We start from the raw sequence: 144,179 nt of genomic DNA, 5'->3' as shown, positions 1-144,179 counted from the left end.
ATTGTGTCACCGATGGTTCTATCTGTTGGGTCACTATTTGTGCCTTTCACTTGGCCCAATATAGCTTAAACTTGAGCCTAACTGACCCTTAATTGAGTTGGCTCAGTTCCAACTCAATTATGCCTAAAACCTACTTCGACCTAGACAATTATTATAAAGCTTGAATCAAATATTGTCCGATATGTCATTAGTTCATCAACGCTTCATCTGAATCTTTAGCGCATCGTCCTCTCTTGCGGCCTATTGCCTAATTGGCTAGTTGACCTCCGTAACTTCGATTTCCTTAGCATAGTTTTTGCTCTTCTTGGTCGATGCTCGATCCCATGGCCCGAAGTCTTCTGTTGATACATAGACCGATCCTCCGGCTCAATGTCCAATCTTCTGACATATTCCACTTCGGCCCAACATGATTCTTCTTGCTTTAATTGTATCTTCTTAATCGAAGCTTCCTGCGTCACTCAAAATGCAGATAAGATTATAAACACTATCAATTGGTTTCATCATCAAAATTTGAGATTCAATAATATGTACTTGATGAAGTACAAGTCTAAGGCCTTTGAGAAATTCAAAGAGTATATGAATGAAGTGGGGAACCAAAATGGAAAGAGTATCAAGACTCTTCGATCAGATCAAGGAGGTGAGTACTTAAATACATAGTTCACCTAGTTCATCAAGGACTATGGGATTCTATCACAATAGATACCTCCTTATACACCTCAACTCAATGGTGTATCTGAAAGGAGGAATCGTACATTGTTAGACATGGTACGATCCATGATAAGCTTCCCCGACCTATCGATCTTATTCTGGAGATATGCCTTATAGACCACAGTTTGCCTTCTAAACATAGTTTCAACTAAGTTTGTAGTGTCTACACTATATGAGATATGGAAAGGAATGAAGCTTGATCTTAAGGTTATTAAGATTTGGGGTTGTCTTGCCCATGTTAAAAGATACAACCCCGATAAGTTAGAATCGAGGATGGAGTGGTGAAAGTTCATAGGATACCCCAAGAAAACTTGTGGGTATTATTTCTATCATCCCGAGGACCCAAATGTCTTTATAACTAAGAGAACAATATTCCTTGAGAAGGAACACATTCTTGGCGGACATAGTAGAAGCGTGATAGAGTTTAGCGAGGTTGGAGAACCGAGCTCAAGCATCACTCCACAGCTTGAGTTTGTTCAAGTACCTAGCACACAAGTTTTGACTTTACGTAGTTCCGATAAAGTATCTCATCCTTTTGAGAAATATGTGGGACATATTCGAAGAAAGGATGTTGAGGATATTTATCTTCAGGCCTACAAGGAGGCTATTACGAGTATAGACTCCGGGAGTAGCAAGAAGCTATGAATTCTGATATAGATTCAATATACTCCAACAAGGTTTGGAACCTAGTTGATTCACCCAAGGGTATTATACCCATCGGTTGCAAGTAGATCTTCAAGAAGAAGATCGAAGTATATGAAAATGTAGAGACCTATAAAATAAGGCTAGTGGCTAAGGGGTATCGTTAAAGGAAGGGTGTTGACTATGATGAAACATTCTCACCCGTAGCCATGTTAAAATCTATCCGAGTTCTATTGGCTATTGCAGCACACTGTGATTATGAGATCTAGCAAATGGATGTGAAAACCATGTTCCTCAATTGCAACATCGAGGAGGAGGTGTATATGATATAACCTAAGAGATTCATGTCCAAGGATTGCCCAAATATGGTGTGTAGGTTGCTTAGGTCCATTTATGGACTGAAGTAAACTTCTTTAAGTTAGAACATAAGGTTTGATGAGGTGATCAGTTCTTATGACTTTGTTAAGAACAAAGATGAGCTTTGTGTGTACATGAAGGTAAGTGGCAGCGCGTTATCACCTTCTTGGTGTTATATGTGGATGACATTCTGATCATTAGGAATAATGTAGGAATGATATCCATAGAAAAAGCTTGGTTATCTAGACACTTCTCCATGAAGGACTTAGAGGAAGTATTCTATATCTTAAGATTCAGATTTATAGAGATAAATCCAAGATGATGCTTAGCTTATCCCAATCCAGGTGCATAGACACCATCGTCAAAAGGTTTGACATGAAAAATTTCAAGAGATGTCTCATACTGATGAGACATGAGATATCACTTTATAGGAGTATGTTCTCAAAGACTCCTTAAGAAAGGGTGAATATGGATAAAAATACCCTATGGCTCAATGGTAGGGTCTATCGTATATGCTATGCTATATACTAGGCCTGATATACTGCATGCTTTGAATGTCATGAGTAGGTATCAAGTAGATCCGGGCTTGGAGCACTGGAAAGTAGTAAAGTATAGCCTTAAGTATTTGAGAAGGACTAAGGATCTTTTACTAGTATATAGAGGTAGTAGCCTTAAGGTTGAAGGCTACACAGATTCGAGTTTTCAGTCCGATGTCGATGATAGCAAGTCTAATTCAGGATATGTGTTCACCCTAAATGGAGGAGCAATAAACTAAAAAATTTTCAAGCAAGATACTACTGCTGACTCGACTATAGAGGTAGAGTACGTTGCTACAATAGAGGTAGCAAAGGAGGGAGTCTAGATGAAGAAGTTCATCATAGATCTAGTAACAATTTGATAATTGGTACTTAATGAATCTTTAGAAACAAGCAAGATGAACTTGATATCGTGATTAGAAATAAGGCTAAATTAGTGGTCAAATGTTTCAACCAAAAAGAAAGTATCGATTATGAAGAAACCTTCGCTCTTGTGGCTAAACTTGAAGCCATAAGGATTCTCCTTGCCTATGCTAGTTGTAATAATTTTAAGTTATTTCAAATAGATATTAAAAGTACTTTTCTTAATGACTTTTCTTAATGGTCGTATTAGGTAAATAGATTTAGATATTTTACTTTCATAACTATATAAATTTCAATGTAAATTTTTTAAGTCTATGAACCGAAATACTAAAGAGATCTAACTACAAAGATTAATTTGTAATAAGCCCTTCGTATGATCATATGACTTTGTTGATTCTTATCAAATAAAAAATTTGTTATTTTTTTATTTTTCAATTTATGAGATTGATTAGATTCTCTTTAGCCTTATAAATTAGGTTATGTATCTAAAATTAGTTGAATAAAGTTATAAGTTTCTTCTTGTAGGAAGATTGATTATTGATTCAGGGTTATGTTGATTTGCTATTAATATTACCCAATTTGTCATTGCTCAATTGCTTCATTTTTCTATTGATTTGTCATCGATTTTCCCAATCAACTTTGGAGGATTCATAGTTGCATGATTCAAAGCTGTTGATTTTTCACGCTTCATGAGACCTTCTTCAAGCATGCCATCACCGAATATCCTTTCTCTCATGCCCATGATCTTTTTTACTTTTACTTGGATGATACGCTCCACACGATCCTCTTCAAGCATACAATTGCCAAATACCTTCTCTCTCATACCCATAGTCTTCCTCATTCAGACTCATCATAGTCTTCCTCACAGGACTCTCTTCCTCGGAATCCTCCACCTTATAAATATGATCATTCTTTAAGTTATAGATCTATCCATCCATAGTTGTAAGTCAAATCTCTCTGCCACCGTATGATGTCGTCAATGGTCCTACTTGGGTCAATAATCTCTCACTTTGACTCGATGACGATCTTCCTCATGTGGCATTCTTCACATGGTGATAATCTTCCTCTATGCATTGATGATTTATTCTGCACGGTATTCTTCCCACACATACCAAACATAGCCCTCCATTTTTATCGTTGAGTAAAGTCGAGATCTTACCTAATCGACTCACAACAAATTTAGTTTCTTAATTTCTAATCTTAAACTGGTTCCCACTAAACTATCTTTTGTTTGCTATATAGTTTCTTAATTTCTAATCTTAAGCTGGTTTCTAGTAAACTATCTTATGTTTAGTATATAAAAGATATCTTATATCCTTTGATATGATCGTCATATATATTTTTTTATTCCTATCACATAAAAAAGATTTGTCATCCCTTGGTTTCTTAATTTATAAAATTGATTAGATTCCCTTTGATAAACCATTGTTATGATGTACTCAAAATTAGATCAATAATGTTATAAGTTTTTTCTTCCTCCTTTCTCCAAACAATTTAAATTTGGGATGTATCCATTGTATTACAATGTGTTAATCACAGGGATATAAAATTTTAATATGAGGTATATGTGTTTCAAATATTAAGATGAAAAATTAAGTAAAACATGTAGGTTTTTATGTTGTATTGACATATATATTTAATTTTAAAAATAAAAATAATTGGATAATTAAATTAATATAAATATAAAAATATTCTTACTCCCAAAATCATCATAAATGAACCATATTGACCAATAATTTATTTATATTAAAATATAAAAATTATACTATGGTTATTAATAATACTATCATATATAATTATCATCAATTGTTTTAAGGGTTAAGGTCCATTTTAACCCTTATGAGTTTGGTTGTAGATCACTTAAGTTCTTGCGATTTACTCGTATCTAAAATAACCTTTATATTTTTAAAAATATAATATATAAGTCACTCTATTAGAACCCTAGTGGATTCTAAGCTTAGGGGTTGATCTCTTTAGGGGATCGACCTCCTTGGAACTCTATAAGGGTTCCTTCCTCCAAGTTGCTACTTAAAGACTGCTAAAAAGATTCATCTATTGTTTGTTAAAAAAGAATTAATACATGACTATTTATAGGGCTTTTAAACCCTAACCTCCAATAGGACTCTTGACTCCTACTTCTAACTAACTCCTAATAAGGCTCATAATCTAAGAAGCAACCAACTAACTAACCCTAACCTTAGCCGGCCTCTTCACCTCTTTAATAGGGGTCGGCTAGGTGGGTTTTATATGAATATCCCTTTTAATAAAATTCAATTAGGACTCTCCTAGCTATAGTTTTTACAAACCCGTCCTCTTCAAATCAATCTTGTCCTCGAGGTTGTCGATCCATGAATTCTGAGAATTTGATCTTCAAGTCGTCATAGTTCTCCCAAGTAGCATCTTCTGCTAGTAGGTTCGTCAATTGTATTAGCACTTCAGTAGTGGGTCGTCGTCGTCGAGTCACGATCCGTCGATCAATAATAGCACTCAGTTAGGTCTAGAGTTCTCCTTAGGTTGTCATATTTGGTAGATGGCTTGGGTTGTCTCGTTTTGTCCTAGCTTGAGCTTTAAACATGACACGTGGAAGACTGAATGGATTTGGGAGCTGGCAAGTAAGTCCAATATGTATGCTACCGCTCCGATGCACTCCAAAATTTGGTAGGGTCCATCGAACCTAGGTGAAAGCTTCATAGATGCTATAGTCTGGATTGATGTTTGCTTGTATGGCTAGAGTCATAGGAAGACTCAATCTCCTACTGAAAATTCTCTTTCGCCTTTGTGTTGATTATATTATTGTTTCATCCTTGCCTGAGCTTTTTCTTGTGATGAGAGAAGCCCTTCGATGACTTCCATTGATATATCAGTCCATATTGAGTCCAGAATGGGTAGATATTGTAGCTTTCTGGGGCTTGTCATTGCCTCGCCTTTGTGTCGTTGATATACATCATATTGTACCATAAATTTAGCAATAATATTTTTCATCCCTACCCAATAAAAATTTTGTTAATTATCTTATAGGTTTTAAGGAACCCAGAGTGTCTGGCCGTAAGTGTGGAATGCATCTCTTGAAGGATAGTCTTTATGCAAGTAGAATTTGGCCAAGCATAATGCGTCTCTTATAGCGTAATTCTTTTGAGTCCCAACTGTAATGAGCTATGAAGCTTGGTGCTTCCTCTAATTTTTTTATGATCTTACTGGTCTCTGGATCTTCCTATCATTCCCTCTTAATATCCTCAAGGAAGTCATTGGTCGGAAGTAAAACGATAAAAAATTCAGCTTGCTCAGGTAGTCACGAAAGCGCATTTGTAACTGGAATAAGATATTTGTCCTTGATGATTATGCCATTGAGAGCTCGGTAATCAACATACATGCACTATGTTCCGTCCTTCTTTCGTACGAGGAGCACCGATGAAGAGTAGGGGCTGTAACTTAGCCGAATAACTCATGTTTCAAGTTATCTCTTTTACAATCCTTTATATTTCATCCTTCTAGAGATGTGGATACTGATATGCCTAAGTATTTGCTAGAGGTTTTCCTAGAAGAATCGGTATACAATGATCATGCCGATGGGTAGGAGGTAGGTAGCACGGTTCGTCAAATATATATGAAAATTCAATAAGTAAAAGAAGTAGGTTTGGATCTTCAAATTCTGTTGGCTATCACTTAGTTTGCTGCTCAAGTTGTACCAAAAATCTGCTGCATTTTTTATGCAAAATCTTCTCCATTCGTTGTGTGCAAATCGTCATTACATTGCCCCCAAGTTTCCCGTGCAGTATCACCTGTTTCCCCTTACTATAAAATTTCATAATTAGTTTCATAAAATTTTAGAAAATTCACCTAATGTCATCAGCCATTCGATGTCGAGCACAGCCTCATAGTCATCAAGAGGGAGGCAGAAGAAATATGTAGTTATCTCTTGATCCTGTAGTAATAATTTCACCTGTGGGCACCTATGATCACACATCAAGATTCTTCCGTCGGTGACCTTAATGTCAAACCTGCTACAATTTTCGATAGGTAAGGCCATCCGAACAGTAACCTTTCTGCTCATAAAATTATTAGTCCTTCCGGTGTCAATAAGAACAGTGATAGGTTGTTGCTTCAGAAGTCCTCCCACTTTTACTGTTTGTGGGTTTGTGTAACCGACTAGGGTATGCATCGTAATATCGATCAGCTATTGTTCTTCATCCGTGACCTCTTCCTCATGCTCTTGGACCTCCTCCTCCATGTCTTCAAGAGGTTCAATTAGTAGGAGGCGACCCCTTTCGCAACGATGATTGCGATTCCACGGCTCATCGCAATGCCAACAAAGACCCTTTGCTGATCGGTCACGTAGTTCTTCTCTTGTCAATTTTTTTGGCAGCGAAGGACAGCTGGGAGCAAAAGGAGGTTTATATGCTGTGGGCCTAGGAGAGGTTCTCATCCTCCGAGCATCTTGGTTGAGCCATTCTTCTTGTATTTGGGTGAAAGAAATCGCAGTTGTCACGGTACAGGGCTGCCGCGCCTTAACCTCCCCTTTTATCTCTAGCTTGAGTTCTTCGATGAATGTTTCTAACAATTAACGGTCAGTCCAATCATGAGCAAGATAGGATAGCTTCTCAAACCTGGTTTGGTACTCTTGAATCATAAAGTTTTGTCGAATCTTTGCGAGTTGGCCATCGATATTTTTATACTCCGTAGGTCCGAAATGATTCAGTAATGTGTTCTTAAATTGATTCTATGTCAAAGCCCCATGATTGTTTTCCAGCCAATTGTACCATTGAATAGCATCTCTTTTAAGATGGATGACATCAATTTCCACTATAGTATCATTTGACATTAAATAGTAGGAAAAATAACGTTCGGCGCACAAAATCCACCCCGTCGGGTCTCCTTCCCATCGCGAGAAGTCCACCCTCATGCGTGGCTGAAGTATGTCCGAGGCCTGTCCCTCTTTCTTTAGAGGCCTCTTTGAACTCTCTCCTTGCTGAAATTTGGTTGGACTCGGCGGTTGTCCAAGTCTGAATTTTGCAAACAAAGCGTGTAATTTGTCCTCCAAGCGCGATTCAAGCTACGATCCAATCCGAGATTCCCATACTTCAAATTTGGCATCAATTGGATCTTGATAATCTATAGCATGTTTGTAGATAAGAGATTTCCCTGTCTTTTTTTTTTTTTTTTTCTGTTGATGGGTTAATGGCATAGGGTAGTGGAAGGTTTGGAAAAAATGAGGATCACGGAAAGGTACTGTAGTAGATTTTTACATCTAAAGTGTAGCAGCTTTGATGTAAAAGGTCAGTAGTTTATATCAAGAATTTTTTAATGAAACTAAAGAAAAATCTGTTGTTAAGAAGTGTCAAAGTTGTCGTAAAAATTTCGTAGAGATTTGGATAGAAAAAATACAATAGCAAGATCAAACAAACTGTGCTATGCAATTGGAATTTTGTAGTACATTTAGCAGCATAGACGTAAAAGATTAGTGGTTTATATTGGGAATTTTTTGACAAAACCAATGGGAAATCCATTAATGGGAAGTGTTAAAGCTATCATAAAAATTTTGTAGAGATTTAAATAGAAAAAATACAGTAACAAGATCAAATAAACTATGTTATGCGGTTAAAATTTTGCAGTGCATCTAGCAGCTTGAACGTAAAAGATCAGTGGTTTATATTAGGAAGTTTTTTACAAAACTAAAGAGAAATCTACTGTTATGAAGTGTCAAAGCTGTCATAAAAATTTCATAGAGATTTGGATAAAAAAAATATAGTAGCATGATCAAACAATCTGTGCTATGTGGTTGGAATTCTGTAATGCATCTTTCATCGTAGAGATAAAAACTTTATGACGAAAAGTTTATGCAGCAATATAGGAACGATTTTTTTATTATTTTTGAATAAAGATAACTAAAATGTAGTAGCAATAAGATAGGAAACTAGAACCTATTGTAATACATGGGAAGATTAAAGGATGATCCACGATGGTGGAGATGACGGCGAGATTTGATGATAATCTTTTAAGCAATTGTGGGAATTGCTTTGGGCGGCTATGGAGGGCTAATGGATGGCTGGATTTTTGAATAAGGATAACTAAATTGCAGTAGCAGTAAGATAGGAAACTAGAACCTATTGCAATTCATGGGGAAATCAAAGGATGATCAGTAGTGATGAAGATGATGGTGGAATTCGACAACGACCTTTTAAGCAATTGTGAGAATTACTTTGGACGGTTGTGGAGGGCTGATGGATGGCTGTGGAAGGGCAGCGAGATGCCAAGAACATTGCTTTGATACCAAGTGTTAGAACCCTAGCAAATTCTAAGCTTGAGGTTGATCTCTTTAGGGGATCAGCCTCCTTGGAACTCTACAGGGGTTTCTTCCTCCAAGTTGCTACTCAAAAACTGCTAAAAAGATTAATCTATTGCTTGTTAAAAGATGATGAATACATAACTATTTATAGAGCTTTTAAACCTTAACTCCTAAGAGGACTCATACTCAAGACTCCTACTTCTGACCAACTCCTAATAAGACTCATACCCTAAGAAGCAACCTCCCAACTAACCCTAACCCTAGCCAGCCTCTTCATCTCTTTAATAGGGGTTGGCTAGGTGGGTTTCACCTCTTTAATAAAATTCAATTAATTCAATTAAAATTCAATTAAGACTCTCATATGTAAAATTCAATTACATATAATGACATATGTAATTTAAGTTTGAAAAATGTTAAAGTCAATGTTAGCCCCTGTGATTTTAGTCATAGATCACTTAAGCTCTTATAGTTTATTTGTGTCTAAAATAATCTCTATATTTTTAAAAACATAGTATATAAATCTCTTCTATCAAGTTTGAGTTAACAAACATTAAAACTTATATGACATACTAACTCATAATAAATCATTAATATAATGACACATATCATTTAAGTTTAAAAAATGGTTAAGGTCCATCTTGTTGAGAAAGAGAAAGAGGTGAAGGCCGTAGCGGTAGGCGAAGATGGAGAGGCAGAGGTAGGAAAAGCTAGAGGTAGAGGTGAGGGAAAGTTGGATCACCACGTCGTAGGCGTGATGAGTAGAGGCATAAGAGAGGACGAAGTGGGAGGTGGTAGAGATGAATATACTTAAGAGGAGGAAGAGGGACCGAGAGATCACTGCGTGCCTAGCGTTGGATTAGTTGATGCACATTCACTAGAGATAGGATCGGAAGCTCTCGAGCTTGTCATTAGCGTGGGAGAGACTACATGCATACGACGCTCTACTAAGCAGCAACAACTCGATGCTACTACTAGTGGTCATTTTCACGACGACACCTCTCTCGCTATTGATGATAGCCATTGGTTTTTTTTAAAAATTTAAATTATATATATCATTATATTAATGGTTTATTGTGAATTAACATGTCACATAAGCAGACTATAACATCTGTTAACTCAGACTTAACGAAAAAACTTATATATTATATATTTTAAAATATAAAGATTATTTTATATATAAATAAACTATAAGAGCTTAAACAGTGACTAACATCACGCTAAAATTGATCTTAACTTTTTTTAGACTTAAATTATATATATCATTATATTAATAATTTATTGTGAGTTAACATATCATATAAATCGACTCAGTTAACTTAAATTTGATGAGAAAAACTTATATATTCTGAAATATAGGAGTTATTTTATGTATGAATAGAGTATAATAGCTTAAGTGATTCCAAAATTACATTAATTAAAATGAATCTTTTAATCATTTTAAAATTGTATGATTGTCAAAATATTTTTTTACGAATATAACGATAGATGACATAAGACTGTACATATTGTCCCGCTTCAAATTCCGTAATTACGGCATGAGGTAAAGAGGCTTAATGACAAGGTTAAGGTTATACATCACAGGTAAGCCTGATGAGGTAAAACCTTTCTATGGGCCGTGCGATACTCACGTCCCAAATCCCATCCGTCGACCCCTTCTCGCTCTCTAAATCCCATGACTTCGCACATTCGTCTCTCTCCCTTTTGACTCCCCTCTCTCTCCTCACTCAGATCCGTCGCCATGCGGTCACCTCCGCCGCCGACGAACGGCGGCGCCGCCCGCGACGCCGAGTCCCTCTTTCGGTCAAAGCCGATCCCGGAGATCCGCGCCGTGGAGGCGGCGACGCGGCGGGATATCAAGGCCAAGGAGGAGGAGCTCCGCCAGCTCGTCGGCGAGAGCTACCGCGACCTCATCGACTCCGCCGACTCCATCCTCCTCATACGCTCCTCTTGCGAGTCCATCGACTCCAATCTCGCTGCGGTCGACGACGCCCTCCGTTCCCTCTCCACCCCGGTCACCGCCCCCGCCGCCCTCGCCCTTGTCCCGAACCCCGCCCGCGCCCGGGTCTATGGCATCGCCTCCAGGGTCAAATACCTCGTCGACACCCCGGAGAACATCTGGGGCTGCCTCGATGAGTCCATGCTCCTCGAGGCCTCCGGGCGGTACCTCCGAGCCAAGGAGGTCCACGGTCTCCTCGCCTCCGACGCCGCCGATGGCGAGATGCTCGCCAAGTTCCCGCTGCTCCGCCACCAGTGGCAGATCGTGGAGGGCTTCAAGGTCCAGATCTCGCAGAGGAGCCGCGAGAGGCTCACGGACCAGGGGCTCACGGTCGCGGGCTATGCCGACGCCCTCGCCGCTGCCGCTACAATTGATGATCTTGACCCGAAGCAAGTGCTAGGTTTGTTCTTGGACTCAAGGAGGTCGTGGATCGCGCAGAGGCTAACGGATAACTCATTGGTTCCCGATTCCTTCTCTTCCTTGCTATGTGACGCGGTTAGGATCATTAGATCTAGCTTGGGGCAAGTGGGCGAGCTTTTCCTGCTCGCGTTGAATGAAATGCCATTGTTCTACAAAATGGTGCTTGGATCACCACCCGGGACGCAGTTGTTTGGGGCGATTCCCCATCCTGAGGAGGAAGTGAGGCTTTGGAAGTCGCATCGGGAGAAATTGGAGGCAATGATGGCTCTGCTCGAACCAGAGTTCATTGCTCAGACCTGTTCTTCATGGTTGAGGAACTGCTGTAATGAGATCTTTGGGGTGCTGGTGAGTGGCAAGCGAATCATTGATGCAATTGGAAGTGGAGAAGGGCTTGCAGCTGCTGAAAAACTGGTCCATGAAACTTTGGATGGTCGAGGGGGTCTGGAGGAGAGCTTGGAACAGTGGCTGAAGAGTGTCTTTGGCTCCGAAATTGAGTCACCATGGAACCAGATTCGTGGGCTTATTCTGAAAGATGGAAAGGACATCTTAGAAGATAGGTTGGAAGAGGCATTTGCTAAAAGAATGAAGGAGATTGTGCATACCGAGTTTGAGAACTTGATTGCAGATATCAACTTGAGGAACTCGATTCACTCTATTGTGAATGCCACAGGTACAAGAGACCAGGATGATTTTCAAGCTTACCTGAAGAAACCCTCGACTGGTGGTGGAATTTGGTTCTCCGAGCCAATTCAAAAGAAAACAGGACTGCTTTATGCACTTAAGCCAACTGTTTATGAGAACGACTTCCGTAATAGCCTCAATGCGTATCTTGGACCTGAAGTTAGTCGAATCAGAGATGCAATGGACAGCAAATGCCAGAGCATACTAGAGGATCTTTTATGTTTTGTGGAATCTCAGAACTCTGTTTTCAGGTTAAAGGAACTGGCACCATTTCTCCAAGAGAAATGTTACAAGACCATCTCTGTTTTATTAAAGGAACTTGAGGTTGAAGTTGCAGAGTTTGCTGCTTCTTTAACAAGCAACAAGCAGGACAAGGATTCTTTACCTCACTCTGTACTTGTTGGAAGATCACTTTTCGTAGGACGTCTTTTATTTGCATTGAGAAACCATTCAAGTCATATCCCACTAATTCTTGGTTCCCCAAGACAGTGGATTAAAGATATGATTGGTGCAGTCTCTGCTAGCTTACCATCATCTCCTTTGCCAGGGCAATCTAAGGTGGTTTTTAACTCTCCAATCTCTTCTAGCTTGAAAAGGCCTACGTTTGACATCTCTAAAAGTGCTAGGAGTCAATTCCTCGATAATCCAAGAAGGCAAACATTTTCAGCTGCTGCTGCATTGTTTTCACTGGATGACAACACATGCCCAAAACTTGATGAACTGAACAAAACATTCCGAGAACTATGCATCAAAGCTCATAGCTTGTGGACTCTATGGGTGTCTAATGAACTAGCACTGATTCTTTCCAAGGATCTAAATAGAGATGATACATTATCTGCATCGACACCTTTGCAGGTATATGGTACTTATTTAATTTTCTGAGTAGTTAGTAATGATAATAGTTCTAATAATTTTTTTATTTTCCATGAGTAGATCCCTTGAATCTCATTGTTCGGTTTGTTTTTAATTTCTTCTCTAGATATTTGTGTCAATGGAATCTTTGACTTTGTAATGCTCATTATGATCAATTTATATATGTTATCACTTGAGAATAATGTCTAGTTTAATTTTGCTAATCCTGAAGTAAATGCATTTTCTCATATCTCAATGAGATAGAAGTTATTTTCACTGTTATGTATGGTATCCTTGTATTGTTTTCTTTAATTTGAAGTCTTAAAATGTGGTCTGAGAGATGACTAGTTATGTCTAGTTAAATTTTACACAAGTAACTTTGCTCATGTAGGGTTGGGAAGTAACAATTATCAAACAAGATCAATCCAAAGAGGGCCCATTGGAGATGACAATTGCTCTTCCTTCCATGCCTTCACTCTACATTACCTCCTTTCTCTTTCAAGCGTGCGTAGAAATTCATAAAATTGGAGGCCATGTTCTCGAGAGATTTACACTGCAAATATTTGCATGGAAACTTTTAGAAAAGGTATGTTGCTTCATCTTGCTAGATATCTCACTTTATGGAGTGGTACTAGTTTTCTTGCAGATAGTTTCATCACACATATCCACATAAAACATTTTCCTTTCCATGTGTAAATGATAATTTGTTTTTATAGATTTTAACATATTCTAATCTGGGATCACTGATATTATTTGTTCTTGCTCCATTTTGAAAATTAAAATGTTCTTTTTACAATCATCATGTTTACCTATTTCTGTTGTTGATTTTGGAAATAAAAATGGTATTTGATGGTGGTTTTGTTGAGTCATTGATACAATCAGAGAATCATTTGCCATTGAAAGGTGAAGTTTTTAACAAGGTCTGGTGACACCTCGAAAATTAGGAGGGTTTGGTAAGGAATGGAGTATGGGAAAGATATAAAGAACAATGTATATAATAATATATACAGAATAATAGGGGTGTTGTCTAGACTGGGTTTCATATAACTTTTGTCCAGACTAGGGTACAGTCTAATCAATCTACATACTTGGTCACTTCAGTTAACTGGTTTTATTTGAGAGGCCAAATTAGAAACACACTGGAAGAACTACAAACTTGAAAAGATATAAAATGCAAACCAATGTTAAACCTTAAATAAATTAACTTCAGTTGTCAGTTTGGTATTTTAGTACTCCGAATCGTCTATCAAATTAGCCAGTAGCCTCTTTTACTGGGACCTTTTGCTCATCTTTGCATGGTTAAAATTATCGAGCAGAAGGAATGTATTGACAAATGAACAAGAGCAGAAATATTGGCTTCTAACAGTGACGGAGAAGATTAGTGGGGTGGATAAACAGAATATAAAGTATATTATACTAGGTTTTTCAGTGTCTGCTTGTTAGAGTCTTCATCTTTAGGTATTTGAAGTACCTGCCACAAGTTGAACAGTTAATGAATAATGCTTTAATCCAAAATTTCAATTCATGGATCATGATATGTCAATTATCCTCCAATTGGAGAAGGTTTTTCTATGTTGTAAATGCTTAATGTCACTTCTATTCCAGTTAGATGAAGTGCTCAATCTTTCATGGAAACACACACATGAAAATATTTCTGAGAGATCAATTTTGTACTGTGTTCGAGCAATTCTGAAGTTGTTCTGCTCCTTATTAACATATTGCCTCACAGGTGATTAAAATCTATGAAACGTTCTTATTAGCTGTGGAGAGTGGTGAATCTCGGGTTTCAGAAAAAGGAATCTTGCAAATTTTGCTTGACCTAAAATTCATTGCTGACATTCTATCTGGGGGCAGAGACTTTGCTAGTAGTAACCCTGAACAGGATTCATCAAGAATTGTAGCGCTGAAATCTTCACTGAGAAGGAAACAGCCACAAGTCCACCTTGATTGTGCTAATGCAGAGACTATAATCAGGCTGATAAATAGCTTTTCGCAGAGGTTGGATCCCATTGACTGGGCTACGTAAGCATTCTTTCCAAAAATTTTGATGCTACTGATACGGATTGAAGTCTTTTTATTGAATTTTCTGCATTAATTATATTAATAAACTTGAAAAGTAATGCCGCTTTTATTTGTCATGAGAGAATGTATAAGGTTACATGTGTGAAGAGTTAATGTACTTGGAATTTTTTTTCTTGTGATAATTTTGCAGGTATGAACCTTACCTATGGGAAAATGAGAAACAATCATACAAGCGATTTGCTGTCTTGTTTGGGTTCTTGGTTCAACTTAATCGCATGTACACTGACACTATCCAAAAATTGCCCACAAAATCAAACACCGGCTCAAACATCATGAGATGTTCCACAGTTCCTCGATTTAAATATCTTCCAATCAGGTTTGTGCCACTTTTCTTGATATGAAGCATGAGCAGCTAATTGTATTATGCTTAATTTGCAAGTGCTGGGTCATGGTTGGGTTAGTGTCAGAGTTTAGTTACCTACCATTGACTATTTTATCAGTGTCTTCCTTTATGAAGTTCACTTCTTTGGTTCCTTGTATTTTGTGCTTTACAATTTTAAGCTACTACAACTTACACTTGAACTGTCATAACATTTTACAATGTCCAGCTCATAAAAATGCAGTTGCTAAAGAGAACACATGTTAGAAAAAATGGTTTCTGTTCCCTAGAATTCTCTTCCAGGACAAGTTACCCACATGCACATTAATACCCATACACCACAATCTACCAGTTCAGAAATATTGCCATTCTACGATGCAAGAATCCTGTGACCTTCCATTACTATCATGTAATCACTTGATTGGTTGCTCGTTGACTGAAGCTGTCTAGTTGAGGAATATCTCGGAACAAAGTTACTAAGTAGTACTCAACATAGAAACGGGCTTCTTTCACAATATAAACTTCGAGAGATTTATCATGTTTTAATAATTGTAGCAACATTTAGTTATAAAAGTTATGATTTATATGACATAAACATGATATTTTTTTCTGTATTTAAATCAGCAAGGAATAAAAGAAGATATTATTCTGCATCTAAAAGGCCAATATTTATTTAGAACATGCCATTTTTAAATTTCTGATTGCTAGGCTGATGCTTTGAATGGCCAAGTGTCTAAAGGTGGGATGGAAAACTTTTTGGCCTTGGATTTGTAATAGGTCTCCATTGATAGCTATCTATTTATTTTATTGTCAGAACTGTACGATGCTCAAATTTCTCATGAACTATACAAATGCAAGGTTTAAAATTGTTTTTTCTTGGATCACCAAAAGGCTAGTTAACCGTGATTTGCTCTTATTTAATAGAAATGGGATTCAACCAATCTATAATCGAAGTATATATCTGTGTCAAATTATATGATAAATTCTTTGAAGTCAATTTTGTTGTTCCTGCTATTGTGCCTATTCCTTCAATTTATCTTATCTCCACATCTTCTATGATTTTTTCTCTTTTCTTTTTCACTTAGCTAACCAACTCTTTCAACTTCCTTTTAGAGCAACCAAGTTATCTGGAGGTATAGCAAAAGATCCATTTTTTATATCTATGTTAGAAATAATAGGTTTGTATATGATTCAATATAGTTAATGAGAATCAGAAATCTTTACATTTTTCTTCCGGTTAATCATATTTCCGTATCTCCTAGATTCCCCTGGGGGTTATTACTCACCAACTCTTTTAACTTCCTTTTAGAGCATTGACATTCACTGATGTTTGAGCAAAAATTTGAATTTTTTTTCCTTTATGGTTATGCTAGTAAGACTAAGAACAATTTACATTTTGAAGTCATGCAAATGATGTTTCACAGTTTCATTCTCTCTTGTTGGGATCAGTAAATTTAGTAAGAAATTGAGAAGGAAAGATGAAAGACAAGGAAATTTTAGTTATTTGCATACTCTGAAGAGGATATTTGGCATATTTAGTATTAATCTCTTTGCTGTTTAATCTTAATTAGAACTTTCTACAGCAGATGATTGGCAATATCAACTAAAGAAAATTGATTCAGCTGTCAGAAGTCTATATTTGGAGAGTGATTCAAACAAGTGAACATGAAATGAGCAAGTACCATGCCATGTCTCTTTTTCTTTGAAGAATACTTGCCTAGCATGCATAGTGGTAGAAAATCGAAACTTAGAAGGTTGAATATGAAGAAGATAATATTAAGTATGTTCCTTGATTTTTCCCAGTCATTGAAAGATCATCTTATGGTGTTATGAATCGCATGAAACGATCTTTTATGTTAAGTTACAATGATATGACCAGCTGTTATCTGATGAGAGACAACAATAAAGTAGAAGCATATGATGGAAGTTGGTATTATTAGGTGACTCGATTGCATTAAAAATAAAATGAAATTGACAAAGTAGCGTTAAGAGTTCAAATCAGACTTAAGTTCTTATTCTAGTCTGGAGAAGGACATGTTTGGATAAAATATGTAGGTATTGACCTCTATAGCAAGAAGAGATGGTATTGGGTTTTGTGGATGGAGGTATCAAGCTTGCTTACAGGTGCATCTTGAAAATATGACTTCGGATCAAAACTAATTTACATGCTAAGTAAATGTAAGTCTGCAACAACTGCTTTTGCTTCATTTTCTAAATAAATGTGAGTTTAGTCAACCAGCTACTTCAATTATAGTAAGGATGGTCTCATGTGTCGAACTGCTTGGTGAATATTCCTAGTATCAACTTGTTTCGTTGCATTACTATGCAATTGAATGGATTCTAGACTAGGAACTACTTATGCAAATGTTTTTCAGCCTCTGTGTTTAGTAAGAACATTTTTGAGGTGGAACACGTATTTGCCTATGATATGGTCAGATTGGCAAAAAGAAAAAAAAAGGATATAGTCAGATTCCCCAAGAGCTGTCAGTAAATACCAAAATTGAAGCTCTTCATTGTGAGGGTTGCTACTTCAAGGTTTTAGTTGCAGTGTTCCTTAATTGGTCAACTGGACTGTATTTTGTTGGAATTGAAGAATTTGAGAAGCTACCGGTGTAGCTAGGAACTGATGAGGACAAGGTCGGACCTCTTTGAGATGCTGACAGAGTGTATTTATCGAAGGATTTAAATGCTAGACCCTGCTGACCAATATAATATCAGACCATTAATTTCCAAGATACCATGGTATACTGCTGATAGAAATGAAAAGGAATTGTTTGAAGTGCTGGTATGCCTGGTACAGTTGGTGCATTTAGGACCAGTATAGTTGAACTAGTGTGTAATTGTCATTGTGGTCAGTAATTAGTTTGGTATAATATATTTCTTGAAAAATAAGTGGATCTCATCTAGATTTCTTTAAAGCATTTTCTTAAGCGAACATATATATATATACTCTTGCTTAATATTAATTGCTAATGTTATCAATTTTGGTGTGATTCTGATATGAATTTCCCTCCTTCAGTGCTCCTGCCTTATCTTCAAGAGGTGCACATAAATCAGCTCTGCAGGCAGCTGATGATACCACAGCGAGGAGCCCTTGGAAAGCATATTCAAATGGAGGGCAATCTTCGAAGCCTGAGTTTGATGATAGTCCAAATTTTGGAGCAGCAGCGCCATTGCTGAAGTCCATCATGACACAGGTACTAGTTGGAACTTATTTTAATTTTGATTAGATTGCATGTTTTTTTTAGTGGCTTGGTGATGATATAGATCCTTTAGAAGTTGATGCAAGAGCATTCAGCATAAACAAGTGTCACCGAAATATCTATTATGAAATGATGATATCAATGTTGAGTATATTATTGAATACTCATTTATCAATTGTGCGCACGATTCATGAGTGGGATTAAATCTTCACAGACATGCTCAGTAGCTCCCCGCTAATGAATTTACCGAGTTAGCATCCTACATATGTTTGATCGTTGGCCTACATGTTCCAGCTTACTGTCAGAAATAGTCTCTAACGGTTCATGAAATTCTGGATACAATTTACTAAACAAGTTGTCAAATTCATTAGATTCATGGCATTTCCATTTGTTTCAAAGATCTGGAAATTAGGAACTGCAGTTACATTTTAGTTTTCCCGTCCAAAATTTATAGGTTGGTAGCAAATTTGGAGAGAGTACATCGAGGTGGGGCTCTATGCTTTCCGACTCCCAAGTCGGAAGGCTCAAGGACAGATCAGCAGCTGCTATGTCAACTTTTGGCGACATTCTCCCTGGCCCAGCAGCAGGACTTCTATCATCTCTTACATCAGGCGCTGCCATGTTCGACTCTTAAATGCCTGTGCTTGCTTCTCATCAGTGTCTCGTTAATTGATTGAAGCCCATGTGATTACTTTTAACCGGAGAGGAACAGAGCTGGCAACATTCAGTCACAGCAGCTCGGTTCAGCAACGCTGTCCATGTGTAATAGAGGAAAGGAAGGTGGTACTCGTGCTGTTTCGCAAGTTAGCAGCTCCTTTTCATTGTTTAAGATGTCAAGATGTCTCTTATATGATTTCATCATAAGGTAGTTCCAAGATATCTGCAGTTCCCGGACCAAATTATGGAATCATGGAAGTTGAAGAGGTAGAAGCTCGATCAAATCCTTAGGTAGAAATCGGGCATTACAGTTGTATCTGTTACTGCATCTACAGTATATCAAAATAAAGGAATGGGTGTAAGTCTTATAAACTTGTTTGGATAAATTCTTTTTGTAGGTAATTAGGGAATGCCATTATTTGTTTTTTTCCTTAATGTGACTATACTGGCAGTCATTTATTATATATAATGAAAAAAAAAATCAGTTTTACATGATAACTTCCCTCTCACACAAAAAAAGAGTTCCTCAAAAAGTTATTCATGTTAGTATTTTGTCATGTTTACCTTGCTTTAATTAAAAAATATTTCAATATATTGTTTTCTAACTTTTACATTGTTCGCTTATGGTATTTTAAATTCTGTATTTTAATTATTTTTCTAAGAGTGAGTGAAAAAAGAGGAAGGAATCATTGTTTGTGGATATCTTGGATATTTGGAGAAAGATAAATGTTTTTGGGTAAAAATCCCAAAAGAAAACAGGATGTTCTGCTGTAGGAAACCAAAACTGAAGGTATATTTTGGTAAATCATATTAAAATTTTCGTATGATTAATTTATATAATCAATGACAGTATGAACGTGTTGAAATATATATCCATCCTATAAATAAATATCAGAGTATAATCAGGTTGAAAGTGTCTCACACCAGAGAAAAGGAAACAACTTAGAATATGACTCTTTATTACAAACTAATTATATCAATATCATTTCTTTTTGCAAACTGAAATGGTTGGTAGTGAAACTTGGATTTAAGTATAAAAGTTTTGATAATTGGCATGTAAGCTATATGTGATTATTTCTCTTAGACTTTAATTAAAATTTTAATTTATAAATTTTAAGGTAACCATAAATTATTTAGTTGGTGGATTCCATACATGTAAATATTACTAATACTGCATTTAACAAGATTAAGTGCGTCATAAATCCTTCAAGGTCACAAAAATCCCTAATTCTCTAATTCTCATGTAACAAAAGTTGTACAAAATCCTCGCATATAAGTGCACAACAATCACATGATCCCTCTTCTATCTAAGTCAAGGCATGTGATCATATAATATACAAGGCAGAAGCTACAAGGGTGATAAAAACATCCACTAAACAAACATTTAATATTTATATTGCTGACAGTTTTAATGGCTCAATGTATTGTTCCATTCCAACAATTAATGGGTCAACTTTTCTTTTTTTAACTTTCGGAAGTTACACGACGAACATTTAATGCCCACAATATTACTGGCTGTACTAATGTTGTTTTCATCAAACCATTAGGATTGTTGAGTAATATATTAACACTAACTTCTATATGGAATACATTGACAAACTTTTTACATCCCTGATTCGATATTATCATAAAGATTATAGAATTTATTCTTGATAACGAAATCAAGATGGTAATTAAGACTAAAATCACTAAATTACTGAGAAGAAGCTTACAAAATTTTGTCCTTGGCCCAAACATTAGAAACAAATATGCTAGATTATCTATTAAGAATTTATGGTATACCAAATTACTGAGAAGAAGCTAAAAATAATGGTATACCAAATCTATTCATCAATGGTTGGCTAGATTATCTATTAAGAATTTTAGCATATCATATTCTGGGATTTAATCTCGCTTTCCACACTTACTCTTTATTTTTTTTAAATACCAATTTAAATTATAAATCTGTAATTGTATATTTAACTGAATTAGTTATTGTTATTATAAGATGTGTAATAATAGTTAAAGTTTTCTTTCGAATGGATGGTAAAGAGAAGTATACGTGATATATTTAGTATTCAAGAGGATATATATATATATATATACACACACACTAGTAAAAAGGACAATTGGGCCAGGAAAGATATCCAGAAAAACCTAAATTAACTGACAAGTTTGCTGCTTTCCTTGCATGAATTTTCATCAGGAGCAGGACAATCTGGGCAACTGTTCAAATGTATAATATAAAAGGTCATATAAAATAATTAGTACATAGCAAAGTTGAGATGATAGCTTGCTGCTTTCCTTTGATTGATTTCATCAGCAGCAGGACAACCAACCAGCACAAAAGCAGGGCATCTTTCCAAAGGAACATCACGAAAAGGAAACCCTAAACCACACTATAGCCTTAAATAACAGGATTATGTGGACCAAAGTTTAATCTCCAAATGGCCTTTTAGAATCTACCTTCTACACAAACATGTGTATAGTCTGTAAATTATTTTTTCTTTTAATCATCTACTTTAACTTAAAAAAGAAAAAAATTAACCATCAATCTGTAAATTACTTATAATTATCTATATGAACAGGTAAACAGTGGGTTTAGCTTCTCATGATCTCTGTTCATCTTATAAGTTTTCCCTCAAATGAAGTGATCTTATAGGTAGAACTGGATGACTTGGCTGCATACTCTCCTCTTCTTAATCTAACATGCTCTTGCAGGATTATAGTTTTGTTTCATGAGTTAATGACCAAAAATCATTGAATTTTCTAAAGGAGAAGATAATGCCTTTGTAATATATACTCAATTTGTTGCCACTTAAGTATTATTAGTTCATTGAAAAATAGTCCCACAAGAACAATCTTATCATTCTCACTATATTGATGAGTTATGGTGACTTCCAAATCTATTAGAGCTGGTGTCCTCCATTTACCTTGGATGAGTCCAAGAGACAGAAGGAGACAAGCTAAGCTTTGCTTTGCATAGCTGACGCTTCTGTTGTCATCTGCCTTGCCATTCGCACGCAAGCTTCTTTCTTCTTCGCCTTGTCCTCACTGCTGCCTCCTTCCCCACCTTCCTTGAACTTGGCATATATGTCTCCTCTATAGAACGCCCAGGTTCGCCACACCAGGATCAGCATCGCAAGAACTCCGACGACCGTAACCGCCGTTATGATGAGGAAGGAGAGCCTGAAGCACCGTACCCCCATGCACGTCAACGACTTGGATGAAGAGGCCGAGATCACGCCGGCGTTCTGCTTCGCGGCCTCCCGGTCGTACAGATAGCCGGCCACCCTCACGTTAAGTAGGTAGGAGGCCACCGGGCTGGCGAGGCCGCCGACGTTGTACAGCGTCGCGAAGTACTTGAGCCCGAACACCTCCGAGATGATGGCGAAGAGCAGCGGCATCTGCGCCCCGAAGCAGAAGCCGATGATCACGGACGCGATGTACAGCGAGCCGGGGACGCCGAAGGCGATGAGGAGGTAGCCGACGCAGGAGGGGGCCATGACAAGCGCGAAGAGCAGCGGGCGGGGGAACTTGTACCGGACGAGGAAGATCTCGGACGCGAAGCCGGCGGCCACCCTGCCCATGTAGTTCCATATGCTGATGAGGGAGACGAAGGTGCCGATGCTCCGGGTGGGGTAGCCCAACGACTCGCCGATCTGGCCCATGTTGTCGATGGCCGTCAGCGTGCCGCCGACGCCGCAGATGGTGGCGAAAAAGATGATGAGCATGTCGAGGCTCAGGAGCGCCTGGAGAATGGAGTAGTCCTCTCCTCTCTTGGGAGGCTTCACGGCCTCGATGATGCGTGCCAGTACCGGTTTCTTCTCGTCAGAGCTAATCGAAGGCAAGCTCGAGTCGACCTCGGTCGGTGCTTGTTCGGAGATCGTCTCCTTGTCGATGGTCACAGAGGGCGGCGGAGGAGTTTGGGGCACCATTTGCTTGTTCTGGTTGTAGACGTTGATCTCTTCTCTGATGACGACGACGAGGGGGAGGAAGAGGATGAGGAGGACGACGGCGGCGCTGACGCCGTACCCCGAGCGGGAGAAGGAAACCCTCTTTTGGACAATGATCACCACCATGAGGTAGGCGGCGAGGACGAGGGAGATGTAGAGGATGGAGCAGAACACCTTGAACTCGTTGGCCTGGCGCACCACCTTCATGATGCGGACGGTGGGGAGGAACAGGACGGAGATGGCCGCGGGGAGCCACGCGATGAGCAGCACGAGCGACGTGGAGTCGGTGCCGTAGAAAGCGAGGTAGAGCTGGGTGAAGATGGCGCCGCTGAGGCCGACGAAGCCCTTGAGGAGGCCGAGCACGATGCCGCGGCTCTCGGGGAAGTTTTTGACGGCAGCGACGAGCGCCGCGGTGTTGGCGAATGTACCCGAGTTGGCGCCGACGCATATGTAGAGGCACATCTGCCACACCTGGGTGTGGGCGAGGCGGCCAGTGATAGCGAGATAGATCATGAGGTAGCCGAAGAAGTTCATGGCGGCGCCCATGGCGAGGATGACCCAGGGAGGGGCGAGTTCGGCCAGGAGGCCGGAGACGATGCCGACGTTGGCGCCGAGATCCTTGAAGAAGGAGATGGTGTTGAGCGTCTCCTGGTTGTAGCCGAGGGAGGTCTTGATGTCCTTGGAGTAGATCGCGAAGATGTAGGTGGCGCCGGCGGTCGACATTACAAGGAAGGATGCGAAGGCCATGAACCACCGGCCGCGGACGACATGGCCGGCGAGGCCGAGGGACTCACGGGCCGACATCTTGCTGGGTGCGAGAGGGGAAGGCTCGGAGAAGAGTTCTGCTCGTAATCTATTTCTGGTGGGTGCTGCAGAAACAGGCTGGGTGAGGTGGTGGGGGAAGGAGAAGGCCGGCGAGCTTGCCTGCCGCAGAACAGACTTTGATCCATCAATCATTGCGAGTGTTATATAAACCGTGTCGAACCTGCGGTTGCGGACAGCGGTGGGGAATGCACGTGAGTCACTGGATATATTCGACCGTCCACTGCATAGTTATCAGAGCTGGCCAATGAATTAACTGTGGTTAGATGTTATCTATTTTAATTAATAATTTTAAATTAAAATATAGATTTTTAAATTAAAATTATATTTAATTAAAAATAAATAAAAATAAAATCAGTTGTATTGAATTTGATGAAAATAAGAATTCCAACCTGTAATGAATATTTATCCATAATAAAGAAAAATACATGGTCGATTCAGGAGTGATCAAATCAAATCAAGAATTAAGTGAGGCAAGGAGGATACAGGGATAAAAGACGAAGAGAGAGAATATCGTAAAGAGAGTAATGACTTAGAGGTAAGTATTCTAAGAATCCTAATAGAAATTAAGTATATTAAGAATCGTAATAAAAATCAAATTAATTAAAGGACAAGGTTGGATAAAAATTGAAGTATGTAAGGAATACTCGTATAAATTGGAGTTTAATTATTCTATGTATCCTAAGATACTAATGAGAGAAAGACAGACAAAAATGTCATGCTTGAATTTATTAAAAATAAATTATCACTTAAAAATCTATTTTTATAGAAGATTTTTCTTTTCAATATCCTTGTCTTTACAATTTATCTTGCCAAGAAATCTTCTCCACCTCTCAAATATATTAAAAATTAATAGATTATTTTAAAATAGATATAAGACAAAAATATATCAATAATCACATATACTTATTATAGAAACCTTTAAAAATATAAAATTATATTCAATACTCATAAAATATATTTAAATATTAATAATTTAATATAAAATAATAATATATCAATTCAATATGAAACTCATGTATCAAATAAATAATGATATCTCTTATGAAACAAATAAATTAATACATTAGTCATATATAATATATTTAGATGATATACATACTAACAAAAACATACATCATACTCAATAATAAATTCTATCAGTAGCGAATGAAGAGATATATATACTAGATGAGTTCTATATTTTTCCAACAACAAATAAAGAGAACTCATATCCCACTTTTAATAACAAATAGAGTGGTTTATCTCATCCTCCCAATTGAAGGTATATTCCTTCGAACAATAGATGGATGAATCATCTAAGTTATCTCATTTGTTGACTCACTAATCGTAAAAAGAATTATCTTACTTAGTCTCAGAATATATAATCATTTATGATTATTTATTTATACTCATTAATATATTCATTCAATTATTCATATATGTATTTAAAAAATAATATGATAAAATCATTCTCGATATATGATCTACTAGGCTATGTCTACTAATAGCTTTGCATTATGATAGACTCGTAACTCTTTTCATATCGTACACTTCTAATATGGATAATTCAATGTAGCTACATATATCACATAGTAATAATCATATTAATATTATCAACTTAATCTCAAAAATAATAAAAAACATTAATTATTTTCAAATCATAACTTTGAATAAAATATTTAAGTTCATTAAATTATAAAGTTACGAGGCATCAATATCTTAACAGCTAGGCTATATAGTGTTAGTCCAAAATGGATCAATCCACCCAAGTCTTGGGTTGGTCACTAAGTAGCATATTGGATTGAGGTGCAATGAGTTGGACAAAGGGGTAACGACATGCCTAGCCCTGATCATATAGTTAAGCAAGTCTAGCCTCATGGGTTAGGTCAAAATTTATTATTGATTTGGGCTATACTTGACTCATGGGCTAGGTCATGTCTGATCATACAGGTTGGATTATGCTTGATCACGTGGGTTCGATTGTACCTAACCACATGGGTTAGAGTATGCTTAGTTACATGAGTTGAGTCATGTTTGGCCACATAAGTTGAATTGCATTTGGTAATATAGGTTGGACCATGCCTAGTCAAATAGGTTGAACTATATCTAACTATATAAGTCAGATTATATATGGTTATATGGTTTGGACCATGCATGGCCACAAAAGTTGGGTTATACTTGACCACATGGGTTAGGTTATGTTTAGCCACACGAGTCAAACTATACTTGATTACATAAGTTGGATCACGTTTGGCCATATGAGTTCGATCATGCTTAGCCATATGAGCTAGACCGTAGCTGACCACATCGTCACGAACAAACTTCTAAACAGGATGTTCGATGTAATGCTTATGTATGTTCGTGTCTTTTGGTATGTTCATTCTTTGTCTAGCATGTAGAGGGACAGCCAAAGGCTTAATAATCCCATTTTAGTTGGGTCTGGTGGCCGCTTTAGGCTTGTAAATAAAGGTTATGTCATGTTGACACTTGTGAGAGATTTTCGGTCTGTAATGAACCATTTTGACCCTTTGTTGTGCAACTGTTCAGAGCTTGTAAAGTATGTTTGTAATTTGCATTGTCTGTAAAGTATGTTTGTAATTTGCATTGTCTATTAGGTGTTTCCTAGAATGTTTACTTATGGATCCCATGAGGCATTTTCTCTAACCCATTTTCTCTTTTGTGGGTCCTAAGGAACCATGGGAGGCTTCGGGGAGGCTGACCTTTGCGGACGGATATGCAAGGGTGCCGCACGACTTAGGCAAAACCAACTAAGTCTGTGACAGATGATATCAGAGCGGGACAAGCACTCATAGAAACACTTAGCATGCAAACATGAGGGACCTAGCGGGGCTGTGTTGAGGGCAATCAGCACATGCGCGACCGTTTAGGGGAAAACGAGCATGGAGATGTAGGGAAAATGAGTCGCTCAAAGGAGCTAGCATCTGAGATTGACATTCAAAGGAATGACCAACCCTTCACGCAAGAGACACCACGAGAACAGGCAAGCTTGGAAGAATACGGAGCACACAAAGGTTGGGATGGCTGTGTTTGAGCTACGGCTCAACGTTGACAACTATACTTGATGGTGCTCAAGGCAAGCGAGGCGCTTGGTAAAGGATGAGACCATGCAAGGTGGAATGAGTTGCTCAACGACTGAAAGAGTTGTGCAAAGCTCACAGAGGTGAGGGGAATTGCTAACTCAAAGAATTCAGTACTCATACATGGGCTTGTATGCAGATGATGGAATGTTCGTGGTCATCCCAAGGCGACCGAAACTCGACGCCATGGAGTATTGAAACTTTCTCTTCGGCATGTGAAGGATACGTCCGTGGGAGGCTGAAGTGTGTAACGAGTTCAGCATGTTGCTAGGCCTTGAGTGGTGCAACGGGAGCTGTATTGACGTGGAGTCGCAATCTGACAAGTGCGTTTGCAGGAGGCAAAATAATGCACAGTTTGTTCAGCAAATCGGAGTAGTACAAGGGGATGGTGGTCTCCGAAACGAAGAGTGATATTGCTTCAATGGGACAGTTATCCTGGAGGGATAAGTCCCGGCTCTCTAGAGGGAAAATCATGTGGGACGGACCTCACATGTTGAGAAGGAGTACCTCAACAAACAATAACTCCACGAAGCTCAATGGACTGAGAAAGCGGCGAGGAGACGTCGCATGATCTCGCTCGAGAGAATGCATTGGTGGATGCATTATGAGATCAAGTGGGGGAGCGACCCAAAGCAACACAAACAAAGGCACACTTGAAGTCGATATGGAGATCAGACTCAAGGGAGGGCTGACCCGTGGAATGGTGAGCGTGAGGGCCACCATCATCTCAATGCAAAAACGAGGAGCGGAGCAACTTGGGTGTAACTTGGCGAAGTACCCAAGCCGCATGAAGGAAGCCAACATAGAAGATGAAACATGGAGCGGAGGCATAGTGCTTTCCTTGGACAGAGGTCAAGGACATGAACTCTTGCAGAGACAAGAGTAGGATCATGTTGTTCCATGGGTCCTTCATTCTGATGGAGCAGACTCATCTTGCATGGTGCCAAAGACGAAGGGAGCTTCTAGGCACATGCACCTTATCTCGGAAAAACATTTGATGGAGGAACTAAAGTGACTCGATTTGCGGAGGCGAAGTTGGGTTTAGAAGACCTTGGCGTAGGGCAAGAGGACGCGGAGGCGAGTACTCTTGAAGAATATGCCACAGTGTTGCCATTCAAGTTGCCATGAAGGAAGCGGTGCACAGCAAAAATTATGCTGGTAGGGGTAGAGGCCTAGGATCCAAACAATGGTGCACTAATTGCAACGAAGTCGAGGGACTTCGGGAGCTACTAGGCGACGGACTGTCCTAGAGCGGTGCTTTATCTAGGTGTGACCCAAGAGTGGGTAGATGAAGGTCGATTGCCAAAGGAGCAAACAAAATCGAAGGTGGAAGAGTCCCTACGATGTATTGGCAAAGGCCACACATGGAGGGATCACAATTTGAGTTCATCCCACAAGGATCAGAATGCAATAAAGATGTCACCAGGAGGCGACATGGTGCAGTGAATCGTGGTGGAACAGTTCGTGGCAATGCGATGCACACGACATAGTCCCGTGAGGGACTAGATCATACGGAGGTATGATCGGGAGCCATTGGAAGCTCCACTTTGGTGAACAACACGACGGCAAGAAGGGCTATAGATTTAAGGAGTGAAGGCCATGGTACCGCAGAGGCGGGTCTTTCGTACGTGCATCAAATTTTACATCGGATGAAAACCTTGGTTATCAGCATATGGGGGCTATGTTCCACCAAGGGAAAAGTTCAAATGCAAGTACCAGTGAGTCTCATGGGAGGGACTTGATCATACAAAGGTATGATCGAAGCAGTTGAAGAGTTGGACTGCTCCAGAGCTCATATTCGTTTAAGGGAGCCCGGCAGGTCAGAGGACAAGGTCGAGTAAGTGAACGCTGCTACCAAAGAAGCTAAGGAGAATAGAATCGGTGCAAACCCTATAACGTGATGGCAGAGGCCATGCATGAGAGTTGCAATCTATCTTTCCATCGACCAAAAGGGAGCTGCTTGGAGAACACAAAGGTGTTGAAGCAGAGGGTTGAAAGGGGCGAGGAAGCGACGATGAGTCCAGAGGGACTTAACTACCCAAAATCAAGCATCAGTTAGAATGGAGGTGGACTCGGAGGAGTGCCATAGAGACATATCTACTGATCATGAAGAAAAGGGATGCAGATGCAAGGCGACGGATATTAGGGCCATGGGCATGGCAGTGCCATGGTACCGCAGAGGTGGGACTTCCGTGAAAGTCATTGATCCCTTGCTCTCATGGAGGGAGAGCGCTTGGTCATGAAAGAGGGCCGAGGAGGTGGAGCATGCAGAGGCAAACTCCAAGTACCGAGACAAGGCTGAAGGGCAGAGGCCAAGGAACTTTGTAAGACCAGTGTCAACAAGCTTCTTATCAAGATAACCAAAAGTGAAGGACTTCGGGTCATGCAAGAGTGCACGACCAAGGAACGAAGTAGGCAGTACGCGATGCTGTACCTTTGCTACTTAGTGGAGTAGGCGGTAGGGTTGATGGAGAAGACGGTACAATCCCAGAGGCGACCAAATCTATTAGAGAATTACTCCAAGTTGGGGTGAAAACTTCCTGCATTTCAGAAGTTCGATGGCATTGAGAAGGTTAATCACAGTAACTAACTTAATGCAAGGAATGCAAACACTTCAAGTGCTTCAGAAGTGTGAGCAAAGAGCAGGCGAAGGCCAGTAACTAGCTCGATGCATGGAGTACAACCTCGAGGAGGCGGGCGAAGTCAAGTAACCTTTGCCTTCTCAACCCTTAAGAGAATAGGCGAAACTGAGTACCATAATTCTCGTATCTATCCAGCAGAGGAGTTCTGCATAGGTTCAAAGACCCTTTGAAGATATTGGAAGACAATAGTTGTCAAATTCTCACCATTAGTGATCAGTGCTACCGAGAGTAGAGTATCCGCCTCATTTCCCAACAGAATGCCAATCGAAAGCAAAAGTGATAGGAATCTACTTGGAAGTGACAACTGAGTGAAAGAAGAGTCGATGAGCAAATTTTATGGAAGAAGGACCAAAAGCTTTGAAAGTTTGCGAGGTGATGCTCGTTAAAGCTCCAACAAGCATCCACCCAGTTCAAGCAACATGAGGCATTTGAGAGACTAGCGCATAGTAAGGATGGTCTTTTCCTTCATCTAGAGGATCCGCAGGAATCAACAAGGATCAACATAACTCAGTCAACTCCACACCAGAGTTAGAGTCATTAGTGAGTTGAAACAGCATAGTGGATCAAAGGTTCGACTACTCAAAAACAGCAGTGGAGAGCAACTGGGAGCCAAGAGGCGCATTGCAGCTGGAGTAAAAGATTGAAGACTTAGCAAAGGCGAGGAGTTGCAGTGCCAGCAAAGGCTTCGACGAGGACGTCGAAGGAATAAGTGGGGGAGAATGTCACGGACAAACTTCTAAACAGGATGTTCGATGTAATGCTTATGTATGTTTGTGTCTTTTGGTATGTTCATTCTTTGCCTAGCATGTAGAGGGACAACTGAAGGCTTAATAGTCCTATTTTAGTTGGGTTTGGTGGCCGCTTTAGGCTTGTAAATAAAGGTTGTGTCATGTGGACACTTGTGAGAGATTTTTGGTCTATAATGGACCATTTTGACCCTTTGTTGTGCAACTGTTCAGAGCTTGTAAAGTCTGTTTGTAATTTGCATTGTCTATGAAGTGTTTCCTAGAATGTTTGCTTGTGGATCCCGAGTGAGGCATTTTCTCTAACCCGTTTTCTCTTTTGTGGGCCCTAAGGGACCATGGGAGGCTTCGGAGAGGCTGACCTTTGCGGACAGACACGCAAAGGTGCTGCACGACTTAGGCAAAACCAGTTAAGTCCGTGACAACATGAGTTAGGCCGTGTTTGACCATATAAGCTAGATCATACCTAGCCGCATAGAGTGGACTATATATAACCACATAGGCAAAATTATATCTAGCCACATGAGTTATGTTATACTTGACCACATAGGTCAAGTTATACTTGACCACTTAAGTTAGATGCTTGGCTACATAGACTAATTAGAATGATCAACTTCATTAAGTCAGACATGAGTTATGAAATACTTAAAATATTATAGAATAATAATTTAAACTTGAACAAAAAATATGTATTTCATTAGAAGTTTCAATAATACAAATATTAATTCATTAAAATAATTTTTTAATTCTATTTTTAATGAATCAAATAATATAATAAATTCATGATTTTATATTTAAAACTAATTAAACATAAAAAATCATATAATTCGTTGAAACAAAGATATATCTATATAAATAAATTAAAATTATTATTTAATTAAAAATAAAAATTTAATAATTAAATCAATCTTAAGATTCATTTAAGCTTAAGAGACCATTATATGTCAATATTATCAATATTAAATTAAATAAAAATTCTAACTCCATATTTCAATAATCATTATTTTTTAATCATAAAATTTTAAAATTAAAATATTATTATGCATCATAAATATTATAACAATTCTAATAACAAAATTTTCAAAATATGAATCAAAATTAACAAAAAAAAAAGAAAAAAAGAGGATCCTATCTCTTCTAATGAATTTTCTAGCCTGGAATCTTCTCCACAGGGATCTTATCCTCAATCCCCTTGCTGCAAGACTCGTGAGAAATGGGCGAGAGGGAGAGAAGATGAGCTCTCCCTAAATGATAGTAACACATTTAATTTTTATATGTAATTTATTTTTATATTGTTTTCACACACAAAAATAGAATTATAACATTTATTTTTTATAATGTACACACAATAACAGATTTCAAAATAATTCATTCATAAAACTCATATCACTCTTTAAGAAATAGATCAATTAATAATTTTGATTATTTAATTAATTAGTTGATTAACTAAATTTCTTATTTGCCCACACCATTAAGAAAATCAATTTTAATAATTTTCTTAACCATGTTATAGTAATTAATAATTAGAATAAATTAACACATTAATTATGGTTATTTAATTCATGATACGGGAGGAAAATATTCGGTCATTACCAAAAAAAATAACACTTGATACATCTAGAGTTTTTTTTTTTTTGACAAATATAGAGAAATTAAAGAAAAATTTTAAAATGGTTGAAGAGTTAACTCAAGAGATAAATTTATTTTTATATTTAATTATTTTTATACAATGAAAAATATAAAGAGGGCATCAGTTTTTCTGATTTATACTTGATCGTTGATTCTCTATAGTTTCATTGGTTTCAAGATAGTCTTCTATACACAAAATGCACATTTCTTAAACCAATCGAGACAAGGATCAAAAGGCTGGTCCTGTGCGGTGCAGGAAGATGAGTCAACTGAGCTGAAGCAATGCCTTCTTCTTGATGAGGTATTGGTCCCGTGAAGCAACATGACAAGGATGGGTTTGTCTCATCTTCAGATTCCAACCCAAACCCAGAAGAAGAATATAAATTCTTTGCTGTTCTAATCTTGCTGTTCTTCTACCAATTAAAACTTCTCCTTCGGCTCAGCAGGTCTTTGTGGAGAATATAAAACTGATCACATGTCTTGTAAACATGATTTGCCCTTCCCAAAAGACAAAAAAAAAAAAAGGATTATGGCCTTTAATTTAGGCAGATAAAACCTCCCTTCATTGTTCTTTATCAGTTGAAAGCACTCGAACACTTGTGTCACTTTCTGGAGACATTAAATTTCCACCAACTCTAGATAAGGGTTTCTGGTGAGTGGGCATTTATGAGGTTCTTTGTGACCCGGAGAAGGAAGCAGTGGAACAAATTGGCATTAGTATATCTCAGTAATAACAATGACAAAAGATCCATAAAGCATTACATGGAACTCTTTCTTGACGGTGTTAAGATAATAATTATGAGTAATCATCGACTCAAGAAGAATGAGACAGACAGACACAAATGCGTGATCATTATGCTTTCTATCAGATTAATTATTTTAATCTCTTATAGAAAAAAACTTAAAGCAAAATACTTGATAACATGATGGTGATCCCAAATAATCAAGATATTATTATTTTGCTATTATTGTATACATGTGAAGGATAAGTTTCGAGTCTGATTGATACCCACATACTTAGTCTTTCTAATATCATTCCTGGGATATTAAAGTATCCATTAATTGTGTTTAGGACGGATATGGAAGGAAGACAAATAGGATGTTTGATTGGAGAAAGATTTAGATATTGCATAGTTAATCGGATTCAAGGACAAACTCAATGAAATCTATCCGTTGTCATCTTATACCTCCACCTTTGATGCCATTAATGAGAGGAAGAAGGTACTAACAATTTTGATGCTTAGATCATGGATTACTTTGCATTTAGGGATTTCTCTTATTGATTAGACGCTTTATCTTCAGAAATTAATTGGCTTTACTAGACATGACTCATAAAAGGCATTGAATACCAATCCCATTTATCTTTATTTGGCGAAATTATTTATATATATATATATATTATATTGGGGATCGATTTATCTTTCCACATTAACAACAAAGTGTTTTTTTAATCTCTTCTTTTCATAGAAGTGCATTAGGGCTGCAGTTTAACTGCAACCTGGAGAACTAATGAGCTCTATCCTAATCTGCTAAAGGCAAATGGAAGGAGATAGATAACACAGTGGGGGTGGGGGTTTGAACCTCAGATAAATGTTGCATGACGACCAAACCAACTCCAAAGTGATGGGAATTAACATATTTTTGCAGCAACATCCACCATAACTTTCATAGTGCTTCTTGATACATACATTTGTGGATTCCACCTTTGTGCAGCATGTTCCAAAAGCTTTCCTTTGTGCAGCATGTTGGTGACATATCCTTTTCGGTAGCTCAATAGCGGTGTTCTTTCCAAGAGAAAAGTGGAGGCATGTTGCAATGTAGACAAACAGTGGAGAAAGTGTAGTTGACTTCTGCCTGAAGAGATTAGGATTTGTAGGCTTCCAACTGACTTGTCTTTTTCTTGAAGTCTTTGGTGGGTTCACAAACTTCATGCGGAAAATACACTCGAAAAATTGGAGCAGGCTGTGATTAGGTGATGATATCTTGACCAATCCTTGTGTTAGCGTCAAAAATGACCATCAATCTCATGCGAGAGTTGACTAGATCAATCTCTGTGTTAGCGTCAAATGACCATCAATCTCATGCAAGAGTTGACTTAACTTGACCAATCTTTGTGTTAGCGCCAAAAATGATCATCAATCTCATGCGAGAGTTGACGTAACTTGATTCATTTTTTAAATATTTTCACGCCTAAAAAGTGGATGTCCTTACATGTCTTTAGGATGTATCAAGGTATATTCGACAAACCTCCTGTTGAAGAGTTCGGAGGTGAATGCATACCTATTTACATACTCTAAGTTGATATTTTAGTAGGAAATATTCTCTTTTGGATGCCATATTGATTGGACACGTTTAGGTGGTGCTAAATCATCAACATGCTAATTAAGCAAAGGTCTTCAAGAATTATCTATATAATAACGTTAGACAAAAGAGATACATGAGAGCACTCTCATTAGGTATTTTTATTTATACCATTTATTAGAAATTTTAATATCAACAATAGAAACATAAGAAAACTAATGTGAAAATGAAAATTACTTACCTTTAGTCATTATTGTCAAGAATTTTAGTTTCTCTTTGTATTTTGGCATTTCTCGACTCATAGCTCTCACTTTAGATGATATAGAAAATCCTTTAAACTTAAGAGAGATATAGAATTTAAGCATCAAAACTCATATTTATATAGACGTTCTCTCATCAAGAACATTTATTATCACCAATTTCATAACATTCAAGAATTAATTCAAATTTGTAACGTTTGAACCATAATGAAGAATTTTAATGATATTAAATAAAATATTTAATAATAATGGTTATATTTAGAATGAAAAACTAAAATAATAAATGAAAAAAATGAATGATGAACTTAATGAGAACGGTTATATTCTCTCACTTGGTCTTAGCTTGATAATTTAAATTAATCTTTATCAAATAATTTTCTTAAAAAATAAATATATAAATCATAGCAATAAGTCCTTTAAGAGTGAGTATTATCATCTATGTATCACGATGTATTTAGTTTCTTAATCTTAATGTGGTAATATTACTTAATGAAGAAACCTTATGTTTATTCTTGGTCCAGTACCAATATATTTTCTCAAATCAATGTGCATATAAATGAGAAAATATCACCATATATATAAGAGTTTCAATATAATTATAAAGTGGAATCACCGTTTTCTCTACATGATCGTTGAATTTCAGAGGTGACATGCCTTTAGTCAAAGGATCATCAATCATCAATTTAGTACTAATATGCTCAATGACCACTTTTTTTTTTTACACATTCTCTTATGGCTAAATACTTAATGTCAATGTGTTTACATCAACTTCTATTTTTATTATTTTTATTTATAAAAATAGCAGTTGAATTATCGTGAAAATTTTTTAATGGCCTAGAAATATAATCCATGATTATAAGCCCAGAAATGAAACTCTTAAGCTATACACCATTTAAAGTAGCATCAAAATAGGAGATAAACTCAGCTTCCATGATAAAAGTAGCAATAAAGGTATTCTTTGTGCTTCTCTAAGAAATAGCTCTACCAGCCATCATAAAAATATTTCCTGATGTTGATTTACGAGAATCAACATAACTGATGAAGTCTAAATCCGAGTAACTAATCACATCCAGATTATATGTATCTTTATATATAAGTATATAATTTTTGGTTCATTGTAGATACCTCATCGCTTTCTTTACAACTCTTCAATGGTCTATACCTAGATTACTCTGATATCGACATAGCATCTCCACAACAAATGTAATATCAGGTCTAGCATAGACCTGAGCATATATAAGGTTTTCTACGACAGAAGCATATAGGATATTTTTCATTGATTCCCTCTCAAGGTTGTTCTTTAGACATTGGTTCAAATTGAACATGTCACCTTTCACAATAGGAGCAACACTTGGTGAATAATCCTTCATCTAAAATCTTTCTAAAAGTTTATTGATATAGGTTTCTTATGATAGACCTAAAATGCCTCCAGGTCTATCTTTGTGGATATTAATACCAATGACATAAGATGCTTCACCCATATCCTTAATGTCAAAATTTTTAGAAAGAAATTGTTTCACCTCATGCAAAAACCCTTATCGTTGGTTATAAGCAAAATATCATCTACTTATAAAATAAGAAAATATATTTTACTCACATTGACCTTCTGGTATATACATTGATCTGTGAGATTTTCAATAAATTCGAATGAAGAAATCACTTCATGGAATTTAAAATACCATTGATATGAGGCTTGTTTTAACCCGTATATAGACTTCTTAAGCTTACAAATCAAGTGTTCACCAACACTAGAGGAGAAACCTTTAGGAGTTTCATATAAACCTCTTCCTCTAGATCTTCATTAATAAATATCATTTTTATATCCATTTATTACAACTCAAGGTCAAAATGAGCAATCAATGCAAAAATGATACGAAGAGAATCTTTCTTAGATATAGTAGAAAACGTCTCCGAATAATCTATTCCCTCTTTTTGAGTAAATCCTTTTGTAATAAGTCTTGCCTTGTATCTCCTAATGTTGCGTAACGAATCTTTCTTAGTTTTAAAGACAATAGCCTTTGCTTCGTTAGGTAACTATATAAGATCATAGATTCTATTGCTCTTTATGGAATTCATCTCCTCTTTCATGACATTATGCCACAAATTTGATTCTTTGTAACTTATGACCTGTGAAAAGGTTTTAGGATCATTTTTGGCTCCAATATTATAGTCAAACTTGTTGAATCTCGTATTTTGATGATGAAACTACTTGATATATGTTTATAATTTAATCTGCGTTTTGAGTGACGCAGGATGCTTCGATCAGGATGAGACAATTAAATCAGGAAAATCATGTTGTGCCGGAGGAACATGTCAGAAGATTGGACGTCGGGTCAGTGGATCGGTCGACGTATCGATAGAAGGCTTCGGGCCGTGGACTCGGGCATCGGGCCAAGAAGAGCAGGTATTGTGCTAAGGATATCGGAGTTGCGGAGTCAACTAGCCGATTGGGCAATAGGTTGCAGGAAAGGCCGATGCGCCGAAGAATCAGACGAAGCGTCGAGGGACCAATGACATGTCGGACAACTTGGTTAATTGCTTAGGATTAATTGTCTCAATCGAAGTATTGTTTTAAGTGTGCAGGATTAACTACGATGAAAGTAAGATATGCAGCAGGAGTTATGCCGGAGTCAAGACAATGATCACATTAGGAGTTCGAGAGTTCGACAGAAGTTCGAACAGCCGTCGGATGTTCTAGGGAACAAATCCGAGAAGTCCATGAGCTTGCCAAAGAAGCTCGTCGGAACTCGCCAAGTGGATCGTCACAAGTCCAGGAGTTTGCCGAAAGTCCGCAGGAGCATCACTGAGGGTTCATCGGATGATCGACAGAAGTTCGTCGGAAGCTCGCCGGAAAAAGCGATTGACGCACCGGAGCAAGTTGTAGTAAATGTCTTAGGAAATATCGTAGTTAGCACAATGATTAAGTTGGAAATGGGAGGTGATCCCATTAACTTAATCTTGGGGCAATTGGGCCCCTGAAAAACCCAAATTGGGCCGAATGCATCAACCCATTCGGACCCTGATTTCTGGCAGGAGGTGCAACCGCCCACGCCAGGAGGTGGCACCGCCTGGGCTAAGTCTCCGAGCGAGACTAGGCAGTGCAACCTCCCCAGCCAGGAGGTGGCACCGCCTGGGCTCAGTCTCCGAGCGAGACTGGGCGGTGCAACCTCCCATGACAGGAGGTGGCACCGCTTGGGCTCGGTCTCCGAGCACTGGCTGAGCGGTGCAACCGCCTTAGTTAGGAGGTTGCACCGCCGAAGCTCGGTCTTCGAGCTCTGGCAGGAGGTGCAACCGCCCCTGACAGGAGGTGGCACCGCCCAGAGGCTCAGTCTTCGAGCTCTGCCAAGCGGTGCAACCGCCAAATCCCGGAATTCTGGGAATTGACAGTTTTGAGCTCCAAATTTGAACTAGGTTGGGGCCTATAAATACCCCACCCATTCAGCACTGAAACAACAAGAAACTAACACCGAATCCTGATCTTATTCTGTGATTTTTAGAGCTCAAAATTGTTGTAAAGGCCAAAAGTTCTTCTCCCTCTTTTCTTCCAAGTTCTGAGCTGTAAAGAGAGGAGAGAAAATTCTGTAAGGGTTGTCTCCTAAGCCCATCAAAAGGAGTGAAACTGTAAAAGGGTGGTTGGCCTTCGCCTATTAAAGGAAGGCCTCTAGTTGACGTCGGTGACCTCGTCGGTGGAGGAAGCCAAAAGTGGAGTAGGTCAAGATTGACCGAACCACTCTAAATCTCGGTTTGCATTTACTTTGAGCATATTATCTTTACTGCAAACCTCCTCTAAAGCTTACTGCTTTCTGCGTATATACGATCGGGTTTCAAGCTTTACACTTTCCGAATCAGCATTTAGACGTGAATCAGTTTCTTCGTACGAACATCGTATTTCAGTTTGCGCTTATATTCTGGTTTTCATCATAACTGCAAACTACCTTCATAGATTGACTTTAACGTCATCTCTCTTGATCTTAAATTAAAGTAATCTTAGAATCGACTTTCACACTGAAATCGTTTTTATCGTTCGAACGTTTTTTTATCGTCGAAAGATTTCCGCTGCACTAATTCACCCCCCCCTCTTAGTGCTCTTGATCCTAACAATTGGTATCAGAGCCCGGTATTTCTCATTTTAGATTTACACTCGAGAGAAATGGCTCTTCATGGCTTTCAAGAGGGCTTATCGGTCTTTCGTCCACCATTGTTTAATGGATTGGACTACACTTATTGGAAAACTCGAATGAGAGTTTTCTTGATTTCTATGAATTTGGATTTATGGAATATCATTGAAAATAGTTTTCAACTTCCCTCTAAACCGATGAACGAATGGTCGGATTTGGAGAAGAAGTATTTTTCTTTAAATGCAAAGGCTATGAATGCCTTATTTTACGCTTTGGACAAAAATGAGTTCCATCGGATTTCTACGTGCGAAACGGCTTTTGACATTTGGCAAACACTTGAAATCATGCACGAGAGAACTAGTAGAGTCAAAGACTCGAAAGTTAACATTTTATTGCATGATTTTGAGCTTTTTCGAATACAACCAAGTGAGACTATATGCGACATGCACACCCGTTTCACGGATGTCGTCAATAGTTTAAGAGCTCTTGGAAAATGTTTTTCGGATTTTGAACTCGTAAACAAGATTTTGCGTTCTCTTTCTAAGAAGTGGGATTCAAAAGTAACTGCAATACAAGAAGCTAAAAACCTAAACAACTTACCACTTGAAGAACTAATTGGTTCGTTGATGACATATGAAATGGTGCATAATGCACATGATGAACATGATGAACAAAATCACCTTCCAAAGAACAGGAAGGATTTGGAACTCCGGACAAATGAATACCACTTGTGCGATGACTCAAGTGATGAGGACAATGATGAACTTAAACTTCGAACACTAAATCTTAATAAGTTTATTAAATAAAAATATAAAATAAATAATAAACTTGAACGAAGGAAGAGGCCAAAGAAGAAGAACACAAAGTGGGATGAATCGAGCTCCTCCGAAGATGAGGAGAAAATCAAGAAAGGCAAGGTGGCAAACTATGCCTTAATCGCTTTCAATGATGAGGTAATCGAAATCCCCCTAATTTATTTTGAAATTACTTGATGCTTTCATGATGTATTTTCTCTTTTAGTTTAGAATTAATTTTCTTAAAAATTACATGTTTTAAAAAAAAATTTATGATCATGCTAAGTAATTTCAAAAATGATAATATTACATATTTTATGATAAACAAATAAAATGATCTTGATTGAAAATATGAAATCATGGTTAAGAAGTAATAATGTGTATTACGTTGATTTCCATTATTATTTCTCGATTTTGATTAAAAAAAAATCATGTTTGATTTGAAGAAATGCATAATGATGAAATTAAATATTTTGATTAACAATTTTATGCATGAGATTTTAAGCTGATGATAAGCATGTGTTATTTTCATGAGTGTATTTGAAAAACTATGGCAAAAATGTGCTCGAATTCATGAACTTGTTAAGATTATTTTTCGGACTTTCTTGATTCAATGTTCAAATCACTTAATTGCCATGATGATTTTACACTATTACATGCCTTAATAACATGTTAGAAATTATGTGTTTTGGATACATAAATTTTTATGATCATGAGCATGTTTTATCTACATGATTGAACTTGAAAATCTATAGCAAAATCTTGTCTGAATGCATGAAAGTGTTAATTTCATTTTCGGATTCGCTTAACAATTGGTATCCTAACAATCGGATTTTCTCATACACTTATTATATGAAAAATATTTTTCTGAAATGAATTTGATGAAATGATTCCAGTTTATAAATTCCATCTTGAAATATGAATGATAGTGTTTTTACTTGCAAAGATTTGTTTCACATACATATCTCCTATGATTCATGTGTAGAGAAAAAATTTATAAATCATAATACAATGAGATTTCTTATGCAAAAATAAAGTGCTTTTGTGATTCTTTGCTAAAGAAAATAATTATTAAAATTATGATCTTGATAATTATAACATGAAGCTCTTTATAAATCAAGATCATTCATTATGCTCCCTACATTTATCAAAAAGGAATTCTTCAAATGAAGTGTAACTTGTCTTTTGATTTCTCAGAATTCAATGAAGTGTCATATTGATATCTTGATACTTGGAATATTTTAAAATGTGATCTTGATAAGAATGTTTCAAGTTGCTCTTTGTGCTATATCTTTTCAAATGAATCATGAGCCTTGATATCATATATTTCATAATATAGAAATAACAAGATTTCTTTGCCTTGTATGTCTTGTGTGATGATTGTACATCATTTTACTTTATTAAGAATTATATGAATTTTGATCGTAAACTTGTTAAGAAGAATTTTAATGAACCACGAATCATATCTTTGGTATTCACGAATTGATCCTCATTGATATCTTTCATTGATATGATAAATTATCATATCATGATATATCACATAATTATATCATGCTTTACGATTGTATCATGTGATCTTTGCTGAATTTTCACATTGATATTTTTCATGACATGATTTCTTTGCATTGTTGTCTTGTATGCTTCATGTGATAATATGAATACACGAAACACTTATGATATGATTTTTATGCAATTCCTTGTATTCATGAAATATTTATCTCATCACCTAATAATTCTTCTTGATATTCCTTATGTGATGATAAGAATACATGAAATATTTATTAATTTGTTTTGATGTATACAAATAAGAAGTTTCGATCATGCATGATAGGATGTAATGAATTTTGACATTTAGATACCATCATTTAAATAGCTATGATCATGTTGCCAAAATGATATATCATGAATGCTTGAATATCATGTTTGATATGCTCATAATGATGATTGATTTTTCGGTATCATGCATAAAAAATGAAATGTTATTGAATTTGTGCATTAAAACTATAATGATGCACAAATAAGAATGATTACTTACCTTTGTCATGATTTAGAAATTGATATAAAGGGTTTTTCCCTTCTTTTTGATAATGACAAAGGGGGAGATAGATTGCTAGCACAATTCAAGAAAAAGGTAAAAATTACAAAAGAGAAGAAATTGCTATCTTGAACATCACCGATAATTGCTAGCTTGAAATGTCAAGAAAATGTAAAAACTTGTTTATTTTCTTGCACATCTAAAGAGAAGATGCAAATGTAACACTTGCCAAATTGTTTGCTTGCCTCATGTAAAACATTATCTCTTGCTAGTTTGGCATTTTGCTAGCTTGCACTTTGCAAAGAAAGCAAAAATGACACTTCTCAAAAGAGAAGAAAGAGCTTGTTATCTTGAACATCACAAGCTTGCGAAACAAAAATTGCAAAAGTGCTATCTTGCCTATCTCAAGAAGCAAAACTTGCATATCGTAAAAATTGCTAGCTTGTAGTATAAAGAGAAGCAAATAGTTGCTATCTCAAGAAAATTAAACATGCTAAACTTACACCTTGCAATGGAAGCAAAATTGCGAGCTCAAACATTGCAAAGGAAGCAAAAATTTGCTAGCTTGCAACTTGCATATTTCAAGAAGCGAGAGTTGCCTTCTTGAACATCTCTAAATTGCTAGCCTACAAGTTCTAAAATGTTGTAACATTGCTTGCTTGCATGTTCTAAAAGTGCTATCTTGTATGCTGTAAAACTTGCATATCTAAAACTTGATAGCTTGAATGTTCTAAGCATGATGTAACATTTGCTGAATTTTCTAGCTTCAAAACTGAATGATGATAAAACTTGATATTATGTTTTTCATGCAATAAGTTAAACTAATATTCCAAACACAAGAATAGTTAGACTTCTCCTTTTTGTCGATGACAAAGGGGGAGAAGTATGATGTTATGCATAAGTTTATGCATAAGTTCATGATGACATGTTGCAAGTATTAATGATGAATATTGCAATGACTTGAATTCAGTTTGAATTCAAGGTTCTATCAATATGGCATATTGATAGGGGGAGTTTGTTTAAACTCCGGGAGTTTGTTTAAACTCCAGGAGTTAAGTTTAACTCCGTCATCAAGTGGTTGTCATCATAAAAAAAGGAGAGATTATTGAATCTCGTATTTTGATGATGAAACTACTTGATATATGTTTATGATTTAATCTACGTTTTGAGTGACGCAGGATGCTTCGATCAGGATGAGACAATTAAAGCAAGAAAATCATGTTGTGCCGGAGGAACATGTCAGAAGATTGGACGTCAGGCCGATGGATCGGTCGACGTATCGACAGAAGGCTTCGGGCCGTGGACTCGGGCATCGGGCCAAGAAGAGCAGGTATTGTGCCAAGGATATCGGAGTTGCTGAGTCAACTGGCCGATTGGGTAATAGGTTGCAGGAAAGGATGATGCGCCGAAGAATCAGACGAAGCGTCGAGGGACTAATGACATGCCGGACAACTTGGTTAATTGCTTAGGATTAATTGACTCAATCGAAGTTTTGTTTTAAGTGTGCAGGATTAACTACGATGAAAGTAAGATATGCAGCAGGAGTTGCGCCGGAGTCAAGACAATGATCACGTTGGGAGTTCGAGAGTTCGACGGAAGTTCGGACATTCGTCGAAGGTTCTGCGGGAACAAATCCGAGAAGTCCATGAGCTTGCCAAAGAAGCTCGTCGGAACTCGCCAAGTGGATCGTCGCAAGTCTAGGAGTTTTTTGGAAGTCCGCAGTAGCATCACCGAGGGTTCATCGGATGATCGACGGAAGTTCGCCGGAAGCTCGATGGAAGAAACGATTGACGCACCGGAGCAAGTTACAGTAAATGTCTTAGGAAATATCGTAGTTAGTACAATGATTAAGTTGGAAATGGGAGGTGATCCCATTAACTTAATCTTGGGGCAATTGGGCCCTCGAAAAATCCAAATTGGGCCGAATGGATCAACCCATTCGGACCCTGATTTCTAGCAGGAGGTGCAACCGCCCAAGCCAGGAGGTGCAACCGCCTGGGCTCAGTCTCCGAGCGAGACTGGGCGGTGCAACCTCCCATGATAGGAGGTGGCACTGCTTGGGCTCGGTCTCCGAGCACTCGCTGAGCGGTGCATCCGCCTTAGTTAGGAGGTTGCACCGCCGGAGCTCGGTCTTCGAGCTCTGGCAGGAGGTGCAACTGCCCCTGACAGGAGGTGGCACCGCCCAGAGGCTCAGTCTTCGAGCTTTGCCAGGTAGTGCAACCGCTCCAGTTAGGAGGTGCAACCGCCAGATCTCGGAATTCCGGGAATTGATAGTTTTGAGCTCCAAATTTGAACTGGGTTGGGGCCTATAAATACCCCACCCATTTAGCACTGAAACAACAAGAAACTAACACCGAAATCTTGATCTTGTTCTGTGATTTTTAGAGCTCAAAATTATTGTAAAGGCCAAAAGTTCTTCTCCCTCTTTTCTTCCAAGTTCTGAGCTGTAAAGAGAGGAGAGAAAATTCTGTAAGGGTTGTCTCCTAAGCCCATCAAAAGGAGTGAAACTGTAAAAGGGTGGTTGGCCTTCGCCTATTGAAGGAAGGCCTCTAGTTGACGTCGGTGGAGGAAGCCAAAAGTGGAGTAGGTCAAGATTGACCGAACCACTCTAAATCTCGGTTTGCATTTACTTTAAGCATATTATCTTTACTGCAAACCTCCTCTAAAGCTTACTGCTTTCTGCGCATATACGATTGAGTTTCAAGCTTTGCACTTTCCGAATCAGCATTTAGACGTGAATCAGTTCCTTCGTACGAACGTCGTATTTCAGTTTGTGCTTATATTATGGTTTTCATCATAATTGCAAACTGCCTTCATAGATTGACTTTAACGTTATCTCGCTTGATCTTAAGTTAAAGTAATCTTAGAATCGGCTTTCACACCGAAATCGTTTTTATCGTTCGAACATTTTTTTATCGTCGAAAGATTTCCGCTGTACTAATTCACCCCCCCCGCCCCCCTCTTAGTGCTCTTGATCCTAACAAAACTCTTATAGATATACAATATAATCATTAGGAATTGCTGATTTTTTATTTCTAGTAGATCTTCTTAATGTTGTACCAATGTTTCCCTAAGAAACTTGTGGTTCAACTAGTTGTTCAGGAGCTTGTTGTAATTCTTGAATTTCTTGATCTATTAGAATACTATTAGCAACTTGTGGAATCTCAATGATTAATTGTTCAACACCAGCTTATACTTGAGGAGTGCTATGAAATATAACCAATCTATCATTTGATGTGGAAGGTTGAGATTCTATATGATCATGTGTAGAAACTATGTTCCTGAATTGATCGCTCCCACTGATCATGTCATCCTCAAGAAACTTAGCGTTTCTTGATTCCACAATCCTAGTTGTGTGAGATGGAAAATAAATCTTGTAACCTTTGAACTTTTTAGCATATGTAATGAAATACCCACTAATAGTCCTTGGGTTCAATTTTTTCTCTTGTGGATTATATATCGTAACCTCAAATAGGCATCATCCTCAAATGAACATATGTTGCAAACTCGATTTTCAACATTTTCATAATTCAAACGATGTCTTTAGGACAGGTTTGGTTGGAACTCGATTTAATATATACATAGTCGTTTTTAGTACTTCAGTCCATAAGAATTTAAGAAGATTAGAGTTGCTAATCATACTTTGCACCATGTTTAATAACATTCGATTTCTTCTTTTTATAATACCATTATGGTCTGGAGAACTAGGCATAGTGCATTGGGCAATAATCTCATGTTCTTAAAGAAACTTAGCAAAAGAACTATGTGCTTGTCCATTTTCAATATATCTACCATAATATTTTCTACCTCTATTTGATCTCATAATTTTAATTTACTTACCACATTGGTTCTCAACTTAATATATATATATATATATATATATATATATATATATATATATATATATATATATATATATATATATATATATATATATATATATATATTGTGAGTTATCATCTATAAAAAGGAGATGAAGAATTTTTTATCATGTGTGTGTATGTCTGGATAACATTCATACGGATAACATATATCAGTATGAATGATTTCTAATATGTTTGAACTCCTATTAGTACTTTTTTTGGACTTATTGGTCTGCTTTCCCTTAATATAGTCCATACTAAAATTAGTAAAATCAAGAATACTAAGCACTCCATCATTAATTAATCTCTTAATTCTCTCTATGGAGATATGTCTTAATCTCTGATGCCATAACATAGAGGAGTTGTCATTAATATTATATCTTTTAGTACCAGTGTGAATATGTATTGAACTTTGAGTGTCATCATTTTGTAAGAAAATATAATAAATTTCATCAAACAAAATATCTTTCCCAGCATAATCAGATTTATATAATAAACGAAATGATATGTCTTGAAAATTAAAGAAATATCCAACTAGCATGAGTCTGAAAATAGAAATTAAGTTTTGTGAGAAACTTAGTACATAAAATGTCTTTTTTAATTTTAAAACAAAATCATTACTTAAAATTAAAATGCATGTTCCAATTGTCTCCGTATATAAGCCAATCTTACTACTTGATAAGATGCTTTGCTCACTTCCCACTGGCTTCCTTAGGTTTTGCATACCCGAGTTTACAATATGTATTGTTGATCTAGAGGCAATCCACTAGTTGTTAATATTAACATTAATCATATTAGATTCATAACACACAAACAAGATTGGTTTACCTTTCTTTTCAAGTCATTGTTAGTTTACCTTTCTTTTCAAGTCATTGTTAGAATTTCGTATATTCCTTCTTCATGTGTCCCTTCTTTTTACATAAGAAACACTTTGCTTCTTTTTGTTAGTTTTATTCTTTTCATGAGTGGTTACCACCAATATACTATCACCCAGCTCCATTACTAGCCTCTTTTTTACTTGAACACATACGTTTATTAATTTATTGATTGATAATTTGTTCTTATGTGTGTTATATGAAATCTTAGAAGACCCGTATTAATGTGGAAGGGTGTTCAGAATATAGTATACCGAGAAGGATTATAACATATTAATCTCGAGTTTCTTAAGTTGAGCTATAATATCTCGCATTTACATTATATGCTCATGCACACCATTTATGTTGGTGAGTCTAAGGGATGAGAATTTCATTATTAAGATACTTGTTAGTGCTTTTTTCGAAGTGAAGAATTGCTCATTGATAGTTTGTAGCAAGTCTTGGACCTTTTTATGCTAGTCAACAAAACCATGTATGCTAGCAATTATCTTAGTCTTAGTAAACATCACGCTGAGCCGATTGGATTGCTCCCATCGCTCATATAATGCGACCTCAGTTGCAGTACTAGTATTAGTGACTATAGGTAGTTCGTATTTCCTAATAGCATAATCAATATCCATCCACTCTAAATGGAGGAGAATTCTCTCCTTCCATATCTTATAGTTATCACCTATAAGTTCAGGAATGTTACATCGAATATCAAAAAAATTAATAGTTTGAGAAACTATATAAAATCAAATATGTTTATATCAGGCTTAATATTCTAAATTACATGTTTTACTAATGTGAAACATGTCAAAAGATGAATCTCATGACATAAAAATTGTTTGTGGACTAAATTTTTAATTCAAATAGATTTAAATAGTCTTTATGATAAAACTATTAAATTATATTCTAATTCATAATCCATATGGATAACAATTATATGAATTTAATAAAAGATCTTGTGGGATAATAATTATTATATTAATATAATCAGTCACAATATTATGTCTAATTCGTTATGTGATTCTTATTTTAACTTTATATATAATTTTAATTAATTAAGGATGCTATGGTTAATCCCTAATTAATTAAGATTATATGAGTCACTAGATATTTTGAACATATAAAATTGACTCATAAGCATGAATTAATATAACCAAATATTTATACATATGAGCATTTTACCAACTAAAAATACTGAAAATGTTATATTCACATGATTTTCAACATTAAATATATCAAAAAATTTTAAAAAATCGAAATCAAACCATATTTATGGTATAAAAATGAAAACTCTTTCATATCAAAGCAAAGGTTAATGGCTCTAATACCAACTGTTAGAAATTTTAATACCAAAATATGTTTCTAAACCATTATAATAGAAACACAAGAAAACTAATGTGGAAACGAAAATTACGTACCTCCGACTATTATTGTCAAGAATTTCAACAACGATTTCTCTTTGTATTTTTGGCACTTCTAGGCTCAGAACTCTCACTTTAGATGAGGTAGGAAATTCTTTAGACTTGAGAGAGATATAGAGCCTGGACCAAAACCCTTGCTTATATAGACGTTCTTCCATCAAGAACATTTATTATCACCGACTTCGTAACGTTCAAGAATTAATTCAAATTTATAATATTTAAACTATAATAATTTTTTTTTAATAATATTAAATAAAATATTTAATAATAACAATTATATTTAGAATGAAAATTAAAATATTTAAACTATAATAAATAATAAAATGAATGATGAACTTAATGAGAATAGTTACACCATCCACGAGAGTGTCGGACATAACAAACAGATCAAAGCATTTTATTATAAGCAAAAAATCTCAGATATCCTTGATCATGAGACATATAATTGTCACTAAGTTCTAAAGAATCAATTGATTCATGGTCAAATCGATGTATTTTATTACAATTTTGACTAAGCGAGGGATCACATAATTGGTTGAAGATCACGAGGCGTTTCGAATAAAAGCACTCTCTTTTTTAATTGATTAAAATTAGTTGTTGGATCCATCAGGACAAGTCAACTTGCTCATATATTAAGTATTAGAAAATAGAATACATACGAGTGCATTGGGGTTTTTTTGACTTAACTATCCATATAAGAACTATTTGTCGGAGACATGTAAAGGTGCCAATGTATATTAATTTGAATTGCTTATGTAGAGAGTGTCTGATATAAGAGACACACAAGTTTGTCGAGACATATTGATTTAAATTATATGCGTGAGGTATAATGCCAATTTCAACTTGAATTATCCACGTGGTGAGTGTAAGATATGCTAACTTGAATTGCTTATGATAGAGTATTTAACATAGAAGATGTGGACATGGATTTGGAATATCACCTACGATCACATGTTGTTTAGGGATGTCTAACCGATCTGGTAGAGTAGGGGAGTACCTTTTCATCCTTGTCCCTGTCTCATCCACGTCTCATTCTCCATTTAGACGAGATAGCGGCATGAATGAGGAATCCTTATTTTGGGTGGAAACTCATGTGTTCATGTTCTCCTAACTAATTCATTATATTTAAAAAATTAAACTCTTAACAAAACTAATTAATAGTATTAAAATGTATAAATAATATTAATATTTATAAAATTTATATATTAAATAATATTTAAATATAAATAATAATATTTATTAATGTAGTATCATCTGATTCAATCAAACTAAATAACTGATAATTAACTTTGAATCGATTCAAGCTCATCCTCGAATGATTCGTTTAGCATTTAGACTCAACATATTGGTCCATATGTTATGGGGGCAGGTAACTTTCTTTCCCATCCCATTCTCATTTATTTTTCATCAGGGACCGGTACCGAGTATAATTGACGCCTCTGAAGCCACGGAGCCGATACGGAGCAAAGCCACCATGGACACGACGTGGAGGGCAGCATAGCGTGGGCAGCAGTAGCGGCGGCAGAGAAGGAACCGGACATGGACAAAGCCTCTAACATGACGTTGAGTGAAGGCTACGTTGACTGAAGCCACATGCAAAGATTTGGCGTGACATCGAGCGAGGTTGCGGACACGACATGGAATGACGATGAAGCATGGGCAGTGTGGTTGCAGCAACCGTGACAATGGATGAAGCCACGTACACGATATTGGGCGAAGCCGTGGACACGACGTCAAAACAAACCCAGGAGTGAAACTGCGGTTGTGACGTCAAGCGAGGCCACGGTATTTAGCAAAGTCTTGGATGCAACATCGACCGAATCTGCAAGTGAAGCTATGGACGTGACATCGAGCGAAGTCGCAGCTGCAATGTCGAGCGAAACTTTGGGCGGCACCATGTGGGCAGTACTAGGAAGTATCGACGATGGGTGGCGGCATCAGATGCGGTTGTGAAGGTAGCCGCGATGGGCGACGGCGTCGGCAGCTGCCGTAGTACCAGAAGCAGTGACTGTGGTGGCAGCAACGATAGGCGTCGGCGTCGGCAAAGACAATGGTGACTTTGGCAGAGGCTGCGGTTGCAGCAGCGGAAGGTCACAACAACGGTGATGAGTAGTAATGCCATTCGAACGCGTGTGTAGATTGGACGGCGGCCGGTTGATTTAGACAGGTTGGGCAATCGTTGATCTATCCTTGGGGCCCTAGGCGGCGAAAAATCGAGCAGCATGGCATGAGGAGGAGTGCAGCATCAATACGTACCGGGACAGATCAAGCCATTGACTACGTGCCCTTGGTGTTGGCAGGGAGGGGAGAAACACTCCATCGCGACCATCTTAACCAGATCTGGCAAGAAGCGGTGACGCTCTGCTTGGGCGGCCATGACGGTGAGGAGGAGGCTGCAACCAGCCCCAAAGAGGGCTCGAAGCAAGCTACAGCGGCCATGGATGTCAATAACTGTAATTTGGCCGGTCATCGGCGGTGACTAGCGATGGAGGTGCGACTGACTCCGCATCATGATCGACATGGAGGCACAACTTACTTGATGTTACGGATAACGTGATGATGCGACTATCTTGGCATTGCGACAGACTTGCATTGCGATAGACTTGGCATCGAGATTGATTTAAAGGCAGGACTAACTCAAGGACTTACCGACTCCATGGTGCAACCGACGGTGGCACCAAGATTGGTTGGACTCATGACAGACTTGACGACATGGCTGACTTGAAGGTAGAGCAGACTTAGAGGCATGATTGAGTTGATCGCATAGCCGACTTGAATGTGCGATCAGCTTGATGGTGCAATCTACTTAACGATGCGGTCGAGTCAGCATTGCGACCAACTTGGAGGCATGATCGACTTGAAGGCATGGCAGACTTGGAGGCTTGGCTTCCTTGGCATCATGAGCGCCTTGGAGGCGCAACCGACTTTACATTGTGGTCGTCTTGACGACGTGGCTGATTTGGCATTTGGTTGTCCTGATGGTATATGGCCGAATTGACAGTGCAATTGTCTTAACAGTGTGGTTGACTTGATGATGTGAATCGAGTATAATGTCATTTTGACGGTGTGGCTGTCTTTGCAGCATGGTCAATTTCACGATCTAGTCATCTTAACGACACGGTTGACTTATCGGCATGACCATCTCGACAATGTGGCGACGTGATCATCTTGACATGGTTGACTTGAAAAATGATCGTTAATCTCATGAGAAAGTTGGCTCGACTTAGCCCACTTTTCGAATGTTGTCGCGCCTAAAAACTAAATGTCCCCTAAGTACATCTAAACTGGCTGCCCTTCCTCGACTCGCCTCCTTGAGAGCGGAATCCTACCGAGTAGAACAATTTTCGATCCAACAAAACTGTACTGGAAGCGTGTCTGGCAAGATCCTGCTTAATTCAGCAAAAAAAAAGGAAACAGAAGAATGAATCTATCAGTGAGAATGCAGCAAGGTAAGTCCGTGAGATGTGAATCAATCTTAATATGTTCATTTACAAGTGCCAAATCAATAAATGATACAGCAGAAATGTTGTTGTTTTTTATCCAAGACAAAATGAATACTCATCCAGAAGCTTCACAGGTAATACAACGATGCTGAAAACAAAAACAAGCTTCTCGAGTCACCTAAACTCAAAATTTCTGTCAGACTCTCTCCAAAGGGTTGAGCAAACCAATTATTCCTTCAACCTTTGGCTACAAAACAATGAGCATGGATGCTGATCGATGGTAGGTCTTTTTACTAGATGAAGATCGTTTCATGAAGAAGAAACTTGTTTTCTTGTCCTAAACTCTGAATTATGTCCTCCGAGTTATGATTTTGGTATAAATGTAATGAACATGTTAATTAGACAATTGCACATCGATTTCATTAGAAATCCTGTCAAGCACAGTCTTAGTAAACATCTTTGATTTCCATGTATCGACCCCTCAGAGTTCCATAATGTAGAACAATGAAGATTCTTGTTTCTGTTGGATGAGACTTGTAAGCTAAGTCATTGATTTTTTTTGTGTTCTTACCCAAAGCAAAAGCAAGTTGGATTCCAAAACCCCTTTCGGGGGTAAGCTTATGAGGTGCCCAAGAAGTAGAAGTCCCTTGAGGCAAGACAAGGATGCAGAACGTGCAAGCCTTCCATGGGTCATTCGATTGCATGGAGAAGGCACCCTCAGACCTTCCCTATGCATGGAGAGGGGACAGAACAGGAGAGAGGGAATCAAGCCTCTTGTCCTCAAGCTTGCCATTCCCCTGGCCCTTCCCTTGGCTGGTTTCATCTTCTCTACCATCACTAGAAAGTGTAGAACACGAAACAGAGCCCCCTCCAGTGCTTCAAGCCGAGAGGGGAGCTTAACGATGGATTCCTCTGAATCCGTTTCCCTGTACGAGTCCGAGGATGAGGAGAGCTCACGAGGCCAGGAAGAAGCACAAAGAGAACTCGTGGAACACTGCGATCCCTCGGAAGTCGTGAGGGTGCAATGCCCAGAGAACTTGGAAGGAGAGATCGAGAGTCTGAAGTGTCTTGTATCCGCCATGGACGACAGAGCGAGCGAAGCCGAATCGCAGTTCCAGGACTACCGTGACGCGAAAGAGAAGGAATCGCTGTTTCAGAAGCTCCAGATCATGTGCTTGGGTTTCCAGCTCGAGTGCCTCGAAACCCGAAACCAGAGGCTCGAGGCCACCATTGCCGATCAACAGACAGCCTTGGAGAAGCTCGAGGAAATGAGAGCCGAGCACAAATGGCTTCGGAGGGAGGGGAAGAAGCTGGCCAAAGCAGATGGGCTTCATCTGCATGAAGCGCGACGGCAGGCTCGGATTCTAGGCGCTCGAGAAGCCGAATTGTCGCAGATCAAAGAGGAGCTGCGATACGTCAAGGATTTAGCCGATCATCTGCAGGAGGAGAAGAAATCATTGGATCAAAAGATGGACTCACTCGCAGCGAAATATCAATCTGCATCAGAGGTCACAAAACTGCAGCCCTTCAGTAGTTACTGAGTACATCATATGCTTTGTCTGAAACATTGTGTTCTTCTCTCTCATGCACATAGATTGAAGAAGATGGCAACATGAGGATGGCATCCAACAAGGAATTTCTCGATCAACTAGAGCAGTTCCGGCATCAGTGGTACCTGGAGATGGAGGAGCTCATCTATATAGGCTGGGTGGGTGCATGCTTGAGGCATGAGCCCTTGATGGATCAAGAAGAACAACTGCAGGAGATCATGGAGCTCCCAGCAGATGATGAGGCCGAGGCGCGCAAGGTGGAACTCCATGATTCCTCAGCAATTGCAGAGACTGGCCATGGAGTTTGCTTGGATGCTGCAGCAAGGAAGAATCAATCAGGTTCGAAGAAGCCAAGATTGCTGCACAAGCTCAAAGGATGGGCCAAAGGAGGAAAGGGGGTGTCGAAACAGCTTCGAGATTCGTGAGGATTCTGCAAGGGGTAAGATCGAACAAGGTTATATTATTATTATTATTATATGTAGTTCATGAAAGTATTATTTTGGTTAGATTCTATTGAAATGTTTCCTCGATGAAAAACATTTCATTGAATCATTGACTTTTAGATTAAATGGTCAAAAGATATATCCTATTTGTAAAAGTTTTTGACCGGAGTTCTTCTATTTGATAATCAAGCTGTAACTTTTACAAATTATTTTGCATCTTTTTGGTAATAATTGGTGCAGCCATATCACGGTTCATTTGAATTAGAATCAAATAGATAAATAGAATTAGTTTGATGATTCATTGATTTCAAATTAAACAGAAATCAATGAGTTATCTTGGTTTTATCAAAGTTGTGTAACACCCTCCAAGAATTTATATCTTTGACTTATGTCTAAGGAAAACTTTGTCTCTACGTTTCATGTTTTGTCTTCTATATCGACTCTTTTTATGCGACTTGGGTACTTCATTAAATTTCATCCAAGTTGCTTTGCTCCTCGGTTTGTATTGAGTTGAAGGTGAACTTTAAGTGTGCCTTCGTTTGATGTTGCGTTGAGTTGCTCCCCCACTTGATCTCATAATGCGTCTACCAATGTATTACCTCATGTGAGATCATGAGGTAATACACTCAACATATATGATTCGTAGAGTTATTATCTTCATGTATTACCGCTTGGTCTATTGAGCTTTGTAGAGTTATTATCTTCATGTACCACTCAACATATATGATTCGTTGCACATGATTCTCCCCCTAGAAAACAGAGACTTATCTCTCCTAGATATCTATCTTATTAGAACAACTTCTTCTCTCATGCATATAGATTGGAGAACCGAAGACCATCATCCCCTTGGACTACTCTACCTTGCTGAATAAATTATGTACTATTCTACCCTCGTAAACACACTTGCTAGATTACGACTCTTTGTTAATACAACCTGTGTTATGCCCCTCAAAGCATAACAACATGCTGAACTCGTTACACACTTCAGCCTCTTATGGACATATCATTCTCATGCCAAAGAGAAAGTTTTAATACTCTATAACACCAAGTTTTGGTTGTCTTAGGATGACTACATATAGTTCATTGTCCGCATATAAGCCCTTGCATGAGTATCAAATTTTTTGAGTTAGCAATTCCTCTTACCTTTGTGAGCTTTACACAACTATATTAATCGTTAAGCAACCCATATTGAATCTCAGATTTTGATGATGAAACCAATTGATAAGTATTTATGGTTTGATCTGTGTTTTGAGTGACACAGGATGCTTCGATCAGATGAGACAATTAAAGTAGGAAGAATCATGTTGGGCCGGAGGAAAATATGTTAGAAGATTGGACGTTGGGCCGGAGGATCCGTCGATGTATCAATAGAAGGCTTCGGGCCATGGATTCGGGCATCGGGCCAAGAAGAGCGGATATTGCACCAAGGATATCAGATTTGCGGAGGTCAACTAGCAGATTGAGCAATAGGCCGCAAGACAGGATAATGCACCAAAGAATCGGACAAAGCATCGATGGACCAATGACATATCGGACAACATGATTTATGCTTAGTATTAATTATCTAGATCAAAGTATATTTTTACATGTGTGAGATTAATTACGATAGTAAGACATAAAGCAAAATGAAGTCTCAGAGTCAAGAACGCGATTTCGTTGGAAGTTCGAGAGTTTGTCGGAAGTCCAGACGTTCATCGGAAGTTCTGCAAGAACCAGCCGAGAAGTCTCGGAGCTTGCTAGATAAGCTCATCGGAACTCATCAAGAAGATCGTCATGAAGCCTAGGAGCTTGCTGGGAGTCCGCTAGAATATTGCCGAGAGATCGTCGAAAGTTCGCTAGAAGCTCGCCGGAAGAAACTAGACTTACGGACTTGTTTAGCTTAGTAAATGTCTTAGATTTCATAGTTAGCACGTAATTGGGATTAGAATTAGGCCAACCCAATTATGGGCTAGTTGGGCCCATGTAAGGACTACGTTGGGCCCAATGAGAGGCCCAAACAATGATCCAAGAAGTGGCACTATCATGACATAGTCTTCGAGACTATATTAGGCGGTGGTACCGCTCAACGTAGTGTCAATGTCAGACTGACACTGGTGGTGGTATCGCCCGGACCCAAGAAACCCAGGATGAGATGTTTTTAGGCTCCAAGTTTGAATCAACTTAAGGCCTATAAATACCCTTCTCATCCCTAGTTAAAGTATACAAGCATAGAGAATTTAAAAAGAGAAAACAGCTATTGTAATCTCTTATGAGAATCCTCCTCTTTAAAGTTCCAAGTGTTAGAATAGTTTGAGAGAGGAGTGAGTACTTGTAAGGGTTATCTCCTAAACTCAGTAAAAGGAGAAGAGGGGTGTAAGAAAGAGGTTAATCTTCACCTATTAAAGATAGATCGATAGTGATACCGGTGGCCTCGACGGAAGAGGAATCGGCGGAGTGGATGTAGGTCACGACGATCGAACCACTATAAAATTGACGTGTTCTCTGGTTTGCATTTCGATTGTTGCCATTTACTTTACTACAAACCATTTTACTTGCTTACTACCTTCAATAAATTTACGAATACGTGTTTTAAGTTAAGTTTCCAAAATCAGCTTTTATTGTATGAAAAAATTTTTCAGAATCGACGTATTTTACCGCTGCACTAATTCACCCCCCCTCTTAGTGCTGACTCTTTTCCTAACAATTGGTATCAGAGCCCCGTTTTCTCATTTGGTTTAACACCCAAAGAGAAATAACTCTTTTCGGATTTCAAGAGGGTCACTCTTTCATTCGTCCTCCCTTTTTCAACGGGACGGACTATACTTATTGGAAAACTCGAATAAGAGTTTTCTTGCTTTCATTGAATATCGATTTATAGCACATAGTCAAATTTGGTTTTCAAAGGTCTTCTCTTCCAATGAACCATTGGAATGATTTGGAGAAGAAGATTTTTTCTCTAAATGTAAAGGCTATGAATGTCTTGTTTTGCGCCTTAGATAAAACTGAGTTTAATCGGGTTTCTACTTGTGAAACAGCCTTTGACATTTGGCATACTCTTGAAATCATATATGAAGGCACTAGCAAAGTTAAAGATTCGAAAATTAACTTTTTAATGCATGATTTTGAGTTGTTTTGTATGGAACCAAGAGAGACTATTGGAGACATGTACACCCGTTTTACGGATGTCGTCAATAGTCTAAAAGGACTTGGTAAAAGTTTTTCGAATCTTGAACTTGTGAATAAAGTTTTACGCTCACTCTCTAAAACTTGGGATTCAAAAGTAACGGCTATTCAAGAATAAAAAATCTTGAACTATTTCCCTCTCTAAAAACTTATAGGGTCTTTAATGACCTATGAAATGACATGCAATGCATGTGAAGAACTCAAGAACAACCTTCCAAAGAACAGAAAGGATTTGACACTTAGAACACATAAAGACTACTCGAGCATAAGCTGAAGTGATAGTGAACTTGAACTACTCATGAAATTTAAAAAGTTAATGAAACAAAAATTAAAAAATAAAAAGAACGCAACTACTTGCTATGAACGCAAGAAGAAGGAAGCAATCTTGGACGAATCAAGCTCATCCAAAGACGAGGAGAAAATCAATAAAGGCGAGATAGCAAACTACGCCTTAACAACTTTCGATTATGAGGTAATCAAAATACCTTTAATTTATTTCGAAATTACATGATGCTTTTCATGAGTTACTTTTAATTTAGTTTAAAATAATTATTTTTCTTAAAAATTACATGTTTAAAAATAAAAATACAAAAATTATGATCATGCTAGTAATTTTGAAAATGATAATGAAAACTACATGTTTTATGTTAATAGAATAAAATGTTAGATTTAAATCTAATGATGATCCTATGAATATTTTTCAAGAAGAAAAAATGTGTATCTTGATGATTTCCGATTTTGATTGAAATCATGCTTGATGTTTTAATGAAAATATTAAGAAGTTTAATAGTATGCTTAATGATGATGCATGGCTTTTGTATCGAAAACTAAGCTTGAAAAATTAGATTCACCTAAAAAGAAAAATGCATGACTACAACAAACAAAATGATCTTGATGGAAAATGCTTTATGTTTGATGAAATCAATTTTGATGATACATAATGATGTAATTATGTAAAGAAAATATTAAATATTTTGAAACCATATTTTGATGTCATGCATAATGATCATGCTTAATAAATTTCGAAATTATGCATGATGATTCTTGAGATTTATGGATTATCAATTTTTACGGTAATGAAAGTGGCTTTTTTTATTTTTAAACATTGATTTGAAATATTTATGATTTGTATATCGCATGATTGAATCATTATTGTAAAAGAAAAAGGAGATTGTTAGCTTGCACATTGCAAAAGAACAAAAAATATATGCTAGCTTAAATGATAAACATGAGATTATGTTTATAATGCAAATTTATTGTTCTCATGATGTAAAAATTGATGTAAAGGGAAACGAACTACAAAATTATATTCTTTCCCTCTTTTTACCAATGACAAAGAGGGAGAAGAGTTGCTAATATGCACATCTCAAAGAGAAAGATGCTAACTTGCACAATTCAAGAATGAAGCAAAATTTGCTAACTTGCCCATCGCAAAGAAAAGCAACAGTTGCTAGTTTACACATCATAAAGAGAAGCAAAAAGCTTGCTTATCTCAAAAGATGTAAAACTTTGCCAACTTTTGTGTAAAATTTGCTAGCTCACAGATTGTAAGGAGAAAAACTTACAACTTGCACAATGCAAAAGAAAAGCAAACATGCTAAACTTGCATATCTCTAATTACTGCTAGCTTGCATGATGTAGAACTTGCTAACTTGCTAGCTTGCATGATGATAAAATTATTTGTTATGCAATGATTTAAAATTATGTTTAAACACTTGCTTAGATGATGCACTTCTCCTTTTTGTTGATGACAAAGGGGGAGAAGTATGATGTTATGCATAAGTTTTATGATAACATGTTGCTTGGATTTTTAAATCCAAGCATTCTACCAATATGGCATATTGATAGGGAGAGTTTGTTTAAACTTCGACATCAATTGGTTATCATCATCAAAAAGGGAGAGATTTTTGAATCTCATATTTTGATGATGAAACCAATTAATAAGTGTTTATGATTTGATCTGCGTTTTGAGTAATGCAGGATGCTTCGATCAGGATGAGACAATTAAAGCAGGAAGAATCATGTTGGGCCGGAGGAAAACATGTCAGAAGATTGGACGTCGGGTCGGAGGATCGATCGACGTATCGACAGAAGGCTTTGGGCCATGGATTCGGGCATCGGGCCAAAAGAGCGGATATTGCACTAAGGATATCGGAGTTACGGAGGTCAACTGGCCAATTGGGCAACAGGCCGCAAGAGAGGATGATGCGCCGAAGAATCGGATGAAGCGTTGATGGACCAATGACATGCCAGATAATATGATTCATGCTTAGTATTAATTATCTAAATCGAAGTGTATTTTTATATGTGCAGATTAACTACGATAGCAAGGCATAAATTAAAATGAAGTCCTGAAGTCAAGAATGTAATTTCGTTGAAAGTTCAAGAGTTCGTCGGAAGTCCAAATGTTCGTCGAAAGTTCTGTAGGAACTAACCGAGAAGTCTCGGAGCTTGCCAGAGAAGCTCATCGGAACTCGCTAAGAAGATCATCGTGAAGTCCAGGAGCTTGCCGGGAGTCCGCTAGAACATTGCCGAGAAATCGTCGGAAGTTTGCCGGAAGAAACTAGACTTACGGACATGTTTAGCTTAGTAAATGTCTTAGATTTCGTAGTTAGCACGTAATTGGGATTGGAATTGGGCCAACCCAATTATGGGCCAGTTGGGCCCATGTAAGGACTGTGTTGGGCCTAATGAGAGGCCCAAATAGTGACCCAAGAAGTGGCACCATCGTGGCATAATCTTCGAGACTATGTTAGGCAGTGGTATCGTCAGTTTGGGTGGTGGCACCACCCTTGGCAGGGTGCTAGGCGGTGGTACCGCTAGTCTGGGCGGTGGTACCACCCAATGGCCCAGTGCCAAGTGGTGGTACTGCTCAGTGTAGTATTAGTATCAGACCGACAATGGTGGTGGTACCGCCCAACACAGGCCGTGGTACCACCCAGACACAGGAAACTCAGGATGAGATGTTTTTAGGCTCCAAGTTTGAATCAACTTGAGGCCTATAAATATCCATCTTATCCCTGGTTAAAGTACACATGCACAGAGAATTTAAAAAGGGAAAAACACTGTTATAATCTCTTGTGAGAATCCTCCTCTTTAAAGTTCCAAGTGTTAGAATAGTTTAAAAGAGGAGTGAGTGCTTGTAAGGGTTGTCTCCTAAACCTGTAAAAGGAGAAGAGGGGTGTAAGAAGGAGGTTAATCTTCGCCTATTAAAGGAAGATCGATAGTGAATGCCGGTGGCCTCGACGGAAGAGGAATCGGTGGAGTGGATGTAGGTCACGACGACCGAACCACTATAAAATTGGCGTGTTATTTGATTTGTATTTCTATTGTTGCTATTTACTTTACTGTAAACCATTTTACTTGCTTACTGCCTTCAATACATTTACGAACACGTGCTTCAAGTAAAGTTTCTAAAATCGACTTTTATCGTACGAAATAATTTTTCAGAACTGACATATTTTACCGCTGTACTAATTCACCCTCCCCCCCCCACCACCCTTAGTGCCGATTCTTTTCCTAACAACCCATCCCACCTTATATGGTCTCATCCTTTGCCAAGTGCCCTACTTATCTTGAGCATTGTCAAGTTTGGTTGCTAACATTAAGTCGTAACTTGAACTTAGCCATCCCAACCTTTATGCACTATATGTTCTTCCTAGCTCACTTGTTCTTGTGGTGCCCATCATGTGAAGAATTAGTCATTCCGCTGAATACCAATCTCGAATGCCCACTCCTCTAAGTGACTCCTTTCTTACATCTCAATGTTTGTTTCTCTCAAACGATCATGTATGTTGGCTATGTTGAACTTGTTAATAAAATTTTACGATCTCTTCCTAAAAACTGGAATTCAAAAATAACAGCAATACAAGAGGCTAAAGATTTAAACAAGTTTTCACTTGAAGAATTTATCGAGTCATCAATGGCCTATGAAATGATGTGGAAGGCATATGATGAACTTGATGAATATGAGAATAAACTTCCAAAGAACAGGAAGGATTTTGTACTCAGAACAAAAGAAGACTACTCGAACGAAAGCTCAAGTAATGTTGACCTTGAGCTCATAACAACAAAGTTTAAAAATTTATAAAATAAGAATAAAAAAATAAAAAAAAACTTAAACAAAAGAAGCTACCAAAGAAGAAGAAAGTATCCAAGATGGCTTAAGACGAATCGAGCTCATCCGAAGACGATAAATAAGCCAACAAAGACAATGTGATGAATTATGGATTAATAACTTTCAATGATGAGATAACCAAAACCCCCTTAGTTTACTATGAAATTACTTGATGCATTTTATAAGTTATTTTTAATTAGTATATAAAATATAAAAAATAAATAAAAGGGGATCATGCTTTTCTTTCTAGTGTTTTTAAAAAATTAAAAATAAAATTGATCATGATAATTGTATTTCTTTATGATAAAGGAACATAATGTTAGATTTAAATCTAATGCTTGTACACCTAATGGGATTAATCCTATGTATGCTTTTAAGAAGTAATAATGTGTGTCTTAATGATTTCCATATTGCTTTTCGATTTTGATTGAAAATGCTTTGTGTTTAATGAAATCATGCTTGATGATTTAATTATGCCCAAAGTAATGATGATTTTTATGATTTATGGTTTATTGATCTTGATGATTTCTATGATAAAAATTTCTCTTTCGGTTTTAAACGATGATGTGTGTTTTGATTTGGTGTAAAAATACTTGGGTATGCTTTTATGAAATCAAATCACTTAAATTGAAACAAAAACGGGATAATGCATGTTTTTTAAAAATATCTCTAAAGCTTTTAGATTTTTTTTCAACAAGTGATTCTTAGTGATGAATCTATTTTATGTTATCTCTTAAATTATGAAAATAATTTTGATGATTTATCAATTTAAATATTTTGAAAATAAATGTTTGTATCATATTTGATGATTTTACATTTTGAAACCATGCATGATGAGTTGAAGTAATAATGGTTTGAATGCACATATTGATAATTGTTTTGTCACATGAATTATGATTCCTTCACTTGATACTCTAAATTTTTTATGATTCATGATGAATTGAGACATTATGCATAAATCAAGTTCTCGTGTGAATCTATCTACGTTGCCTTTATTGAATTTTTTGAAAAGTGATTTTGATGATGATTTTGGATTTTTCATATGACTTATTTTACTATTAAGATGATATATCCAACAAAAGCATTTATCGTATTTATGACTATGATATATTCAACATGAAACATCTTTATATGATTCATTCTTTTAAGAGAATAATTATCAAATCGTGATAAGTTAAGATTTTCTTCACATGAATCAAGATTTTTCATTGTTTTTCTATGATTCTACTTGCTATATAGTAAAAAGAAGTATTATTGAAATCATGATTTTGAATTCTCAGAATCAAAACTTGATATTTTTCTTATGTGAATCAAAATCCCTCACTTTTTATTCTCGAATGATTTTTTACATTTTATTAAAGAGAATATTTATCAAATTAAATCATATCTTTTGGTATTCACATGATCTTATCTTTCATGATATGATTTTTTTTGTATAATTCTTTGTATTCATGAAGTATATCTCATTACCAAATTTTTCTTGATATCTTCTATGTGATGACTTGAATATTTATACCTTTATGTTATTCTCCTCTTTTTGCCTATGGCAAAGGGGCATAAAGAATTGCTAGTGTGCACATCTCAAGAAAAGCATATTGCTAGCTTGCAAACAAAAGTAAAACTTGCAAGCTTGCACATCTCAAGGGAGATAGTCTTGCTAGCTTGTGCATCACAAAAATTAGCAAAAAAAGTGCTAGCTTACACATTAGAAAGAGAAGCAAAAAGTTTGCTAAACTTCATATTCTCAAAGAACTTGCTAGCTTGCACATTGTAAAGAGAAGCAAAAAGTTGCTTTCTCGAAAGAAGCAAAAAGTTTGCTAAACTTCACACTCTCAAAGAACTTGCTAGCTTGCACATTGCAAAGGAAGCAAAAAATTGCTAGCTTGCACTTCTTAAAATAGAAGAAAGAACTCACTAACTTGCATGTTCTAAAGTGATGAGAAATTTGCTAAATTGTTAAGCTTATACTTCTAAAACATTGATAGTTGTACTTCTCCATTTTGTTGATGATAAACGGAGAGAAGGTATGATGATGATCATGCATGGTATGATGTAATTATGAATGCTGATTTAGAATCGTGCAATGATGACTTTATATTTTGAAAATACACATGATGATTTGGTATTTTACATGCAATACTTTAACTTATGATAATGATGCATGCAATGATAAAGTATTTATGATTAAATTTGCTTTGACTTGAATTTAATTTGAATTCAAAGTTCAACTCAATTATGACATATTGATAGGGGGAGTTTAATTTAAACTCCGTAATCAATTGGTTGTCATCATTAAAAGGAGGAGATTGTTGAATCTTGGATTTTAATGATGAAATCAATTGATATGTTTGTGATCTAATCTATATTTTGAGTGACGCAAGACTAGCTTCGATTAGGAAATACAATTAAAGCAAGAAGAATTAATGGTGGGCCGGAGTGGAACATATCAAAAGATTGGATATCGAGCCAGATGATCGATCGATGTGTCAGTAGAAGGCTTCGTGCCATGAGTTCAGGCATCGGGCTTAGAAGAGCGGACATTGTGCCAAAGAGATCGGAGTTATAGAGGTCAATATACTGATTGGACAAAAGGTAGTAAAAGAGGATGATACACTAAAGAATTGGACGAAGCGCCGATAAACTAATGACATACCAGACAACATATGGTTAATGCTTTGTAATAATTATCTAGATCGAAATAGTTTTATTTCTAATTGAGTTGGTTTAGAATGTAATTAGGCTAACTCAATTAGGGGGCCAACTGGGTCTGAATTGGAGCTATTTTGGGCCAAGAGAAAGACTCATTTAGTGACCCAAAAGTTGGGTTAGGTGGTAGCACCACCAAAGGCTAGTCTTCGAGACACAATCTCTAAGACTATGTCAGGTTGTAGTACCGCCAGACCGGGCTGTGGTACCGCCTAGTATCAAGCGGTGGTACCGCCCAAACATAGTCTCCCAAACGATGGTACCTCCAGACTAGGTGGTGGTACTACCTAGTGTTAGTGCTGCAGGTGGTGATACCACCCAACATAGGCGGTAGTACCACCAGGACCCGGGAAACCTGGGATGAGACATTTTTTGGCTCCATTTTTAAATCCATTTGAGGTCTATAAATACCCTAGCTATTCCTGCATGGAGTGCAATAATTAAGCATAAAATTGAGTTAAAAAGGGGAGAAAGAATACTCGAAAAAATTAGGAAACTCTCTTAGGATTTATGATCACTTCTTCCTAGTATTTAAAAGTTCATCTAAAGGGAGAAGTGAGATCTATGAAAGAGAGGCTTATAGGGGTTATCTCCTAAACCCATAAAAAGGAGTGTAAAAGGGTAGTACATCTTCGTCCATTGAAGGAAGATCATTAATGAATGCCGATGGCCTCGATGGAAGAGGAATCGGGAGTGAATGTAGGTCACGATGACCGAACCACTATAAAAATCTAGTTTGCATTTACTTTAAGCTTTTCATTTTAATTACAAACTGAATTCTTACTTTCACTATGCTTTCATACGTTTTTAAGTCAAGCATCTTTACGATATCAATTTTCATCATATGAATTTTTAAAATTGACTTAATTTTTACGTACGCACTAATTCACCCACCCTCTCTTAGTGCCGACTCAATCCTAACAGGCTACCCTCAACGAAATCCTTCTAGATCCTCTATATTTGCATGCTAAGTATGTCTAGGTATGCTTGTCTCACTCTAATATATTCTATCATGAACTTAGCTGGTTTTGCATAAGTCATATAGTACCCTTACGTGTTCGTCCGCAAAGGGTCAACCTCCCCGAAACGTCTTATGGTCCTTTTGTTGAATCTTGGATTTTGATGATGAAACCATTTAATACTGTTTATGATTTAATTTACATTTTGAGTGACGCAGATGTTAGGATCAAGAGCGGCAATAAGAGGGGGGGTGAATTAGTGCAATGGAAAACTTTCCCGATTTCAAAAGTCTTTGTTTCGATTAAAACTGATTCCGATGAAAATGGTTTCGATTCAATCTATTTTGGAGAGAAATTGAACTTGAAAGGTTTCATAAAAGTGCAAGAGAAGATTAAGGAGATTTACAATAATGTAAATTACATAAATGAAAAGCAAACCAGAATTTAGAGTGGTTTGGTTAATGTGACCTACATCTACTTTCGGATTCCTCCTCCGACGAGGTCATCAACATCCACTAAAGGCCTTTGTTTAATAGGTGAAGACCAAACACCTCTTTACAGCGCTTTCTTCTTTTCCCGGGTTTAGGAGATAACCCTTACAAGCCTCACTCCTCTTTCTTGGATGTTTACAAGTCTAAGAGAGGGAGGGGAGGACTCTTTCTAGCTTTTACAACACTTAACACCCAAGAGATTCAAGAAGATGTTTAATACTTTCGTGCCCTTTCATGCAGAAAAGGGTAGGGTTTTTATAGGCCCCAATGGCTTCAAAATTGGAGCCAAAAAGTATCACATCCCTTGATTTCAGGGTACTGATAGTACCATCGTCGTTACTAGGCGGTACTACTGCCATTGGTCTGACACTTGGCGGTACCACCGCTTGACAGGGGCGGTACCACTACTAGTAGCATTCACTACCGGCGGTACCACCACCCAATCTGGGTGGTACCACCGCCCAGACATCCTGGGACACTATTTCCCAAGCAGTGCCACCACCGGCCAAGAATTCAGGTGTTGAATGGGCTACTCAATTTAGCCCAACTCAACCCTGTTAAGGGCCCAGTTGGCCTCTAATTAAGTTAGTGAGATTACTTCCCAATCCTAACTTAATTTACTATCCAACTATGATAATTAAGAGATAATCATAGCACTTCTTGTTCCGGTGCATTAATTGCTCTTCCAGCGAGCTTCCGGCAAACTCTTGGCAATGTTCCAGCGGACTCTCGGTAAGCTCTTGGACTTTACAACGATCTTCTTGGTGAGTTCCGATGAGCTTCTTTGGTAAGCTCCTGGACTTCTCGGTTAGTTCCGGCAGAACTTCCGACGAACGTCCGGACTTCCGACGAACTCTTGAACTCCCAACGAGATCTCGATCTTGACTCCGGCACAACACCTGCTTTATGTCTTACTGCTATCGTAGTTAATCCTGCATACTTTTCTCAACATATATATTAGACCAAACAATTTACAATTGATTTCATAATCAAAATTCGAGATTCAATAGTAGGAAGCTTCGATCAGGGAGAGACAATTAAAGTAGGAAGAATCATGTTGGGCCGGAGAAAAATATATCAAAAGATTAGACGTCGAGCCGAACGATCGATCGACGTATCAACAAAAGACTTCGGGCCATGGGTTCAAGCATCGGGCCAAGAATAGCGAAAATTATGCCAAGGAAATCAGAGTTGCAGATGTCATCTGACCGATTGGGCAATAGGCCGTAAGAGAGAATGATGCGCTGAATAATCGGACGAAGCATTGATAAACCAATGACATGTTGGACGATACTTGATTCAAGTTTTGTAATAATTATCTAGATCGAAGTGGGTTTTAAGTGTGCAGAATTAACTATGATAGCAAGTCATAAAGCAAAATGAAGTCTCGGAGTTAAGAATAAGATTTCATTGGGTGTTCGAGAGTTCATCGGAAGTCCGGACGTTCGTCGAAAATTTTATCAGAATTAACCAAAAAGTCTAGGAGCTTACCAAAGAAGCTTATCAAAACTCGCCAAGAAGATCATCGTGAAGTCCAGGAGCTTGTCAGGAGTCCGCTAGAACATTGTTGAGAGATCATCGGAAGATCGCCGGAAGCTCGCCGGAAGAAACCTAGACTTACGGACTTATTTAGCTTAGTAAATGTCTTAAAATTCATAGTTAGCATATAATTATGTTAGAATTGAGTCAACTCAATTAGGGGTTAATTGGGCCCAAGTTTGGGCTGTGTTGGGCAAAATACAAGGCCCAAATAGTGATCCAATAGGTGGCACCCTAGTGGCACAGTCTCCGAGACTGTGTCAGGCGGTGGTACCGCCAAACTGGGTAGTGGTACTGCCCAGTGGCAATATCAAGCGGTGGTACCACTAGTCTGGGTGGTGGTACCACCCAAACGCAGTCTTCCAAGCGGTGGTACCGTCAGATTGGGCGGTGGTACCATTAGTGTCAGTGCTACAAGTGGTGGTATCACCCAACATAAGTGATGGTACCGTCAGGACCTAGAAAACCCGGGATGATATCTTTTTTGGCTCCATTTGGGGTCTATAAATACCCTATCTATTCCTGCATGGAGTAGCAAGAAAGATAGAGCAAAACTCTATGATTCTAAAGTTGTAAACCCTATTAGAAAGTTGAGTTCCCTTCTCCTAAAGCTTAGAGAGAGTTCTAAGGGAGGTGTGTAAGGGATACCTTATAAAAGAGGGTTATAAAAGGTTGTCTCCTATGAAAATGAGAAGAGGAGTGTAAAAGGGTAGTTGGTTTTCGCCCATTGAAGGAAGACCGATAGTGGATGTCGATGGCCTCAATGAAGTAGGAATCGGGAGTGGATGTAGGTCACGATAACCGAACTAGTATAAACTCGGTTTGTATTTCTACTATGCTATTTACATTTATTACAAACTACCATACTTCCTCGTTACTTTAGCTGCACACTCTTATGAATGTGTTTCAAGTTAACATCCTTTTCGAAATTGATTTTAATCGAACGAAAGATTTTTTGAACCGACATGATTTTATCCGCTGCACTAATTCACCCCCCCCCCCAACACTTTTAAGGATATACAAAAGAGAAGACAAGTTAGAGAAAATTTTTAGCTTAAGACCCATAAGCAGTTATTTCAGCAAATACTTGATAGACAATACAAACTATAAATATAGACTTCACAAGCTTTGAATGATCATATAACAAAGGGTCCAAGGTAGTTCGTTACGGTCAAAAGTCCCCACAAGTTTCCACATGATACGATTATGGAACAAGATAGTGAACCAGCCCTAAACACTACCTCAAATGCCCATTTAGTCGTGTGTCACCTAGGTAGCTCCTAGGTGTTGTGCTGGTTGACACTCCATACTACTCTACGAAGTTAAAAACTCCTAAAATGGCTATTAGATGTCTTGGATCTGGGCAGCTTTGCCTTTGCGTGATGACTACACACAACCTGCATTTACAAGTCTGAAGCAACTACAAAAGCTAACCAAAATAGAGTTGCTAAGTCTACTGTAATCCCTCTACATATTGTGCAAAGAATGAATAAAACTAAAAGGTACGAACATATACGAGCATTACATCAAATACCTTATTTATAGTTTTATTTGTGACATTCTCCCTCACTTATTTGTTTGGTACCCTTATCAAAGCTTTTGTGGATACTACATCTCCTTGCCTTTATTGAATCTTTAATCTTCTGCTTCAATTGCAACATACCTCTTAGCTCTTAACCACATAGTTGTTGTTGAGTAGCCGAACTTTAATCTGTCATACTGCTTCAACTCACTAATGACTCTGACTCTGGTGTGGGGTCGACCGAGTTTTGATAATTCTTATTAGTTCCTATTGATCCTTCAGATGAAGGAAAATACCTTTCTTTTTTATGTGTTAAGATATCTAATTAGAGTATCACATATGTAGCAGAAGAATATAAATAAAAAATCATAGATTTCTCAAAAAAAAAGTATCTCGTTATTGTGTGAAGATTAATGCACAAAACGTGAAAACTAAAAACCACACATATCAAGTGAGATTTGTTACAGAGAGATCATATATCCCTGAAAAATCTCATATTTATAGGAGTCGATTAAGGAGGTCAATTGTTCTCCTCTCTAGTGGTGATCCATATGGTAGATGCTGCGAAGATGCTCCTCAAATCGCTACACGATCTTTCTCTCCATACACACCATGTGATCAAGAAGGGGTCGGCCCTTCTTGCTGTCCACATACCCTCAACTGAGGTTGTCAGTTGAGGAGGAGAGGAGAGGAAGGAGAATAGGAGGGGTGGCCAAGAGGTGACTGGCCTATAACATCTTTTGGGCCCCTCTATTTATAGAGGCTTCTACCACTTAACCCTAATTGATCTTGCCTTATTGGGTATTGGATCTCTATCCAATTACCCAAGCCTCTTGGATTAGTAGATCTCTATCCAATAATATCTCATTAGCTCTTATTGAATCTTATCCATAAGATCCAATAATTCAGGGGCTTACTAGATAACCAATAAGATAGGGGCTCCAACATATATCTCATATTCAAACCTCTACTCATTATAATACCTACCATATGTGTGTAGCCCTCTAGGCCTAATATCAAGTTAGTCGTGAGTCGTATATGTTAGAACTTCATTTGACTCAGTGAATTATTATCTTCATAATAATTCACTCGACTCATCGATTATGGATGTACTAAGCTACTAAGCCATAGTCCTTAGACAATACAGGGGATCCAATCCATTAGACATATCTGTCCTCAGTTACTATGTATTTATAGTCTCTTATCCATCTAATATCCTAGAAACAATATATCAAACATAGTACTATGAGGCTTATATAGAATCAACTTGAGTCTAGCTCTAATCGAATTCTCTCATAGAACTCTTTATCTCTCAATCTGAATGACCCTAGATAGGGATTTACCTAAGCAACAATGCATAGGATATTCCTCTTCTAACACTAAGAGTGGGTGATCCTCTATCGACACTCAATTTCTCTCGTAAGATTGGCTACCACTCTTGAAGACCGGTTGTACTAGATCTGGAACTTCCAAATCTATAATCCTGATATCAAATAGTGGAACACTCATACAAGACATCTTTAGTATCTCAAGTCTAAAGACTAGATATATAATTGGGACCACATAATCATTGTCTGACAATGAGGTATCATTAACCATCCAGCATTCAATGAGCAGATCAATCAACGAACTCATTCTCCAATGAGCACTTGCACTGTATCCCTAGTGTCCCCACATGAGCAGCTATGAGACTAACCGCCTCCATCATATAGATGGGTATATAACATACCAGTCTATCTGGTTATCTTGATATCCCTCTCAAGTAACCTATGACTGGGATTATTTAGGATCTGTGTTTAAAGACAAATCGATCTTATTATCGTGATATCATCATGATCCGATTTTCATTACACAAATCTATGGACATCATAATATATGCAATATGCAACATAAAGTAAAAAAAATACCAATAATAATAATAAGCAAAAAGATGACATAGCGTGTCATATGTGTCATCACTCACGTGATTGACTTGTAGTGCACCTATGATTAACACTAGCTACTTACAATGCAGTCCTGCTAGGTCCTCTCATATTTGCATGTCAAGTGTTTCTAAGTATGCTTGTCCTACTTTGATACAATTTGTCACGGTCTTAGCTAGTTTTGCCTAAGTCATATAACACTCTTATATGCATATCTACAAAAGATCTACCTCCTTGAAACCTCTTAGCTTAGCCCAATGGTTGACCAAGGGGTAAATGATCCATTTGTCCCTCCCAACAACCATATAAATGGTTTTACTTATGGGTATTTTAGTCATTTTATAATTTAAAATTTTAAAAAATAAAAAAATATATTTCCCCTTGCAACAACCATATAATAACTAGTTTTAGAGGTATTTTAGAATGAAAAATATTCAAAAACCCTATAAATATCTCTCAATTCCTCATTTTTCTCTCATGCGTTTGTGTAAGCGCTCATTGAACTTTCAACGCTTATATGGTCTCTTTTAAGCTCTCTTCTTTACCATCGACGAGGCTTTTCAAAATTCTATTGTCGCAACTCAAGAAAGCCAACATATTAACATTGATATTGATTCGGAAAAAACCAACACATGACCAAACTAAAGCCAGATGTCGTCAAGTTGCATTTGAAGAAGATTCATTGGCTCTTTTCATCTCATATGTAATTATTATAGTCAATTTTTTAATTTAAAGGAGGAGGATATGAAACATTCCAAAAGCATATTGTGAAGAAACATCTAACACAAGTTGGCATGGAGATAATTCAAATGCAAATTTTCAAGTGCCCTACTTGTAATGTCTCTCATTTATGAAAATTTTCATATGGACATATTTGTAATATAAAGACCTATTTTGAATTGTTTATAAGGATCTAATTGTAAATATGAGGATCTATTTGAAAAAAATCTGAGAACCTATTTGTAAATATAGATAATTACAAGGACTAGATTACAAAACATACAAAATAAAAAAATTTCTCACAGCCTCTTACCTCTGGCTTCAGCCTGAAGGAAACCTAAGAGGCAGCATTCAGTGTAGGAAGAAAAGGGAGAAGAGGAGAAGAAGGATTTGGGCTTAGGGTTTTGGAGCAATTTTTTTTATTTGTGTAACATCCCATTAGTCCCACATCGAAAGTGGGCAAGACTAAGATTGACTTATATGGGTCTGATGAGTGTACTACTATCAATTTCAGCTTAAGCATTTTGGTCAGTGATTTAGACCAAACGAAGTTGATAGGCCAGTTAGCCCATCAGGCCCGAGTCATTATATTTGGTATCAGAGCCGACCTAGCATTTGGGCATGGTGAGGGGGCTCGAGTAGGAAAGGGCTAGCATTTGGGCATGGTGAGAGGAAAGGGCTAGCATTTGGGCATGGTGAGGGGGCTCGAGTAGGAAAGGGCTACTCGTAGACGGAGACAGAGGACTCGTCACGGCGTGAAGCCACCACTGAGCTGCGCCTCACATGCACTATGCTAAGGCTTGATCTGGGTTATGTTGGGGCTTGACGAGGACGACAAGCCTTTGAGTGGGGGTGGGGGTGATTGTAACATCCCATTAGTCCCACATCGAAAGTGGGCAACACTAAGATTGACTTATATGGGTCATTTTGGTCAGTGGTTTAAACCAAACGAAGTTGATAGGTCAGTTAGCCCATCAGGCCCGAGTCATTATAATTTGAGATTTAATCTTTGCAAGTATTCTAACACCTTCCTATAGCAATTATAATATCCGCTTTCACCTTGATTATAAGAAATTTGAAAAATTTTGGCCTTGCACCTATTATCAATCTCGTTTAGGTAAAAAAATCTGAATTTAGAATTTTTTTGAGATTCTGACCTTCTTGTCTTGTTTTAGCCATAACTCTTTGATTATAATTTGGGCAAAACTTATTTCATCTGAAAGTAGACTGCCTTTGAGTGGGGGTGATTGTAACATCCCATTAGTCTCACATCGAAAGTGGGCAACACTAAAATTGACTTATATGGGTCATTTTGGTCAGTGGTTTAGACCAAACGAAGTTGATAGGTCAGTTAGCCCATCAGGCCCGAGTCATTATAATTTGAGATTTAATCTTTGCAAGTATTCTAACACCTTCCTATAGCAATTATAATATCCGCTTTCACCTTGATTATAAGAAATTTGAAAAATTTTGGCCTTGCACCTATTATCAATCTCGTTTAGGTAAAAAAATCTGAATTTAGAATTTTTTTGAGATTCTGACCTTCTTGTCTTGTTTTAGCCATAACTCTTTGATTATAATTTGGGCAAAACTTATTTTATCTGAAAGTAGACTTCTAGATCTTTCTTTTTATATCTTAATTAAAAGATTTAGAGTTCAAATGACTGTCCAAACTTTTATTTCAATTGATCTTATAGATTCTACAAAACAGATATTGTAATTTCTAACATTTCGATACTAAACTGCCTATAACTCCTTCTTGGAAACTCTGGTTAGGCAAAATATACTTTATTGGAAATTAAACTCATAGATCTATCTTTTGATATCTTACTTGAAAGATTTAGAGTATAAATATATACTAAAAAAATTATTTCTATTGACTCTATGGATTTCGTAAAACAGAAATGATGTTATATGATCTTTTATTACTAAATTATTTATAACTCTTTGTTGGGAATCCTAATTCATATGAAACTTAATTATTTAAGCAATAAGATCTTATTCTTTCATAAATTGAGTTTGCCTACAATCATTCCATGCATCATAGCATTGGTAAGAGTCCTTTTAAAGTTATTTATAGTGCTAATCCTATTGGTCCTTTGGACTTGATCCCTCATTCGACATCTAAGCAATTTAGTAGAGATGTTGATGAGAGAGTTAAGCAGATAAAGAAGCTGCATGAGGGTGTTAAAGCAACCATAGAAAAGTAAAATGAGAGATATATGCAAGCTACCAACAAACACAGAAAACATATGGAGTTTAATGTAGGTGATTTGGTCTGAATTCATCTAAGGAATGAGAGGTTTCCTTATAGTGCTAATCTTACTGGTCCTTTGGACTTGGTCCCTCATTCAACATCTAACCAATTTAGTGGAGATATTGATGAGAGAGTTAAGCATATAAAGAAGTTGCATGAGGGTGTTAAAGCAACCATAAAAAAGCAAATGAGAGATACATGCAAGTTACCAATAAACATAGAAAACATATGGAGTTTAATGTAGGTGATTTAGTCTGAATTCATATAAGGAAGGAGAGGTTTCCATCGAGTAAATTTAAAAAATTAAAACCAAAAGTTGATAGTCCATTCAAGGTTCTTAAGAGAATCGAAAAAAATGCTTATAAGATCAAGCTGCTTGAAGATTATGGAGTGTCCCTAACATTTAATGTGGTTGATATAAGTCCTTTTCATAATCATGTCAATGAAACAAACAAGGACTTGAGGAAGTCTTTTCCAACTAAGGGAGATTGACACAAGAGTGCCTAATTTGCTACAATCTGTTCATATGGATCTTGCTGATAATATGATATATTTTTCAGCTCACAATGTTGCCTTATAGTTTTCAACTCAACCCACTCAAATATGATAGCTCACGAGCACATTCTTTGGATAAAGTTATAGTTGTTTCAAAGTACTTTTCTTCATGACCAAGGAATGAATTAAAGAAGTTAGTTACCAGTTGTAAAATAGTTAATTTCGAAATTTCCTATACATGAAGGGTTATTTCATGTGCTAGTACTTATTTTGGTATTTAGGGGTTAGAAAGAACTTTAGAAACTTATGATATTGACAGAAGCTTTCTTAGAGTACTTTCTTAAACTTTGTATCTCTTGAATATGTCCTTGAGTGGTATTTTTTATTTTTAGTTCTATATCCTTATTTATTATCCTTGGGGTGATAATATTTCTGTATCCCTTTCTAATTTTAAACTTGGTGATGAGCTTTCTTTTTTATCTTATAAAGTTTTATCGTTAGTTCGTTCCTTTCCTACTATCAATTTTCTTCCGAAATCTATTCTACAATACCCCCCGGTATCATCATCCCTCTTAAATATGTTAATTTAAAGGGTGTGATACTCCTTCTTTCACTTAACATATCTTTTAGTTTTTATAAAAAATTAAGTTTTTTTATTACCATGAAGAGGCTTTAAATCTCACACAACGAGTTCCTCGTATCACTATTATTCGTACTTTACATATTTTTTATTTAAAAAAATTATAATTTTTATTTTGAGCTTTAGATGATCATATTTTTATTTGTACTAATGTTTGGAGTGTCACTAGCAAATGCACTCTTAAATGATAGTCACTTGTCATTGGATACATATTGATTGAACCATGTAAAAATAAATTATTATTTTTAGAGTTTTTGATAAACAATATACCTGATAATATTTATAGAACTATAAAATAATTTTAAAAAGTATTATTTGATTTTTTAAGTTTTTAATTGGTTTTGATAATGCAACGACAAATACCATTTGTATTCCATAATTACAAGAAGATTGTCAACTTGCTTTTCATGGTTTTTGTTTTTCATGTTAGATGTGCTTGCTGTGATTTGAATTTATGTGTATAAGATGAACTTAGATTTTTTGAAACTTTTATTTCTCCTATTAACTAAGTTATTTTATTCTTATGGGGTCATCCACAAGTAATGAAAAATTGAACTAGATTTTATAAATTAAATAGCAAAAGGCCCAAAACATTTTCCTACCCAATGAAATTCTATATATGAATTAATTAAAGAATATTTTGAATTAAAAAATTATTATTATATATTTTATTATAAGTAATATTAACCAAATTAGTTTATATATATAGCATTCGAACGCCTGTGAAAGAATTTTAACAATTATAAAAGTTTTAACAATACAATATATACTTTTATATGGTGTTTATTATCCTACTATACATAATATTTTAGTTGTTTGTATTAATATTATTGGTGCAATAGAAGAATATCAAAATAAAAATGATTTAAATATGATAATAATGACTATGAAATCAAAATGGATAAATTATATTTTTGAAATTTCACTGGTTTATTTAGTTACATATGTATTGGATTAGATAGTTTAGGTGATTATTTAAGGAAAAAGTACATGAACCAAATGAAAATGCAAAAGATTCAAAAATAATCATTATCAAATTATTCACAAATGGACTATTCAAATTCGATCTATGAATTTGGCAAATTATTTACTCATAGAAAAAAAAAAGATGACAATGAATCAAATAAAAGACAAAAAGGAAATAGTTCTAACCTTTCATGATGAAAGATTGGAATTATAAAAACATATTTGAGAGATACTTCAAAGAAAAAATACCTGATTATTATGCAAGTCACATTATTTTATGAGATTTCATTAAAAAAAATACATAGATATTTTTCTATGGTTACCATTAATGCACAACTTTAAAAGAAAATACAAGTATGCACAACTTACAACGATGAAAGAAATTAAGAAGGAATTGATGAAAGAGATAAAAATATATTGAACTTTCTTATTTATCTATTTATTACAAAAGTTTTGATATTAGTGATAAAATTAGATATATTGAAAAATTTAACATTAACTTATATGACTATTATAGTACTAACTATAGCAGAGACATGGTAGCTCCAAAACTTTTGTATTTACTGATCATGTTAGCAAGGTTGAGAAAATCTTTAAGGGAGAAAAATTATTAATACAAAGTAAAAAAAAAAAAAACTACAGGGATCCTCAAGCTTGAACTCCAAGCTCGATATGTAACAAACAATTTCTTTTGAGTTCGGTGACACTACTATAGATATAAAATTTTCTATTCTAGAATAGTAGGCATAATATACAATAATATTTTCAATCTTAGCAAAGATTACAAGACAAATACTATCGACTCTAACGTCGATAGTAGTTGTCGAGCAAGCTTTCAACATAAAAGAATGAATCCTACGTGAAATCAAAACGAGCATGACCTTTGAACTATTTGAGATTCAAGTATATATCAATAATTAAACAAAGACGATAAAATGAAACTAAAAGATCATTAATGGAGACAATAACCTCCTATTCAACACATCAACCAAAGAGATTATTGAAATGTATAGCATCGATAGTAATTAAATATTTATAATTTTACTCAATTTTATATTAATTTTTGTTATATCATTACACATTTACACTCATTATGAATGTAAATCAATTTTTTATTTAAAAATAAAATTATAAAATTTTTATATTATAAATTATTTTGAAAAATATTAAAAATTTATTGGCTCGAATCAGATAGAAACTAGTGGAGCCTGAAATCGAAAATTCCAATTCTAGTTTCAAAATTGAGCCTTATCAGTTTGAGTTTGATTTTATATTTTGCCCAACCTTAATCAGACCTACATTGGTGTATTCCTTCTAAAAAAATTTATATTTTTTTAAAATTTAAAAAATTAATTCTTAATATGCATCTTAAATATTGATTTGGTGATCATGTACCAAATTCAGTTATCAAAGATTTAAATCCTCATGCTCCTCAAAGATTGTTAATTAGTTTAGTTGATAATGATCTTTATAATTTATAATAAAATCTTAAATCTCACCTTTGCCCCTTATCCTTTGATAAAAAAAATAATGTGAAATGTTTGATTTGAAACTTTCTACTTGATGTGCGTGTCATCTTATACTTGTATCACATATCATCTTTCTCATTATATTAAATTATTATATATATATATATATATATATATATATTTCCCTTTCATCTTATACTTGTATCACATATCATAGAATATACTCTTCTTATTCATATCAGAAGATAGAATAACCACGCAACTCGTAAAAGATCAACCTGCCCATAATCTTGTACATAAGACTGATTGGCAATGAACAAACATTAGTTAAAGTGGCATTTGTTGCCTTGTTGAAGGCATGAATACTCATGATCACACGATCTAATTAAAAGCCTTCCATTAGTCAAATTTACAATGGATACGGATAAGTCAAATTTATGATGAACACAGATAATACAAAACAGTAATAAGTCAAATTTTGAATGGATATGTACATGAAATACTCAGATTTCCTACTTCAGACTTGGAAAAATATATGATCAAAACAACAATAGCAGCGACTCTTCACATAAATATGCATCCAATGTATAACAATACATTGAAAGAAAAAAGTTTTTCATGATTTCATTTTTCCAAGGTCGTATACATATTCACGTAACCAAAAGCTTTAAATATGTTTGCACTGTCTCAAAAAGTTTGCATCTGTCGAGAAGATCTAAGTTAGAAGATACTGGGGACAAAAGAAAAGTCAAAACCAAAAGAGATTTCATATTTCCAGCTAGGTGTTAGAAAACACAGACTATATATCAGGTTGGCCAAGACAAAAAACCCAAAATAGATCTTCAGCAGGAGAACATTGCTACCTTGACATTATCCTTCACTTGGGGAAGATGCTGCACTTCCACCGGCCTGTCTCTTGTTCTGCCAGAAGATCCAGCATCTGAGCGCTCGCCCTGCATGTAGTACCAACCAAATGGGCACAATATGCTGGTGGAACTGTCAAAAAGAAAGTGCATCATCTTATAAGACAGGAATGATGAGTAAGCAAGCTGGAGCTACAAGAAAAGGTCCATAACTTACCTACTGACACAGATCGAAAGCAAAGCATAACTCAATTTAATAGGCAGATAATTATGTGCATAAGTTAACTAAGAAGGCCGTTTAAAACTGTTTTAAACAGATCATTGTCACTTACACATAATACAAATTGTGAGTTAACATCTGCAAACCATCTGCAGAAAATTTATTTTCATCCATAAGAACATGATAATGAGTGGATCTGCTGGTCCCCTGTGCAAGGCAACAACCAGTTGGATCTATCAAGAATTGAGAAAACATTCTTGGTTGTAGGCCCCCTTTGCTTGTCATCAAAAGTACCTGTATGCCAGCACGGCTACAAAGATAGAAATCAAACTCAGTGGGACAGCAGATCTTCTTGTCAACCACAGTTCCTAAAGTTGCCACTCCAAATTAGTTCCTACAAGCAGCTAAAATCATGGAAACAGAATAAACAACCTGGTAATGTATTTCCGCTTCTATCTGTCGAATCACGACTACAGTGGACTTCAGGAAAAAGCCCAGTGTGGGGACTCTTCTGAACGTCCACAGATGTTACACAAGGTAACCTTGTTGCAAAGAGGCACAGGCCTATAATGTTTAGTTAGGAAACTATCAATCATTTGTTGTGTTTGGTTAAAAGCAACACTAAGAACAATAAATAGCACCTTTCTAATGGCATCCATTTCATACAGTAAGACATGGCTAAATTGGCCTTTGCTTACCCCGTCCCTGCATATAAGAAGGAATTTTCAGCAATATAATGAAAACAAAGGTCGTTATGATACAATCAATTCATATGTAACCTGTGAAAGATTATTCTGTGGGGTTTCTGATTCCTGTAAAAGGCAAGACTGACATGAGGCAAAGTTACCTAATCATCCCTCCATAAAGAGTTCCTTTATTTGTGTCCTTGATAACAGTAAACAGGTCCTGGATCATTTCCTGCCTGTGTTGCTGACCAGAAAATAGACCTCCGTACTTGGTAACTTCAGGCTAATCAATAGATGCAACGAGCCAAATTGAATCAACAATGTATATGGCAGTTCTTTTAGCACTTTCGGAATAACAAACTTTGTGACACTTTCATAAAAAAAAATAGTTTACAAAAATAAGAATAAGCACTATAACATGTGAGTGTAAGCAAGTCCAACTTCAAGGTGGTTTCTTGCATTCTTAGGAACTGCTTGCTGATGGATGGAGAAGAATCATCTTCGCCTGGTGATGGATATGTGACATCAGCTCCATAGACATAAAGTAACAGACCTTCACATTGATTTTTAGAGTAACATTTTCTAGATATTGTTTGTTACACCTAGACACCTGTCCAGGCATGCAACATTGTGATACAATTACAACCTCAGATTCACGTATTCGCTTGATCCTTCCTCTGAATATAAATGGAAAAGTACATACCATGAGATGTTATACTTGGACAATCCAGCGTATGTAGAAACATAGAATATAATAATACATATTAGTAACTGAATATTTTTGTCAACTACTCCCATTATAGCAATGTTTCCATGGATTGGTTCCTGATGTCTAGGAATGCAGATTCCAAATGATCAGAACGAGCAGATCGAATATCAACAAAAGGCCTTGGATTGATAACCTTTCAGAGTTCATACAAAAGTCATATGCAGCATATGATAATGAACAAATACTATCAACAAATTGCTAAGAGAAAGACTCCTAACCATTCCAGCACTATTAAAAATGGCAATCAGATCACCACAAAACCGAAATACTTCATCCTACCTAAACGTGATGAAAAACTCAAGCATGTCCAATATTCAATAGCGCGACCATTCACCATTTTCTGTACAACCACAAAGAATTCGTTCAACAATTTTATAACTTAAAACAAAGCAGTATAATATGATCAACTTTAACAACAGAGTAAATCATTTTAAAGAGCATATTAACATGACTCAGGATTTCTCTCGCCCTGAGTCATGGTACTTCAGCTGCCAACCAGAACATGACAGTTCCATGTTACAGTTCAACGTACAACTACACGGAATACATGCATATGCATAATAGCCATAACTGTTGGATAACACAGGCACATATATTGCTTTTATAATATGCATACACATTCAGACATAATACCAAAACAACCTTTGGTGCAGCTAAAACACGAGGTTCGACAGAAGTGAGTTCATACTTCATCTTGATGCCAAACTCCATCGTGAAATCATCATTATTGTAATTGTTTTGGTGGACCATCTGCAAATTTCGAAAATCATAACATGTAGGAAGATAAGCAAGTGCAGATAAGTCACTCGGTCCTATAAATTACAGTAACCGATATAAAGATAACCTGACAGAATGGTTTAATTTTTTTAATAGAGAGCACTATTTGCTGATCAAATTTAACATTTATAATACTAAATAGATAATCAAGTTAGCGAAAAAAAGACACCTCCAAAATGCTTCTTTCCATAGTTGGTGGCCGCTGACATGTTGCTCTCAATAATTCAGTAACTTGCTTTTCATTCAGCATTTTTTGAAAATTGATCCTTCGATAATTTTGCAGACCTAGTCATTCACACATACATAAGAAACCATGGATATCAACACTCAGAACAAATTCACAAGATTGCCACACTAAGCAAAAACCTCCATTGGTAAGTAGGTTGGCCTACTGTCAGTGCCAGCTTGAAGACAAGGTCAGGAAACACAACACACTTCAAAGTAAGGTCTATCATAACGAATCATACCGCCTAGTATGGGTGGTATATACCGATCCGATAAGCTATCGGTACGCGGATCGCCTGCTATCGAGCGGTACATTAAAAAAAACATCGTATCAAACGATACGGGGTAATATCGAGTGGTAACGATCGAAATTTCGACTGTTACCACCCGATACCACTCGGTAACGGTCGAAATTGACCGTTAGTGCACTATAGTAGTGCTCCAACGGTCAATTTGACCGTTGGAGCTCTTTCTCATTCTATTTAAGTCATTCTTCTCTCCCCTATTTAACCCAAAGGGGAAGGCAGTAGCATCAGTTGCATCGTTAGAAATAATCGAGTCGGACGACGAGACACCTTCACAATCACATTCTCTTTCTCACTCAGTCCAGAGATATGATAGCAACACGAACAACAGTGCCTCGACAGATGATGGCGGTGATGCCGGGCAGTCGTTGGTCTCGTCTACACAACTTGAGGGTGGTGAATGGACTGAGGAGCAATATTTTACACATACCACTCAAGATTTAGATCGTGGAACTCGACAAGATACTGGTCAAGTTTATGCACGGAATGGGAAGGGGAAGGGGAAGGGAAGGCAGTGGATGAATATAAATAAATGCGACAGAGCATACATGATATAGACACAAAAAGAGATTCATCGTATTCACAACCATCGTATTATGGAGAATCATACGGGCAACAACAATATGGTGATAGTTAGTCATCCTTCTCTAAGCAACAATATGATACAGAACAGCAGATCAGTAGCGAAAGTAGAAGCTCTGACATTTACCAATATATGTCTCAAGAGCTACCTCGGACAAATATGATTCATGACGATTAGTCTACGATCAGCACCACATTGATACATCAATGGCATACGGTGTATCAATACACTATGTCATGAGATCAATTTCATGATTGAGTCCAACAAACGTATCATATTGATATGTAGATGTATCGGATCGAGGACCTCGATCCACCACTCGTGGAGGCCCGTCGTTCGTTTTAGTGGTAGAATCAAGTAATCAACAATCAGGTATATCTACATATGTGATTATTTAATTCATTTGAATTTTAGAATTTATATTATAAAAAAATAATCTAATAATTCAACTGATTTTTCTGTAGATATTTCAATCTATAACTGATTGAAATACGAATATCGAACAAGACTACCTCGAACAACTGATTTTCCAAAGAGAATCGGATGCACATCATCAAATTGACGGATTGACATATCATCGGAGTTATATGTTGTTGAAGCTCATCCTTATTTGTTACTGTTTTTGTTACAAATATAATAAAGATGTTAATGAGACATTTGTACAAAAAAAATTATGAAATATATTTTCCTCCGCCATCTGACATAAATTTTTGAACAATGAAGTATTTTTGTTTCTGTTGGATGATATACTTGTAAGCTAAGTTTTTTTTTTCTTTTTATTTTTATTCTCTTTGTTGTTTTTCTCTTGTGCAAACCAAAAACAAGTTGGATGCTAAACTCCTTTTGGAGGTGGCGAAGGAGATGCACAACATGGAGACATCCCTTGAAGCAAGACAAGAATGGGAAAGCCTTGCATAGGCCGTCAAATTGCATGGAATAAAAGGCACCATCAACATTCCATTACCAACCTGATTAAGGTTCTCTTTAGTGTGAATATACTTTCTTTAATATAAATATATTATATTTAGATGTGAACATGTCTTATACATGTCAGGAAACATATTATTTAGATTTTATACATTTGTCATAATTAATGATACAATTATACTTTTGTACCAAATGAAAAATAAATAGAATTTATAATTCTTCTAATACAAATATGTTTTCTATATGATATCAAAGTTTTATAGAATTTATAATTATATACAACTCCATAGATAATTACATCCATCTTCATTGTTCTCCATCATCAAGTATGTTGTGTACTCTATATTTATTTATCCTAAATAGAGGTTTACAATTTTGTTCTTTTATAAAACTCCCTTACAGCACATCCTCCCATCATTAATACTGATGGGGAATCCAATTTCATCACAGTTAATTATATTGTTCTGGCCTCTTAAGACTCTATACCAAACACAAATTAGAACCCAAATCCACTTTGATATGTGAGTGATTAGAGTGCATATATATATATATATATTGTTATCCAACAATATTTTTCAGACATGGTAGTATAAATCCTCATCATTGGCTTCTTTTTTTTTTTTCATTATGTTATATTAACTTCATTGATTCTATCTTTCATACGCCCACTCTTATGATTGGGTAGGTACTCAAGGTGCTATCACAATATCAATGTCAATGGACTATTCTGTAGACATTATACATTCATCCTCTCAATCTTCCCCTAACACACTCATTTTCACTCACTTCATTATCACAGGAATTACTCATCCACACTCATAAATCCCAGGACATGTCTCTCGAGCTATCAAGGAGCCATCTTGGCGTAATGTTATGGCTGATGAATTTAATACTTTGCTTTAAAAAAAAAGGAACTTGGGAGCATGTTTCATCCACCCATTCCCAAAATATTGTTGAGTATTTCATAGTAAATGCACACTGAATAATTTATCTCATGCTATATAGTACGTCTTGTAGACGATGGATTAAAAATAAAAAATAAAAAAATTACATTAAATAATGTACATAACTTTCAATGAGATTACTATTTTGTGAGAGCATAATAAATTGAGAAAGTATTTTTTTGTGAAGTTATTATATCTTTAATGTAAATAAACTTTATTTAAGTATGAATATATTTTATACACATTAGGAAACACTGTATTTAGATTTTATACACTTTCTGTGAACAACCATATAATTATATATGGTAGAGATAAATTAATCTTTCACGCCGTATGATGAAGATGGGGAAGAACGAGAGAGACAGAGTTCAACCTCATCACTTTCTCAATCTTGTCGTTCCTTTATCCCTTCCTGTCGCTGGTTTCATTTTCTCCACTATCACTAGAAAGAGTAGAACAAGAAACAGAGCCTCCTCCAATGCCTCAAAGAAAGACGAAAGCCTCATAATGGATTCCTCTGAATTGAGCTCACGAGGACAGGAAGAAGCACAAAGAGAACCTGTGAAGGTGCAGTGCTCGAAGAACATGGAAGGAGAGAACGAGAGCTTGAAGCGTCTTGTATCTGCCATGGAGGACAGAGCAGGCGAAGCGGAATCCGAGTTCCGGGACTACCGCGGTGCGACAGAGAAGGAATCGCTGTTGCCGAAGCTCCAGATGATCTGCCTGGCTTTCCGGCTCGACTGCCTCGAAGCTCGAAACCAGAGGCTAGAGGCGGTCATTGCCGATCAACAAGCAGCCATCGAAACGCTCAAGGAAATGGGAGCAGAGCTCAAATGGCTACTGGGGAATGAGAAGAAGTCGGCCGAAGTAGATGAGCTTCATCTGCAGGCTCGAATCCTGGGCGATCGAGAGATCGAGTTGTCGAAGATCGAAGCGGAGCTGAGACAAGTCAAGGATGCAGATGATCAACTACAGGAGGAGAAGAAAGCATTAGACCGAAAGATGAACTCACTGACAGCAAAACATCTATCTGCATCGAAGGTCACAAAACTCCCAATCCTTCAGGTATTGAGTACATCATATTTTTTGTCTGATCGATTGTGTCCTCCTCTCATGTCCATAGATTGAAGGAGATGACAACACGAGGATGGCATCCATCGAGGAATTGCCTGATCAACAAGAGCAGTGCATGCGTCGGTGGTACGTGGAGATGGTGGAGGGGCTCGCATGCTTGAGGCATGAGCTATTGATGAAACAAGAAGAGGTAGAACCAGTGCAGAAGAGCATGGAGCTGCCAGCAGATGATGAGGCCAAGGGTACTGAATTCCATGATCCCTCGCCAGTCGCAGAGCCTGGCCATGGAGTTTGCTTGGATGCAGCAGAAGCAGCAAGGAAGAAGCACTCGGGCTCAAGCCAACCAGCAGACGACATTGATCATGAAGCTTGCTCGGATGCTGCAGCGAGGAAGAAACCTTCAGGGGCGAAGAAGACAAGATCGCTGTTCAATTTCAAAAGTTGGGCCAAAGGAGGGACCGGCAAGGTGAAACAGCTTCAAGATTCGTAAAGATTGTGCCGGGGACGAGATCGAATATTAGATTCTAACGATAGATTCTCTGACCTATAAATTGGTTTAGATTTAATGGATGAGTCAAACTCAAGTATCTACTGCAAGGCAAATAAAAAGAAAAGAAAAGGAGAATAAATTAATTATTTTTATTGAGTTACTCTGGGTTTTCATTTTTGGTCTGCATGCTTATTTGTATAACTTAAATCGAGTTTAAAAAATAGATACTTGAATCGTGCTTGGATCAATCAACACACCATGCATGGAATTTTTAATTATTAAATGATAAAGATAGTCGGTCTGATTTTTTTCGTTAGTCGAGTTCAGGTCCTGAATTATTTCTTGTTATGAGGGGGAAAAGATGATGACAAGAAGATGACAATAACTTTTTTATATTCTTATATATATATATATATATATATATATATATATATATATATATATATAGTGTGTGTGGCTTCTCTTCTTTAGGGTCTTGGGAGCGGAGGTAACATTTTTTCACTCGAACATTTGTTGGGAGGAGTAACAAAAGGATGGGCTTATGACATTCAACCCTTTCTCTAATGCTAGAATGATGATATCATGAGTGTCGTCGATTGATGAGTCGGTTCGGTTGGTTCATTATTGAAGATGTAAGCTCATCTAGGTACCTCTTCTTAGTTGATGTGAAAGACTTGGTAAGGCGGGATCATATAAGCTCGATCTGAAGTCATTATATTGGTGAGGACCCAATTCAAGATGGTCGAGTAGGTGGATTGAGATCTTTCTGGTTACAAAATTCCTCTCTAGAGGCTAGGTCATTCGGGCATCTTCGGGAGGTCGACGATCCTGCATGATAAACCAATGCCAAGCGTTGTTCGATGCAGCTCCTCTGATGCTTAAGTTAGTGAAGGGGAGAAGATAACAGTGTAAACTATATGACTGAGTTAGTATATAGAGAGAGAGAGAAGAGGGGAGAAAGAGCCCCCTTTTCGGGATAAGCTAATGGGTTCTTTTTATACATGATCCTTGGGCCTTCTTACTGGTGGCCTGAGATAAGATTAGGTTAATCGTTTAATCATTATGGTCTTTGATCTTGATAAGATAGAGCAGTTATTGATCTTAATAAGGTAGGATGATTATTACTAATCATTGATGTAGGGCACATCGGGACACATTGCGACACCATTTTGGGGCTGATGACTTGGAGCCCTACTTAGGTGTCAATTTTTGTGACAGGTGAATTGGCGTGGAGTAAAATCATCCCTATCAGGGTAAATGATATAGTTAAATTATTTTTACTTATATTTATCGTTTCTGATATTGAAAATAAGAATTTTAATGTTATTTTCTATTATAATTATGAAATTATATCGAGATAGTTTTGTAATTGAAACTCAGGTATTCTTATATCTGTTAAGAAGATATTCTCATAAGTTCAACATGGATATTACATGATATATATATCGAAAAATCTTGTTAGTAATGTTTTGTGAAGCGGCAAAATTATTTCAGATGCAACTAGAGCTACCAATATATACAAATTTAATGAATGCATGGAAAGGATTAAAAACATCCCAATGATAGTTGTATCCTGATTTGTCAAATTGAGAAAGAGAGGTAGACTAATCCTTCAAACGTGGTCTTTAATAGGTAAATAGTGGCAATGAATAAATATTATTTTTTGATACTTTTGGATACATCACCGAGAAACACTGCAACGAGTTAAAGGAAAATACTATAAACCACCATAATTAGTCTTAATCCCAACAAAAAAAATAGAAGTTTACAAATGTCTTGTTGTAATGCTTTAGGACCAACCATGTGGTAAGAAATAGATAATCATATTATATATAGTTATCTTAAATCATTATATAGTTTTTCATGTAACATATATAATAATTTCAACTACTTATAAAAAAATACTGTAAACTAGCCTAACGAGTCTTAGCCTTAGAAAAAAAAAAACAAAGCTTACAAATATCTTAATCTAATGTTTTATGATCAATGATATGATAAGAGATAACGAATCATGTCATATATAGTTATTTTAAATCAATATATATAATTTTACGTAATCTATATAGTATTTTAGACACCTGACCATGAAACACCGTAAAGAGTTAAAGGAAAATATTGTACACTACCCTAATGAATCATAACCTCAGCGAAAAAAAAAGGAAAGAAACTTACAAATGTCTTGTTTTAATATTCTAGGACCAATGATAAGATATGATGCAAAGAATCATATAACCTATTTAGTAGTTTTGAACATCTTGCCAAATAAACACTATATACATTCTAAACCTAGTTAATGACTCTTAACCTCAACCAGAAAAAATGAGAACCAGAAAAAATGAGAACCTTATAAATGTCTTGTTTTAGTGTTATGAGATCAACTATATGGTAAAAAGATAGAGAATCATACCATGTATAAAGTTATCTTACATCATTATATTGTTGGGTCCAGTCCATACTTGACAAATTGGACCGTTTGAACCCAAATCAAAAAATCAGTAATCAAGAGAGAAAGGGATGGCAGCGTGCGTGTGTGAGTGCAGCCTGCAGCGGCGTGCGAGAAGAGAGAAATAGAAAGAGAAAGTTAGGTTTTTAAGATTTCTACTTGACGATTGGTGGCCAAACGTTATCAGTTTCGACTCAAATTTTATGTGGAGAATCCTTGTAGCAAACTCTATAATCCTAACGGTGTTGATCTGCAGTTTACCCTCTTTAAGGTACTTTCCTGTGATATCCACTTTGTGAGATCTAGAATTCTCTTTTGAGGAGATCCATCGTGATGATATGTTAGAGCCAAGATCTATATTCATGTTATACTGATCCTCTAGTTATTCTAGAGAAGACATACTGTAAACCTGTTATCATTATTATTGATAGTGGAAGTTTGAGGTGGACTACGGTTCCGTGATTTTTCCCACATTGGGTTTTCCACGTTAAAAGATTTGGTCTCATTGTGTGATTGATTATTTGCTCTATTGTTTATGCTGTGCTGGTTGATATTTACATTTGGATATCAAGTTGGTATTTTGATTAGGAACCCATTTTGATACACAAAGAGGGAAAAGAATATTCCACTTTAACAGGTTTTTCTCAACAAGTGGTATCAGAGCGTCTGGTTGTTTGGTGCTAGTTTTTTCTTGTGTGATTGAAATAGAGCAGTCAGATAGTATGATTAAATTGAACTCATCAAATTATTCCACTTGGAGGCGTTTGATGGAAGATTTGCTCTATTGCAAAGATTTGTATAAGCCTATCAAGGTTAAAGATAAACCTTCTACTATGGACGATAAAGAATGGGAAGTTCAACATAGAAAAGTTATTGCCTATATTAGAAGATGGATGGATATAAACTTGCATGAGCATATTTCTGATGAAACCAGAGCTGATGTTGTTTGGCAAAGGTTAGAAAATCTGTTTGCGAAAAAGATAGTGGGAAATAGAATTTCTCTCCTTAGAAGACTTGTAAATTTGAAGTATAAAGATGGTGGTAACATTGTTGAGCACATAAGCCTATTTCAGAGTCTTGCAAACAAGTTGGTTGCTATGAAAATGAATATAGATGATGAGATGCAAGGATTATTTCTTCTCATCTCTTTACCAGAAAGTTGGGAAACGTATGTGGTGACTATTTGTAACTCCACGCCAAAGGGGATTTTAACTATAGATATGGTTAAAGACAGTTTGCTAACTGAAGATGCCAGAAAGAAAGGACAGGGTGAATCTTCTTCTGGTGCATTTGTTACTGAAAAACAAGAAAGACATGGAAGAAATCATAGCAGAAATCCACATGGATATAGAGGAAGATCTAAGTCTAGAAGAGATATCAAATGTTTTCACTATAATAGGCCTGGTCACATGAAGAAAGAGTGTAGGTCTTGGAAGCGAGAACAGAATGAAATGAAGAAAAATGAGAAAGAGACTAATATAGTTACTGCTGAAGGTAATATCACTATTGTCTGTGATGATGGTTGTGTTAGTCTTGTAGCTCAGGACAGTAATTGGGTAATTGACTCTGGTGCTTCATTTCATGTTACTTCTCATAGTGATTTCTTTAGATCTTACACTATTGGTGATTTTGGTAATGTTAGAATGGGAAATAGTGATACATCTAAGATTGTGGGTATTGGAGATATTTGCTTGGAGACCAGTATTGGGAGCAAATTGATACTCAAAGATGTAAGGCATGTTTCAAATATTCGTCTTAACTTGATATCTATAGGTAAACTTGATGATGAGGGCTTTGCATATTATTTTGGTGAAAGTAAATGGAAACTCACTAAAGGTTCTCTAATTGTGGCAAAAGGAAAGAAGATTAACTCTTTTTATGTCATGGAAGCTAAGCTACACAAATGAGAGATTAATGTAATTCGAAAAGGTGAAAGTATAGATCTTTGGCATACCAGGCTTGGACATATCAGCGAGAAGGGACTTCAAACTCTTGCTAAAAAGTAGTTCTTACCAGAGTTGCAAGGTACATCTCTTAAATCTTGTGATCATTGCTTAGTTGGAAAAACACATAGAGTTGCATTTCAGACATATCCATCATCTAGAAGATCAGATATTATTGATTTAGTTCATACTGATGTTTGTATTATGCAAACTAGAACTCTTAGATGTGCTCTTTATTTTGTTGCTTTTATTGATGACCATTCTAGAAAAGTGTGGGCTTTTGCTTTGAAATCTAAAGACTAGGTACTCGATGTTTTCAAGGAGTTTCATATCAGTATTGAAAGAGAAACTGGCAGAAAGCTAAAGTGTATTCGATCAGATAACGGTGGCGAGTACAGGGGTCCTTTTGAGAATTATTGTAGGTTCCATGATATCAAGCTTGAGAAAACAGTTTCTAAAACTCCTCAACAGAATGGTATGACAAAAAGGATGAATAGAACCATTGAAGAAAAGATTAGGTGTATGCTTTCCCATGCCAAGTTACCAAAGTCATTTTGGGGGGAGGCTATGAGAACTACAGTTGATCTAATAAATCTTTCTCCATCAGTTCCTCTAAAAGGTGATATTCCAGAGAGATTATAAAGAGGAAAAGATATATCTTATAATCACTTAAGAATCTTTGGGTGTAAAGCATTTGTTCATATTTACAAAGATGAAAGGTCCAAGCTTGATAATAAGGCAAAAGCATGTATCTTCTTGGGATATGATCATGAAGAGTTTGGGTACTGATTATGGGATCCAATGAACAAAAAGATTATTAAAAGAAGAGATGTTGTATTTCTGGAAGACCAATTGTTTGATGATGATAATAATATTGAGAAGCCAGAAACCTCTGTTTATATTCCTTGGAGTTTGGGTCCAGTTCCTTCACTTGTAGTTCATGATGATCATGAGGGAGATGAACAAGAAGATCATAGTGAGAATATAAGTGATGATACTCCTACAGTTGATGATGCTGAACCAACTGAATAAGCACCTCCACCATTAGTTGAGATTCTATTGAGAAGATCCACTAGAGAGCGACAACCATCTACCAGATATCCTCCACATGATTATGTTATGCTTACTGATGGGGGAGAACTAGAAACTTACCAAGAAGCTATTCTACATGAGAATAAGAATGAGTGGGTTAAAGTCATGCAAGAAGAGATGAGATCCTTGCTTGAGAACTACACCTATGACTTGGTAAAATTGCCTAAAGAGAAGAAAGCTCTCAAGAATAAGTAGGTTTATAAATTGAAGACTGAAAATAATAGCTTATAACAAAGATACAAGACACGACTAGTTGTGAAAGGATTTAGTTAGAAGAAAGGTATTGACTTTGAAGAAATATTTTCTCCAATTGTGAATATGTCCTCTATCCGAGTTGTTCTTGGTTTAGCTGCCCACTTGAATTTAGAAGTTGAGCAATTTGATGTAAAAACAACATTTATTCATGGTGACTCAGAAGAAGAAATTTACATAGAGCAACTAAAAGGTTTCAAAGTCAAGGGAAAAGAAAATATGGTGTGTAAGCTTAGGAAAAGCTTATATGGACTCAAACAGGCACCTAGATAGTGGTATAAGAAGTTTGATTCCTTTATGATGAGCCAAGGGTATGATAGAACCACATCTGATCATTGTGTGTTTATGAAGAAATTTTTAAATGATGATTTTATTATTTTACTGCTATATGTTGATGATATGCTGATTGTTGGCCATGATGTTGGAAAAATTGGAAAGCTTAAAAGAGAGCTAAGTAAGTTTTTTGCCATGAAAGACTTAGGATCGGTGAAACAAATACTTTGCTTGAAGATTCTTCGTAATAGGAAGAAAAGGAAGATTTGGCTATCTCAGGAGACTTATATTGAAAAGGTTCTTGAAAGATTCAACATGAGTAAAGCCAAAGCAGTTTGTTCCCCACTTGCAGGTCATTTCAAGCTTAGTTCGAAACAATGTCCTACAAGTGAGAAAGAAAAAGAAGAAATGTCCAGAGTGCCTTACTCATATGCAGTAGGCAATTTGATGCATGCTATAGTTTGTAATAAGCCAGATATAGCTCATGCAGTTGGAGTTGTTAGTTGATTTCTCTCTAATCCTGGAAAGGAACATTGGGCAGTAGTGAAATGAATATTAAGATATCTAAGAGGTACTTCCAGGTTATGTTTATGTGTTGGTAATGATGAACCTGTGTTAGAAGGGTACATAGATATAGACATGGCAGGTGATACTGATTCCAGGAAGTCCACTTCGGGATTCTTGATGACATTTGCAGGAGGAGCAGTCTCTTGGTAGTCTAAGTTACAGAAGTGTATTGCTCTATCAACCACAAAAGCAGAATACATAATTATTACTAAAGCCTGCAAGGAAGCTTTATAGATAAAAAAGTTTCTATAGGAATTGGACTTGAAACAGGGAGGATATACTATTTACTGTGACAGTCAGAGTGCTATTCACCTCTCTAAGAATTCAACATATCATTCTAGATCCAAGGATATTGATGTGAGATATCATTGGATTCGTGATGTGCTTGAGATGAAAGAATTACAATTGGAAAAAGTACATACCAATGATAATAGTTCAGATATGTTGACAAAGTCTTTGCCTAAGGAGAAGCTTGAAGCATGTAGGCGAAGAGCGGGCTTGGTACAATCCACCATATGAGTTGGAGGGGGAGAATTGTTGGGTCCAGCCCATATGTGGGCTTGGACAAATTGGGTCATTTGAGCCCAAATCAAAGAAATCAGTAATTAAAAGAGAAAGGGCAAATTTGGGTGATGGCAGCGTGCGTGTGTGAGTGCAGCGTGCGGCGGCGTGCAGAGAAAAGAGGAGAGAGAAATAGAGAAAGAAAGTTAGGCTTTCAAGATTTCTGCTTGACGATCGGTGGCCAAATGTTATCAGTTTCGGCTCAAATTTTATGTAGAGAATTCTTGCAGTAAACTCTACAATCCTAACGGTGTTGATTTACAGTTTACCCTCTTTAAGGTATTTTCCTGTGATATCCACTCTATGAGACCTAGAATTCTTTTTGAGGAGATCCATCCTGATGATATGCTAGAGCCAAGATCTATATTCTTAATGTTATACTGATCCTCTAGTTATTCTAGAGAAGACATACTATAAACCTGTTATCATTATTATTGATAGTGGAAGTTTGAGGTGGACTACGGTCCCGTGGTTTTTCTCATATTGGATTTTTCACGTTAAAAAAATTAGTCTCATTATGTGATTGATTATTTGCTCTATTGTTTGTGTTGTGCTGGTTGATATTTACATTTGGATATCAAGTTGGTATTTTGTGAGGAACCCATTTTGATACATAAAGAGGGAAAAAAATATTTCGCTTCAACGGGTTTTTCCCAACATATATAGTGTTTTATGTAACGTATATTATGTTTTTAACAACTTACCAAAAACCATTATAAATAGTTAAGAAAATAATATAAACCAACCTAATGAGTCTTAATCTCAACAAAAAAAAAAAAAAGGTTTACACTCCAAAAACACACGTGTCCAGTCGAGTATTATGCGCAAAAGGCCAGAGCTTTTAAGAAGATATTAGGCCATTTCACTGCTCTTACCCTTTCCGGTCTTCTTCTTTGTGGTTGTTTTCTTGCTTCTTTCTTTTTTAATAATTTTTTTCCATAAGTATTACATTAAATTGCATATTAAACTGCGTATAAGATGTTCTGGACTCAACTGTGCACTAACCACAGGATGTATAAACATACACAAAAGAGTGCTTCTTGTACTATTAACCCACCATAAGAGAAATTTGAAATTTTGAGTTGAAGGAAGTTTAGAAATTGGGTTTCCAGTTTACTGATTATGTGAATTCTGAAAATTTATTTCTTAGAATGACACTTGAACTTTGTTGACAGGTCTTCTCGTTTAAGCTACAGGGAGCTTATAACATGATGGTTAAGCTTTCAAGAGAACAGTTGGATAGAGGTGTTATATGCTCTTCTGCCAGAAATCATGCACAAGGGGTTGCATTATCTGCTCAGAAATTAGGCTGTGAATCGTGATGCTGTGATTTTAATTCCAATTACACTCCGGAAATTAAGGTATCTGAATCACTCAGAGCCATCATTTTTCCTATGATGGGGATTCACAAAGGTGAAAATTAACATGTGTGTTTTTGTTTTTTGCTTTCAGTTGTTGTCGACCTCTTATTTTTCATTTTTTTTATTTATAGTGGCGCTCAGTTGAGAGGTTGGGTGCAACACTTGTCCTCAAGAGAGATTCATATGATGAAGCACAGTCATACACTAAGCAGCGTTCCAAGCAGGAATGCCGCACATTCATACACCTGTTTGATCATTCTGATGTTATTACAGGTCAAGGAACTATTGGAATGGAAATTGTTCACCAACCGAAGGCTCCACTTCATGCAATATTTGTACCAGTTGGAGGTGAGGGGCTTATAGCAGTAATTGCTTCTTATGTAAAAAGAGTTCATATATTGTCTGGATACATGTCCGTATTACCCTTTGCTACTTCAATATCCTTTTATTATTGGAACATTCAGTCATATATTCTATCAACCAAAGATCATAGATACGTTACTCGTTGGGAAAAAACCTGTTAAAACGGAATATTCTTTTCCCTCTTTATGTATGTTCCTCCTCAAAATATCAACTTGATATCCAAATGAAAATATCAATTAACACAATATAAATAATAGAGTAATTAATTAATCATACTGAGACCAAATCTTTTAATGTGAAAAACCCAATATGGGAAAAACCATGGACCGTAGTCCACCTCAAACTTTCACTATTAATAATAATAATAACAGGTTTACAGCAAATCTTCTCTAGAATAACTAGAGGATCATAATAACATCAAGAACATAGATCTTGCCTCTAGCATATCATCATATAGGATGAATCTCCTCAAAAGAAAATTTTAGATCTCACAAAGTAAGTATAGCAGAAAAATACCTTAGAGAGGATAAACTATATATCAACACCGTTAGGATTGTAGAGTTTGCTGCAAAAATTCTCCACATAAAATTTGGGCCAAAACTGATAAAGTTTGGCCACCGATCATCAAGTATAAAACTCAAAAACCTAATCTTTCTCTCTCCTCTCACTTTGCGATCGCTCACGCTCGCATGCACACACGCACGCTGCTCTCTCTGATTTTGCTCTATCTCACATCTTTATCTTTTAATTGCTTATTTGGGCTAAATAAGCCTAATTGTCCAAGCCCATATGGGTTATACCCAACAATTCTTCCTCTCCAACTCATATGGTAGGCTGTACTAAGCCCGCTCTTCGTCTACATGCTTCAAGCTTCTCTTTAGGCAAAGACTTTGTCAACATATCTGAACCATTATCATTGCTATATACTTTTTTCAATTGTAATTCTTTCATCTCAAGCACATCACGAATCCAGTGATATCTCACATCAATATGCTTGGATCTAGAATAGTATGTTGAATTCTTGGAGAGGTGAATGATGCTCTAACTATCATAGTAAACAGTATATCCTTCCTGTTTTAAGCCCAATTCTTGTAGAAACTTTTTCATCCATAAAGCTTCCTTGCAAGATTCAGTAATTGCTATGTATTCTGCTTCTATGGTTGATAGAGCAACACAATTTTGTAACTTTGATTGCCAAGAGATTGCTCCCCCTGTAAATGTCATCAAGAACCCCGAAGTAGACTTCTTGGAATTAGTATCCCCTGCCATGTCTGCATCTGTGTACCCTTCTAACACATGTTCATTATTACCAAAACATAAACATAACCTGAAAGTACCTCTTAGATATCTTAATATCCATTTCACTACTGCCCAATATTCTTTTCCAGGATTAGAGAGAAATTGACTGACAACTCCAACTACATAAGCTATATATAGCCTAGTACAAACCATATCATATATCAAACTACCTACTGCAGATGAATAAGGCACTTTGGATATTTTTTCTTTTTCTTTCTCACTTGTAGGACATTATTTCGAACTAAGCTTGAAATGACTTGGAAGTGGAGAACAAACTGCTTTGACTTTACTCATGTTGAATCTTTCAAGAACCTTTTCAATGTAAGTCTCCTGAGATAGCCAAATCTTCATTTTCTTCCTATCACGAAGAATCTTCATACCAAATATTTGTTTCACCGATCCCAAGTCTTTCGTGGTAAAAGATTTACTTAGCTCTTTTTTAAGCTTTCCAATTTTTCCAACATCATGACCAACAATCATCATATCATCAATATATAGCGGTAAAATAATAAATCATCATCTGAAAATTTCTTCATAAACACATAATGATCAGATGTGGTTCTATCATACCCTTGGCTCATCATAAAGGAATCAAACTTCTTATACCACTATCTAGGTGCTTGTTTAAGTCCATATAAGTTTTTCCTAAGCTTACACACCAGATTTTCTTTTCTCTTGACTTTGAAACCTTCTGGTTGCTCCATATAAATTTCTTCTTCTGAGTCACCATGAATAAATGTTGTTTTTACATCAAGTTGCTCAACTTCTAAATTCAAGTGGGCAGCTAAACCAAGAACAACTCGGATAGAGGACATATTCACAATTGGAGAAAATATTTCTTCAAAGTCAATACCTTTCTTCTAACTGAATCCTTTCACAACTAGTCGTGTCTTGTATCTTTGTTATAAGCTATTATTTTCAGTCTTCAATTTATAAACCCACTTATTCTTGAGAGCTTTCTTCTCTTTAGGCAATTTTACCAAGTCATAGGTGTAGTTCTCAAGCAAGGATCTCATCTCTTCTTGCATGACTTTAACCCACTCATTCTTATTCTCATGTAGAATAGCTTCTTGGTAAGTTTCTAGTTCTCCCCCATCAGTAAGCATAACATAATCATGTGGAGGATATCTGGTAGATGGTTGTCGCTCTCTAGTGGATCTTCTCAATAGAATCTCAACTAATGGTGGAGGTGCTTATTCAGTTGGTTCAGCATCATCAACTGTAGGAGTATCATCACTTATATTCTCACTATGATCTTCTTGTTCATCTCCCTCATGATCATCATGAACTACAAGTGAAGGAACTGGACCCAAACTCCAAGGAATATAAACAGAGGTTTCTGGCTTCTCAATATTATTATCATCATCAAACAATTGGTCTTCCAGAAATACAACATCTCTGCTTTTAATAATCTTTTTGTTCATTGGATCCCATAATCAGTACCCAAACTCTTCATGATCATATCCCAAGAAGATACATGCTTTTGCCTTATTATCAAGCTTGGACCATTCATCTTTGGAAATATGAACAAATGCTTTACACCCAAAGATTCTTAAGTGATTATAAGATATATCTTTTCCTCTTTATAATCTCTCTGGAATATCACCTTTTAGAGGAACTGATGGAGAAAGATTTATTAGATCAACTGTAGTTCTCATAGCCTCCCCCCAAAATGACTTTGGTAACTTGGCATGGGAAAGCATACACCTAATCTTTTCTTCAATGGTTCTGTTCATCCTTTTTGTCATACCATTCTGTTGAGGAGTTTTAGAAACTGTTTTCTCAAGCCTGATATCATGGAACCTACAATAATTCTCAAAAGGACCCCTGTACTCGCCATCGTTATCTAATCGAATACACTTTAGCTTTCTGCTAGTTTCTATTTCAACACTAACATAAAACTCTTTGAAAACATCGAGTACCTGGTCTTTAGATTTCAAAGCAAAAGCCACATTTTTCTAGAATGGTCATCAATAAAAATAACAAAATAAAGAGCACATCCAAGAGTTCTAGTTTGCATAGTACAAACATCAGTATGAACTAAATCAATAACATCTGATCTTCTAGATGATGAATATGTATAAAATGCAACTCTATGTGTTTTTCCAGCTAAGCAATGATCATAAGATTTAAGAGATGTACCTTGCAACTCTGGTAAGAACTGCTTTCTAGCAAGAGTTTGAAGTCCCTTCTCGTTGATATGTCTAAGCCTCTTATGCCAAAGATCTATACTTTTACCTTTTTGAATTGCATTAATCTTTCCTTTGTGTAGCTTAGCTTCCATAACATAGAAAAAGTTAAGTTTCTTTCCTCTTGCCACAATCAGAGAACCTTTAGTGAGTTTCCATTTGCTTTCATTAAAATAGTGTGCAAAGCCCTCATCATCAAGTCTACCTATAGATATCAAGTTAAGACGAATATTTGGAATATGTCTTACATCTTTAAGTATCAATTTGCTCCCAATATTGGTCTCCAAACAAATATCTCCAATACTCATAATCTTAGATGTACCACTATTTCCCATTATGATATTACCAAAATCACCAACAGTGTAAGATCTAAAAAAATTACCATAAGAAGTGATATAAAATAAAGCACCAGAGTCAATTACCCAGTTATTGTCTTGAGCTACAAGACTGACACAACCATCATCACAAACAATAGTGATATTACTTTCAACAGCAATTGTATTGGTCTTTTTCTCATTTTTCTTCATTTGATTCTATTCTTGCTTCCAAAACCTACACTCTTTCTTCATGTGACCTAGCTTGTTATAGTGAAAACATTTGATATCTTTTCTAGACTTAGATCTTCCTCTATATCAATGTGGGTTTCTATTATGAATTCTTCCACGTCTTTCTTGTTTTTCAGTAATAAATGTACTAGAAGAAAATTCACCATGTTCTTTCCTTCTTGCATCTTCATTTAGCAAATTATCTTTAACCATATCTATAGTTAGAGTTCCCTCTAGCGTGGAGTTGCAAATAGTCACTACATACGTTTCCCAACTTTCTAGTAAAGAGTTGAGAAGTAATAATCCTTGCATCTCATCATCTATATTCATTTTCATAGCAACCAACTTGTTTGTAAGACTCTGAAATAGGCTTATATGCTCAACAATAGTACCACCATATTTATACTTCAAATTTACAAGTCTTCTGAGGAGAAAAATTCTATTTCCTATTGTCTTTTTCGTAAAGAGATTTTCTAACCTTTGCCAAACAACATCAGCTCTGGTTTCATCTAAAATATGCTCATGCAAGTTTATATCCATCCATCTTCTAATATAGGCAATGACTTTTCTATGTTGAACTTCTCATTCTTCATCGTCCATAGTAGAAGGTTTATCTTTAACCTTTATAGGCTTATACAAATCTTTGTAATATAGCAAATCTTCCATTAGACGCCTCCAAGTGGAATAATATGATGAGTTCAATTTAATCATACCATCTAACTACTTCATTTCAATCACATAAGAAAAACTAACACCAAACAACCTGTTGCTCTGAAACCACTTGTTGGGAAAAAACTTGTTAAAGCGGAATATTCTTTTCCCTCTTTGTGTATCAAAATGGGTTCCTCATCAAAATATCAACTTGATATCCAAATGGAAATATCAACCAGCACAGTATAAACAATAGAGCAATTAATCAATCACATAGTGAGACTAAATCTTTTAACGTGGAAAACCTAATGTGAGAAAAACCACGGGACCGTAGTTCACCTCAAACTTTCACTATCAATAATAATGATAACACGATCAACATCGTTAGAGAGGGTAAATTGTAGATCAACATCGTTAAGATTGTAGAGTTTGCTACAAGGATTCTCCATATAAAATTTGGGCCAAAACTGATAAAGTTTAGCCACCGATCATCAAACAGAAAACTGAAATTTAATCTTTCTCTCTTCTCATCTCTCCTCTTTTCTCTCTTAGCGTGGTCGCTCGCTGCACGCTCACCTGCACACACGTGCTCTTTCTGATTTATCTATCTCACATTTTTCTTTTTTTTTTCTTTTAATTATTGATTTGGGCTTAATAGGTTCAATTGTCCGAGCTGGCTGGGCTAGACCCAACACTACTTAACTGGTTATCAAGAAGTATTAACAAAGAGTATTTTATTCTTAAATGCTTAGTTATTTATGGTTATATAGACTATTTAACAGGATATAACCCTCCTAGCGGAGTTATAGCAACTTAAGGAGAGAAGGCCTTACGACAAAATAGAGACTAGGATTGGTACTGGAACACCACATAATTAATTGCATAAAGAAATTATATCCAAAAGTAGCCTCTTGGGTTACTATAATGTCTGCTGGATATGTATAATCTTGCAAAATAAGACATCTAAAACTCTCAAAATGCCTGTACTAATAGGTAAGCAGCTTGCTTAGTCTATATTATAAGCATACTAGGCCTCTTAGACTCCAAATAGACTAAGAACATATTCTAAAAACTCCTTGGAATAGATAGTAAAAGTAATTACAGAAACCTGTCAAAAGAAAATGAATGGTAGATAGCCTAATCTAATTCTAGTAGAGAGATTGAAAAGGTCAGCCCTCTCCCTTTGTATCTCATTCCGGAGTAGTTGGGAAATCTTTTCCCACCCCTATTCCATTAGGTATGTGCTAAACTTATCATACTTGAATCTAAAAATTACTTTCACCTTGGTGGATTCTTTCTTGATTGAATAGGCTGAATTATCAAGCACACAGGTTGTCCATGTCATACATTAACCATACCAAGAGTTTCTGACCTCTCTTTTGGTCTCTTTGATAGTCAAAGTTCTGATCTAAAGCCAAACAAGACCAAGCAACACCTGGGACTGGCAGGAATGAATATGCCCGTGGTTGGAACACATTGCAACAATATTATATGTTTTATTTATCAAAATTCAAAATTTGATGTGACCCTAAATTGAATTTAATGAAGTTCTGTATGTGTCGGTGCTAATCAGGCATCTCACTTTTTCTGTCTTAAAGAGTAAATCATGCATATTTAATCTAAAGGGAGTAGCACATTGTGATTGAAACTAGTGGTTGGTTGAGCACATGTATATATTTCACTAAGCCAAGTATAGATTAGAATTTTCTTTTTCCAAACTAAAGTAAGGAAAAAAAAAATTTGAAAAGGCCTGCTTGTGGATAGTTTTGATATGTTTCTTCAAGTATGGTTCCTCACTAAGAAGTTCCATCATGATACTATTTTGATATTCTTTCACAGTATTTCTTGATCATTTTGAAATACTTCTATATTTTAAGAGTTTCAATTCTTATTCTAGTGAAATCAAATTGCACTATTAAGCTCATTCAATTTTCCTATTTTGGTCTACTGATATGTATGCTTTGGGCTTCTATTCCATGGTAGATCAAGAAACATCCTAGTTATAAAGACTGAATTTATCTCTATGTGAAAAGCATAGTTTCATATGGTAAAAGATGGTTTCATTTTAACTGTAAATTTAATTCTACCATTTGGCTAAATAGAGTTGTGTCAAAAATGGCCAGGGTAAATGGTTCCTCTATATATACCATGCTGACTTATAATAAATTATTAAAATAATAATACGTATAATTTATGTTAAAAAAATGAGGTTTCTATCAAGTGGTTGAAGGCGAAGAAATAGAGGTAGGAGAGGTCGGAGGCATAGGTGAGGGAGAGCTAGATCATCATGTCGTAAGCACGACGAGTGAGGGTGCAGGAGAGGACGAAGTAGGAGGCGATGGGGATGAAGATGCTTAGAAGGAGGAAGAGAGACAAGGAGACCACTGTATGCCTAGTGTCGGACTGGTCGATGCACATCCACCTAAGGTAGGATTGAAAGCTCCTGAGCTTGTTGTCAGCACGGGAGAGATTGCATGTATACAGCACCCTACTAGGCAACAACGGTTCGATGCTGTTGCTGGTGGTCGCTTCCACAAAGATACCTCCTCTCGCCGTTGACGGAGGTCTTTATTTTTTTAAACTTAAATTATACATGTCATTATATTAATGGTTTATATATCACATAAGCAAGATTTTAATATCTATTAACTTATATTTGACGGGAGGGGTTTATATGCTATGTTTTTTAAAATATAGGGATTGTTTTAGATACGAGTAAAATCATATGGGCTTAAAAGTTTCGTGGCCAAAACTATAAGGGCTAAATGAATCTTACCACTAAATTATATGTCCTTATATTAATAGTTTATTGTAAGTCAGCATGTCACGTAAGCAGATTTTAACATATGTTAACTCAGACTTGACGGAAGGAGCTTATATGTTTTATTTTTAAAATTATAGAGATTATTTTAAATATAAATAAACCATAAGGGCTTAACCATGACTAAAACTACATGAGGAACCTTAACCTTTACTTTTATATTAGGACTCATAAGCTATTGAATAACTAAATTAATATCTTTCTTGGCTGTGCATTTTATAACTTATACAATAATATGATATTTTATGTAATCTTGTGCCAGTTCAGGACAGCAAACTCGCAAAGTTTTAGACTTAAGGTTACTCTTAACTCAGATTGTATGTGGCTTACTTGAAGCTTTCATTGTTCGTACTGTCTGCTTAGGCATACTTACAGGAATACTTCAAGATGAATTTGTGTCTAATAATCTTATAAGACTATCCTCATCGCTTCTTTTAGGATATTATTAAAATATAGTTAATTTTTTATTTGATGGTGATCCTTGGTGTCATATTTGACTTGTTCACTTCTCCAGGTGAAGATAATTGGAGTTGAACCATCCGATACAAATGCAATGGCATTGTCTTTACATCATGGGCAGAGGACCATGCTAGAGGAAGTAGGTGGATTTGCAGATGGTGTGGCTGTTAAAGATGTGGGAGAAGAGACCTTTCGTTTGTGCAGGGAATTAGTTGATGGAGTGGTTCTTGTCTGTCATGATGCTATTTGTGCATCTATCAAGGTGATGTATTTTTAACAATTGTATACTATCAAATTATGAGACCTTGATTGATCTTGTTAAGTTAAATTATATTTTTGGCCGTCAAGCCTCTTATGGTCTGTACAGGAGGGTCAACATAAGACAATTTCTTAATCCTCGATGCTTGTGTTATTATTCTTCATGTTATTTCAACTTCCTATCACTTTGAACATTAGTTTCTTGCCACTTGTTGAATTTTGGCTCTCTTTCCAGCAGTGCAGACTTTCAAAATAATTAATTGATGCTGGATTACTAAAAGTTTACATTCCGATACAGAATATGTTTGAGGAGAAAAGGAGCATTATAGAACCAGCGAGTGCTTTCTCTCTAGCTGGTGCAGAAGCATACTGCAAATTCTGTGGTTTGAAGGATGCAAATGTTGTTGGAGCAAACATGAACTTTGATAGGCTAAGGTTGGTAACAGAAGTTGCTGATGTTGGTCGGAAACGAGAGACTGTATTTGCAGCCATTCTACCAGAGAGCATGGGATTTTTAAGACATTTTGTAAACTGGTATTCTGCAGAATTACCTCAATCTACTTTATTTTTAATGATCAATGCTTTTCTTATAAACACAGAAAACCTTTGCAGGTAGGTTCTATGAATATTTACAGAGTTCAAATACAGATATAATTCACGTAGAGAAGATGCTTTTGTTCTTTACAGGCAAGAAAAATCTTGATGTCAATTTTAGACTTAGAAAAATAATATCAACAGGATTTTCATATGGAAAGTAAAAAGCACATCACAATTCATCTTTTATTATTTTAGCTCACTCTTCCTTTCCTTGGATATCTTGTTTACATATGGTCTTGCACCTTGTGTGGTGTTAAGATGTTTTGCTTCTTTTGTTAAAGGCAATTGGAAGTTGATATTTGCAGTGTCGGACTTCATACTGACTTTCGTATCATCAATCTTACTAACGATGACTTGACAAAGGATCATCTCAGATACTTCATAAGTTACTTGGGTATTAATACGCTTGGGATTACCCTATTGGCTTAAGCTGATGCTACACTTTTGCAAGAGAACAAATAGATGATGTGAAGTTTTCTTTTCTTTTCTTCTGAGGCAAAAGACAGTAAGAATATCAAACTTACTACGTAGAGGACAAGAATTATGTAATACAGAAAAGAGAAGGGGGGAGGCGTAAAGGGTGCAAAGAGATAGCAAAGCTGGAGAAGTATTGCATGAATGGAATAGGTTTCACAACAGATGAAGTTTTATAAGATTGTGGATGTGTCTAAAATATTTATTTTCCATGAATCATCCTTCAGAGATTGGTTCTGTCCTTTACTATGATACTGGGAAATACTTTTTCTCTTCTTCTCCTGAGTTCCAAAAGATCCAAAAAAAAAAACTGAGATGACACAGCCTCTCATTTTCTCTATCTATTTTTTGGTTCTCCAATCACTCGAGACAATTAGGATCACATAAAGGTAGCATGTCATATTTAACTTTAACTGGCTGGTTGCCTTTTTCCATCCCTGCTTGCCAAAATGGCAATTGAAGCAAACTAGCCATATCAACAAGTCACTTCCTCTATCAGAATGTATATTTTCTGGGTCTGGATATGGGTTTACCGTATATGATATTTGTTGGTTTGAATTCTTTTTGAGACTTGTCAATTAGATTAGTGTTTCAACTTATGTCCTAATGTCTGTTCAATTGCATGTGTGTTTTCAATATATATATATATATATATATGCAAATGTATACATTTATTGTACTATGTAATAGGGTGACACGTTCCACATGGCACAAGGAACACCCATTTGTAATAAGTAATTCGGAGGAAAGGCATGATTTATGATTCACCTCATTTGTGGTAGAAAGCAGCAGTTTCAATTCTGTAGTTGGTTCGGCCTTAGCCCGGTTCAGCTCGACTCAGACGCAAGTTTGGTTAGATTAGTAAATCGAAAGAAGACAACAAGGAGAGAGAGAGAGATACGATGATCATGATGATGGCTGTTACCCATCATCGCACTCTTACACCATTATCACTGCCATGCTGATGTACATCTCCGTTGAAGGATGGAACAGCACCTCCCCCACACCACTGCTTTCTGCCTTTGCAACTGCTCCACTGTTATTGGCTCAGCTGTGCCGCTGCTAGACCTCAGCAACCAGAAGGCCCCACCTTCATCATGATATCAGGCAAGTACGGTCAATGGGTGCAGCTGGACATTCAATTATGGCTGGAGGACGAGAGCCTTGGACAGATACGGAGGCAGTGGTGGCAAGCATCAACCAAAGGGCCTGTGGTTCGTGTCAGGGAGCTCCATAAGAGATATAATGCTGGTGGTTGGATTGTCAGCAGAACACCAACAGGGGTACTGAAGGGATGTACAGCTGTTGTAAAGGACTTGCAGCCGAGCAAGTCTGGACCTCGACTATGCCTGAACAAGGTCTGCAGGGCCATGGGTCAGATCAAGTCCATCATCAGCTTAGTAGGAAGATTTTTTTCTATAAAACTTTTTAGGCCATTTCTAACTGAAACAGTAGTAATTCATTTGATTTTATTAACCAGATCGTAGAGAAACCATATAGATTGTAGAGCATCAAGTGGAGAGATAAATTACATTATCTTCTTTCAGTCAAATGGCATCTTCTGGATCCAATTTCAGTTGTTCTAATATCGAGTTTAAAATTTCAAATTTATTCTTGGAAAAGTATAAATATTTATGATATTTATCTTCCTTGATAAAAGAGAAATATGATAAATACGAAAGAATCTAATCCACAAATTTCATATATAGATATCTGGAAAAGGATATTTATGATGGTTTTTAGTGCTAAGCGCGACCGCGCATGGTTCAGTCCATAGTAGGCTTGAACAGTTGACAACCTATCTTTTTTCTTAACTTAACCCTAATTCATATTAGGGGGGTATATGGTTACGAAAATAGACATAAATAGGGCAACGAGGGTAGTAGGTGAGATCCTCGTAGTAGCAAAAAGGAGAAGAAAAATATAGAAATCCAAGGAGAAAAAAAGGAAAGAAAACAAGGATAATGCAGAGAGACTGTTCTCAATCATCCAACAGTATTCTCATCTCAGGTTAGATCAAATCTACAGTAGATTCTTACTGTGATTACTTGAAGAGAATTAGGGAGGATTTAGAATTTTATGCACAGTGATGTGATCCTCATATCCAAGTTATTATCTTGTGATTGTTGCTAGGGTTTTGGGCAAGAGATTGAGATTTGCATATTCATTATTCTTATAATGGATTATCTCTAGTTTGTCCTGTGGTTTTTACTCTTCACATTGGAGGGGTTTTTTACGTATATCATGGTGTTCTATTTGATTGTGATTCCATTTAATTCCGCTGCATGTTATGGCCTGCTAGTATTTGTTGGTCATTTTTCCACAAAGGCAAGGCTTGCAAGTTGCATATGACTCATAGTCGAATGAATATAGATATCCATCCTTTAGTAATTTTTGAATCTTTCCCTCATGGATGTGACCTAGCCTACAATGTCACAAGTATGCACTGTTCACCTCATCTCGTTTCCTCTTAGACACACTTACATTCATGATATGTGGAGTAGTGTCTAGCATAAATAAACCATTATGCAATATTCCTCTCATGAATCTCTAAGGCTTTGCTAGAATCTGCAACGAATTGCATATATGATAAGCACTACCGGTATCCAATACCCATATGTTATCATAATAGTTTGACAAATGAAGACTGATCATGAATATACCTGAAGCTTCTCCAAACTTCTGTTTCGCCCTCTCTACAAGGTACTCTTTGCTGTTCCTCTTCCGGTGTCCATCTTTGCCATAATGGAAGCACTAGCCTTTGTCCTTTGCCGGGTCTTTCTTAGTAACCTTTGCTTTACCTGGTCTGTCCTTACCCTTGCCCTTCTTAAGGGACTTCTCTGCTTTCCTTTTCTTTCTAGTCTCACTAGTGTAGAGAATTTGCTTCTCTTTCTCGATAGTGCTCTCTACCTCCCTCAACATATTAAGGAGCTCTAGGAGAGTCACCTCAAGCTTGTTCATATTAAAATTGATTATGAACTATGAAAAGGAATCTGGTAGGGATTGAAACACAATGTCCACATACAAGTTATCATCTAGGACCATTCCTAGACCTGCGAGTTTCTCCATCCACTCAATAATCTTTAGGACATGGTTTTGAACTGGTGTCCCCTCAGTCATCCTAACGCGGAAGAGGCTCTTGGATATCTCATATTTCTGAGTCCTTGCCTGTTCCTCAAACAGTTTACGAACATGTAGTAATATGGATCTGGCATCCATCTTTTCATGTTGTCTCTGTAACTGAGGAGTCATAGAGCCCAACATGTAAACACTAAGCAAGAGTGGAGTCATTAATATACATCACGTAGCGAACGATCTCATCCTCGCTTGCCCCTTCCTTAGGCGTAGGCATTACTACATCAAGGACGTATGCAATTTTCTCCGCAGTGAGAATAATTCTCAAGTTACGGAGCTAATCCATATAATTTGGACCAGTGAGGCGGTTGACATCAAGTATGCTATGTAAGGGATTTGAAATCGATATTTTCTGAAACTAAAGATGTAGTATAAATAAATAACATGTAGATTTTACAAACAATAAACAATCAAGATATGGACTTCTATCTTAATATGCTCCCACTATTTTACTAGCGAGTCACACGACACACTCAGCACATGAAACAGAAGTCTTCGGCAGACTTCTAGTGGGGATCAAGATCCAATCAGCATCTTAGTGTAACCTCGAAGGACTCGACCGATCACACTAAGCCCGAAAGGTAGGCAACTCTTGCTGATCACAACTCCTTGTGATTCCCATCCCGATCGGCCTCCGAATCACCATGGTCTTGAGGGACTTGGCCAACCATGATGTTCGGTTAAGTCAACACCATATAGTAGGTGTATAAGCAATCACACCAGATGATCATGGACTACAACCTAATGTGATCAGGCCCCAGCCAATGGGCCTAATCACTTACATCAAGATCTATGTGTGCAGCGGTGTATCTCCATGCCCTGTGATCGTCCATCTCGTCCTCATCGGTTCCATTGACATCTCGTTGCATCTTCATGCATCGCGATCATCCGTCTCGTATGTCCCGCTATTGCATCCACGCTCCCGTTGCGCCTCCTCGTGTGATTACAACTTAATCATAGGCACGCAGGCCTGATAATAAACGAGAAATATAATGAAGGTTCATAGGCCCCAATAATAATAATCACAAGTACACACATCACATGGTCCATGATCATCCGTCCACACATCATACATCATATGTATAAATCATCATAATGTAGGACTACTAAATAATATAAAAAAATCAATTAAATAGTTTAATTAATTAATATTTTCTGAAATCAGGGACATACAGAGAATTTTCTAAATTCTAAGGGGTATTTTCATAATTTAGATAAAAAGACAGAACTAGAATTTCTTAAATTCCAAGGGATAAAACTATATTTTGCCTAGAAAACCCTAAGCCCCTTTCTTCCTCTCCCCTACTACTACCGGCACTAGCACCACCTTACCGGCGACGGGTTGTATGGTGGGGGCGGGGCACTGCCCCTGCTTGCGGGCGACTCGCCCACGGGCGGTGCCTCCCCTGTGGTTGGGCATCACCACGGGCGAGCCCCCTTGCAAACGGTTCTGCCCGTGGGGGCTGCTTCAACAGCCGTCGCCCATGTGGGCGGTTGTGTTAGGATCCCTTTATTTTCAAAGCTTTTGAATAATGTTTATTGAGTATTTTTAAGTCAGATAGAGTCGGATAGAGTTTATTTAATATTTATTTATTATTAGAGTCCAAGTCCTAGTGGACTCTGGGTGGAACTCTATAAATAGTGATGTAATCGTTTCTCTTGGGGAATCAATCAATAAAATATTATTCAGTGTTATGACAAAACCCTAGGAGGCCGATCCCTTCGAAGCGATCAAGGAGACCGATCCCCTCGAACCGATCATTATCATTCCCTTTTCTCCCATTTCTTCCATGATAAGACCTTAGGGTCTTACCATTTAGTATCAGAGCATCCCTATTTCTTCCATTTCTTTTACGATAAGACCTTAGGGTCTTACCATTTGGTATTAGAGCATTTTATGATAAGACTTTTGGGTCTTATCATTTGGTATCAGAGCGGCGATCCTTAGCATTTTCGCTATAGTGTTGTCGTAGATATAAAAAAAAGTTAAAAAAAGAAATTTGTGTGAGGAAGGGTGAAGCCGACACCAACGAACACCGATCCTTCTCAACCAAGAAGGAACGTATGCATCTTGGTCAGCGACCATCGTTGCCACTTCTCCACCGCCGTCACTACTGTCCAACCAGCAGCCGCCACCACCACTGCTACCCCCTTAGTTATCTTCATCTTCGGGGGAAAAAAAAAAAAAGAAGAAGAAGCCACAGCCACCCCTGCTTCCGGCCAGCCCACCCGCCGCCGTTGCTTCCCGACCGAGGGACCACCACTGCCGCCGCTGTTGCCCAGCCAGCAGCCACCGCCGCCGCCGCTGCCCCCACCCGGCCAGCTACCTCGCCTCCTCGCTTCCTCATCTGGCTCGAGCGAGAAGGACTGCCGGCGCCGTTTCCCATCCAGCGGATCACCCCATCGCCGCTTATACCATCGGCGACGCTGCCCTAGTCCGCCATCGTGCTGCCCAACCCCCCTTGGGTCGCAGCCACAGTCGCCGGTTGCAGCATCCCCTCCTTACAGCGGTTGCAGAAATAGAGCTTCCTCTGTTGCCGCAACCCCTCGTCAATCCCAGCCAGCGGACCACCCCATCGCCACTTCTACCGTCTTTTAGGATCGGAGTGGCACTAAGAGGGGGGGGTCGGGGGGTGAATTAGGGCAACAGATTAAAACGTCGGTTTTGGAAAATCTTTCGTACGAAAAAAATCAAACTCGAAAGTGCTTAACTTGAAATCATATTCGTAAAGGTGTGCAGCAAAGGTAATGAGGAAATAAAGCACGTAAGAAGGTTTGCAGTAATGTAAATAGTAATAATGAAATGCAAACCAGAGATCACGCCGATTTTAAAGTGGTTCGGTCAAATGACCTACATCCACTTGCGAGGCCCTCTTCGATGAGGCTCCCACCTTCCACTAGCAAATCTCTTGAAGGGAAGGGCAAATACCCCTCTTACAACTTTTTACAAGCGGTTCACACTCTTACAAATTTTTAGCAAGAAAGAAGGAGGTGAACACTCTAGCAAATTGAAAACAAGACTTGCTAAGACTTTTCTAAGACATTTCTCTCAATCAATTGCTTCTCAAAAGTTGTATTCTCTGCTGAGAATTGAGGGGTATTTATACGCCCCAAGAGGATTCAAATTTGGGCTCCAAATTTTGAATTCTCTTGGGTTCCCGAGGATGGCGGTGCCACCGCCCAGTCCGGCGGTGCCACCGCCGGATCTCTTGGGTGCTGGATGGTGCCACCGCTTGGTTCTCGGGTTCTAGGCGGTGCCACCGCCTACACTATTTCAGCTCACTGGTTGGACTCCAAACTTGGCCCAAACCAGTCCGATCTCGGGCCCAATTGGCCCCTACTTGGGTTATAGGATTAACACCTAATCCTAACCCTAATTAATGATACGAATTTAAAGACATTTCCTAAGCTATTACAAAGTCCACAAGTCAAGACTTCTTCTAGCGAGCTTCCGGCAAACTTCCGGCGGTCTTCCGATAAACTCTCGGAAACCATTCTGCGGACTCCCGGCAAGCTCCTAGACTTCACGATTTGATCTTGGCGAGTTCCAACGAGCTTCTTCGGTAAGCTCCGATCTTTCTCGGTGAGCTCCGCGAACTTCCAACGAACCTTCCGGCGAGCTTCCGAAAAACCCTTCTGTAAACTCCCTACTCATTCTCAGCTAGTTCCGGCAGCATTCCTGACGAACCTTCGGACTTTCGTCGAACTCTCGAACTCGCAACAAATCCTTTGCGCTTGACTCTGGCACTTTATTTCGCTTTATGTCTTCATCGTTATCGTAGTTAATCCTGCACACACAAACAAAAACTCTACTCCAATCTAGATAATTATTACAACACGAATTGACATTTTGTTGCCCGACACGTTATTGGTTGGCGCTTCGTCCGATTCTTCAGCGCATTGTCCTCTCTTGTATCTTGTTGCCTAATCGACGGTTGACCTCCGCAACCCCGATATCCTTGGCACAATTCTGCTCTCCTTAGCCCGATGCCCGACGTCCGAAGCGTTCTGCCGTCCAATATCCTGACGTGTTCTCCTCCGGCGCAACGTCAATTCCTCCTGCTTTAATTGTCTCATCTTGATCGAATCATCCTGCATCACTCAAAACACAGATTAAATCATAAACACATATCAAGTGGTTTCATCATCAAAATACGAGATTCAACAATTTCTCCCTTTTTGATGATGATAACCACTTGATGACGGAGTTATCCTTAACTCCCGGAATTTAAACAAACTCCCCCTATCAATATGGCTTATTGATAGAAACTCTTGGATTCAAGATTCCAAGCAACATGTCATCATAAACTTATGCATAACATGTCATGTCATCATACTTCTCCCCCTTTGTCATCAACAAAAAGGAGAATTTCCTACTCTTATGTGTTTAGAGATAAAAAGTTCCATACATTGCATGAAAAAAATAGTATCAAATTTTATCATCATACAATCTAGCAATTAAAGATGTGTAAGTTTAGCATGTTTACTTTTCTTGAGATAACAACTAATTGCTTCTCTTTAGACTACAAGCTAGCATTTTTCATGATATGCAAGTTGCAAGCTAGCAAATTTTTGCTTCTTTTGCAATGTTTGAGCTAGCAATTTTGCTTCCATAATAAGTTAGCATGTTTTGTATTTTGAGATAGGCAAGATAGCGTATTTGCCTTTTTTTAGATAGCAACTCTTTTGAGATAGTGATCTTAGCAAATTTTACATCATGCAAGGTAGCAAATTTTTGTGATGTTCAAGATAGTAAGTTCTTTCTTCTCTTTTGAGAAGTGCTATTTTCGCTTCGTTTACAAAGTGTAAGCTAGCAAAGTGTTTGAAAAAGTGAGCAAGTTTTGCAATATACAAGCTAGTAAAAATTTCGAAAGCAAATACAAGATAGCTTTCTTGTTGAAGTGTGTAAGCTATCGATTCTTGCTTTCTATTGTAATGTGCGGGTTGCAAGTCTTGCTTCTTGAGATAAGCAAGATAGTGATGTTCAAGAAGACAACTTTTGCTTCTTGAAGTAAGTAAGTTAGCAATCTTTGTTACTTAAGATAGGCAAGCTAGCAATCAAGTTTTTGCATCTTCTTGACTTGTGCAAGCTAGCTATCTCCCCCTTTGTTATTGTCAAAAAGAAGGGAAGACCCTTTACATCAATTATGACAAAGGTAAGTATCAATCTTATTTGTGCATCATCATATTTTCAAATTAGAATATGCACATTTTCAAAAACCTTATATTCATTCATGCACGATATTGAATAAATCGATCAACATTATGAGGATATCATACATGATACTAAAATTTTTAACTATTTGTCAACATTTTGATCACGATACCAAACATTCATCATTTAGAGTATTTATGATACAAAACATTCAATCAATATTTATAATACATCATTTTTGCAATAACTCATAGTATTTTAAATCATGATTTACATCATATGTAATACATCACATCATAATTAGAAAGCACAAGTATTGCATACATCATTGCAAATCATAAATGTTTCATATCATGATGGTATCAATTTGTCAAATTATATCCTACCATGATCAAAACTTCTCCCCATTTGTATTTCATGCATAATTTCACTTCATCACATTAGGAGTATCAAGAGGAATTAATTGGGTGATGAGATAAATATTTCACGAATACATGGAATTGTATAAAAAAATCATATCATAAGTGTTTCATGCATTCATATCATCACATGAAGGAATATAAACAAAAATTAGTGATGAGATAATACTTCATGAATACAATAAAATTCATATAGCATATCATGGTTTATTAGAATTAATCTTCCTTTTGGTGAATAGCAAAAAGAATAGTAGGAAAACAAGATCTCAATTCATGCACATCAAATATTCAATCATCAAAATCATGATTCATCTAGAAAATTCTCCTCTTTAAATATTCAAAGAGAGAATCATGATGAACATTCTTGGTTTACATAAAGTTTCGAAACATAATTATCAAGATCATGAATACTAAAAGACTATGAAACATTTCGATAAATCTCCTTTTAAATAGAAAACAATCTTGATTCATAAAGGATTTCATGTTATAAATTTCAAGAGATCAAGATCGTGATTTCGATAAAAAATTATTCAAATTTAAATCATCAAAATCATTATCAAAATCCAAGAGATTCACAAAGATGATACAAATGGATTCATCAAAATCAATAAGATTGAGCAAAATAATTTTCAAGAATGTTTCCCTCTTTTAGATTATTTCAAAACATATGATTTTATTTCATTTATGCCAAATAAAAACATGTATCATGTTTAAAACCGAAAGAGTAAGATTTATTATAACAAAGATCAATAAGGTACTTTCATTATAGTAACAATCAATAATCCATAAATCTTAAGATTCATCATGCATAATTTCGAGAATTATTAAGCATGATCAATATGCATGACACTAAAACATGGTTTCAAAATGTTTAATATTTTTATTACACAATTTCATCATTATGCATCATTATATATAACTTTACAATGTCATGCAAAAAAATCATCAAATCATAGTATTAAAAATATTAATATTTTCATTACAACTTTATGCATCATTAAGTATATAATTGTCAAGCATGACACTTCACTATTTTATATAAGCATGCCTATTTCATTTATGTCAAATCAAAACATACATCATTTTTAAAGCCACTTTTATGTCAAATCAAAAAATGCATCATTAAGCATGATCATTATGCATTACTTCAAATCAAACATGATTTCATTTATTTTCAAAATGTTTATCATGAAAGGGCATATAAGCCAAAGAAACTATTAAACATAAAGCATATTCATCAATGATGGTTTCATTAAGTATAAAGTATTTTCAACCAAAATCATTTGTTATTTGTTGTAGTCATACATTTATCTTTTTAGGTGAATCTATTTTTTTTTATGCTTAAATTTTTAATTTTTCAAAGATGCTAAAAAGAAAAACATGATATAATTTTTGAAAAATAATTTTTTATTTCCTATTCCTACTATCTAAATTAAGCACTCATGAAAAACTTCAAATAATTTCAAAATAATTCAAGAGAATTGAGTTACTTACCTTGTAGTCGAAGCCCATCAAAGCCCAATTCGCCGTTTCGCCTTTGGAAGTTTTTGATTCATCCTTGGTTGCCTTCCTCTTCTTTGGTCTCTTCCTCCGTTCAAGTTCATTGTTTATTTTAGATTTTTATTTAATAAACTTATTAAGATTTAGTGTTCGAAGTTCAAGATCATCATTGTCCTCATCACTTGAGTTATCGCTCAAGTGGTATTCATTTGTCCGGAGTTCCAAATCCTTCCTGTTCTTTGGAAGGTGATTTTGTTCATCATGTGTATTGTGCACCATTTCATATGTCATCAATGAACTAATTAGTTCTTCAAGTGGAAAAATATTTAAATCTTTTGTTTCTTGTATTGCGGTTATTTTAGGATCCCACCTTTTTAGAAGGGATCTTAAGATCTTGCTTACGAGATCAAAATTCGAAAAAGATTTACCAAGAACTCTTAGATTATTGACGACATCCGTGAAACGGGTGTACATGTCGCCTATAGTCTCGTTTGGTTGCATTTGAAAAAGCTCAAAATCATGCAATAAAATGTTAACTTTCAAGTCTTTGACTCTACTAGTTCCCTCGTGCGTGATTTCAAGTGTTCACCAAATATCAAAAGCCGTTTTGCATGTAGAAATCCGATTGAACTCATTTTTGTCCAAAGCACAAAATAATGCATTCATAGCCTTTGCGTTTAAAGAAAATACTTCTTCTCCAAATTCGACCATTCGTTCATCGGTTTAGAGGGAAGTTGAAAACCGTTTTCAATGATATTCCATAAATCGTAATTCATAGAAATCAAGAAAACTCTCATTCGAGTTTTTCAATAAGTGTAGTCCAATCCGTTAAACAACGGTGGACGAAAAACTGATAAGCCCTCTTGAAAGCCATGAAGAGTCATTTCTCTCGGGTATAAATCTGAAATGAGAAATACCGGGCTCTGATACCAATTGTTAGGATCGGAGCAGCACTAAGAGGGGGGGGGGGGGTGAATTAGTGCAGCGGATTAAAACGTTGGTTTTGGAAAATCTTTCGTACGATAAAAATCAAACTCGGAAGTGCTTAACTTAAAATCGTATTCGTAAAGGTGTGCAGCAAAGGTAATGAGGAAATAAAGCACGTAAGAAGGTTTGTAGTAATGTAAATAGTAATAATGAAATGCAAACCAGAGATCACGCCGATTTTAAAGTGGTTCGGTCAAATGACCTACATCCACTTGCGAGGCCCTCTTCGATAAGGCTCCCACCTTCCACTAGCAAATCTCTTGAAGGGGAAGGGCAAATACCCCTCTTACAACTTTTTACAAGCGGTTCACACTCTTACAAATTTTCAGCAAGAAAAAAGGAGGTGAACACTCTAGCAAATTGAAAACAAGACTTGGTAAGACTTTTCTAAGACCTTTCTCTCAATCAATTGCTTCTCAAAAGTTGTATTCTCTGCTGAGAATTGAGGGGTATTTATATGCCCCAAGAGGATTCAAATTTGGGCTCCAAATTTTGAATTCTCTTGGGTTCCCGAGGCTAGCGGTGCCACCGTTGGACCTCTCAGGTGCTGGGCGGTGCCACCGCTTGGTTCTCGGGTTCTAGGCGGTGCCACCGCCTAATCTGGCAGTGTCACCGCCTACACTATTTCAGCTCACTAGTTGGACTCCAAACTTGGCCCAAACCAGTCCGAACTCGGGCCCAATTGGCCCCTACTTGGGTTATAGGATTAACACCAAATCCTAACCCTCATTAACATGCTAAATACGAATTTAAAGACATTTTCTAAGCTATTATAAAGTCCACAAGTCAAGACTTCTTCTGGCGAGCTTCCGATAAACTCTCGGAAACCATTTTGCGGACTCCTGGCAAGCTCCTAGACTTCACGATTTGATCTTGGCAAGTTCCAACGAGCTTCTTCGGTAAGCTCCGATCTTTCTCGGTGAGCTCCGTGAACTTCCAACGAACCTTCCGGCGAGCTTCCGAAAAACCCTTCGGCAAGCTCCCTACTCATTCTCGGCTAGTTCCGGCAGCATTCCTGACGAACCTTTGGACTTCCGTCGAACTCTCAAACTCGCAACAAATCCTTCGCGCTTGACTCCGGCACTTTGTTTCGCTTTATGTCTTCATCGTTATCGTAGTTAATCCTGCACACACAAACAAAAACTGTACTATGATCTAGACAATTATTACAATATGAATTGACATTCTATTGCCCGACATGTCATTGGTTGGGGCTTCATCCGATTCTTCAGCGCATCGTCCTCTCTTGCAGCTTGTTGCCTAATCGGTGGTTGACCTCCGCAACCCCGATATCCTTGGCACAATTCTGCTCTCCTTAGCCTGATGCCCGACGTCCAAAGCGTTCTGCCGTCCAATATCCTGACGTGTTCTCCTCTAGCGCAACGTCAATTCCTCCTACTTTAATTGTCTCATCTTGATCGAAGCATCCTGCGTCACTCAAAATGCAGATTAAATCATAAACACATATCAAGTGGTTTCATCATCAAAATACGATATTCAACACCGTCGACAACGCTGCCCTAGTCCGCCATCGTGCCACCCCCCCTTGGGTCGCAGCCGCAGCCGCCGGTTGTCGTAGCCCCTCCTTGCAGTGGTTGCAGAAACAGAGCTTCCTCTGTTACCGTGGCCCCTCATCGATCGCAGCCGCGCCTCCACCAACCGCGCCTCCACCAGCCGCGCCACCTCTAGTACTCTTCCCCTCGAGCGCCGTCGTCGCTCAGTCGACCCACCACCGCTGCCAGCCACCCGTGTGACGACCGTCGCTCGCCTCCCAGCCGCCGCTCCCCCTTACTCTACATCTTTTGTAAACGAAACAAAGCAAACACAGGCAACTCACCTTGATGCCCTTGTTTCTAATCGCACCACAGTCGTGGGTCCCCTTGTTGCCGCGAACGTCGGCTACCACCACCGTTGCTGCTACTGCTCAGCCAGTGATGATGCTGCTCACCACCCAACCGTGATCCTCATAGCCTGCCCCTTGCTATGGTGATAGAAACAGGGCAAATCACTGATTGCCCTTGTTCCCACAGTGCCACCGTCGATTCCTATTCTCCACTGTAACCTCAACCCCGGCCACTTCAACCTCTCCCTTGCTCTGCCGCAGTTGCCGGATGCCATCATTGCAGCCTCAACCTAACTATTTAGCGATCGCTCCCGTGAGTCACAACAGTTGTAGTCATCGCCTTCTAGCCCCCGACGCTCTCATCTCACGCAGCGACTGAAACACATAACAGCACCTCTTCCTCCTCGGTAGCTTCATAGTTACAGTGCGGATGCCCTTGACTAGACATCAGAAACAAGAACTAGGGATTACCGACTTGCAATCGTATGAAATGGCTGTCGATAACTCAGTGAAAGCACAAATGAAAGCGTTGGAAACCAGAATTGAGAATCAGCTACAAGAAACCCTTCATGATTTCAAAAAGAGCTTGTTGGAGCACTTTAACGGGTTTCAATAAGATGGGAGCTCAAGTTCTACATTGAATAGATTGGGAGGTACAGGAAAAGGGCCATAGGATGGTGACACAAACTACCCACGCATTAGGGTAGAATTTTCATGATAGGAAGATGGGGATCCGACTAGTTGGATCTCTAGGTAGAAATTTTTTTTCGTTTTCACAGAACCCCAGAAGAATCTAAGGCAGAAGTGGCCTCAATCTAGCTTGATGGAGATGCAATCCAATGGTACGATTGGTATGAAACTTTCCACGAAGTTCCTTCGTGGGAGCAGTTCAAAAGAGGGCTTCTTGTTCGCTTTGGCCCATCCGAATATGAGAATGTTGATTGCTAGCTTGCCAAAATTCGTCAGACTTCTATAGTGTTAGAATATCAGAGTAGGTTTGAAAGATTATCAAATCAAGCTAGAGATTGGTCGGACCGATAACTTCTGGGTACATTTATTAAAGGGCTTATTCTAGAGATCCGGTGTGAAGTTAAGGCTCGTCAACCTCGCACTATGATAGTTGTGATCTCATTTGCACATCTACATAAGAACAAAAATAGCAAGGAAAGATCGGTAAGGGATTTGTACTATGATAAAAAGTGGAGTATGAAGCACCGATGTAAACAAGTGCAATTTATGATGATTGAACAAATTGGAGAGGAACCAAAAGCTAAGAATGTGGACTTTAATCATGAAGGTATAAATTCTAATGAAGATGTTGGATCTACCATACATACAATGCATGTATTAATCAACTACTCTAACCCGCAAACTATTTAAGTTGACGGAACTCTGGAACATTAGCTTATTATAGTTTTGATTGATATTGGTAGCACTAACAATTTTATAGACAATAAAACAGTTGGTCGATTGGCCCACCACATTGAAGGTTATGATAAATTCGAAATAAAGATCGTTGATGGAAAAATTTTCACTTGTGATAATAAATGTTCAAAGATAAAAGTGATTATACAGGGCCAAAAGTTTTCTACAATGATTGCTACACTGAAAGACCGACATATTGCTTATACTATCAAAAAGTGGAGACCATACTTACTTGATCAACGGGTTATGATACGTTACAGATAGCCTATGATTGAAATGCTGAAAGAGAAGCTCCCCGGGTTTGATGTTGCTTAGCCTTGAGGACAACGCTGATTTGAAGGGGGCGAAATTATTAGGATCCCTTTATTTTCTAAGCTTTTCAATAATGTTTATTGAGTATGTTTAATTCAGTTAGAGTCAAATAGAGTTTATTTAATATTTATTTATTATTAGAGTCTAAGTCCTAGTGGACTATGGGTGGAACTGTATAAATAGTGATGTAATCATTTATCTTGGAAAATCAATCAATCAATCAATCAATCAATTAATTAGTTAATCAATGAAATGTTATTCCACTCTATGGATAAACCTTAGGAGGCTGATCCCCTCGAAGCGATCACTATCATTCCCTTTTCTCTCATTTCTTCCACGATAAGACCTTAGGGTCTTATCATTTGGTATCAAAGCCTTATCATTTCTTTTATTTCTTTTACAATAAGACTTTAAGGTCTTACCAGGTTGCCCCTGCGGTCGACGTTGCAAGTAGCGGTCGCTCGCCCGCGGGCGAGCGTTGTGCGCATAGGCAGTGCCCGCTGGTGCCACCGCTTGCGCGCCACAGGCGATTCTTCTTGCGGGCGGTCGGCCCCCTACGGTTGTAACTGCGCATAGCAACAGTTGTTGTGTGCAGCCGGCCAGCTTGCCTACGCTGCCTGCCCATGCGAGCGAAGTGGTCGCAGGCAGCGCCCGCGGATGGGGCACTTGCAGGCTGCCAACCCCTTCCTCACCGGCCACAGGCCTGCTGCAAGTAGGCTGCCACTGCAGTGGCTGCATGCACGCAAAGGTCAGCAAGCTACCATCTGCGAGGGCAGTAATAGTTGATGCCCTTTCTCGCTTTTGCGTCAACGATTTTAACATCAAAAGAATCTCCAAAACACAACACACGCAGTTTAAAACTAATCTATCACACGAACAACCTAGCTCTGATACCACTGTTGGGAAATCTTTGGGGGCAACATCACATGCGCAGCGGAAAAACAAAAAACAAAAGCACCTATTCTCAAAGAGATGTTCGTTGTCGTGCGAAGATTGGTGTGCAAAATCTACGAAATAGAAAACCACGTATAGTAAAGATTATGTTGCATAGGGAGATCATATATCCCTAAATCCTTGCAGATCTCTAGGAGAGAGTGAAGGAGATCAAGTGCCCTCCTCTCTAGCGGTGATCCACACAGTAGGGCTGCGACGACGTTCCTCAAAACTCTAGGCCTGCTTTGAGGTGGAGAGTGGGAGAATAGGAGAGGCAAGCAAAAGCTCTGGCCTATGAACCACTAGATGCCTCCTATTTATAGAGGTCCCCTGTCAACTTAACCCTACTAGATCCTCCCATATTGGGTATTGGATCTTCATCCAACTACCCAAGTCTATTAAATTAGTGGATCTCTATCCAATAATCTCTCATGAGCTTTTATTGGATCTCATCCATGGGATCCAATAATTCAGGGGCTTATTGGATATCTAATAAGATAGGGCTCCGGCGGATATCTCATATCCGAACCTCTACTTATCGTAACTCCTACCATATGTGTGTGACCCTCTAAGCTCAATATCGAGCTGGCCGTGAGTCATACCTGTCAGAACTCCTTCTGGCTCAATGAATTATTCTCTCCATAATAATTCACTCGACTTATCGATTGTGGACGTACTAGGCCACTACGCCGTTGTCCCCAGACGATACAAGGGAATCCAATCCATTAGACTCATCTATCCTCAATTACCATATACCTATAGTACTTCATCCATATAATATCTCAGAGACCATATACCGGGCATGGTGCTGTCAAACCCATACAGTTTCTTCTCGGGTCTCAAGTCTAAGAACTAGATACACCTCTAGAACTACGGAATCGCTATCTGACAATAAGGTATCATCAACCATCCAACATTCCGTAAGCAGATCAATTAGTAAACTCATTCTCCAATGAACACATGAACTGTATCCCTAGTGTCCCCACACGAGTAGCTATGAGACCAGCTACATCCATTATATGGACGGGTATATAGTACACTAGTTTGTCCGGTTATCTTTATGTCCCTCTCGAGTTACCTCTAATCGGGATTATTTAGGATTTGTGTTTAAAGGCGAATTGGTCTCATTATCGTGATCTCGTCACGATTCGATTCCCATTGCACATATCCAAGGACATCACAATATATATATATATATATATATATATATATATATATATATATATATATATATATATATATATATATATATATATATATATATATATATATATATATATATATATATATATATATATATATGCATATATGCAATAGTCAATATAAATTGATAAATGCCAAAATATAATAAGCAAAACGACTGCGTGTCAAGTCACACATGCCATCACTAACGTGATTGGCTTGCTGGGCACCTATGACTAGCAAGTCCTTCATGGAGAAGTGTCTAGATAACCAAGCTTTTATTGTAGATAACATTCCTACATCATTTACAATGATTAGGATGTCATCCACATATAATACTAAGAAGGTGTAGCACTTCCGGTTACCTTTCTGTATACACAAGGCTTATCTTTGTTCTTATTAAAGTCGTAGGATCTAATCGCCTTATCAAATCTTATTTTTCAACTTCGGGAAGCTTTCTTCAGGTCATAAATGGACCAAAGCAACCTATACACCCTATTTGGGTAGCCTTTAGACACAAATCTCTCAGGCTATATCATATATACCTCATCCTCGAGGTTGCTATTGAGGAATACAGTTTTCACATTCATCTGTCAGATCTTATAATCAGTATGCTGCAATGGCCAATAGAATTTGGATGGATTTTAGCATGGCTATAGGTGAGAAGGTTTCGTCATTCAACACCTTGCTTTTGACAATACCCCTTAGCCACTCGCCTTACTTTATAGGTCTCTAGCTTTCTATCTACTCTGATCTTCTTCTTGAAGATCCACTTGCAATTGATGGATATAATACCCTCGGGTGCATTAACTATGTTCCAAACTTTGTTGGAGTACATAGAATCTATCTCAGAATTCATGACTTCTTGCCACTTCCCGGAGTCTATACTCGTAGTAGTTTCCTCGTAGATCTGAGGATCAATATTGTCAACATTCTTACCTCTAATATATCCCATAATTCCCTTAAGAGAATGAGATATTCTATCGGACCTACATAAAGTTGGAACTTGTGTGCTAGGTACATGAACAAACTCGGGCTGTGAAATGGTGCTTGAGCTAGGTTCTCTAACCTCGCTCAACTCTATCACACTCCTACTATCTCTACTAAGAATGTGTTCATTCTTAAGGAACACCGCTCTCTTAGCTACAAAGACATTTTGGTCCTCGACATAATAGAAATAATACCCATAAGTTTCCTTGGGGTATCCCATGAACTTGCATCGCTTCGTCCTTGATTATAACTTATCGTGGTTGTCTTTTTAATGTAGGCAAGGCAGCCCCAAATTTTAATAACATTAAGATCAAGCTTCTTCCTTTCTCATATCTTATATGGTGTAGATGTTGGGAAATCATAGGGGGGGTGACATCATATGCGCAGCGGAAGAACAAGAAAACAAAAATCCCCGATTCCCAAAAAGATGTTCATCGTCGTGCGAAGATTGGTGCGCAAAATCCGCAAAAGCACAAAACTGCGTATAGAGATTGTGTTACCTAGGGAGATCGTATATCCCTGTTTCCTTGCAGATCCTTAGGAGAGGGTGAAGGAGGTCAAGCGTCCTCCTCTCTAGCGGTGATCCACACAGCAGGGTTGCGACGACGCTCCTCAAAACTCCAGGCCTACTCTGAGGTGGAGAGGGAGAGGAGAATAGGAAGGGCAAGCAAAGACTCTAGCCTATGAGGCTGTGAATCCCTCCTATTTATAGAGATCCCGTGTCAAAACCCTAATGGGTCCTTTCCCTAGTGGGTATTGGATCTGCATCCAATAAGACAAGGGCTCCGTCGGATATCTCATATCCGAACCTCTACTCATCGCAATGCCTACCATATGTGTGTGACCCTCTAGGCCCAATATCGAGCTGGCCGTGAGTCATACCTGTCAGAACTCCTTCTAACTCAGTGAATTATTATCTCTGTAATAATTCACTCGACTCATCGACTACGGAAGTACTAGGCCACTACGCCGTAGTCCCCAGACGATACAGGGGAATCCAATCCATTGGACCTGTCTGTCCTCAGTTACCATGTACCTATAGTCCCTCATCCATCTAATATCTCAGAGACCGTATATCGAGCATGGTGCTGTCAGACCCATACGGTTTCTACTCGAGTCTCGCTCTAATCGGATTCTCCCGGAGAACTCTTTCTCTCTCAACCCGAATGACCCTGGCCAGGGATTTGTCTGAGCAAGAACACATAGGATATTCCTCTCATGACGCCGAGAGTGGATGATCCTCTATCGACACTCAATAGCCCTCGTAAGGTCGACTACCACTCCCAATGACCAGCTGTACTAGATCTGGGAACAGCCAAACCTATAAGTCTGGTATCAAAGAGTGGAGCACTCATACAGGACATCCTTGGTGTCTCAAGTCTAAGAACCAGATACACCACTAGGACTACGGAATCGTTGTCTGACAATAAGGCATCATCAACCATCCAGCATTCCGTAAGCGGATCAATCAGTGAACTCATTCTCCAATGAGCACCTGTACTGTATCCCTAGTGTCCCTACACGAGCAGCTATGAGACCAGCTGCATCCATCATATGGACGGGTATACAGCACACCAGTCTATCCGGTTATCACGATGTCCCTCTCGAGTAACCTATGACCGGGATTATTTAGGATATGTGTTTAAAGGTGAATCGGTCTCATTATCGTGATCTCATCACGATCCGATTCCCATTGCACAAATCCAAGGACATCACAATATATATGCATTTATGCAATAGTTATAAAGTGATATACGCCAAAATATAATAAGCAAAAAGATTCTGTATCAAGTCACACGTGCCATCACTCACGTGATTGGCTTGCTGGGCACCTATGACTAGCAATCTCCCACTTGACCTAAAGCCAATCACCTATGTGTCTGATCCCCATCAGACCCCTGTGACGCTCAAAGACAAAATGAGACAACGGCTTTGTCAGTGGATCTGCAATGTTATCTTCGGATGGAACTCTTTCCACTGCTACATCTCCTCGGGTTACGATCTCTCTTATAAGCTGGAACCTCCTCAGAACACTTCTGATAAGACCCGGGTTCCCTTATTTGAGTAATCACCCCATAGTGGTCGCAATATAAGGAAGTCGACTTGTCGCTATCTGTATCGACTCTCAAACTCCCTCCTTTGCTGCATCTAATGCGGTAATGTACTCCGCCTCTGTGGTCGAGTCAGCAGTGGTATCTTGCTTGGAACTCTTCCAGCACACTGCTCCTCCATTCAAGGTGTACACATACCCTGAATTCGACTTGCTATCATCGACATCAGACTGAAAACTTGAGTCAGTGTAGCCTTCAACCTTAAGGCTATTACCTCCATATACTAGTAAAAGATCCTTAGTCCTTCTCAAGTACTTAAGGATACACTTTACTGCTTTCCAGTGCTCCAAGCCTGGATCCGCCTGATACCTGCTCGTGACACTCAGAGCATGCACTATATCAGGCCTAGTACATAGCATGGCATACATGATAGACCCTATTGCTGAGGCATAAGGTATCATATCCATGTTCGCCCTTTCTTCTGGAGTCTTTGGGGACATACTCGTAGAAAGCGATATCCCATGTCTCATCGGTATGAGACCTCTTTTAGAATTTTCCATGCCAAACCTTTTGACAATAGTTTCTATGTACCTGGACTGGGACAAGCCAAGCATCCTTTTGGATCTATCTCTATAGATTCTAATCCCCAAGATATAAGATGCTTCTCCTAAGTCCTTCATGGAGAAGTGTCTAGATAACCAAGCCTTTATTGTGGATAGCATTCCTATGTCATTCCCAATGATGAGGATGTCATCCACATATAACACCAAAAAGCTAATAGCGCTCCCACTTACCTTTCTGTATACACAAGGCTCATCTTCGTTCTTAACGAAGTCATAAGATCTGATTGCCTCATCAAATCTTATGTTCCAACTTCGGGAAGCTTGCTTTAGTCCATAAATGGATCTAAGCAACCTACACACCTTATCTGGGCAGTTCTTGGACACGAATCCCTCAGGTTGCATCATATACACCTCCTCCTCCAGGTTCCCGTTGAGGAATGCGGTTTTCACATCTATCTGCCAGATCTCATAATCATAGTGTGCTGCAATAGCCAATAGAATTCTGATGGATTTTAGCATTGCTACGGGTGAGAAAGTTTCGTCGTAGTCAACACCTTGCCTTTGACGATACCCCTTAGCCACTAGCCTTGCTTTATAGGTCTCTACCTTTCCATCTACTCCGATCTTTTTCTTAAAGATCCACTTGCAACCGATGGGTACAATACCTTCGGGTGCATCAACTAGGTTCCAAACCTTATTGGAGTACATAGAATCCATCTCAGAATTCATGGCTTCTTTCCACTTCCCGGAGTCTATACTCATAATAGCCTCCTCGTAGGTCTGAGGATCAATATCCTCTACATCCTCTGCTCTAATATGTCCCACATATCTCTCAGGAGGATGGGATACTCTATCAGACCTGCGTAAAGTTGAAACTTGTGTATTAGATACCTGAACAGACTCGGGCTGTAGAGTGGTGCTTGAGCTTGGTTCCCTAACTTCGCTCAACTCTATCATTCTCCCACTGTCTCCGCCAAGAATGTGTTCCTTCTCAAGGAACACTGCTCTCTTAGCTACAAAGACCTTTTGGTCCTCGAGATGATAGAAGTAATACCCACAAGTTTCCTTGGGGTATCCCACAAATTTACATCGCCCTGTCCTTGATTCTAACTTATCGGGGTTGTGTCTTTTAACATGGGCAGAGCAGCCCCAAATCTTAACAACCTTAAGATCAGGCTTCTTCCCTTTCCATATCTCATATGGTGTAGACACCATCGACTTAGTTGGAACTCTGTTCAGAAGGTAAGCTGCGGTTTCTAGGGCATATCCCCAGAATGAGATGGGTAGGTCAGCGAAACTCATCATGGACCGTACCATATCTAATAATGTACGATTTCTCCTTTCAGAGACACCATTGAGCTGAGGTGTATAAGGAGGTGTCCATTGGGATAATATCCCATGGTCCTTGAGGAAGTGAGTAAACTCTGTACTTAAGTATTCACCTCCTCGATCTGATCGAAGAGTTTTGATACTCTTTCCAGTCTGGTTCTCCACCTCATTCTTATACTCTCTGAATTTCTCAAAGGCCTCGGACTTGTACTTCATTAAGTACACATATCCATACCTTGAGAAATCATCAGTAAATGTAATGAAGTAGGAGTAACCTCCAATGGCATGAGTTGACATGGGTCCACATACATCACTATGTATGAGTTCCAACAACTCAGTGGCTCTCTCTCCAGTTCCACTAAATGGAGAGTTGGTCAGTTTTCCACGAATGCAAGGCTCACAAGTTGCATATGACACATAGTCGAATGGATCTAGATATCCATCATTTAGCAACTTTTGAATCCTTCTTTCATGGATGTGACCTAGCCTACAATGCCACAGGTATGCACTGTTCAACTCATCTCGTTTCCTTTTGGACACATTTATATTCATGATATGTGGAGTGGTGTCTAACATAAATAAACCATTATGCAATGTTCCTTTCGTGATGATCTTATCATCTAATAATATCGAACAACCATTGTTCTCAAAAACAAATTTATATCCACTAACTGTTAAACATGAAATGGAGATAATGTTTTTGATAATAGAAGGAACAAAATAACATGCATCTAATGCAATAAAAGCTCCACTAGGCAGATGTAGGGCGACCTCGCCAACAGCTAATACAGCAACTTTTGCTCCATTACCCATCTTGAGGTCCATCTCGCCTCTCTCTAGTCTCCTAGGCCTTGCCAGAACCTGCAACGAATTACATATATGATAAGCACTACCGGTATCTAATACCCATGTGTTATCATAAGAGTCTGACAAATGGAGACTGATCATGAATGTACCTGAAGCTTCATCAAGCTTTTGTTTCGCCCTTTCTGCAAGGTACTCTTTGCAGTTTCTCTTCCAGTGCCCATCTTTACCACAGTGGAAGCACTGGCCTTTGTCCTTTGTTGGGTCTTTCTTAGCAACCTTTGCTTTACCTTGTTTGCCCTTGCCCTTTCCCTTCTTAAGGGACCTTTCTGCTTTCCTTTTCTTTCTGGTCTCACCAGTGTAGAGAACTGGCTTCTCTTTCTTAATAGTACTCTCTGCCTCCCTCAACATATTGAGGAGCTCTGGGAGAGTCACCTCAAGCTTGTTCATATTAAAGTTCATTATGAACTGTGAAAAGGAATCTGGTAGGGACTGAAGCACAATGTCCACACACAAGTTATCCTCTAGGACCATTCCTAGACCTGTGAGTTTCTCTATCCACTCAATCATCTTTAGGACATGGTTCTGAACCGGTGTCCCCTCAGTCATCCTAGCGCAGAAAAGGCTCTTGGATATCTCATATCGTTGAGTCCTTCCCTGTTCCTCAAACAATTTACGGACATGTAGGAGAATGGATCTGGCATCCATCTTTTCATGTTGTCTCTGTAACTCTGGAGTCATAGAGCCCAACATATAGCACTGAGCAAGAGTGGAGTCATCAATGTACTTCACGTAGCGAGCGATCTCATCCTCGCTTGCCCCTTCTTCGGGCGTAGGCATCACTGTATCAAGGACGTACACGATTTTCTCCGCTGTGAGAACAATTCTCAAGTTACGGAGCCAATCCGTATAATTTGGACCAGTGAGGCGGTTGACATCAAGTATGCCACGTAAGGGATTTGAAAGCGACATTTTCTGAAAATAAAGATGTAGCAAAAATGAATAACATGCAGATTTTGCAAGAAATAAACTATCAAGATATGGACTTCTATCTTAATATGCTCCCACTATTTTACTAACGAGTCACGCGACACCCTCAGCACGTGAAACGGAAGTCTCCGGCAGACTTCTAATGGGGATCAGGATCCAATCAGCGTCTTAGTGTAACCTCGAGGGACTCGACCAATCACACTAAGCCTAAAAGGTAGACAACTCTTGCCGATCACAACTCCTTGTGATTCCCGTCCTGTTCGGCCTCCGAATCACCATGGCCTCGAGGGACTCGACCAACCATGATGCTCGGTTAAGTCAACACCTTCGTTACAAGATGAGTCTGATTTGATGATATACCCTCGAGGGACTCGACCAAGCATATCATGCCCTCAGGTCACCGGTGACATCTCTATGTCGTAAGCAAGATAGCGAATCGCGATATAGGTGAGTCTCGAGGGACTCGACCAACTCAACCTACACCGGGATTCGGTTCCTACTCATAACGATGGAAGGCCACGTGGGTCAATCTAATTGCCTCACGTTTACCGACTTAATATTATCGAGAGATGTTTCTATGATTTGGTCTCCTAATATGACATGTCACACATATACATATTTAATATATATCTACATCGCATGCAAATATATATACATATCTAGTATGTATATAAGCAATCACACCAGATGATCATGGACCACAACCTAATATGATTAGGCCCGAGCCAGTAGGCCTAATCACTCACATCAAGATCTATGTGTGCAACGGTGCATCTCCATGCCTTGTGATCGTCCATCTCGTCCTCGTCGGTTCCGTCGACATCTTGATGCATCTCCATGCATCACGATCGTCCGTCTCGTGGGTCCCGCTATGGCATCCACGCTCCCGCTGCGCCTCCTCATGTGATTACAACTTAATCATAGGCACGCAGGCCCGACAATAAACGAGAAATATAATGGAGGTTCGCAGACCTCAATAATAATAATCACAAGTACACACATCACACGGTCCATGATCATCCGTCCACTCATCATACATCACATGTATAAATAATCATCATCATGTAGGACTACTAGATAATAATAAAAATAATAATCAACTAAACCTTTTAATTAATTAATATTTTCTGAAATCAGGGATATATAGGGAATTTCTCAATTCCTAAGGGTATTTTCGTAATTTGGACAAAAGACAGAAACTGGAATTTCTCAAATTCCGAGGGGGCAAAACTGTCTTTTTGCCCAGAAAACCCTAATGCCCTTCTCCCCCTTGCTGCTGCGCGCCGCCGCCGCCACCCTGCTGGCGGCGGCCTGTGCGGCGAGGGCGAGGGCACTGCCCTCGCCTGCAGGTGGCACGCCCGCTGGGGTCGCTGCCGCTGCAGGTGGGCGCGCCCGCGGGCGCCGCCGCCTCCGCGGGCGGTTCTGCCCGCGAGTCAGCGCCCGCAGGTGGTGCTGTCTCGCTGGCGGCCGCCCCTGCGGGGTTTTTGCCCGTGGGAGCAGCGGCCACAGGCGCCGCTGCCCTGCGGTGCCTCAGCCCGCGCTGCTGCCCCGCGGCGCCTCTGCCCGCGGGCTCAGTGGCCGCAGGCGCTTCTACCGAGCGGGCTGCCAGCCCCGCCGGCCGCAAGCCTGCTGCAAGCAGACCGCCGGCCGGCTGCTGCAGGCACAGCGCTTGCGCATGCGCCGGCGCTGTGCTGCCTGGCTGCGGCTGCGGCTGGCTGCAGGCATGCAGATCGAGGGCAGCAACTGTTGCTGCCCTTCCTCGCTTTTGCGTCAACGATTTTGACGTCAATATTCTTCCTAAACACAACACACGCAGTTCAAAAACCAATCATTCGCACGAACAACCTGGCTCTGATACCACTGTTGGGAAATCATAGGGGGGGCGACATCATATGCGCAGCGGAAGAACAAGAAAACAAAAATCCCCGATTCCCAAAAAGATGTTCATCGTCGTGCGAAGATTGGTGCGCAAAATCCGCAAAAGCACAAAACTGCGTATAGAGATTGTGTTACCTAGGGAGATCATATATCCCTGTTTCCTTGCAGATCCTTAGGAGAGGGTGAAGGAGGTCAAGCGTCCTCCTCTCTAGCGGTGATCCACACAGCAGGGTTGCGACGACGCTCCTCAAAACTCCAGGCCTACTTTGAGGTGGAGAGGGAGAGGAGAATAGGAAGGGCAAGCAAAGACTCTAGCCTATGAGGCTGTGAATCCCTCCTATTTATAGAGATCCCGTGTCAAAACCCTAATGGGTCCTTTCCCTAGTGGGTATTGGATCTGCATCCAATAAGACAAGGGCTCCGTCGGATATCTCATATCCGAACCTCTACTCATCGCAATGCCTACCATATGTGTGTGACCCTCTAGGCCCAATATCGAGCTGGCCGTGAGTCATACCTGTCAGAACTCCTTCTAACTCAGTGAATTATTATCTCTGTAATAATTCACTCGACTCATCGACTACGGAAGTACTAGGCCACTACGCCGTAGTCCCCAGACGATACAGGGGAATCCAATCCATTGGACCTGTCTGTCCTCAGTTACCATGTACCTATAGTCCCTCATCCATCTAATATCCCAGAGACCGTATATCGAGCATGGTGCTGTCAGACCCATACGGTTTCTACTCGAGTCTCGCTCTAATCGGATTCTCCCGGAGAACTCTTTCTCTCTCAACTCGAATGACCCTGGCCAGGGATTTGTCTGAGCAAGAACACATAGGATATTCCTCTCATGACGCCGAGAGTGGATGATCCTCTATCGACACTCAATAGCCCTCGTAAGGTCGACTACCACTCCCAATGACCAGCTGTACTAGATCTGGGAACAGCCAAACCTATAAGTCTGGTATCAAAGAGTGGAGCACTCATACAGGACATCCTTGGTGTCTCAAGTCTAAGAACCAGATACACCACTAGGACTACGGAATCGTTGTCTGACAATAAGGCATCATCAACCATCCAGCATTCCGTAAGCGGATCAATCAGTGAACTCATTCTCCAATGAGCACCTGTACTGTATCCCTAGTGTCCCTACACGAGCAGCTATGAGACCAGCTGCATCCATCATATGGACGGGTATACAGCACACCAGTCTATCCGGTTATCACGATGTCCCTCTCGAGTAACCTATGACCGGGATTATTTAGGATATGTGTTTAAAGGTGAATCGGTCTCATTATCGTGATCTCATCACGATCCGATTCCCATTGCACAAATCCAAGGACATCACAATATATATGCATTTATGCAATAGTTATAAAGTGATATACGCCAAAATATAATAAGCAAAAAGATTCTGTATCAAGTCACACGTGCCATCACTCACGTGATTGGCTTGCTGGGCACCTATGACTAGCAGTAGACACTACCGACTTAGTTAGAACTTTGTTCAGAAGATAAGCTACGGTCTCTAGGGCGTATCCCCAAAATGATATAGGTAGGTCGGCAAAGCTTATCATGGATTGCACCATATCTAACAGTGTACGATTCCTCCTTTCAAATACACTATTGAGTTGATGTGTATAAGGAGGTATCCATTGTGATAGAATCTCATGGTCCTTAAGGAACTGAGTGAACTTTGTACTCAAGTACTCATCTCCTCGATCTGATGGAAGAGTCTTGATACTCTTTCTAATCTAATTCTCCGCTTCATTCTTATACTCTCTGAATTTCTTAAAGACCTTAGACTTGTGCTTCATTAAGTACACATGTTTATACCTTGAGAAATAATTAGTAAAATTAATAAAGTAGGAGTAACCACTTATGACATGAGTTGACATTGGTCCATATATATCACTATGTGATATATTTTGGTCAGTTTTTCATGAAAGAAAGGCTTGCAAGTTGCATATGACTCATAATCAAACGGATCTAGATATACATCCTTTAGCAACTTTTGAATCATCCCCTCATGGATATGACCTAGCCTATAGTGCCACGGGTATGCACTATTCACCACATCTCGTTTCCTCTTAAACATACTTATATTAATGATATGTGGAGTTGTGTTTAACATAAACAAACCATTATGCAATGTTCCTCTTGTGATGATCTCATTATCTAATAGTATTAAACAACCATTGTTCTTAAAAACTAATTTATATCCACTAACTAATTGTCAAACATGAAATGAAAATAATATTTTTGATAATAGAAAGAACAAAATAATATACATCAAATGTAACAATAGCTCCACCAAGTAGATGTAGGGTGACCTCACCAATAGCTACTGCAGTAACTTTTGCTCCATTGTCCATCTTAAGTTTCATCTCGCCTCTCACCAATCTCCTAGGTCTTGCCAGAATCTATAACGAATTGCAAATATAATAAGCACTACCGGTATCCAATACCCATGTGTTATCATAAGAGTCGAACAAATGGAGGCTGATCATGAATGTATATGAAGTTTCTCTAACCTTCTGTTTCACTCTCTCTATAAGGTACTCTTTGTAGTTCCTCTTCCAGTACCCATATTTGCCACGGTAGAAGCATTGGCCTTTGTCCTTTGTTAGGTCATTTTTAGTAACCTTTGCTTTACTTGGTTTGCCCTTGCCCTTGCCCTTCTTAAGGGACTTTTCTACCTTCCTTTTTCTTCTGGTCTCACCAATATAGAGAACTGGCTTCTCTTTCTTGATAATACTCTTGGCCTCCCTTAACATATTGAGGAGCTCAAGGAGAGTCACCTCAAGCTTGTTCATATTAAAACTCATTATGAACTATGCAAAGGAATATGGTAGGGATTGAAGCACAAGATCCACACATAAGTTATCCTCTAGGATCATTCCTAAACTTATGAGTTTCTATATCCACTCAATTATCTTTATAACATGGTTCTGAACTAGTGTCCCCTTAGTTATCCTAGCACAAAAGAGGCTCTTAGATATCTCATATCGCTGAGTCCTTCCCTGTTCCTCAAATAATTTACAGACATATTGGAGAATGGATCTGGCATCCATCTTTTCATACTATCTCTATAATTCAGGAGTCATGGAGCCTAACATATAACACTGAGCAAGAGTGGAGTCATCTATGTACTTCATATAGTGAGCGATCTCATACTTGCTTGCCACTTCCTCGAGCATAGGCATCATTATATCAAGGATGTACGTGATTTTCTCCACCGTGAGAATAATTCTCAAACTGCAGAGCCAATCCATATAATTCAGACCAGTGAAGTGGTTGATATCAAATATACCACGTAAGAGATTTGAAAGAGATATTTTTTGAAAATAAAGATGTAGAATAAATAAATAACATTCAGATTTTATAAATAAATAAATAAATAAGATATAGACTTTTATCTTAATCTACTCCCACTATTTTCTCGTGAAACACATAACTCCCTCCAATATGTGAATCGGAAATCCCTTACCAGATCTCTAGTGGGGATCAGGATCCAATCGACGTCTAAACATAATCTCGAGGGACTTGACCAATCACGCTAAGCCTGTAAAGGCAGGCAACTCTTGCCGATCACAACTCCTTATGATTCCTATCCTGTTTGGCCTCCGAACCACCATGGTCTCAAGGGACTCGACCAACCATGATGTTCCATTAAGTTAACACTATCGTTACAAGATGAGTCTGATTTAATGATACACCCTCGAGAGATTCGACCAAGCATACTATGTCCTTAGGTCACCAATGACATCTCTATATCGTAGGGCAAGATAGCGAATTACGATATTGGTGAGCCTCGAGGGACTCGATCAACTCAACCTATGTTGATAATCGGTCCCTACCTGTAACAATGAAAGGCCATGTTGATCAATCTAATTACCTCACGTTTACCGATTTAATATTGTCGAGTGAGGAGATTTTGATTTGGTCTCATAATATGACATGTCACATATATATATATTTAGTATATATCTACATCGCATGTAAATATATATACATATCTAGTAGGTGTACAAGCAATCACAAATCACATGAGCAATCACACCAGATGATCATGGACAACATCTTAATATAATCAGGCCCGAGCCAATGGGCCTAATATGATCATACCCTAATCACTCACATCAAGATCGATATATGCAGCGGTGGATTTCCATGCTCTATTATCGTCTATCTTGTCCTTGTCGGTTTCGTCGGTATCTCGACGCATTTTCATGCGTTGCGATCATCTGTCTCGACCTCGTGGGTCTCGCTATCGCTTCCATGCTCCCGTTGCGGCTCCTCGTGTGATTATAACTTAATCATAGGTACATAAGCCCTATAATAAATGAGAAATAAAGTGGTGGCTCGCATGCCCCAATAATAATAATAATAATAATCACAAGTACACACACATCACATGATCCATGATCATCCATCCATATCGTACATCACATGTAAATATCATTATATAGGACTACTAAATAATAATAATAGCTAATCAAAATTTTTAATTAACTAATTTTTTTTCTTTCTAAAATTAGGGATATATAGGGAATTTTTTGAATTATGAGGGGTATTTTCATAATTTGGACAAAATGATACAATTTTGAATTTCTAAAATTCTGAGGGGTAAAACTATCTTTTGTCTAAAAAATCCTACTACCCTTTTTGAAAATAAAGATGCAACAAAATATTAATAACATACAGATTTTTGGATTTTATAAAAAATTAAGATATAGAATTTTATCTTAATATACTCCCACTATTTTCTCACGAAACACATGACACCCTCTAACATGTGAATCAAAAATCTATAGTAGATTTCTAGTGTGGATTAGGATCCAATTGGCATCTTGGCATGATCTCGAGAGACTCGACCAATCATACTAAGCCGAAAAGGTATGCAATTCTTACTAATCACTTCGTATGATTCATGCCCTTTTTGGCCTCTAAACCATCATTGTCTCGAGGGACTCAACCAACCATGATATTTGGTTAAGTCAATACTATTATTATAAGATGAGTTTGATTTAATGATATACCCTCGAGGGACTCGACCAAATATACCATGTCCTTAAGTCACTAGTGACATCTTTATGTCATAGGCAAAGATCTTAAATCCCAATATAGTTGAGCCTCGAGGTACTCGATTAACTCAGCCCATATCGAAAAATAATTTTCGCCTATAATGATAGAAAGTCGTGTCGGTCAATCTTATTGTCTCACGCTTACTGACTTAATATCATTATTAAAGAGGTTTTTCTCTGTTTCATAGTAAAATATAACATGACACATACATATATTTAACATATATTTACATCGCATACAAATATATATATATATATATATACACCTAGTAGGTGCAAAAATAAATATATATCATATATATACATAAACATCCACACCAGATGATCATGGACTAGGACCTAGCGTGACCAGGCCTGAGCTAAAAGCTTGGTCACAAACAAAAGCTCTATGTGTGTCTTGGCACATCTTCATACTCGGTGATTATTCGTCTCATCCTCATTGGTCCCGTATGCATCTCCATGCTCCAACCGTACCTTCTTGTGCAATTACAACTTAATCACAAGCACGTAAGCCCAAAATGTACATATTATATAAATAAAAAACTTAGATCTCATCAAGAGGAGGTATAATTCTTAGAGAGATAGAATTACATGTCAGATCTAATGAGAGAGAGGGAGGCTTGCAGGCTCTAATAAATAATCATATACACATATATACAATTATCACATATGCTCCATGATCATCTATCCACTACATACATTACATTTACATATACATATCCAACTAACTAGGTGATAATTAATTAAAATATTTAATTAATTAATTTTGGATTAACTCTTAATCCCTTAGGAAACCCTAGTGGCTAGTGTCTTTTGGCAGTTAGGAAACCCTGGCCGCTAGGAGTCCTTAGCCAGCTAAGACTCCCTAGCTGCTAGGACTCCTTGCTACCCTTAGCCAAGTGGCTCTTGGCCAAGGAGGGCTCTCGACTAGGGAGCTCTCGGCCAAGTGGTTACAAGTAGCCCTCAGCCAGGCTACTGGCCACACCCCCTTGCGGGCAAATTGCAGGTAGCAACCCTTGTTGCCTTTTCCTGGTATTTTCGTCAACTCTTTGATGACAAAGCCTTTTACCATTCAAATGTTTCAAATGCAAAAATATATACTGTTGTAATATGAAATCGATAAAAAAAATACAACTAGTTTACTTAAAAAACCGATCCTTAAGGGATAAAAGTAAGTATAAAACTTGAAATCACAAAAACTACACCAAGAGAGTGAGATGTTCTCACTTAGGGGAGCTCGTATATCCCCTAAAACTCATATCCTAGTCCGATGGATGAAGAAGTTCTTGTGAACTCCTCTCTAGCGGTAATCGACACGATGGATGACAATGGTGACACACCTCTTCCTCGCTATGAGTTCTTTCCTCGTGACAGTGCACCACCACGCAGTAGTAGTAAGTAAGCAGGGGTTGACTCTCTTATTGTCCTCTCATACTAGGGAGGGGGCTTATGGCAAAGGAGAGATGGGTGGAAGAGATGATGAGGTCGATCGCTCTAGGGGTCCAACTTATGATCCTTTGAGCCCCACTCCTATGTATAGAGAGCCCCTTCATGAAAACCCTAATGGATCCTTATTAATAGGTATTGGAACCTTATCCAATAACTCATTTAAGCTTCATGCTCTATTGGGTCTCACCCAATGGATCCATTAAAATAGGGGTAAATGAGACTTATTAGAAATCTCATACCCAATCCTCTATTCGTCGAGTCATCTACCATATGTGTGTGACTTTCTAGGCCCAATTACTGAGCTGGCTATGAGTTACACCCATTAGAACCCCTTCTGACTCAAAACTCCTTTTAACTCAGTGAATTATGATCCTCATAATAATTCACTCAACTCATTGACTATAGATATACTAGGCCACTAAACCATAGTCCCTAAATGATAAAGGGATATAATCCATTTGACCTATCTACCCTCAGTTACTATATATCTATTGTCCATCATTCATCTAATATCTCAGAGACTATATACTAGGCATGGTACTATCAGGCCCATGCGGAATCTATTCGAGTTTCACTCTTATCGGATTCTTCCGAAGAACTTATTCTCCCTCAATCCGAGTGACCATAGCTAGGAATTTGCATGAGTAAGAATATACGAGATATTTCTCTTATGATATCGAGAGTGGATGATCCTTTATTGATACTCAATTGCCTTCGTAAGGTTGGCTGTCATTCCCGATAACCATTTGTACTAGATTTAAAACTTTCAGATTTATAAGTCCAGTATCAAAGAATAAAGTGCTTAAACAAGGCATTATTGATGTCTCAAGTCTAAGGACTAGCGATACAACTAGAACTATGGAATCATTGTTTGACAATGAAGTATCATTAACTATTTAGCACTCCGTAAGCAGACCATTCAATGAACTTATTTTCTAATAAGCATTTGCACTATATCCCCAATGTTCTCACACAAGCAATTATAAGACCAATTGCCTCTATTATATGGATGAGTATATATATAGTACACTGGTCTATCTAGTTATCTCGATATCCTTCTCGAGTAACCTATGATCAGGAATATTTAGGATTTATTTTTAAAGACGAATTGGTTTCATTATCTTGATCTCATTATTATCCAATTTTTCATTGCATAGATTCAATGACATCACAATATATATATATATATATATATATATATATTCATCATGCAAATAGAGTGAGAAAATATCATTATTAATATTAATCAAAATAGATTGTATAGTGGATCACAAGTGTCATCATACACGTGATTGGTTTGCAAGACACCTATAACTAGCAAGTGAAGCTCTAACCAACATCACTCTAGTCCTTTATGCATAAAGTGTATAAGGGACTAGTTCATAAGTACGAAAGACTCATCTCAATTATCAACAGGGAAAAATATGTCTCTGACAAGTTGCAGCTACCGGTATGGCTCAAAATTCATAATGTTTTCCAAACGAGCAATTCGAAAGCTTACCGCTTAGATCTGAAAAATGCTTCCCAAAGTATTCTAACTCGACTATCCTCACCAAAGCCTCTTATGAAAAGTGAGTTAACCTTATTTAATAGAATAAAGCAAATCAAGTACTTAATGAAATGGCAAAAGCTTCCTTGGGCAAAAGCCAATTAGGAGTATGAAGATACCGTATGACATAATGAAGCAGTCATTAAAGTCTACAAACAAGCATTGATAAGGGTATCGATGGTTTAAGTGGGAGAGAATACCACTCACAATCATCACGTGCTCACAACACCTTCGTCAATGGATCATTCGTCACTTTTATTTGCTTGTACATATGTTTGATAACATGTTTTATCTTGTTTTTATATGGATGTAAAATATATCTCTTCTCACCATCCCCATAGTGTATAAGACAAATGTATGCATTTCGATTAGGGTTGTATTCTATGGTTATGATTCTACTAGATATGTCTTTTTCATTCCGTCGAAAATCGATTTTATGGTATAGACGCTTATGACCTCCCCCTCTATGCCGTGAGGTAATGATTCCTCTGGCATTATGACCTTTACTACAACGATGCTGTCCATAGATCAAATTATTTCGTGGATTGGATTTTACTTGACTGTTTATGGCTCCATTGCGTGTACTCGGGGTAGAAGTTTTGTATAAATGTATCGCCGTGTTATTAAGTATTTTGCTTTAAGTTCTTTTCTCTATAAGAGGTGGAATAGAATAACCCGGTTGAAGCGTAATGATCATACGTCTGTAATGCATTGTATGTCCCATAATAGGTCCCATTCTTCTACCCTTTCCTAGGAGTCGATAACTATTCATAGCTATTACCTTGACACCAAAGAAGAGTTCGACCCAATGCTTTATTTCTATCCTAGTTGATCCTAATTCGACATTAGAAGTATATTGATTGTTCCCCAATAACCGAATACTTTTTTCTGTAAATACTACATATTTGACTCATGTTTTTGTTGAAAAATATGAGCAAAAATAGTTTGTAGGGTTGTAGAGTGATCGCTCACCAGGTGCAACTATCCTAAAATGGCCCAATTTTTACATGTCATACCCTATTTTCTACGAGTTGTGGTGTAATGTGAAACGTCAGCCATCTTAGTACCTTAGAATCACAAGGATGATATAGGGTTGGATGGGGGTTTGGGATAGTGTTGGACGTTTATTAGATTTACAAATTCACATGTAAAGCATATGGGGGACTTGCTAATATGGCCGACACTCATGAGCAGTTGTTCATGAACTTGTAACTATTCATTTGCCTTATAAAGTCTTTTTTTTTCCTTTCTCTTTTTTTTTTTTTATCTTGCACACTAAGTGTTTGTTGGATTACTTATAAAGATTAAGGAGATATCGGGATTTGTTTGTCATTCATTTTCGAAACTAATCAATTTACTCTTTTATATGTATTTTGAGATTTAAGTAAGGTTACAACTAAGCTAACCTTTTATGAACAGATAATGCAATGGTGCCTTATGACAGTTAATTTTAACTAAATTTTGAATAAAATAGTGGAATTTCAGCCTATTTCATTATCGAGCACAAGTTTGAAACTTCTTTGCTTATACTATATGCTAATCATTAACTTATTATATATTCCCTATTATAACATACTTCAAAGAAACTGTATTCATGCAAGGATGCAAATACATTTTCTTTTTTGTTCAATGAAGGGAAAGAAATGGAAAAAAAAATCCTACACAATATTCATTCAGCTAAACTTATGAATGAACAAAAGAGATATACAGAAGGATCACCAAACACAACTTCATCTTCAGTGATGGAGTTTTTATTGAGTTCCATAAGAATCTCATCTAATGATATCTAAATATTTGTGTTATAATGAAGGCATGCTTTCATACAAGCTGTTGTTCTAAAGGAGGAAAAGATGATGACTTGTATCTTTATTTTCTATGACAGGGTGAGATCGGTGCAAATGTCTTAGTAGGCATCCAAGGGCCAGAGGAGGATACGCATGAATTTAAGAATCAAGCTCAAGAACTTGGATATGAGTTTACTTGTGAGATGAGCAATGAGTCCTACCGGCTGTTGATCCAGTAACTGGATCAAACATCCATGCCATTTCTTAGCATGAAAGCGAGGCCCAAGTTTCAAACCGAAACTTGCCATGACCATCTTAAGCTTCGCGGATGCTTCAAGAGGAGAAACTTCTTATGAATTCTGATCGTTCCTTAAAATTATTCTTACGGCTGTTCTGTTTTCTTATGTTTGGCCTGGGCTTAGTAGCATCATACTTCGGGTCCCAGTAGATATACGAATGCAGGGTCTTGCTCTATCAATTCTTGTGATAGGGTACTCGGATGAGAACAGTTCAATCCTTTTTATTGCTTGATCTTGCTATTTAGGGTCAATGAAGCTTCTCAGTAAAATTAAATTTCTATTTTCTGAATTTGATTACATCACCTAAACCTGTATATGATTTTGGCTTGAGAGGGCAATCTGACATTTGAGAAAGAAAAGTATCATGTCGTCTTATGTTCCTTTGTAACTTGTATGGTATGAAATAACTTGTCAGGTTCTAAAGCTCTGGGGGATTGAAGTGACACCATCATATGTCTTGCAGCAGGAACAACAATGGTTCTCTTCCTATGGTAACATGATGACCAAGCATGTGATACAAGGAGCTTTATTATCATGTTATTTTTATGATGGAAGAGCTAAGTGTTAGAAGGTGTCACCCAAAGCAGCAAGTTTTGGGACCATGTCATGCCATCAGAGAGGCTAAGAGTGTGAAGCTTAGCTTCTCATGCTTTTCATCCCAGTCCATCCAAGTTGGCAGCATAGCCTCTTGGACATATTATTTCCACTGCTCACTGTACACTCTCTTATCTTTTTCTTTCCAATTTGAGCTTAATAAAATTGTTGGTGACTTACTTTGTTCATGGAAATAGTATCTGAACCGCATCTTAGATGGTTTAGTGGAACACAAGGTGTAAGAATCTCATATTAGAAGATGTTTGGGAAATGTAAAGATGTTGTGAATGGTGAAGAGCTTTTTCTTCCTTAAACAGATAATCTAGTTATGCTTTGTAGCACTTAATAAAGTCTCAAATTAATCAGATTGAGTTGCCATTTCGTTTTTCCTGCAGCTGTAATCAGATTGGAGCTACAAAGCAATGCGACATGTCACAGTTTTCTTTGGCCAATGAGGTTTTACAAGCTTCATTCATACTCCCACCCCTCCTCACTTATGGCACTTTAACTACTCACCTTTTCATCACCCAACTCTCCCTCTATCGTCCTCTCTGCTCTTCTTAAATGCCTTCCCATCCCCCTCTATCCGTCATCACCAGTACTCAGAGTCTCCACAATATCTCATTTCACAACCTTTACCTCCTCACCACCCACACTCCACTCTCACAACCAGTAGGCTGCTGAAGGAGAGAATGGGTCTTCGGAGAGGTAGAACAGAAACCACCGTGATCCTGGTCTCCGTGGTGCATGTGTTGGCTGCAATGGTGGGGGTCTCCTCGGGCCAAGGCCTGGTCCCTGGTGTCATCATCTTCGGCGACTCCGTCGTCGACGCCGGCAACAACAACCACCTCTCCACCCTTGTCAGGGCTAACTTCCCCCCTTACGGCAGAGACTTCGCGCAACACTCGCCAACCGGAAGGTTCTGCAATGGCAAGCTGGCCACTGACTTCACCGGTAGGAAACTCTGTTGCTGTGAGTCTCCATTTGGATCTCAATGCCTTCAGTGAACACGTAACTCCCTGCTCATCTTTATCATCTGCCTGCAGTGGAGAACCTTGGATTTACCTCATACCCACCAGCCTACCTCAGCCAGGATGCCACAGGGAACAATCTCTTGCACGGTGCCAACTTCGCCTCTGCTGCCTCTGGTTACCTCGTCAGCACAGCAAACCTATATGTGAGTGCTTCTTGATCTTCCATGGCTGTAGCTGTGGCTATAATATGGCCATGACTCCTTTTTTTTCTTGGCAGCAAGCGATCTCTCTGACGCAGCAGCTGCAGTACTATAAGGAGTACCAGTCCAAGGTGGAGAGCGTGGCCGGGAAGGCCAAGGCGGCGGCCTTGTTCGCCGGTGCCATCTACTTGCTGAGCGCCGGAAGCAGCGACTACGTGCAGAACTACTACATCAATCCCCTGCTGAGCGGGAGCTACACACCCGATCAGTTCTCCGACCTGCTGCTGCAATCATTCACCACTTTTGTTCAGGTCTCCTCTCTCTCTCAACTAGACGAGGTTACTTGAGCAACAGAGTGCAATGAACAGAAGCATTCACGTAGCCACATCTACTCCCCATCACAGTCTTCTTCACTATACTGCTAATTTCTCAGTATTAATTGTGCCCAAACTATTCAATCTCATCCGACTAAGAATGATGTCACGCAGTACAAATGACCGTTCTTTTTGACCACATGGCTGTTGCCAGTACATGCACATAAAGATGAGGGCACCTACATTTACATGACCAATCTACTCCACATTAAGATCCTATTTAATGCCATTAAATTAAGAGCATGATGGTTGGATACCCAACATAAGTTGCGAATCTAGAACCATAAATGATCGAACAATGTTGGGAATTCAAGGTGTAGTATTAGCACGCTATTAGAGATCATGATAGGGAGCCATGCAAACTGGGAATCTCACCAAGATCTGTCAATGATAATGAACTGCTCCATGAGACAGAATCTGTACAACATGGGAGGAAGGCGTGTTGGCGTCACGTCGCTGCCGCCGATGGGCTGTCTTCCTGCAGCCGTCACCTTGTTCGGCGGCGGAACCAACGGCTGCGTCGCACGGCTCAACAAGGACTCGGTCACCTTCAACAAGAAGATGAATGCCGCAGCTCAAGCCCTCAAGAAGAGCCACCCCGAACTCAAGCTCGTCGTCTTCGACATCTACAACCCTCTCCTGGACCTGATCGACCACCCGGGAAAGAGTGGTACGTAAATCTTCTACGATACACAGTGATATCATTCCATAGACGTGCAAAGCTAGCGATTGAAGTGATGTGGTTGCAAGGGTTCTTCGAGGCTAGGAAGGCGTGCTGCGGGACGGGGACGATCGAGACATCGCTTCTCTGCAACGCGGGGTCCCCGGGGACGTGCAGCAACGCCACCGGTTACGTGTTCTGGGACAGCTTCCACCCCTCGGAGGCTGCGAACAAGGTCTTGGCGGATGCTCTCCTGCTCCAAGGCATCGATCTCATCTCCTAAGAATAACAAAGGCTCATCAGGCCTGTTTAGAGCAGAGTCTTGGATTCTCCTTGTCGTTGTTGTATTAGAGCTTCAGTAGAGTAGTACTGCGGTTGCAGGTGGTTGGCTTAACCACTGTTCTCGATTGTGATGGTGGCTTCACCCTCTTCTATTGTATGGTAGCTTGATGCCTTTAGATTGTGACTGTTCTTCTTCTTCTTTTTCTTCTTCTTCCGCTGATGAATACTTTTCATGGATGCTAAGGAGATCAAGATAGCTGCACTGGTGAAGATCCAATAACAGACTGATCAGCCACAAAGATCTTTTGAGTTGCTCTTGGTTTTGCAGCAAAGAGCAAGAGTAGCATGCAGAAATCTACATCTCAAATAGCTTTTGTGAAGAGTGATTTTGATTCGCTAATTGTTTTGGACAATCCTGAATGATCCACGGGTCATATCTAACCATTATGTCCTAGCATTTACTGTTAGAGCTAGCCTTAAAAAATTTACCACAAGGTAATTTTGACAACCCAACAAGACAATAAAACGGAAAGAATAAAAGCGAGACAAGAACACCAGATATACGTGGTTCGGTCAATTGACTTTGACCTACATCCACGGACGAAAGAGGAGCAAATTACTACTGCAAAAGAGGGACAATTACAAATGTCTTAGGAAGATGTTCCTAGGTCATAAAACACCCGAAAATACTAAACAAGAAAAACCAAACTATAAGTCCAAACTATTTAACTGAGTATGGACTTAAACCAAAGCAAACACTTAAGTTTTTCTTGTGATGCATCTGACTTCAAAGCCCAGACCCTTATTTATAGTTCCAAGACGAGATAACAAGTCTGATTTTCCCGATGTGGGACTATGAGACTTGCCAAACTAACAAATCTCCACCTTGGCATGTTCCAACAAAACTTGCTCCACCTTCTTCATAAAAGCCCCAACGGGCAATCACCAACAATGAACACCAACCAAGTCCAAGCATTGCTTGAACTTGTAAACCGGAAGAGGCTTCGTAAACATATTAGCTGGATTGTCCTTCGTATGAATTTTCTGAACAAGGACTTTTCCCTCAGCAATGGTATCCCATTTGCATCCAACAATTTTCTTACCAGAAGGCGGCTTCACAAGATCCCAAGTTCTATTCCGATGGAGAGATTCAATTTCTTCATTCATCGCAATTAACCACTTAGCGAAATTATCACAAGAAACTGTATCTGCATAGAAAGTAGGCTCACCAACTTCACTTGTTTCTTCTGCAACAGACAAAGCATATGCAACCAAATTTGCATATCTTTGTGGTGGTCGAATATCTCTCCGTGGTCTATCCTTGGCTATGGAATATTGCTCTTCCTCTAGATCATCTTCGTTAGTAGACTCGGGACCATCTACTGGCATTCTTTGAATAAAAGAGTTCGACTTAAAAGAATCTGAACTACCAATCTCAAGCTCCACCTGCTTCTGCGCACTATCATTTGTACAACTAGTAGAATCCTCTTTGGAAGATAACATAAACAATTCATTAAAAGTAACATCTCTACTGATTATAAATTTTGGGGATTTGGGATCAGAACACCATAATCTGTATCCTTTCACCCCAGAAACATACCCAAGGAAAATACACTTTTTAGCCCGAAGCTTTAATTTTCCTTCGTTTACATGCATGTATGCTGGACACCCAAAAAATTTTAAATCAGAGTAATCAGCAGGAGTACCTGACCAAACTTTCTCCGGAGTTTTAAAGTTAAGCGCTGCAGAAGGAGTGTGGTTGACAACGTAACAGGCCATATTAATCGCCTCTGCCCAAAAGTCCTTTTGCAACCCTACATTTGAGATCATACACCTCGCTCTCTCCAAGAGTGTTCTGTTCATACGTTCGGCCACACCATTTTGCTAAGGCGTCATCCTAACAGTGCGATGCTGAACGATTCCTTCATTTTTGCATAATTCTTCAAAATCACCTTCACAAAATTCCATGCCATTATCTGTTCGAAGCCGCTTAATCTGTTTACCTGTTTGCTTCTCAATCAAAACCTTTCATTGTTTAAAGGTTAGAAAAACATCATTTTTATGCTTCAGAAAATAAACCCAAACTTTCCTTGAATAATCGTCAATGAAAGTCAACATATACCTAGCACCACCCTTAGACTGAACATGAGCTTAACCCTAAAGGTCTGAATGAATATAGTCAAGAGTACCTTTCATTTTGTGAACTGTCGGAGAAGTGAAGCTGACTCTTTTCTACTTTCCAAAAATGCAGTGTTCACAAAAATCAAGTGGCCCAGTACTCTGTCCGCAAAGTATACCCCTTTTGCTCAATATGCTCAAACATTTTTCGCTCATATGACCCAAACACATATGCCATAATTTGGTGATGTCAGAATCAGACAATGATGATGATGAGACTGCAACTGAACCTGTGACAGTAGTTCCCTGCAGAATATACAAGCTACCAGACCTACAACCTTTCATAACAACAAGAGCACTTCTAGAAACTTTCATAACTCCACCTTCAGCTGTGTATTTACACCCAAGGGTCTCTAGGGTGCCTAAAGAGATGAGATTCTTTTTTAAATCAGGAACATGTCTAACATTAGTGAGCGTCCTCACAATACCATTATGCATTTTAATTCGGATTGTACCTCTACCAACAACATCACATGCGGCATTATTGCCCATCAAAATAATTCCACCATTACAAGATTCATATGTGGAAAACAAATCCCTATTGGGACACATGTGATAAGAACAACCTGAATCTAAAATTCATTCATTTTTAGACCTCGTCCTGTCATCAATAGCAGAAAAAATATTTTCAACATTCTCATCAGTTGCTATACTAACTTCAGCGGATTCAATAGTTTTCTCAACAAATTTTTCCTTTTGCTTTAATTTATTTTTTAATTTAAAGTAATCAGATTTAATGTGTCTCATTTTATGACAATATCTGTATTCCAAATTTCTATGTCTGGATTTAGATCTACTACTGTCAAATTCTCTTTTATTCATTCTCCCCCTAACAACCAGACCCTCAGCCTGATTCTCTCTACTTTCCCCAATGATATTCATGTCTATCTGCCCCTTAGATTTCAGTACAGATTTAATTTCTTGATAAGAAACTATTTCTTTTCCATAAATCAAAGTATCACGGAAATGCTTAAAAGATTGGGGAAGAGAACACAAGAGTAACAAAGTCTTATCCTCATCATCAATTTTTGCATCTATATTCTCCAAATCCATAACCAAAGAATCAAACTTATCAAGATGTGAGAGTATAGATGTACCTTCAGTCATCCGAAGCATATATAGACTCTGCTTCAAGTAGAGACGATTCTCCACTATCCTCTTCATGTACAAGGCTTTAAGCTTATCCCACATGCTCTTAGTCGTAGTCTCCGTAGCTACCTCCCGTAAAACCT

At 37.9% G+C, this 144,179-nt stretch overlaps 4 protein-coding genes and 2 pseudogenes across 4 annotated transcripts; 4 read left to right on the top strand and 2 right to left on the bottom strand.

Annotated features, from left to right (window-relative positions):
* Positions 1-10,530: 10,530 nt before the first annotated feature.
* Positions 10,531-19,597, top strand: LOC103981970 (conserved oligomeric Golgi complex subunit 1). The gene is made up of 6 exons (XM_009398751.3): positions 10,531-12,841; positions 13,230-13,424; positions 14,568-14,860; positions 15,051-15,236; positions 18,259-18,436; positions 18,897-19,597. The coding sequence occupies exons 1-6, from the start codon at positions 10,628-10,630 to the stop codon at positions 19,074-19,076; spliced, it is 3,246 nt and encodes a 1,081-aa protein (XP_009397026.2). The 5' UTR covers positions 10,531-10,627; the 3' UTR covers positions 19,077-19,597.
* A 2,279-nt stretch (positions 19,598-21,876) lies between these two features.
* LOC135634881 (uncharacterized) lies at positions 21,877-23,952 on the bottom strand. The gene has a single exon (XM_065145585.1). It carries the CDS (start codon positions 23,836-23,838, stop codon positions 22,045-22,047), a length of 1,794 nt encoding a protein of 597 aa, XP_065001657.1. The 5' UTR covers positions 23,839-23,952; the 3' UTR covers positions 21,877-22,044.
* Positions 23,953-51,749: 27,797 nt separating this feature from the next.
* On the top strand, positions 51,750-53,092 carry LOC135635743 (protein CHUP1, chloroplastic-like). Its single transcript, XM_065147037.1, has 2 exons — positions 51,750-52,556; positions 52,643-53,092. Exons 1-2 carry the CDS (start codon positions 51,783-51,785, stop codon positions 53,021-53,023), a joined length of 1,155 nt encoding a protein of 384 aa, XP_065003109.1. The 5' UTR covers positions 51,750-51,782; the 3' UTR covers positions 53,024-53,092.
* Positions 53,093-76,848: 23,756 nt separating this feature from the next.
* Positions 76,849-79,255, bottom strand: LOC135636389 (protein argonaute MEL1-like; annotated as a pseudogene).
* Positions 79,256-82,812: 3,557 nt separating this feature from the next.
* On the top strand, positions 82,813-137,624 carry LOC135636388 (threonine dehydratase biosynthetic, chloroplastic-like; annotated as a pseudogene).
* A 1,257-nt stretch (positions 137,625-138,881) lies between these two features.
* On the top strand, positions 138,882-140,945 carry LOC135635218 (GDSL esterase/lipase At5g03810-like). The gene is made up of 5 exons (XM_065146162.1): positions 138,882-139,232; positions 139,325-139,455; positions 139,530-139,763; positions 140,241-140,496; positions 140,577-140,945. The coding sequence occupies exons 1-5, from the start codon at positions 138,971-138,973 to the stop codon at positions 140,768-140,770; spliced, it is 1,077 nt and encodes a 358-aa protein (XP_065002234.1). The 5' UTR covers positions 138,882-138,970; the 3' UTR covers positions 140,771-140,945.
* Positions 140,946-144,179: the final 3,234 nt, after the last annotated feature.

This window comes from Musa acuminata, chromosome BXJ3-4, assembly GCF_036884655.1.
Source record: "Musa acuminata AAA Group cultivar baxijiao chromosome BXJ3-4, Cavendish_Baxijiao_AAA, whole genome shotgun sequence".
In the NCBI taxonomy this organism is placed as follows: Eukaryota; Viridiplantae; Streptophyta; class Magnoliopsida; order Zingiberales; family Musaceae; genus Musa; species Musa acuminata.
This window is presented reverse-complemented; position numbering and strand designations above follow the sequence as displayed.

Excerpts from the sequence above, each read along its gene's own strand:
- LOC103981970 (XM_009398751.3), top strand. The coding sequence starts at position 10,628 with ATGCGGTCACCTCCGCCGCCGACGAACGGCGGCGCCGCCCGCGACGCC. Across the intron at positions 14,861-15,050 it reads GATCCCATTGACTGGGCTAC|GTATGAACCTTACCTATGGG; the intron begins GTAAGCATTCTT and ends ATAATTTTGCAG. Across the intron at positions 15,237-18,258 it reads TTTAAATATCTTCCAATCAG|TGCTCCTGCCTTATCTTCAA; the intron begins GTTTGTGCCACT and ends TCCCTCCTTCAG.
- LOC135634881 (XM_065145585.1), bottom strand. The coding sequence starts at position 23,838 with ATGTCGGCCCGTGAGTCCCTCGGCCTCGCCGGCCATGTCGTCCGCGGC.
- LOC135635743 (XM_065147037.1), top strand. The coding sequence starts at position 51,783 with ATGGAGAGGGGACAGAACAGGAGAGAGGGAATCAAGCCTCTTGTCCTC. Across the intron at positions 52,557-52,642 it reads AATATCAATCTGCATCAGAG|ATTGAAGAAGATGGCAACAT; the intron begins GTCACAAAACTG and ends TCATGCACATAG.
- LOC135635218 (XM_065146162.1), top strand. The coding sequence starts at position 138,971 with ATGGGTCTTCGGAGAGGTAGAACAGAAACCACCGTGATCCTGGTCTCC. Across the intron at positions 139,233-139,324 it reads GCTGGCCACTGACTTCACCG|TGGAGAACCTTGGATTTACC; the intron begins GTAGGAAACTCT and ends ATCTGCCTGCAG. Across the intron at positions 140,497-140,576 it reads CGACCACCCGGGAAAGAGTG|GGTTCTTCGAGGCTAGGAAG; the intron begins GTACGTAAATCT and ends TGTGGTTGCAAG.